This window comes from Pongo pygmaeus, chromosome 4 (genome assembly GCF_028885625.2).
Source record: "Pongo pygmaeus isolate AG05252 chromosome 4, NHGRI_mPonPyg2-v2.0_pri, whole genome shotgun sequence".
Taxonomy (NCBI): Eukaryota; Metazoa; Chordata; class Mammalia; order Primates; family Hominidae; genus Pongo; species Pongo pygmaeus.
The window spans coordinates 99,807,919-99,952,097 of NC_072377.2; the positions used below are offsets into that span (position 1 = coordinate 99,807,919).

The 144,179-nt window shown below is 37.5% G+C and overlaps 1 protein-coding gene and 1 pseudogene across 2 annotated transcripts; both read right to left on the bottom strand.

Moving 5' to 3' along the window:
• Positions 1–263: 263 nt before the first annotated feature.
• ELL2 (elongation factor for RNA polymerase II 2) lies at positions 264–74,465 on the bottom strand. Of its 2 annotated transcripts, XM_054487802.2 has the most exons (13): positions 74,131–74,461; positions 55,595–55,642; positions 45,136–45,213; positions 32,439–32,560; positions 26,786–26,949; positions 19,553–19,812; positions 13,831–13,955; positions 13,568–13,655; positions 11,103–11,673; positions 8,496–8,559; positions 3,955–4,126; positions 1,943–1,987; positions 264–1,850 (listed from the first exon to the last, which is right to left on the bottom strand). In XM_054487802.2, exons 1-13 carry the CDS (start codon positions 74,275–74,277, stop codon positions 1,734–1,736), a joined length of 2,001 nt encoding a protein of 666 aa, XP_054343777.1. In that variant the 5' UTR covers positions 74,278–74,461; the 3' UTR covers positions 264–1,733. The 2 variants fall into 2 exon arrangements, with proteins under 2 accessions (XP_054343777.1, XP_054343778.1); XM_054487803.2 differs by lacking the exon at positions 45,136–45,213 and having other exon boundaries at positions 74,131–74,465.
• An 11,356-nt stretch (positions 74,466–85,821) lies between these two features.
• On the bottom strand, positions 85,822–86,243 carry LOC129036215 (fatty acid-binding protein 5-like; annotated as a pseudogene).
• Between the last annotated feature and the right edge of the window lie 57,936 nt (positions 86,244–144,179).

Genomic DNA, 144,179 nt, shown 5'->3' on the forward strand with positions numbered 1-144,179 from the left:
GCTAAAAGAAACAGAATTCCTTAGGAGGTCCATGCTACATAGAACCAAAATTTCTGCGGTAATGTTATAGAGTTGTAGTGCAAAAGGGTCTTGTTTCAGTCTTTGTATAGTCTGCATACTTCTGTATACATTTAGTATATTATCTAATCTTTCCAGTTAATGTTTTAGAACTCCAAAGAGAAAAGTTAATCTACATGCTCTCTCAAGTTTTCTAGATAACCAACATTTTTCTGGTTTACAGTGATACACAACAAAGTTATTCATTTATTTTTCTGGATGCTGGAGACAAACATCTTTATTAAAGACACTACCAAAATTTTGGCAAACATTTCAAAACAGATTTGTAAACATAATGCTTCCCTTTTCAACTGGCAGCACTTTGAAAAGACAACACAATAAGACAATACAACTTGAATCAACATTAGTTCAAAATCCTTATATTTTTTTACCACATAACTTATGTTCCCACATGATAAAACAAGTGACAGTTTAAATCAATGTCAACAGATAAACTCCATGAAATGAAAGTTTGTGCTGTTTGATGAATCACAGTATGTTATGGTTAAATATATCCACTCTTTTTTATATTCCTGGCACCAGGATGAAAAAAAAAATCTTTAAATATACATCTTATGTAGGTAATAGCTTCTTTGCATATCTCTCTTCAAAAAATACTTTATAGCAGTATATAAATATGTTACCTACACATTTAATTTTATAATTTTGTCCCAAAACTATAGATCTGTTTCATTTTCATGACATATCAATTTTTGCCCAACATTAATAAAGCTGACAAACTCATTGAAATGGAAATGCTTTTGTCTTCCACAACAAAAGTAGCAATTTGATAGAAAAAAAAAAAAAAAAAAACAAAGAAACACCCTACAGTAACACTCGTCAGTTGTTTAACCTGAGCGTTTGGCCTACTAGGAGTAGCAGCTTTTTTTCCTTCATGCACGCTCACATCCACACCACCTCTGCACACATACAGATCGAGCACACACTTCCAGATGCTGGTAGGCCACAGTATGCTTCCCATTGCTCTAATCAAGTGGGAAGCAGTGTAGCTAATGATTAACCACACTATGTACACAACTAGCAAACACCTTAAGGCAACCATTGCAATGGGGGGTTAACTTGCAGGGCAGATTTAATGTTCCAGATCAAGTCAGCCTGTATATGTATGTGAATCTATACACATACACCTTTCTATTTTTTAACCCTCCAAGACAATGTTTATTTTTTTAATTTTGTGCAAATTTCTAAATATTCTACCATTTAAGGCAAAGAGTTTGCATTAAGAAAGGTCAGAAAATAGGCTTACGTTTATCCAAAAGCATTTCACCTTGCACATTACTGTTGTTTTTTAAACACATACAACTTTTAAGTGTGGACACTGGATCCCCAATATCTAAAAAATCATTTCTAATAACAAACACAAGTTTTTGAGGAAAAACTGATTTGAAATATAGACAATGGATCCCCAATACCTAAAAAAATTATTTCTATTAACAAACACAAGTCTCGGGGGTGGGGTGGTGGAGAGGACCAGAAAGAGCAGCTTCGAAGTGCAGGGAAGCAAAGTAAAATGGAAAAGAAAAAGTAACTCAAGTTTACTAATACTGAAACTTTCAACAGCCAAAGTTTCACCTTTTTAGAATCTAGAGCAACTCATTTGGAATTTTAAATAAATAAGCTTAAGTTTATTCACATCTTCTGGTCCAAGCAGAGTTCTAGGGCCATGACTCTGCTTGCTGTTGGTCAAATTCACCTATTAGCCTTTTGATGTGAGCCAGCTTGTTATGAAGATATTCACATCTGTATTTTTCTTCATGGTAATTGGGACTAGACTGCAGATGAAAAAAAAAAGTGAGGAATGAGGTTGCAGAATTTACAACATTTTTCAACCACAGGTCAGAAAATCAACAGTGATGATACCTACCTGCTTTATCTTCTGATATTCTTGTAAGACTTCTTCATGAACATTCTACAAAATTAAATATTAGAAATCAGAAGAGAACAACTTCTTTTGTGTGTGGCAATACAAATAGATAACATGCATTCAGCAAGAGTATAGGAAATATTGACTGTGGGAATGTAACTTGAAACAATCTTTATGGAAGGCAACGTGGCAACAGCTATCAAAATAGTAAATGCAAAATTGACTCAGCAATTCTACTTATCCTAAGGACATACTTGCTCTCCAGTGAATGACACATATACAAGATTATTCACTGTAGCACTGTTTGTAAAGCAAAAGACAGTAAACAAAATTGAAATGTCCATCAATCTATACAAAGGATACTAAGAGGCCATTAAAACATGCCAAAGTGTTCTATGTACCAATATAAAAAAATTCTCTAAGATGCATTATATTCTTTAGTGAAAAAAGCAAAGTGCTGAACAATATGGACAGCTTGATACCATTTGTTTAAAAGAGAAAAACACAATAGTATTCTAAGAATTTCATTACTTGTAAGATGCTCATTTCTCCCCATTTTAATGAAACCAGTACAAATAATAATGTATCATAATTTAAGTTATTGGGCATAAAACAATGGTGTATCTTACAAATGAAGAAACCTTAGATTCAATTAAATATGGTATATATGTTGAAATTACTTGTGTAGATATGTACATACATTTTATACCATGTGTACATACATGTACATATCACACACATAAACACACTTCGAAAGAATACACTGGAAACAAGTAACAGTGATTTTCTGTGGGGATTGGTTGGGGGGGGGTCAGGTGCCTAGGGGGGATAATAGCCTAATGTATGTACCAAGTACCAGGCATGGATCCAGGCACTTTACTGTGCTTACTTATGTTTATTCCTCATAACTCAATGATTATCCCATTTTATGGATGGGGAATTCAAGGCAAAGAGGCATTAAGTAACTTGCCCAAGGCCACACAAATATTAACTGCTCCTAACCAAGTAATCCTTGGAATTATATTCTAGTTTCAGTATAATTATATACATTGATAAATGACTATATAGAAAAAAAATAAACCCCAAACCACCATATCACCAACCTCTTGCACCTCTGAAAACCGATTCTTCTGGCAGTCTCCTATAACTCTCGCCAGCTTGTTGAAAAAGATTAAGGCCCTCTAGTAGAAGACATAATGAATCTCGAGGACACAAATGCTCTCAGGCTGTTTCCTGTTGTGGGAAAACTCATCCATTGTCTCACGTAGGTTCCAGCCTGAACACTGGTAGTGGGCCGGGACAAAGGCACCACTATACCACCTGTGTCCGTGAAGTGTGACAAAGTTATCTAGCCCACACGGGAGGGAAATACTCATTTCTATCAATCCCTTTGCTAAGAACTACAAAAAATAATCAGGAGACAGGTCAGGCATCTCCTGCTCTTTGTCAGCTGTAGTAATATTACCACTTCAAGTAGGAAAGTGAAAACAGAGTAAGACTGGTTAACAAAGATCAGTCTTTGTAGCTAGAAGCAGCAAACTTCTTTACTTAAACCTCAAATCTCTGTGTATTAAGCCCTCTTTATTTCCTATGTCTGTATCTTCCCTATTCTATCTCAGATTGAGGTTTAAAGAAAAATACTTGAAATAGCACTGTTTTGGGATAGCACCAGACCTATGAGCTGTAGTCTAAGTTGGCAGTGTAATTAATCAAATATTTAGCTGAATCTCAAGATCCAACTTTTTTTCCTATTTAGTTGTGTTTGGTATTTTTCTCAATATGTGATATGTTATAGTGGCACAAGGTTTTTTTCCACTGGTAGAAATACAGGTTTACCATGTTAATTTATTTTCAAGAACTATTTCAAATATCTAGTTTCCTAAAGCAGCAGTGAGGCTGGTCTGCAAGAGTACTTACTCTAAAGGCCACTGTGATGGCTGAGGTTGAGCAGGGCAGAGAAAGAAAGAAGGTAAAATATGAAAGTCAGTCCGTCTAGTTACAAATCCATTTACCTGATACTCTTTTGAGCCTGGAGAAAGGCGCTTTCTTTGTGCATCTAGTTTGATAAATCTTCTAGCTACAGTCTCCATCCTGGCATGCAAAGCTCTGTACTCATCATACTCTGCATTGAAGTCATCCTTATAATTCTGGCGTTGCTCATAGGAGACGATAGCGATATATTTTCTAATAAGAAAAAAAGATAAATGGAGAGTAGCTACCCAATAAACATGATTGCACAAGTCTGAGATTTAAACCAAATATTTAGAGACTAGATCCATGCATGTGTCACTAATGTTTAATGCCACTCTGCCACTGGTTGGCTGCCAGGTCACTCCTCCAAACATCTTCCAGGTAAAATTATTACACAGAGTTGGAGAGCTTCAACGAAGGAGAGTAAATGTGGTAAAGACATGGTGGCAATGGAACTAAAATGCAACTAAGTAAAAAGAAAACAGTATTTACACAGATCTAGTTTCCTGAACCTTTCTCTATCCAAGATAATTCACTACCACACTGATGGTGGATGCTAACCCATCTGTTACAAGTCACAGAGACACAGAAGGACTCAATGGGTGATGTGAAACCAGGAGAATGTCACGCAGTCACTGAGTGCTGAAAGTCAAAGCTCTCTCTGGATCTACTGCTTTATGAGAGGCAGTCTGTTTCTTGGCCTTTCAGACATGCTGCCAGCAGACACCTTCAACAAAGTGCCTCAGGCTTGCTTCCTCTATCCCTTTCCTCATATTTCTGACCAAGCAAATATATGAAATACAAAAGGGAAATTACCAACCATTCTGTAAAATGAGGGTTAGACCAAAAAAAGGCATATTTCTCTAGTTCTTTTCAAACATTTAAATGTCATACTATGTTGAACAAAAGCCAGTGTTGTACTATTAGTCCAACTTACTTTCTTAATAAAATGCCATAAATCTGTGTTTTACTTTGGGATGTGAATTACTCTTAACTGGTAAGAGAAGGCCATTTTCCTAGAGCATCAGTTTATTCAATAATAAGTAAATTAAAACAGCATTTTATTATTAAACTTAGAATTACAGTATTACTTTTTTTTTTTTTGAGATGGAGTCTTGCTCTGTCGCCCAGGCCAGAGGGCAGTGGCGCGATCTCAGCTCACTGCAACCTCTACCTCCTGGGCTCAACCGATTCTTGTGCCTCAGCTTCCTGAGTAGCTGGGATTACAGGTACATGCCACCATGCCTGGCTAATTTTTGTATTTTTAGTAGAGACAGGGTTTTGTCATGTTGCCCAGTCTGGTCTCGAACCCCTGGCCCCAAGTGATCCACCCGCCTCGGCCTCCCAAAGTGCTAGGATTATAGGCGTGAGCCACTGCGCCTGGCCTATTACAGTATTACTTATTTGTAGATCTGGGAACTGGGATCACAAAAGGAACTGGCCTGGTTCTTTGCACTCTGTGTTCCTGTCATTAATGCAAAATTCCCTTGAGTTTTTGAAATAAAAATTGAGATTTCAAAGCAATTTCAGGCAGGTGGCAGGAGCTTCAGGATGCCCCTTAGGGGTACACATATATTCTTCACTGCCATAAAATCTTGGAGTTCAGTCCTCTCCAAATGGTCTTATATAAGCCCATCAGTTTGTTTAAATTACTAATATCACAGATGCCTAGCAGGAAATGTGAGAAAAGTGATGCAGTGAGCAAACTTAGTGTCCTCATTAATATTTTTATTCATGCTGAGTTAGACAGTGTAGAGGTTTAATTTTCTAAGTATAATTGAGACAGTGATAGTCTGCTGATGTAAAGCTGCCCTCCTGGTGTCTTAGCTATAAAAGGCACACTGCCAGCCAAGCAGTGAAGCAGTCCTTCCTAGGCACGGGCTGTATTGACTGTACACCAGAGGGAGCCCCGGGGTAAAAAGAGGTCCCTGGGGATAAGCATATATTAGCAACACAGCTAAACCGATCTTGAAACTTAGACTTAATTTGTTATATATTTATCGTGCTTTCTCAAAATCATACCTTCAGTATTTAATTTAATAATTTCCTTAGGGAAATTATTCAATGACCGCAATTGTGTGCTCAACAACTGTGTTGCTATTATAGAAGAGATTATTTGGTTACACTGGCATTTTTAAGAAAAAAATTTCCCTACTTTTACGAAAAATTGTTGTAATTCTACAGTTGGCTGTTTATGTGGTGATGGAAAAAATTTTAAACAGTTTTGATAGCTTAACTACAAGTAAAAGTATTCTTATTACATAAAAATTAGAAATATTTTGGTTAAGTATGAATTATTCAAAGGTTGATAATTTGGGTTTTTTTAAATTATTATTATTTTTTTTTGAGATGGTGTCTCGCTCTGTCGCCCAGGCTGGAGTGCAGTGGCACCATCTTGGCTCACTGCAAACTCCGCCTCCCGGGTTCACACCATTCTCCTGCCTCAGCCTCCTGAGTAGCTGGGACCACAGGCACCTGCCACCACGCCTGACTAGTTTTTTGTATTTTTAGTAAAGACAGGGTTTCACCATGTTAGCCAGGATGGTCTTGATCTCCTGACCTCGTGATCCACTCACCTTGGCCTCCCAAAGTGCTGGGATTACAGGCATGAGCCACCGCGCCCAGCCTCGATCATTTAGGTTTTATAGTATATATCCCTTTAGTTTTCTTATGAGGCAACTTAAATTCTGTAGTTTTGGTAATTTTTCTGAAAATCCATGCTTTTTCACTATTTTTAGAAAATTTGCTATATCTATATAAGACTAGTTTTTGGTTAATATAAATTGTGTTTATTTAAATAAATTAAGCAAACAATCACATAGTACTAGAAACATGACAAACATACAGAAATGCACTGAGGCAGATCCAGGAACCATCCCTAGATAAGTAACCTGAAAAAACCTTTTAAATATGGAATTAAGGCCAGGCTCACACCTGTAATCCCAGCACTTTGTGAGGCTTGAGGTGGGTGGATCACCTGAGGTCAGGAGTTCGAGACCAGCCTGGCCAATATGGTGAAACCCCATCTCCACTAAAAATACAAAAAATTACCCAGGCGTGGTAGTGGGCGCCTGTAATCCCAGCTACTTGGGAGGCTCCACTTGAACCCTGGAGGTGGAGGTTGCAGTGAGCTGAGGTCGCACCATTGCACTCCAGCCTGGGCAACAAGAGCGAAATTCCGTCTCAAAAACAAAAAAAGGGGGGATTAACTAATGAACTTGGCAAAACACAACAGCCTTGAATCCATGGGGAAAAGCTTAGCATTGTTTTTTAGTTTCCCCACATGATTTTGTCGTATATAATAAGTATATGTCACTATTATAAAAAATAATTCAAAATCAAAAAAGAACAAGAGCACTGTATTGGCAGTTGTTACTCAAGGGGGCTGACATTTAAAGACTTCTAAGGAGGTGTGGTCTGCAGTTAAAGAGGTGAACCCCCTCGGCAGCAGAGCCAGAGGCTGTCCTGGAAGACTGGCTGCAGACAACTGACCCTTCCTGGGCCAACTAAGTGGTAGGTGATAGCTGCCTTTCAAGGCCCTCCTAGAGAACTCTAAAACCATACACTGCCTCAGATGAGAGGGTACTCAGCAAGGTTTCTCAAGTTCCTGTTAGTTAAGAGATGATAACCAGCATTATGGTTTCATACTGTATCATTCCCCAATAAGTATAGCTTTCACACTACTGTTAAGCAGAAGTAACACGTTTTAAATCTAAAATGATCTTTACTCTGGAAAGGAACAGGGCTAAACAGCGTAGTTTAACATTATCCACCATGAGATGCTACTAATAGAAAAAAAGTGTTCAGACAGCCCAGATTCCATTTTCCCTTTTACATTCTAGCTATTTTGCACATTTGTTCATTTTCAAAGCTATCCAAAGTCAGATTTGTTTGCTCTTTCCCTCTCCATTTTTCCAGGCTCTTGCAACTTAATTATTTTCTTCTTACAGAGGCCTTTTATTCTGTAAAAAAGCTAGAATTATGTGTCCAAGTTATAATTTCTGTGATAACCAGTTACAAAAATGTCCCCAGCTCAGCATTTAGCAACTTGTTGTCACAACAAGAAAACATTATAACCATTACTAAATTGAAATGATCAGATTTTACTCTTCTCTCCTCTAAAAATTAATTTGAGGGCAGAACTTTACTTAAATAAAAATCAATCTATCTTTACACTTTGTATTATTATGTACAGAGGTTCAAGCATTTTGTCAGCAATAAACCATCCCTTTGGGGGACCCAAGTGAATGACTGTGCATTGATAGACTGTCAGCTTCGAAGAGTCAGATCCCTAAAATCTTTCATAATCAAATGCTTAGCCTGGCCCCGGAACAAAGGACAGGCTTCTCTATACTTAAAGGCCAACGAATACAGCTCAGAGCGGGGGGAGGCACAACCTGCTCACGCAGACAAGGGTAGATTTGGGACGAGCAGGCTAAATGGCAGCCTTTCAATTGCAGGGGTGGCTCCAGGACTCTATTTCTAGAACTTCTTACTTTTCTGATTTGCAAATTATGGGAAAAAAATTTGCAAACTTTCTAAAATTAAGCCGCTCTCTCCATTGGCAGACATATGAACTTACATCAAATAATCTGGGAGTTCAATTGCTGAAGGTTCCATGGAGGCAGTGCAATCCTCTTTAACTCCTATGAAGAAAAAAAACAAAATCAGAGCATTCATCAACCACGAAGGTTATCAAATGCCTGTAATTCTAAAATAGATTAGAAACATCTGGAACACTTTTCCTCAAATTCTATTCTTCCATCTCAATAAGCAACAGTGAGCAAGGAATACAATTGAACACGAACAATAGAGGCCCTATGACCAGCGCCAGCAGAACCGACGCCAGGCATTTAAAGCACCCTGGCTACTGCAGTGTCTGCACAATAAAGGAATTCCATCTTAACCCAAGGTCAGTCTTCTATTCTTTCAACAACAGTTGTGGCATCTGCCCAGCAATTCAAAGATTGTGGTGGCAGATGCAGCCAGACAATGGGAGATACAAATTTTACATCAACATCTACTTTTCATGGGATTCAAACAAGGCGGATGAGACAATACAGTCAGGTAGCAGACTGCTTTGCTCACTGTATTTTTATTGCCTCCCTTTTTTGCATGCAGAGAGTGGAATTGGGTAGAAAGTTTTCCCATTGGTTTAAAGTAATTAAAATAAGGTATTATTGAATGTCGATTTATATTCCTGTAATCTCTAGCACTCATAACACTAAACAGATTTTTTTTTTAAGGACAAAAGAAGTGCTAAACATTGCGGCTACACAGTGAAAGTATGTAAATCCCTCAGTATGCCATTTGCTTAAATGCACCATGTCCAGAGGATATGTTTAGATTCTTTATCAGGGTAATTTTTTATCATTCAAAGTAGGGTTAAACTGATAACTGAAACCCGAATCATACCCACTGGCAAAACATATAAAAGTGAATGTTAGATAATTTCTCGGTTTAATATTTTAAAGGACAAAGTACCCTAAACAAATATTAATACATAGACTCTGAGTGCATGCTGCTCACCTATAAATTCATGCTTGGGTAAAAGAACATGCTTTTACAATAGTCTGAGTCTTAAAGAGAAAGGCATCAAGTGCAGGTCACCTGGCTTCCCTTCTGCCACAGACACCAGATAAATTCCAAAAAATGCAGGGGATGTGGGTCTGGAGCTTTCCTAACTTTGTAATTATCCCAACTGGTTCTGAAAGTTACTATATCCTCAGTAAAGAATTCAAAGAGACTAAGTCTGCTTCTCCAGGTCTCCAACTCTGAGAACACTTGAAACTCTGATGTAGATCTCAACATACTGAAATCCAGTTTTCCTGTCTCTAGCCTTTGACTCAGAAGCACCACCTGAGGGTGGAAAGTGTGGAGAGTGGAGTTTACCCAGTGGCTTATGAACTCTGAACATAGAGTTCTACTTCTTCATTTCTTTTCCTGACCTGACAAATTCAACTACAAGAGTGTTGAGGGAAAAAGCTTACACCTACCTTTTGTGCCATTACATAGTATTATATTCATTGAAATATTTAAACAGAAATGCTTTGACATGCAATGTATCCAATCTAGATCAAGAAAAGCACATATCATATCATATTCTACAGCGGCTTCTTTGGAAGTAACACTAAAAGAAAATAGAGCTTCTCTCATGTGGCAAAGATGGTCAATTAAATCTAAGGATTACAGACTTTCAGAATCATGAGCAAAATACAGAAAGACAACACTCCTTATAACTCTACTCATTAAAGTAATTTTTCCAAAGCCATATTTTCCTATGGAATTTTGCCTTAGTTATTCTGGTTTTAAAACTGGCAGCAATGCCAAATGGTGAACTTGGATCTTCTATGTGGTGGCATGCAAGGAATTAAGTTTTAGAGGACATATTTTTTAAATAAGAAAAATCTAATTTTGTCAGTTTTTAACACTCAGGACATCTTAGGCAAGCAAGCTTTTTATGAATTAGCTTTTCTTTAGAGGTAAAGCTTTAAGTTTCTCTGGATCTCTAGATATTTAGCATTTAAGCTCCTAAAGCTTGAAATGGTTAATTTTACAAATAACAATTGATATTAGTTCACTAAAACAGGACTCTCAAAATTGGGGGAAAAACCCCTAAACCTTCAGATCTATTAAGCAAACACTAGCCAACAGCCTTGCAAAAGACAAAGTGTTTTCACTCTAAATAAAGATGATGTTATGAATCTGCAAATGAAATTTTATCTTGGCCTGATTTATTAAAAGTTGACCTTTCCCCTGTGCTAATATTAATTAAAGCAAGGGTGACCCTGTTTCATTGAGAAAGAAGGAAATGAATATTCTTATTGCAAATTGTGTCTGGTTAAATCAGTTCAAGAATGGCATATAATAGGTCATGTTGAGGCTGCACAGTATCATAACAGATATGGAAAAGAATGTTAAAGGTCCACCTTCCAAAAGGGAGTCTCAAGTATGACAGTCATTTTCAAATGCCATTCTTATTAATATAGAAATCATGTTTAATAGTTGGCCAAAAAGAGATGGAAAACAACTGCTGTAAAATGAAAAAAAAAAAACAACTGCTCAAAAGCACAACACTAAGATTAATAATTAAATGAAATGTCATTTGCTAAAGAAATTACTAATTATAAACTGTGTAATTTCAAACTCATGATAGCATGCACTTCTGGTTCATCTAAAGGTAAAATACCTCCACTGGAATTTGGACTGGAGTTATTTAGCTTGGCAATTTCCTCTTCTCTCTTAAGATCTTCCTCCTTTTCCTCAATAGTCTCAATGTCGTGCTTTTTTATTTGGTCCTTTTCCTTATGTTTTTTAGACTTCTTTTTGGACTTTTTGTGAGACATTGAATGGTTTTCTTCCATAGGCTTTGGACACTTTAGTAGAACTGAACCAGGGGGTAAGGTTTCCAGAGAAGTCCTAGAGGTATATTTGTCTTGCTGGTCCTCATAGATACTATCGTTTTGACTAAAACTGTCAACAGGTAGGTCTTGAGTCCCCCGGCCTTCTGGAGTGCTAGGGGAATTGGAGTTAGAATTTACAATCTGAGGAGGATGTGAGACGGGCAGATAGGTTGAAGGCAGCGGTGGAGGGGTGGGGATGGCAGCAGCTGCAGGGGGCAGCGGGAGGCCTACAGCAGATTTTTCACTGGTGGGATTCAAATGACCATTTAGTGTTGGTGGTACTCTGTTCGTCAGGTGAGATATTCGGGCTTTTTTATTCATTAAAGGATCAATAAACTCTGAATCCAAAAGCCGTTTCTAGGGGAGGGAAAAGGAAAAAGTAAGCCAGTTTGCACTAAAATTAAATAAATTCAATACATGCATGGCTGATTAAACAACTAAGTAACCTTACTTACTATTAATACTTAATATTACCAGGGTTGTAATATTACACACTTTCTTCATGCTTAAGCAAAAAACAAACGAACAAAGAAAAAACCCAAACAAAAACTAAACCAGAACAACAACAACACAAAACCAAATGTGAAATACATTTTCATGTTTAATGTCAAAAAGCAGAATCTGAAAATGTTTCTTGAAGTGCTTACTGAATTCTTTCTAATCATAAAGCTTTACCCTAAGTTCCAAGAGAGACTATGCTGATTTATGTGGATTATACCACTCAGGAGAGTATTAAACAGAGGCAGTCACCCTCCATTGCTGGCCATGGTTGACCTGGTTATATTAAATGAGAGGAGAAAGCAATTTGTACCGTTTGACTCTGTGAGAACTAACACAGCTAGGTAAAGGGCAATAGCCTGCACTTATTTTAATCTTTAATGGGCTAAAGTGCTCCAGTTAAGAATATTTTGGCTGTCATTTATCATTCCACCTGTCTTAGAGTGGGAACAGCCAGCACTTTCAGAATAGTTTCTCTAATTATCTCTATCACGGTTGAAATGCTATTTAATTTTTTTTTTTTTTTACCCTTACATATCTCTTTACCAGATTGGAAGATAAAGTCTTAATAATTGGTCCATTAAAATTAGGTGGAAGTACTTTAAAAAAAATCAGGGTAATAGTAGCCTAATCTGTCAACAACAATAATAGTATTTAAGTTAAAAAGGAAATTTAGATAGTTGAAAACTATAAAATATAAATTCACATTTATGCTTAAATGTAATGCTGTGGCTTGTATTCTGGCTTGAAAGAAAATAATGGTTAATCAACTCATTATTTTGTTTTCAATTTAACACCATTTATTTGGCACGTAGTACATAATTTGATCAGAGTAGAAATAGTTTTATAATAGTTGGCATTAAAAGTGAGACTTCCACAGACATTGTATATATGCAAGGACAGACCTGCTTTTCTTCCTTTTTCTTTTTTGTTCCCCCTCTGTTCCTCACAATAAGTTTCTAATATTTTCTGATGTGCGAATGGCCGTTTGCCCAGGGTATGCTTAGTGTTCTCCACACATCTGTGGGCTTCTCACTAATTCTTGGGAGTAAGGTCCAGAGAGAGAGAGGGACACTGTGTCAGCAGTACTGGGGTGGGGAGGTCCATCCCACTGTCTGTCAAAAGCACCCAGAACACCGAGAGAGTTCTGAGTTTGGCCAGTCAGCTGAGAATCAGGCAGGCTTCACTCTAGTACTGCCTAGGACCTTCTCACCTTTTTCTCGGATGAGCTGAATTTCTTGGGGAGAACTCTAAACTGGAGAATAATCTGATTGGGAGTACTCTGATAAGGATCCAATTAAAAAGAAAACATGGAAACATGCCATCATTTTTGTTGATTTGTTGATTGTAAGTCCATTTTCCCCCAAAAATATTCTTCTGGAACATGGTGACAGACAAAATTAAATATCTTCAATTTTCCGTATAATCTGGTAATTGTATGGGACTGGATAAGTCTTCTAGTTAGTGACCAAATTGGAAAGTAGATAATCTTACAACAAAATGTAAACTTTAAAAATGGAAAGCAAGGTAGACATTAAGTACTCTGACAAGCCGTGCTGTGTAGTGGAGAAAGTTCTGGGCTGGAAGCCAAGACCTAAATTCTAGGCTAAGCTCAGCCATAACCAGCTGGCTTTGGGCAGGCAAGCTGTCCAGCTTCTCCGGGTCTCATTTCCTTCACTTATACATCAGAGGACCTGATTAGAGGCCCCTAATATCTATGTCAGGTCTATAATTCTATAAGTTTATGAAATACCTGAGGAGAAGTTACAGCGTCTCTACTAGAACATACAGGAGATTCTGAACGGCTGGTGCCTGCAGCATTCTGAGATGGATTTAGTTTTCTGTAAAGGACACACATGTTATGTGTTAAGGAGAGGATTTAAAAATGTTCATGATGGAAAGCTCGCCTTGCTTCCCTTCCCACCTTAACACTAAAATAACAATAACTAAAATAATGACTTATTTCCATAATTTTTAAAGAAACATTTTTTTAAAAGCAAGAAAAAAAGAATTCACCTAGAGAGCACTGACTCTAATGACCGTCTGTCTATTTCACTGTATCCAGGCCAGTCTCTTTGAAGCTCTTTAAAAACATAATCCTTTAAGGTATATGAGAGGTCCTTAGGATTCAGATTGGCTACCTGGTATGAGGTATAAAAACAGAGCATTAGGTATTTTTACTATCATCTCCTAACCTAAAACAGGCAACCTTTAGGATTTACACTGAAAATAATTACATCAATTGGCCCCAAAGGGACTGCTAGTTTTGTATTATATGCCAGATCTCAATAAATGCCATTAACTTCATTTTGGGAATTAAAGCTTTATATACACAGCTAAATGTTTTTTTTCCCTGAATGGCCATTGCATTTTTAATATTTCTAATCAGATAATAAGCCCATATTAGGAAAAAAGTGAAGAATTTTAAAAAAATCAATTATTTTAGTCAAAGGAATCCAAGACAGTTGTAAAGTAGTCCCCTGCTTATCTTCAAAGGATACATTCAAACACCCCCAGTCGATGCCTAAAAACTCCGATGGTAACGAACCCTATATATACTGTTTTTTTCTTATACATACATACATACCTGATAGTTTAATTTATAAATTAGGCATGGTAAGAGATTAACAACAATAACTACTAATAAAATAGAGCAATTATGCCAACATGCTGGCAACACTACTCTTGCGCTTTGGGGCCATTACTAAGTAAAATAAGGATTACTTGAACACAAGCACTGTGATATTACAACAGTTGATTTGAAAACGGAGACGGCTAGTGACTAATGGGGGACATACAGAGGGTTATCCGATCCACTGCTGTGGTATCGCAGTGCATGTGTCCAGGTAGCCCTTACTGTACTTAATAATGGCCCAAGATGGCTACTAAGTGACTAATGAGTGGGTAGCATCTACAATGTAAAGCTGAACAAAGGGATGATTCACATCCTGGGCGGGACAGAGCAGGACAATGTGAGGTCTCATCACGTTTCTCAGAACAGCGTGCAACTTAAAACTAACAAAATGTTTACTTCTGAAATTTTCCTTTTAATATTTTTGGATCATGGTTGACCATAGGTAACTGAAACCCCAAAAAGTGAAACCACGGATAAGGACTACTGTATTACCAACATCCTTATTTACTTCTGGGCAATTGAGTCCATTACTTTTGAGTCACAATAAAAATCCTTGATCACTTGTATTAAGTAGAAACCAAACAGTGCCCAAATGTTGGGTTGCAAACTTTCCTTTCAGTCATCAACAAAACACTGTCTTCATAAATAGTATCAATTCTGATAACCTTGTCTGTCTTTCTTTGGATAACCATGCTTGCTCCTTATATCTGCCAGTTCTCCTGAAGAACCACTTACTCAAAGTCCTTGAAATTCCCCAAACCAATAAATGAAAACATACGCCTAGAGAACCCCCAAATTACTGTTATTAGTCAGCCAGTTTATTCCGAAGTGTAATCTTTTCTTATCCCTTAACTGCAATTCCTAGAGCTTCGGGGCTTAGCCATTAACTAACTACACAAACATATGGGTTCACGTGCCAAACCAAAAGTAATTTTTAAGGCTAGGAGAAAATTACTCTTGCTTATGACTTCCTACTGGAATAGATCATTCTTTCTGTGTCTTTTAAAAGTACTATCAAATGATAGTTTATGCTTCTAACAACTTAGCTGAACACTATTCTAACATTAATGTTGCTATAAAGGAGAAAATAGGTTTATCTTAAAATTCAAATTTGCAAATAATATAGGATACAACCAGATTTCTTGAGGTGGAATAAACACAATCTATCAATTTTCTTTTCTTTTTCTTTCTTCTTACTCTTTTTCATATTTTGAGACAAGGTCTCACTCTGTCACCCAGGCTGGAGTCCAGTGGCAGGAACATGGCTCACTGCAGCCTTGACTTCTTGGGCTCAGGTGGTACTCCCACCTCAGCCTCTTGAGTAGCTGGGACTACAGGTGGACACCACTATGCCCAGCTAGTTTTTGTATTTTGTATTTTTTGTAGAGATGGGGTTTCGCCATATTGTGTAGGCTGGTCTCAAACTCCTGGGCTCAAGCAATCTTTCCTTGGCCTCCTAAAGTGCTGGGATTATAGGTGTGAGCCACTACGCCCCACTGGCAATGCTTCCATTTTCTTTTATCCCCAGCACTACACACATTAACACCCTCACCCCCACAGCAATCCATCTTCTAGGTTTTTGTAATAGGACATTCTCCTGGTTTCCTCCTCTCTTAGGATCTTTTTTTTTCCGAGACAGAGTCTTGCTCTGTCGCCCAGGCTGGAGTGCAGTGGCATGATCTCAGCTCACTACAACCTCTGCCTCCCAGATTCAGGCAATTCTCCTGCCTCAGCCTCCTGAGTAGCTGGGATTACAGGCACCTGCCACGAGGCCCTATTTTTAGTAGAGACAGAGTTTCATCATGTGTTTCACCATGTTGGCCAGGCTAGTCTCGAATTCCTGACCTCGTGATCCCCCTACCTCGGCCTCCTAAAGCGCTGGGATTACAGGGGTGAGCCATGGCGCCTGGCCTAGGACCTTTGTTTTTTAAGTCTCTGTTTCTCAATCCTCTATATGTTGAAATGCTAAAGTACTCAGTGCCTGTTTTCTGCTCTGTTTTGCTCATTCTCTTCATTTCCTACTAAGATGATTTCATTAAGTTTGAAGACTTTCAATACCCAATATATATGCTGCTAATTCCTAAATTTATAACTCTAGCCCCAACTATCCTCTGACAACCACACCCTTATATATAACTATCTATTGACATCTATCTCCACTTGGATATGTCTAATAGACATCTTCCAAATGGAGTCTATGTAAGACAGAATTCCTGATCCTCTTCTCTCCCTTAATCCTACTTCTTTTCCATCCCTCCCCATCTCAGTCAATGGCTCAATATCCATTCAGTTGCTCAGCCAAAAACCTAGCTATAATCACAGATTCCATTCTTCCCCTCATTGTCTCCCTACACCTAACTGTTAGCAAGTCTTATCACAAAATATTAGGCTCTTTAAGTAGTCTCTCTCCTCTACTCCTGCCCCTCCAAGCCATTCTTGCCGTAGAAGTCTGAGTGATCTTATTAAACTTATAAATCAGATTACATCATATCTTTGTTTAAAACTATAATGAGTTCCCATCTCACTCAAAATAAAACCTAAGCTTCTTGACCATGGCCTAAAAAGATTCTCTGGGATTTAACCTCTGCCTCGTTCTTCTGTCTGCTCTGGCCTTCTCTGTCTTGAAGTCAGCACCTACAAGTGCTGACTCATCTTCTTGTCTTTCACTCAGCATTTCAGTTAAAATGCAGCCATCTGAGAAAAAGTTCCCTGATCTCTCCACTTAAAGCAGATGATTCCTTCCCCAGCTCCTTTCAACTCCTCACTGGTCCTGAAATTGTCTCATGAACAAGCTCCACGAGGGCAGGGCTTCTATTGGGGTCACTTTGGGATTCCAGCATTTAAAACAGTGTCTGGTACACTGTAGGTACTTAATAAGTTGAACTGAATGAATGAATGTTGAGCTTGAGCAAATATCCAAATGTTAAGCTGGAAACATTATTCAACTTTATCTAGTTTCTGATTGTTAAAATTTAGTTTTTCCATAAAAAGTCATTGTAAGAAAAAAAGGTTTTATTAATACATACCAGTTTAATAATAAACAGCAATAAACAAATTTCCTGGTGGATGTTAAGCACTTTTAAATTTAGGTACAAATTTTAACGGGAGCCAACATCTTAGTTTATTTTAAAAACCTATTACTTTGATGAATTAATAATGTCCACAGGGTTCTGAAAACTACTGTGTAAGTAACAAATAAGCAAATTATCCCTACTGGCACAGGCAAAGCCTGACTAATTATTTTAGGTAACTTGTTTCCCAACTAGTTTGTCTGGGACAGAATAACCAATTTTGGGATGATTTGTGTGTATCTTGCTGCTTTTCTTTTCTCTGGTGCCTACTTTTGGTCAGTTTTATTAGAGCAAAGTCTTTTTATTTTTCTTGTTAGCTGCTAGCAATGTTCAGGAAAGGGAATTTAGGTATAATTGGTTTATGTCAAAGTTATGAATATGCCTGATATCATCCTTGTGAGGATAAATGAGATCGTGCAAGTGAAATGCCTAGCACTGTGCCTGGCACACAGTATATGCTCAAAAAATGGCAGATGTTGTTAGCCTTTCTGTGTTTTCACTAGGCCAATGGTTTCAGCTCGTATATTAGAATCATTAGGGCCATATACAACATGAGTGCCTAGGCCCCACCTTCAGATACTTGGCTTTTGTTGGTCTCAGGTGGAGTTCAGGCACTGGCATGTTTTAAAGGCTACCCAAGGGATTCTAATATGTTACCAGGATGAGATGATGCTCTAGATTCTATCAAATGATCAACACTAATAACTCTCATGCCTCACTTGCTTGGGGGTAAAGTTTATCTACACTTTGAGATACACACACACACACACACACACACGTATATATATATTTAGATATCTATATGTATATACATAATCACATAACTACTGCCATATATCAATAGTAGTCTATGTGTGAGTTGCCTCTGCAGTCATTTTGCCCTCTCCATTATCAAACTGAGAAGGTAATTCACAACCTTTCTGGAGATGCAGTTACCAAATGTTTTGTGATTTGTAACCTGACTCTCACTGCTTCTCCAAATATCAAACTGAACACACACACCCTCATTCTCATTTATTCTCTCCTTTCTTTCGAGCTCTTAAACATATGGATTTAAATTATTTCCAAAAAGTGCTAAAGGACTTAATAAAGATCCTTAAGATTGATTGAGATAGCTTGGGGACTGGCTAACCTGAATTGGAGACAATGGTCTTACCCTTTCATAACATTTAGTATTATGTTGTGAATGTAAGAGATAATGGATAAAAAAATAGACTTGAAAGTGTTACTCTTTGAATAACAGATCAAAACCTGTAGGTTTTTTTTTTTTTTTAATGATGAAATTCAGAATAACTTCTTCGGAAATGTTATTTCTTTAGAAAATATAAAAAAGATGGACCACCATTTATGGTAGATCTGAATGCTCATAAAGATTTATGACAGATGGACAGAAGGAAGGAAGAAAAAAATATATAGGAGGTTACAGTCTAACAAACCACTGACTTTAAAAAACAATGGCCTACTTTTTTACATGTAAGCTTGTGATAAGGTACGGGATCACTGCTAATACATTACAATTTCATATGCTTTTATGCAGACAAGTGACTGATCTTGGCACACTTAGCGGCAGAAAAAGATAGAGTAATAAGGGCAGCACAAAGTATGTGGGGCAAGATACATTTTAAACTATTTAGTAGGCAAAAATGTTCTGGCTTATACCAAGCAAAGGCCAATAGAATACATTGCACAATTTCACCGACAATAATCAATACAAATTAAGGCAATACTTTAGTGTATTCAAGACTAAAAACAGATAACAATCACTTCTTACTTTCTTTTTAATGGAATTTGAGAACAAAATTTGTTGGTCCCAAATAAAGACAATGCTCACATTTCAACTAGTTTTTAATTAAGTGCTTAAAATAAGATGATTTAACTTAATATTCAGGAGTTGTATTTCACATACCACTGATCAAAATAATCCTAAAATTTCTCTATCTCAATAATAATTATAATAATGACAACAAGCTTTTTTAAATGAACATTTTAACAAGAAGGTAAGCAGGAAGGACCTCTCTCCAGCTGTCCTCACCTGTTGCAGAATTGCTCCCAGGGAGTTCTTGTCTTTTTGATTGACACCATCTTTCTGGAGTCTAGCAAGTAGCTCTGGTTTCTTGTAGGCCTTCAGGGCCAGTAAGTGAATCACCCTGTCCCTGTATGGCCTCTGAGAGACGGTGCTGCTGCTATGTGTCTTTCGAATTGTATTTGCAGGGTTCATGGGGGTTGACCTTTTCCTCTCAGGAACTGTATCTGAAACAGCTTGAGGTGCTTTCCGAATTTGCACTCTTTTCCCTAAAGTCCAGTGGAAATGATATTGTTACACATTTATGGGTTACAATATGAGTATCACAGTTTCCACAATTCTGATTTAGGTACCTCTTCATTTCTAGAGGAAATAATAATAAAGGCCACTTTATTTCAATCTTTAAGAAGGCATGCAAACAGAAAGCATTTTAAATAAGTGGTCTACAATTTGAATTAGAAATTATTTTAATAAAATCATTTCTTGGAAATAATATGTATATTGCATGTATTTTGGTCCAGAAAGATAATAACTAGTAACACAAACTGTAACAACAGACTTGATAACTTATATCTTAAATAAATATATGCCATTTCTGAAAAGCAAACATTATAATACAGTGAACATGGTGAAATGTCAGAAATACCTGTCAGACCTCTCTAAGAACACACTCTTGGCTGAGCATTATGTTAGTAATTTCACACGTTCAGAAGCCACAAAGACGGGGGAGTTCAACATCATGAGGCATCCGTTAGTGATATATATATATATATATATATTTTTTTTTTTTTTACAGGCCGAGACAAATTTTAGGATTTATAAAACAAAACTAACCAACCAACCAACCAATCTCAGAGGGCACAAACAAATCTCTCCTCTGCAGTGCTGAGACTACACATGTGAGTTAGAGAAATGGAAAATGGTACAAAGGAGGCCTTCACACCATTCTCACATGGGCCAGTGCTGTTCATGTGGTTAACCCATTTGCTGTTTAGACTGAACACTGACACTTGGCAAGTGGCTACTTCTAGAACATGTGTGGGCTGAGGTGAACTGGGTATTATGTGTATGTGTGAAGCTATCCAGACATGCCTGGTCACTGACAATCCCAGCAACCGTTCCTTGCTGAAGAGACAAAAAGTAGCATGAAACTGTGTGAGACTCTCATTTTATGATTTTACAGGTGGAATCTTTTAGCTTGTTTAGGACACACTAAGCCCCAATTCTATGCCCTCTGGTTAAAGAAGGGGAAGAACTTGTAATGACATACAATGTGGACAACTGCATTAGGAACAAGACTAACAACTAGAAATAATGGGTGGGTAAAAGCAGCTCCTATAAGCTGTGGTCTGGGGTGAAAATAGCTCACTGGGGCAGGAGCTTTACTGGATAGTAATTCTGTCCATGCTGGGCTCCCCAGGCCTGGTCAGAAGGCCTGTGTGTTTTGATTCCATCCTACCTCCAGTAAGGGAAAAAAGATGAATGCTCTCAAACTGAAACCTCTACTGGCTGGTATGTTTCTTTACTATCTGTACAAAACCAATTGCAAATATCAAACTATTACACAACAAAGGAACTCAACATTAAGGGGACACTGCCTAATGGTAAGAAAAACTTAAGTTACAATTAGAGTTTCAGAGACAGATTTAGATTGGGGTTTCTGTATTTTTCTTACGTCAGCTGGATACTTATGCACCAATTATGTGGGGGACACTGTGCTAAGAGCTGCATACACATTATCTCATTAGGTTTCACAATAACCTGAAAAGGCAGGTACTGTCCCCTTTCACAGATGAGAAAACTGAGGCTTTTAATGGGATATGCTCAAAGAGTAAAGTCCTCACTTAGCATTTGGGAGGTTCTGTGATTTGATTAATACCTAATTTTCCTGCCTCTAAGTCTTTGTGGGAAACGTTTTATGAACAAATGCCTAATGTTTGCTGTTGCTTGGTGTTAGGCTATAAGCTCTATGAGGGCAGGGCAGTGGCTGCTTTGTCCACTAGCATGCCTTGAATCAGTATTTGATGACAAATGAATGACAGCAAGAGAGCAAGTAAGCAGAGGAGCAGGAATCAACACAGTCCATATTTCCCCACATTGCCAGGCTGCCAGAGTGTGAATACACACTGAAATTTCTAATGTGGCAAGGAGAAACCATTTAATCCACCATTTCCCAGTTGCAACAGCGTTAACAAATATTAGCATTCCTTAAAATTTTAATAGGAAATATTTAAAAAAAATAGAGTCAAGGTCACAAGTTTAGAAAATGCTATAAATTCCACACTCCCTCCCCCTTAACAAGTCTTGCAAAAAAGAAATTTGTTTAACTCTTTTCCAAAGCAAGCCAACTGGGAAGCCCTTCTTTCTTTCTGGGAAGGGGGATGGGCAGAGAATGTTTGTTAGCTAAGCTACACACACTAGGACTGGTCATTTAGGATGAATTCAAGCAGCAAGGCAAATAAAAATAAAAAGAGAAACTAACAGTACTGCCACTGTTTTCAGGTGCCCTACCTCCTTTGTACCTCTGATTCACCTCTGATCCTTGTCTCAGGAGGTCTCCAAGGTCTACTGGGTTTATCCCCATGCTTCCCCAAAGCAGGTATGGAGAAGACAAACAAGGGAGGCTAACTTTGCCCTTAAAAGGGATATAAGTATGATGTTTGGCAAGAAAGTAAGAGCCTGATCGAGAGAAGACAGAACTAGAGTTTTACTTGGGGCCCATTGCTAGACTGTCATCTCCCCATGAATCCCCTACCCCCAAAACACTCACTTTGTCCTTTACCTCATTTTTCTTTTAGACAGCTAGTTAGGGGTTAACTCATATTTCATTCAAATGCTTGAAAGAACAACTCAGCCACAATGGACCACTGAATTATACTCAAAGATCACTTGTTCACTACCTCCACATCCCTTTTGTGCCTATTCGACAAGGAAGGAATCCTCTGGTTTAAGGAAAGACAGGCTACAGATGAAGAAAACATCAGTGATAAAGGTACTTACAGAATTGAGGTGCTAAAAGAAAAAATGAAAAAGTAAAGCAAGAAAATGTCAGGTTCAAAGTGGGCAGAAGAAAGGATTTATTTTTTATATTTGCCTCAGAAAAAAGCCATTTTAATAAAACCTATGGGAGAACCTAATTCTCTTCCCAGACCCAAATGCTAATCAATTCCCTGGGCTCTTTATATAAACAGCAGCAGTGGGTCCGACAGGGTTGGGTAGTCTGGGACTACAACTAAATCGCTGTTTCATAACAAGGAGTCCAATTCGAGCTTCTTCATTTAATAAAGATGGCAAAAGTATTTACACCTCAGTCTAATGGCTCTGAGTAAACAGTCTGAAAGGAAGGTGTTAAAACATCCATCACAAAGAGAGAAGGGACTGCGGCCATCTTTTGCAGTTGTTTTTCCATTCTGTGGAACCTGACCAGAAGCCCTGGCAACACAGACCCAAGGCTTTAAAAACATCTGCAGGCTCATGACAATGACATGACTCTTTCATGGTTAACTACATAATCCATTGCAAGGGAAATCTCCACCACTTGGCATTTGTGACTACTTTTTCAAAAAGTTTACTACCAAAATATATATACTGAACATTCACAAAATGTTAGCACTATAAAGGACCTTAGATCTTGCCTAGTTCAAATACCCACCTTTTTTTTAATATTTGAGAAAAGTAAGATGTTAAATGATTTGTCTGCCACCAAAAATAAGGAGGTTTGTTCACAAAGAGTAGAAATTGAAAAAAATAATAAGGAGGGTGGGCTGAAGTTGGAAAAATTGGAAACAGAATCCTAGAAATTAGATTGGTTATTTTGTATACCTAAACAAATATTAGTACATATAAAAATTCATAATTTAATACACTTCCAAAATTTAGGTAGAAGTCAGTGAGCAGACTTAAAATATCGGTGAATTAGAAGCAGTGGTGATGAGTGATTTTTTTTTTTATATCAGTGTTTACCACTGATATAAATGTCATGACTACAAGTAAAAATATTACTGGAAGATAATGTTTTCTAGGTTAAAGCCTTTCCTGCTCCTCTCTAGGCAAATAGATTTTGGTTTCTTCTGCCCACAAGAGGGTTGCAGAAACTCACATTCCTGGGCGATGAGGCCAGGTGACCCCTAGGAACACAGTCTTCATTGCCTCAAACTGGCCTTCCTCCCTAGTCTAGCTGTCAGCCGGCATCACGCTACCACCATGCCATAGTGGGATCAGCATTATTCTCATTGGTCTTCTACCCAGGCTGACATTGTTGAAAGAAACCTTGTCCTGCAGGTACCTCGAAGCTGGCATAGGTGAACTTCTGGCGTCATTTTATGTGATATAGTCTATTATTAATTAAAGGGGTATATCTTACTGTCTTAAGAAAAGCACAGAACTTGTTAATGAGATCACACTCATATAATTTGCTATTTGCTAATACCAAAAATTTGGTATGTAAAATACAGAGAGAATAATAACATTCTTCATAGGGTGATTATGAGATTCCAATGAGTAACTACATGTGAGTGCACAGCAAGCACTCAATAAGTGCTGGGTTTTATTAGTATTGAAGGGTGATTGATATTTTAAAGAACTAGATGAATCAGACAGTTTTGAGACACTGAAAGAGGCAGGAAGATACAGACTGAGCTTCCTGGAAGGAAAACAATATATGAGAAAGGGCTGGCAATGGATCAGGTTAAAAGAAAAAGATCAAAACATGACCTAACAAAATACAGTAAAAAAAAAAATCAAAACAGAAAACAAAAAAGCCAGTCAGGATACTTGAATCCATTGCTCCCCTGTATTCAGAAATGATCACACTTTTTTTTTTTTTTGAGACGGAGTCTCGCTCTGTCTCCAAGTTGGAGTGCAGTGGCATGATCTCGGCTCACTGCAACCTCCGCCTCCCGGATTCAAGCGATACTGTTGCCTCAGCTTCCCGCTTAGCTGAGATTACAGGTGCACGCCATCATGCCCAGTTAATTTATTTTTGTATTTTTAGTAGAGACAGGGTTTCACCATGTTGGTGTTGGCCAGGATGGTCTCGATCTCTTGACCTCGTGATCCGCCCACCTCGGCCTCCCAAAGTGCTAAGATTACAGGCGTGAGCCATCGCGCCCAGCCTTGCTCAGACTTTTAAGAATAGTGTGGCCAGTTTTGAACTCTGAGGTGAAGAATTGGAGACAGTACAGAGGAGAGCAATAAAATAATTAAGAGGTTGGGATACAGGCCATATTAAGAAAAGATAAAAGGAGCTGGGGTTATTTGACCTAGAGAATAAAAGGCTGAGGAGGTTAAGACAAGATTTATGACCACAGAAGAACACTGTGCTGTGACGGTGAGTGGCTAGGACACTGAGGACAAAGCAAAGAGGAAAAGGCCTACAGAGTGCCCAGATTGGCAGAGATCGCTGCAAGACTCTGCAGGGAGGAAGAGGGTATACAGAGGGAGGCCAGCTCTTCTTAGGAGAGGGGAGGTGTAATTTGGTTCACATGTAAACTCTGATAACCTCAAATGTCCTGTGGTCACCTCCAAAATGTATGTAAATTATTTGTAGTACCTATAAGAAACCTTGCAAGTTCTAAAATTCCCAGTACCATTAGGAAGTGTATGGACTGTGGGATTTTGGGTGTTGAAGTCTGTTGTGTAAGCTATAAACAAACTGTACCTGACTCTTTGAAAACAAACAAAAACACATGAACACAGACGACACCCAAGGACCATTCAATGGAAAAGTGCAGTCATCATCGCTGATTTTCAAGCTTTGGAATAAATCAAGGGGAGGGTTTTTTTTCAGCTAGTTATATCGGGAAGGAAAAAAATTGTTTTGATGGTTTCAGTCTTCTATTCCTTTGTCAAACACAACAATTTGCCTCACTGTTTATAAAATAGTGGTATTGGGCAGAGGAAAACAACATTTCCCAAGCAACACGGGTAGATCATTCATAGTTTATACTTAAATGTAAGTGTGGTAGATCTTGTGTGTTTTAAAAACAATTTGAGATTTAGTCTACTAACCCAGAAAGTTAATTAAGTTACTTCTGAGGATAAAGGAGAAAGAAAGGAGGCTGGAAGTTGCTACCTCACTCAGCAGGAAAGAGAAGGTGAAAAGTCTCATTGCTAGTAACTTACTGAGCAGGGAACTAGGCCCCATGGGTACAGATATCTGGGGAGGGGATGAATTGTTGTTAAACCAAACTAAATGTATCTAAGCTAAGCACAAAGCCCCAGGAGCATTTGCTTTGTTCCAAAGAAGTACTTATTAAAGACACTAGTGGAGCTTCTCAAAGCTGAATGTACTGTAGCTGGATCAGCAGTGGGAAAATACAGAAGTAGAATGAAGCCAAACCCTGGAAAGATGCTAGTTAAGGGACTTGGTTCTTCAAGAGACTTTTTGTAAGCGTTTAAGTTTCCAAATTAATATCCTTTCATCATTTACGATAGAGTGACTTGTGTTATTAAATTGACCAAGGACTCAAAGAGCTCCTCCTCACTCTTGATAATTCTATTACTGTTAATAGTCACCATGAATTGACTCCTTAAAGTTGTTAAGGTCACTGCTCATAAAGGAGAGACTCATCTTGCAAGTCTGGTCTTACTTCCCTTCAATCTGACAGACACTTGAGTGAGCTAATGATAAAAATGATGCGGGTCGGATAGGGTCTTAATTAATGGATAGATGAGGATGAGGATCACAACTGAGGAACCAAAGAGACATCACTCTAATGCTCTGTTGTAATGCTTTGCTATAAGCACATTTTATATTTTTGTAATGAAAAATCCTTGTTGTACAAAGATGCTCTGAAAATGTAAGTAAAATCTATAACAATGAGATTATCAACCCATAAATTCTACTAATAGATTTTACTATAAAAATAGCCCCACAAAAAGGCAAAACAAGAACCATAGTATCCATCACTGAAATTACATCATCTAGTGACAAAGAAAACACAACGGTACCCCGATTGCAACTTCACGCAGTAATGTGACCAGATCCCAGTACTATAAAATAATAGTAAGTAGTCAACGAAGATTCAGGATTTAGGAAAGTCATAGAACTTTAAAATATGCTCTTCAATTTACTGGCAGTCTGAAGAGAACAAATAACTTTGTTTTCCTCACCATGTTATCCAAAATGTTCTGAAAACTAGTTTCTGTGTTTTCATTAAGTTAATATTACTGGTATTTACCTATGGTGATCTTGAATTACTCCAATCGATCAGCAAGAAGAAGAAAGATATCTATACAAACCTACATATGGTCCACCGGGTTTGATAACTTTTGTGCTTCGGTTGCGGGATTCCTCCTCTGCCTGGGTCATTCTTTCTCGTGTCATCTGATACGAGTCGTTTGTTGCACACACTGTAATTTTATCTTGTATAAATCCCAGGCAATTGAGCTGGGAGGCTCCAGAGCTGTCAAGTAAGTCAGTGGCTTTGTTAGACATGACCTTCATTTTGTACAATAAAGGCAAACAAGAATTATATAATCCTAAAATCAGCAGCCCAACTAAGTTTGCAATCCTAAAATAACTAATATTAATTTTAAATGTAAATGCTATTTAAAATATCTAAGATCCTTCTCTTCACTTTTTTTCATATTCTTTATATAATGGATGAAGTGAGCTCTCAGAGACCAAATCCATAAAACTTTGAAAAAGAAAAAAAAAATCAGTATTTAGAGTGAGACCAGAGTTCTGATGGGCACTGTAGTTCTTTTATTTAACTGTTAACTATTTTAAAGAATTACCTAACACTGATATGAGGAAAGTTTAAAAGTTTACTTTTAGTAAAACCACAATATACATGCTTTAAAGACTGACTAGTTGAAACGGACTCACCACACATTCTTTTTTATTTTAAATAAGATATTAATTTTAAGGCTAAAATACTGACAAACATTAAAGCTTACTTTAATATTATTAGTCCAAAAAGTTCCTAAAAATTTGCAGAATTTGTATTTACTTTGTTAAATCTCTATATAAGATGGCCTACTTATATAGCAAATGCTGAAGAAAACACACGGCAAATGATTTTTATAGCAATTTTTTTTTAAGGCCAGGCACGGTGGCTCATGCCTGTAATTCCAACACTTTGGGAGGCCAAGACAGGTGGATTGCTTGAGTTCAGGAGTTTGAGACCAGCCTGGGCAACATGGAGAAACCCCATCTCTACAAAAATTAGCTGGGTGCGGTGGCGTGTGCCTGAAGTTCCAGCTATTCAGGAGACTGAAGTGGGAGGGTCTCTTGAGCCCAGGAGGTGAAGGTTGCAGTAAGCTGAGATGGCGCCACTGCACTCCAGCCTGGGCAACAGAATGAGACCCCATCTCAAAAAAACAAAACAGAACAAAACACCTTTTATTGAAATAATAATGAATATTAACATGGACCTAGAAGATGGCTCTGTTTCAAAGTAACATGTTAATATTAGGGTGATCATGGTCACAGTCATAACTGGTATTTTATAAAGAAATTGCTATGGCCTGAAAACAAACTGGAATATAAAAATAATGAAAGTAACACTACAGCTCTGATCATCTATTTCCAAACTTAATTAGAAGTAACTTTGTTATAATACAAAGAAATAAGGGTTGATAATTTTTTTTTGAGATGGAGTCTCGCTCTGTTGCCAGGCTGGAGTGCAGTGGTGCAATCTTGGCTCACTGCAAGCTCTGCCTCCTGGGTTCAAGCGATTCTCCTGCCTCAGCCTCCCAAGTAGCTGGGACTACAGGCACATGCCACCATGCCCAGCTAATTTTTGTATTTTTAGTAGAGACAGGGTTTCACCGTGTTGGCCAGGATGGTCTTGATCTCTTGACCTCATGAACACTCGCCTTGGCCTCCCAAAGTGCTGGGATTACAGGTGTGAGCCACCGCACCTGGCTGATAAAATCTTTATAAATTGCTAATAACTGTCTTTACAAATGCTATTTAAGAAAAACACACACAAAAAAAACCAGTTAATTCATCTCATAAATATTTATTGGGCAGGGACTGCATGCCTAGCCATGTGTGAAGCAGAGAGGTTGTGACAAGAACTAACAGTTGTGGTCCCTCCTTCAAGGAACTAATGGGTGACAAGGATGGGCAAACTGGAAATCATAACACAGTGTGACAAATTCCAGGGAGCAGAGGACTCCCAGAAAGGTAATCTCACCTGGACTTCCCAGAGGAGGTGATGCCTGAGGTGATCTAGAAAGATGACTGGACAAGGAGGAAGAAGAATGAAAGTGTTCAGGGAGGACAACTAATCTGTGCAGGCCCAGGAAGAGCAAAAAGAAGGTTTTCAAATTGTCCAAAGAAAGTTGGGAAGGACAATTACAGCTGAAGCTGAAGAGGGAATGAGAAATACATCACAAAGGGCTCTGAGGGTCATGTGTTACAGATTTTGGACCTTATCCAAAGGATAACGAGAGGCTGAAATCAGGGGAGAGAAAATAACTCATTTGTATTGCAGAAAGCTCAATCTGGATGGAGGACAGATTGAGAGGAAGGGGGACACCAGAAGGAAAGAAGAGAGGCCAGTTAGGATGCTACTGAAGGATTACAGGCAAGCAGTGATGGCATGAACCAGAGTAGGGCAGTGAGAGTGTAGAATAGTACACAGCTTCCAGAGATAGTGAGGAAGTGGAACTGACAAAAGGTGGCCGCAGTCAGAGAGAGGTGGGGGAAAAAAGTTAAAGATCATGCCCAGGTCACGAGGTATATGGAAGCTGCTATGTACTGAAACACTGAACACAAGACGAAGGACAGGTTCGGAGATAGGACTGGGAGAAAGAACATAAGTTCAGTGTTGGAGATGGTGACCTTGAAGGAATGAGGAGAAAAGGGGTCTCAGGAGGGAACCAACTGTGAAGAACACTAGTATTTAAGCAAAAGGAAGAAAAGAAGACCACGAGACTGAAAAGCCACAGCTACAGAGGTAGGAAGGAAACCAGAAGAGTACTGTGTAATGTAAGCCACTGGAACAGACGCTACAAGCAGGAGAGAGTGGTCAACAGTGTGCAACACTGGCAACAAGTCCAGAATAATAAGGAACCAATAACACATCCAGTGGATTTTGGGGGCAGGGAGGTCACAGCTCCCTTGGGGAAGCAGTTTCAGTGGAATGGTGGGCACTGAAGCCAGACTTTGGGTTGAGAAGTGAATGTATGAGAGGTTGTTTTTGTTTTTTATTTTCTTTTTTAATAAGACAGACTTGAGCACGTTTGCACGCCAAAGGAAAAAAAAAACCACTGAGAAAGGAATGCTGAGAGAAGAGAAGGTAATCCTCAGAGGAAGTGGGAAAGAGCGGGGAGAGTGGGAGAAAATGACAGCAACAGAGTGAAGGTCTGGTGGCAGAAAGTTTGTATTTCAACATCTCTTCCTATTATTTACTAAGTAATTTACATAGTGAGAATAAGCTGAACACACTGCCACTCATGCAAAGTCAGAAAACAGATCTTTATGCAAAACAAACGGAGCTAAACCCTGTAGGCAAGAAGGTACTCTCTAGAATTCTTCACTCATCCCTTCTCAACCGAATTACCCTGAAAGTTTAAATATTTTAGACAAATGTATATAAATGCTCCCTTAGTCTTTCTCTAGCCTAGCTCACCATTTCCTTCGCTTAAGTGTGCATTATTATACACTATAGGTCCCAGACTATATATTTTTCACTAAGCCTGAAAATGGGTAGATTTAAGGAATTTTTGAAAGGCAATTTTGACTGTGAGATTGATTTCATTTTATATATGAGAAAAGTGAGAATCAAGGAAGTTTAAAAATATAGATAAGAAGACTAGTTAATTTGTATTTGTTGAACATTTATTTACTGAGCATCTGTTTTTACCCTTTTATCTCCAGGTTGAGTCAATAAGCATGTATTTTGAGCTCAGTCAGCACTGTGAAATTAGAAAAAGGGCATAAGAAAGCCTCTGACCTTGAAGAGCATGCACTGTGGTTAGAGAGAAAAGATCCATAAGGAAAATGGAAATTAAATTGAATGGAAAAGGTGGAGCCAGATTATGGACAGGTCAGCTTGCCAGACTGCGAAGTGAAAGCCTAAGAACAAAAGCTAGTGCTTTTGTTTTCCTAGTGGCAGGCTTCAATTTATACCCTTACTACCTCATTTTATAAAGCACCTTGGATTATACAGAGCGGATACATTTGCCCCAGTATTCTCACAATAAGTGTTTCTATTCTCTTACTGCATCATATATAGTTTTGTAAGTGACCTTAAATCCTTTTCCAAACAAGGAAGGTAGAATAACCACACAGGGTATATATAATGTAAGAGTAAAGCCATATTACTTACAATGATATGAATGCTTTTGAAGAGAGGATTAAGCTCCTTAATAAAATTCCTAAGGGGATATTGTTCAATTTGATATCAAAATGTGCTCACATTTTGATATCAAACAACAATCTAGAGACAAGCACCACAATTAAAAATTAGTGTACCATGTTGTGTGTAAAGAATACTGGGGTGGGAATTAGAAGAACTCAGTTCTCATTTAGCCTAGCCACTAACTAACCAGCTACATAACTCTGGATAAATCACCTGTGAAATGAAGGGATTGACTCACACAATCACTAAGGACCCTTATACTTGGTGATTCCATAATCTGTCATAGTGCTGATCAATAGAACATTTTGCAAGAGTGAAAATGTTATATAACTGTGCTGTCTACTATGATAGTAACAGGTAGCTACTGAGACCATAAAATGTGGTTAGTTAGTGTGAATGTGCAACGACGTTTTAAATTTTATTTAATTTTTTATCAGTTGAAATGTAAATAGCCAATGTGGCCAGTGGCCATCACAGTGGACAGCACAGAAAAGTCCATATAATCTACAATATAGCAATTTATGCCAAAACATTTAAGTTTGAAGGTGGGTAATTTTCAGAAAGCAACATGAATATATCCTCGGGGAAAATGACAGATTAAATAACAAAAAGTTACTTAGTCACCTTAAATGGGAGGATAAAGGTAAAACTCTGTCAGTGTCTTATTTTGTATCTCTGCCTCCTGTACCTGCTGGAAACATAACTTTGCTTCTTCTTTTCCCCCACATTGAGCAAGTACTTACATAGTTTCAAGTGCTGCACAGATAAGTCACAGAGATACGCTGGTCTAGGGTACTTGGGGCTAATGTCAAAGCCTTACATGAGGAGGAAATGAGAGAGACCCTAACCTCCCTTGTCTATATCCAGGGGCAGAACAAACTCCTTCTGCTCAAGGGCCTATTCTTTAATCAGAAACAACCAAAGCAATGAAGAGTGAAACAAGTGGCTTATTGTTTACAGAGGATCTAAGTAGATAAGCGTTCCATGGTACCCTAGGGTGTGGGTGTGTATATTCTTGTCTTCCTCCCTCCTTTTTTTATTTTTTCTTTTTTTTTAAGAAGAAGAAGAGACTGCTTTACTGGGTCAACTTCTAGTTTCCATGCAGCTGTAGAATAAAGATGTTTAAAAATCTACCTTCTACCTTAGAACATGGCTTGAACAGGGAAGAAGGAAGGCAACATGCAAGATGGATATTTTTAACTTCTTTACCCTGGAGTATGAGCCTCAAATATGCTATAAGATTCTTGCTTAAATTCAATGAATTAAATATTTCTAAAAAAATCCTCAAATTGCCTTTAGTTTTTAAAAACTGCATTTTTATAGGTTAAAAAATATCTTCTGTACCTTAAAAGCCCCATTAGGCCAAAAATCTTTGAACTGTTGTGATTATATCCCCATTACAAATGAAATTTCTATTACACAGTAGGTGCTTAATATTTTTCAGATAAATAAATGAGCTCTGTAATTCAATTTAATACACGTTTATGGATGACTACTATGTATTTTATTGTTTAATTTTCTAAAACCCTCTTAAATAAAAAATTTTTCCCCTTCGGTGTACCTTGAAAAGTACTTACCTGGAGAATGTTTGCTGGATGCAGTCAAAGCTGCCCTGAGGGTTGTCTTTGCCCACATTTGACAAATAAAAGTTAAAGTTATGAACTTCATTGAGGGGATCATTTTTGGGAATTTTGACAAGCTAAAATGAGGGGAAAAGAGAGAAACACCTCAAATTATAAATTTGCCATAGAAAAGTCTTAAGACTGACTTACTGGTTTTTCTAGTGAAAATCATTTTAGACCTAAGCCCTTTTGATATATACATCCTCACAGCATTTAAATGACCAAACAATTCAAGGAATCTGGCAAACATGCCTATAACTTACCAGATTCTTATTTCCATTTTCTACCTTTAAGTGTCAGTAATCACTTCCGCTCAATAGTTTCTATTAGTTTCTAAGAGGAACCCTTTTCATTTCAAAGTAGCAAATGGTTACAGTTCATATGAAAGAGTTATTAGTGAATCTGTAAAAAGCTCTTTCTCTTTTGAGCTATACAAGTTTTGTCTTTGGCTTACATGACCTCCTTCTAAATAGCTTCTAGATATTGAAGCAATCTCTGAGATAGAGTCCATATCCGAATCTTTGGCTCTTATAATAAAAAAACACATTTCATTTTAATTCTTGCTTCTTGGAGTAGTATTTTTGAACAAGAGTAACAGCATAAGGTTAATGCCATAATTACATTCACAGGTAAAAACTGCTGCCCTAAGATGCCATTATACATCCTCATGTTTACAGAAACAGGATCTGCAGCCTACAGAGATGATTCTGTAGGTCACTCCTAGGCTAAGCCCCAGGAAACACTGTGGAACAGGCAGATGTATTTTCTTTGTTGTTGTTGTTATTTTTATTTTTAAATTTTTAATATTTATTTATTTATTTTTGAGATGGAGTCTTCGCTGTGTTGCCTAGGCTGGACTGCAGTGGCGCGATCTTGGCTCACTGCAACCTCCACCTCCCTGGTTCAAGCAATTCTCTGCCTCAGCCTCCTGAGTAGCTGGGATTATAGGTGCCCACCACTACGCTCAGCTAATTTTTTTATATTTTTAGTAGAGACGGGGTTTTCACCACAGGCAAATGTATTTTCTACACTCTCGTTCAAGGGCTGGCTTCCCTACTATATGGGAAGTCCCAGGAGCAAAGGGACAGAGTTGTTAAAGACCACTGAGATCCTGCATTGGCCACATTGCCTGATACGTAGTAGGGGCTCAAAAAAGGTGTGTACAATTGGAATCTTCTGTCCTTCAACTGCTCCACTCTTCCTAGTGTCTGAAACCTTTCCTCCCTTGGGTCTGCATGGTGTTAGGTGATAATTAAAAAAAAAGGATTAGTTGGCAAGAATGTAAAATATGACTTAACCAAACTTCAGCTCCCAAACATACAGTCTTAGTAATTTAGCAGACAAGTAGGGAAGGGAAAAGTGTTTTATAATCCTCATTCTCCAAAAAATCTGTCCTTTCCATTATAAGATGAAGACTCAGCACTAACTTGCTGCTTAGTGTGTATGCACTCACACTCATGAATGGGCACAGGCATGGGCACAGCCATGTATGATTACTGCCTTTGCTCTGCCCTGCAAGACAACCTGCAACCACTGACTTGCTCAATCTAAAAGTCTCCCAAACCTTGACCTATAGGAAAGAACTGCAGCCACCAATTCCTGCCTTCCCTTCCTCCCAACCCTGGAAAAAGGTAAAAAGAAAAAAAGGTAAGAAGGGAGACAATTGTAGTATCTGGCACATAGTAGACATATAATAAATATTTGTTGAAGGAATAAATGAACAAGAAGAAATAAGTCAAAGAAAAATGTTTTTTGAAAGGAGATTCAGACGACTTGTGTAGAGCTTTAAAAAGTCAAATTTCACCAAAGATACTATAGATAGATAATACTCCATAGAGCCTCCATCATCCATGAATTTAAACTATCTTTGACTCCCTACTTGAAATTAGAGACAACTCTTGGCACAAGTTTCTGTGTTTTTATCTATTTTATAAATATCTTTTGAGGGCCCTAACGTTACTCTTTAATTCCCAAAACTTTCCCCAGTTCTAAAGTGCTGTAACTTTGTGAACAAGTCTTAATTTACTCTGTAGGTAGGTACTCATCAGGCTGTCTTACTGGGTGTGCACACTCAGCGCCTAGTTGGCATACATATATTGGCAACTTCTTAATCCTACAGCAGTAGAGGCAAACAGGAGCCAAAGGAATGCTTGCGTCAGGCACAAGGGAACATAAGGCTACCTGCATACTGGTATAACAGTACTCACTAATGTCTGCTTTTGTTTTTCTGGGAAGAGCAGGGTTCTGCTGACAGAGAAGGGATATGCCTAGATAGGTAAGAAAGGTGTGGACACCTGAATGAAATCCCCTCCCTAGGCATGACTCATTTAACTTCCATCCATCTTCTCCCCTAACCCTTCATCTAGATCTGCAGAACCTAGTTGGAGAAATTTTTAAAGTGGTTTTAAAGAGGTCTCATCTCCATATGATAATTCATCTTCCTATGAGGCTCCAGCTTTGGTTTAGATCTAAAGTTTTCCCTACTGCATAGCTCAGGTTTGGGAATATAGCAGTACTTCCATACCTATCATAGAATGTAAGACCATCCTATCTGGTAGACTCTAAACTGCATTTTTTTTTTTGAGATGTAATCTCTCTGTCGCCCAGGCTGGAGTGCAGTGGCATAATCTCAACTCACTGCAAGCTCCGCCTCCCAGTTCCCACCATTCTCCTGCCTCAGCCTCCCAAGCAGCTGGGACTACAGGCGCCCGCCACCACGCCCGGCTAATTTTTTGTATTTTTAGTAGACACAGGGTTTCACTGTGCTAGCCCGGATGGTCTCGATCTCCTGACCTCGTGATCCGCCGGCCTTGGCCTCCCAAAGTGCTGGGATTACAGGCGTGAGCCACTGCGCCCGGCCTAAATTGCATTTTTAAAAGCTTGAATTGTACAGTTTTTTCCCCCTATTTTTCCAGAGTGATTAGAGTCTGTACTCAAATTCTGCAAATGTGCAGTGTTCTTTTAGTGAAAACTTTTAACTTAATGGCTGGAGACCTTTAGTTCAAATGTCCACTAAACAGAGTGTTACAGAAAGCTCTTAACAAACCTTTGTTACTTAAATGTAGCTTTTTCCTTTCTCATTCTCCAAACCACCCAATCCTAACTTCTTAAGTAACATTTATACTTTTTAAGGTAAAATAATTATCTTTCTATGCATTTTTTTCTCTTAAAGCATTATAGTTTGGCCTGATGGTGGACACAGAAGACTTTCATATTCTTGTTTTTTAAAAGTCTCTTCAGTAGGAAAAAAGCTACAGATTTAAAAAATATGATCATGACTAGAATAGAATCAGCTTAAAAAGAAACAAAGTTTTTAAAAAATCATAATCCATGCTATGTACTCACCAAAGTGTTTTGAAATTTGTGTTACACATAGATTAAAACAGTGGTTCTTAACAAGGGGCAATTTTGTCCCCCAGAGGACATTTGGTCTGGGAGGGTGCTATTGGCATGTAGTGGGAGGCCAGAGATACTGCCAAACACCCTACACTGCACAGGACATTCCCTCCAATTACGCAGTACAAAATATCAGTAGGGCCAAGGCTGAGAAATTTTGGATTATAAACAGAAATAGGTCATCCCCTTAGAAAAGAAATCAGAGGCTGGGTGTGGTGACTTACACCTGTTATCCCAGCACTCTGGGAGGCTGAGGTGGGAGGATCACTTGAGCCTGGGAGTTCAAGACCAGCCTGGGCAACATAGTGAGACCCTATCTCTATAAAAATAAAAAATAAAGTGAAAAAAAAAAGAAATACAGAGTAACTTATCTGCAGAGTGCTTTTAATCCCTACCATTTTTCCTTGTTCTTACCATATGCCACACACAATGATAAGATTTTCAGACTGCTAAAGATCAGTAACAAACCACCTCTGTCCTCACCTCTGATAGCAGAACTTCTCAACAGTCTCTCCTACCCACGTGTAACACTATGGGTATATTTGAGCAGTATGCAGACAGGGCAGGGGCAGGCATCAGGGCAAATAGTGTTCACTTTGGGACCAAAGGGTGACTCTTGATGCATGTCATGAGTTTCTTTGCAGCTATGGAGCTGAAGTGGAGCTTAGAGGTTAGGGAACAGAGGGACATGAAGCCCAGGCCAATCAGAGTTCTACATTGCCTTTTCTTGGTAGTTTCAGAGCAGCATCAATGCAGATGGTATGGTCTGAGCTAATCTGAAGCTTTTCAAGAGCAAGATGTTTTCAGGCAAATTTTACATCCTTAAAATTTCAAAAGGGTTTGTAGACTTAATGCATCTAATTTCTTGAAGATATATTAATTAGACACAAAGTTAATTGTATCAATATCCAAGTATACTCTTAAGAATGAAATGGGTATATAAGGTAGCACTTATGTTTATGGCTGGTAAGGCTGTGTAACAATTTGGCCAATGGACAGGAAGCAGGAGACTTATTGGAAAGAGCAGGTAATATATGACAATTAGGGCAGGTTGGTGAGAGTGAAGCTTTAGAACTAAACTATGGCAACTTCAGAGCAGACCAGAACCTGTGGGATTGTTGAAGGCCAGAGCTAGGGTGGGTCTGAGACCTTGTCTAATCTTCTAAAGCCATTCAGGCAGAGTTTCAGAGGAACCTGTGGATATGCATCAGTCCCCTCTGATATGCAGGAGCCTATTCCATTGTGTATCTAGACAGTTCTTTTTTCCAAAAAGGTTATAAAGCATTTTCTTAAAAACTAGCCTTCAGGTTCATGAAATACGAGGAGGAGGAAGTGAAAATGTACTGACTGCTACTGGTAGACCTAGGGTCAGCTTTGAGGACTGAGGTAATCACCACAGGAAATAAGTTTTGACGTCTGATTTTGAAACAATATTTTTGGAAGACCATTCCTTTGTGAGATAGAAACTTCTCCATTTTAATTTTAGTATTTTAAGCTATTCCTACAGGTCAGTTGGGAACAACTTTTTATTTAGGGACTCATAATCTTGAATTTTTAGCTAAATGCCTTAAGAATAAAATATTATTTAAAAAGTATTAAAATGCTGTGGTTCCAAACAGTTTCTTGTTCAAGATGAAGAATATAAAAATATACCACCATGTCTCAGCAACTGGAAAAGCAGATTTTAATTTTCATTCCAAAAATGAGAGACTGAAAATCAAAGGCTTAGGACCACAATCCACAACCCTCCTCCCAACCTCCTGTCTGTCTTCGATAAAAAGCTACAAAGAAAAAGTTTCAGGAAACTTTCAGACATTTATAATTAGCATAAACACTGTATACCAAGATGTGTAAGTCAAAACGTCTAATTACTCTGGGATACAAGCTCAGGCATGTGGCAACAGAATACTGCCTGAAAGGTCATTTCAACACCAAGTCACGGACGTCCTATTTACATAAGGATCTAGGGCAGAAGCACAATGTGCACACTGCTGCAACTTTCTCTTATGTGAATGCTAACATCTGCTGAAAAGCTGTTGGTACCTTTACTGCAGGTTTCCTGTCCTTGAGTCAAATACTTTCTACTCAATATTGGATTGAGGTATACATTAGATTAAAAATAGAACCAGCAACGGTTTTCTTCATTTATTTAAGCGTTTTGTTCTTCTGTGGGATTGCAAAACATTCAAACTTACAGAACTCTTGTTTGACAGACACCTTTTCTGATAAGGTGATTGTAAATGCTCAATGAACCAGCAGTACTATGGTTTGATATGACAATTCCTGGTGTTAAAGTGGACTCATATAGCTGAGTGGGCCAAGATCATCTATAATTTCTTTTTTATAGATTAGGGACAATGAGGCTTAGTGATTTGTTCAAGTTAGAGCCCTATTTAAATTGACAATCCCTGTACTACAAATCCGAGCCTGCTCCATGGCTGTCTGAAACACTCATTACCTTGTAATACTAGCATATTATGTTTATAGTCTTTCCCCCTCCACTAGAATATAAGCTCTGCAAGGACAGAGGCTTTTGTCTGTTGTGTTCCCTGAATATATTGTCAGCACCTCAAGCGGTGCGTGGCACAAAGTAGTCACTCAATGCATATTTGTTAAATGAAAAGGTGGATTAATGCCTGAGCCAGGCCTAGAACTGAAGTGTTTGCTTGCTTTCCACCAGCCATTTCCGAAGCATGCTGAAAAGTTTCCCTATGTGAAAGAGGGGTTCTTTCCTCAAATAAATTTAGGAAATGCCAAGTTAAACAAAATAACTTTCTTTGCTGTGGGTCCTCTCATACTGAATAGTTTCCCAATTTGTATGGCCTCAGAACCCACCTCCCCTCCAGCATCCCAGGAAGCCAGTCCATCTCTTAATTTTATCTAATATCTATTATTTGACTATATATAGACTGTATATATTAGCTTAGATACAAACTTACTGCAAACATTTAAACATTAGAATTCTCTGTTGTTCTCAAATTATTTCTAGACTCTTGATTCTGTGATTTCCTTAAAATCTAGAAAATATAATTTAAGCTAGAGAAATATATTTGCATGTACTATTCAGGTTCCACAGTTTAGGGACAGAATAATCTAGAATCAGAACAGAAAATAGAAACCTCAACCTGAAAGCCACATATGCTATTTTTAAATCTAGACCTGCAGTTATGACTTTAGGCCCAAACATTATGGGTTGAGGGGAGAAAAAAAAAAAGCCTCTCAGATCAGCCCAGATGTGCAAACCAATGCTGAAGGGTGGAGGAGTAGGAAGGGGAGGGTAGCCTTCACTGGCAATAGAAAAAGTTAAGTATTAGAGAAATCAATAAGAGCTAAATATTCCTACTGACAGGGAAGGGCAGGGGGCAGAGAGGATCCAACACATATTAGAGCCATCTGAAATTTCCATATGATAGCTATTTTACTGAGGAGAGTAGTGCAAAATGCCAAATTTTTCTAGCACAAAGAGAAATATTGGCAGTTATCCCCAAAATTCAGGTCATATAACAATAATTCAGGAATTATAATTAATAAATAATTCAGGAAAAATAAGTCCATTTATTTCCTTCCATTGTTCCTCTTTAGCAAGATGTATATTAAGCAAGGAAAAAGTAAGGTGAAATTGCTTTCCTTGTTATTTTTCACATGGTTCCCCTGGATCCAGTATTAAAATTTCTAGTTCTGGATTAAAGAGTAGAGCAGCCTAATACTGAGGTTTCCTATTTCTCTTATTTCCGTAGGATATAGTCTTATTAGAAAAATAATTCCTGAGAACTGCATTCTCATCCCTAATGTATTCTTTTAAATTTATGACCATTTTGGAGAAAATATCATCAATGGCAACATTTCAAAACCAATTTTAATTACAAATACACAATAACATCGATGGAAGTAAAGTAGTAGTTTTTAAAAATCAAATACACCCAATACACTCAGTTGCTATATAACTGAAATTACAAAAAACTACCTTGAGTAATTTTTGGCTCTCTTAATATGGCTTCTCTATTAATATGAAACTAGCCTTCTAAATGTTAGTGTGTCTGGTAAGATGACATGGATTAATTGATTCTTTCATTTAATTCACTTATTCCACACATATTAACTGAGTACTACTGTGCTAGGCACTGTTTAGGTTTCTATGACATAGTAGTGAATAAAACTGACAAAGATTCCTGCCATTGTGGCACATATGTATAAAAGTCCAGGAACGAGATAATGATGCCTAGGACCAGGACAGGGAGAAATGGATGGATTTGGGATGTATTTTGCAGGTACAGGCAGCAGGATTCCTAGACATATTAAATATAAGAAATGAAGGGGAGAAATCAAGGATGACTCCAGGATATTTTGCCTGGAAGAATGGAATTGTTTCAGTATGTGTATGTGTACATATAGACATATATATACACATATATATGTACATATATTTTACTTTGAATGTGATAATGAGCACCTTAATGTAAATGAATCCATTAACTGGTTAAGTGTACTTCTTATTTTTAAATACTGTACAACTGACCAATGTTGGTTTCGTCAGCTAAAAAGGGGCTTCAAAGGGAGTTTTCTTATGATTCATTTTTGTAGCTTCATGGCTAAAAAGTATCTAGAAGAACCCAGGTGTCTGAGTGTGTTGTTTGGTAGTTGGGTATTTCCACGAAAAAAGGGGTGATGACAGTTACTGGCAGAGGAAAGATGGAAATAGCAGATTAGTACTAGAGATATTGCATCAGGGAAAAGGTATACAGACTATGGAGCATGCGAGAACAGAAACTTTGTTTAAAAATGAATGCAAAGTTGAACCAAGTGCCAAAGTGGTTTTGAAAGAGAAGTGAGACAGCCATCGAGAAAATCTAAATAGTTTCTTCAAAATGCAGTCATGGCTGGGCTAAGCCACAAGTTCTTCTTTGGTGGCAAAAACTAAAACCTCCCATTGGGTTCAGCAACTTATCATAAAGCTGCATTTCATTTTTGTTTTATTAACCAGTCCCTTCCAAAATTTAAATATACAAAGCTGATATAAACTAAATTATCATCTCGTTCCTAAATCTTTCCACCTTCCCACATTGCCCAGTTAATAAGCCATCATTCATTTAGTGCTGAGATTACTGGCATCCTGATGAGTGAAATTTGACTCCTCTCTCTCGCACTACTCCACACCCCTCAACATCCACATAATCGTAAGACTTACTGCTTTTTCCTTCTGAAACATTTCTTAAATCTATATTCTTTCCTCTGCTTTGACTCAGTATTACCTTTTGCCTGGACAACTTGGCTTTCGGCCTCCATTTTTGAACTGTTCTCAATCCCGTCATCTAATCATTCAGCTGCCATCCTCTAATCATTCAGTTTTATCAACAACTATTCTTACAAAATGTCAATATGACTCTGTCAGTCTCAAGGGTCATTTATTTCTTCATGACTTCCTACTACTTACCAGTAGTAGATGTAAGCTAAGTCTTAATAGTATATATAAGTTTCCTTGTCAGCACTCTTGCTACTAAACCTGTTTAACTGGGCCTCATCTCCACCTTGTATTTCATGTTCCAGCAGCAATACCGTGCTTGTTGGGTGCCGGAACATGCTTCTCTGTGTCCCCACTTCTTGCCTTAGCTCATGCTAACTTAATGTGAGTTCAGCTTGGGAGTCCTTCCCTCAGGAGCCTTTGCTTTCCCAGTGAGGTGCATTTAGAAGCCCGCTTTCTGAGTCCCCATGGTCCCCTCACTTCCAGGCGCTCATCGCTACTGCTGCCTTCACTACATTGTATATGCTAAGTACTCATTTATTTGCCTTTCTCTCCCACCAGACTGTGAGTTATTTGGAGACAAGGACCATGGTCTTACTCACTTTTTTTTTTTTTTTTTTGAGACAGAGTCTCGCTCTGTCGCCCAGGCTGGAGCACAGCGGCGCGATCTTGGCTCACTGCAACCTCCGCCGCCTGGGTTCAAGCGATTCTCCTGCCTCAGCCTCCTGAGTAGCTTGGATTACAGGTTTGCACCACCACATCCGGCTAATTTTTGTATTTTTAGTAGAGACATGGTTTCACCATGTTGGTCAGGCTTGTCTCAAACTCTTGACCTCGTAATCTGCCCACCTTGGCCTTCCAAAGTGCTGGGATTACAGGTGTGAGCCACTGCGCCCGGCCGGTCTTACCCACTTTTATATATATTTGAAACACAGTAGAGTAGATACCTAATAAATATTTGTTAGATTTATCTGAAGAAACTTAGAATTAGATTAAATTCACTCAGAAGGTGCCTTATGTCAGGGATACTAAAAAATTATAAATGGATTTGAAATAGATGACTTAAGAATCTGTTGAGAACCAGGGTTCCCCAGAGAAGGCAAAAATAAATTACAAGATGAAAGGAAGGGTAAAAAAACAAAAAACAAAAAACAAAAAAACCCCCACACAGCTGCCTGCTGTGTGGTACAAATGTCAGGATGAGAAAGTTTCTAACCTCTCTTGTGCTATGTTTAGCCCCAAAGCCTAGGCCAAGTGGCTTCCTGGGTTTGTGGGACTTAAGTTCATATTATACATTTTTCTTTCTAAAAAGTTTCTTCGTCTTTATTAAAATACTCGCCGAATACTCCGGCTTCACGAAATTCCATTTGAAAGTATGACCCAACCTCTTTAAAACCATTTTGTATTTTTAAAGAATTTAGAATGTAACCATACTAAATAATTCTAAGTTTAGTAATTCTTCTTGTCAAGTAGGAAGCAGAATTTTGTTTTAAAAAATGGTTTCTCAGAAACAAAGCCCAAACCTGAATTCTACAAGGAAAAAAAATCTTAAATATGAATGGCAACTTCCAATTCATTGCCAATCTCCTCTCCTTGTACCCTGGAGCCTTGAGCAACGTTCTTTTGCATTATGCCAGGAAGAACTGCTGGCAAATGTACGTGGGCTTAGAATTCATGACTGCAGTCAGCAGCAGTTGTGTAAATCTAGGGAGAGACTGGTATTTGACACCTGCAAGTCCTCAAGGTTAACAGAAGTCTCAAAAAGTCCAAGCCCTAGATTTTGTAAAATACATGGTTTCACCCCAACCTAATCAATGTCACCAAGAAAACTTGTAAGTCCAATAAGACAAACAATAGTTAAGTCTGCAGAATATTTCCATATAGATTTAGAAGTATATTTAGCTCTTAATTCTCTGCTTTCAATTTTTTTGAGCCTTTTCTTGGGTAAAGTTACCGAATGCTTTTTTCAAAACAAATCTTAAGGGGAAACCCAACATGTATTACAAGTTACCGAATGCTTTTTTCAAAACAAATCTTACGGGGAAACCCAACATGTATTACAAACAGACTCAGAAATGCTCTGGTTAAGGAAGGAATGATGAGAGACTGGAATTGCTGAGGCAGCCACTGTGGTAAGTCCTCCCTGGGGACCAAAGGCACAAGACCACAGTCTATGCTAAAGAAGGAGAAACAGCAACAAGACATACAATATTTGGGGTATATCATTTTAATTAATTAAACTGTAGTCAAATCTTAAATGAACATTACAAAAGTGTGTGTGTAAAAATATGCACCATTTTGTGCCATTTTTTTTTTATGAGAATTGGTGCCAACTATTTGGAGAATACCAAAGGTAGGAAATGGTGTCCTGCTTTCTTGTTCTTTCTCCTTTTTAAAACGCTTTCTTTAGAATTCTCCCTTTGCACTTCCAGTTCCAAGTTGTTTCTCTCTCAATGGTTTGAGAAGAAAGTGAAAACTTTGCTTTTACAAAGAGATGAAAAGAGAGAGCCCTAATGGACCACATCTAGGATGCTAGATCATTGGCTCTGGAGCAACTACCCAGTTTCCAACTCTGGCTCCAGAATCTACCATCTGTGTTACCTTGGGTAAATAACCTCAGTAATCCCCAGTTTCCATACTTGTAAAATGTAGATAATGATATTACCCACCTCATATGACTGATATGAAGTTTAGAGATAACCCATCTAAGGTGTTTGGCACAAGGCACGGTACACAGTAAGTGCCAAAAAATGTTTGCTTTGATACAAAGACAATATTGGGGAGCCCCCACTCCAATTCTGACCTGTTTGATTCTAACACACATATGCCTTCCTTACTATAATGAGATGTTTGATTTTGAAGTAATTTCTGGTAACAAGCTCTTCGGATAATCAAAAGTTAACTATACTCATTCTGAATCTTCATAATTTAGAGAAAAATAAGGGGCTACGTCTTCTGGGTCAAAGCTTAAGTGTTAGTGTAAATGGAAGCCAAATAAGGTATCTGGAAAAATAAACAAATAATGAAAACAACTAGCAATATTTCCAACTGTCTCAAACTCAAAATACAGAAAGATAAGGTATGAGAATGAATCAGCTAAAACAGGTGTCCATGGAAAGCTGAAAAATTACAGATGCCTGCTGCCCCTCTAGAAGGGTAGCAAACACTGCTTCCCAAGTGCCCTAACCATAAAAAAAAAAAAAAAAAAAAAAAATGCTGCTTTCAGTTCCCAGAGTCCCAGATACTAGCTACAGCACAACAAAGAAACAAAGAAAATAGAATTAAGGGTTCTCATGGGAATCACAACTTTATGACTCTAAAGCATTCAATCTTCATAAATACAAACAGTATTTTAAAGTCTGTGGGGGTGTTTTTTTTTTTGTATCAAGCTATAAATAGCCCTAAAAATGAACCAAACATATAGTATTTTAATTTTTATAAATCTCTTTCTGAACATCTACTCTGAAAATGCATTCCTGAGGCAGTCTGGTTTACTCCATAAAATTTATTTCTATTTAGTTTTCATAAGTCAAATTTGTTTGTTAATTTTCTTCAAGCCTATAAAGAAAATAAAACTATTTCTAATTTCACATGTATAAAGCTATTGATATGCACAACACATCAAGAGCTAAATTAGAGACTACAGTTCTGATTTCTAAGAGATTGGCATGTCTGATGTAAATAAGAGGGCCTGTCAAGTTTCTTAGATAGACTGATTTATAATTGCAAGAAATATAGGACCAAAAAGATTTCTAAGGATGGTTAGGCTATTGGCAAAGCCATCAAACCTATGCCTTCACATAGAGAAAGAGACACTTTGGCAAAAAAGGGCAAAGGTTTACATAGGGGTAATTAAGGCAATTACTATATTTGAATAACTAATATTACAAAACTTGCTTATCTTTTAGATAGTTATTTAATTCTGCTAGGAGGTAGAACCACACACCACAGAGTCCCTCTAAAATAATGAAACTATATAAAGTAGTAAAACATTTTATCCCCTGGCCAATAACTCACAGCATTGCTCCATGAAAAAAAGAGATCCATACCGCTAGGCTTTGTGAGACGTTTGCAATGTTCTAAGAAGACAGGCATCTAAAGATGAAGGTAGAAATTCAAAAGCACTAAATGATTATGACCACAAACAATGGTAAAGAAAAATGTCAAAATAGCAAAATACAGTATGTAAAAAGTTATATAAATAGAATAATTATTTTTAAAAGTTAGAGAAATAGAGTAATTTTGTCAAAGGGAGTCCATGAACTACTAAAATAAAAACTCTCCCCACCATATTGGGAGAAAACATGAATAGTATAAAGGAATGAAAAACTCAAAACCACTCCTTCTAGCAATACCAGATGGAGACAACAAGGCACTGGATGTTACTTCACGCTATCTTAAAACATTGCAGTATTTTACTCATGTCAGATTATAATCAAACAAATCACACTGTCAAACAGTTTTTAAACATTATCAAATGATTAATTTTGAAATTCAAAAAACATGTATCCAATATTGGCTGGGGAAAACCCCTTGTGACTGGCACTTTCGAACAGCTGTGGGAATATAAGGCAGCAGCAGCTTTCTGGGGGTGGGGGATTCAGATGGGATAAATGATTTGGCGACAGTTATTGAAAATTTTAAAAGTATTCTGACCTAATAAATGCCATATCTAGGAATCTATCCGTGGGGGATTCAGATGGGATAAATGATTTGGCGACAGTTATTGAAAATTTTAAAAGTATTCTGACCTAATAAATGCCATATCTAGGAATTTATCCTGAGGAAATAAAGATAGCAATAATAATTTATGCACACGGATTTTAATCATACCATTATTGTTATACAGAAACCATACATGTAATAGGAGAATGGCTAAATGATAGTGCATCCATAAAATGAAATGTTAGGTAGCTATTTAAAAGCAACTTGTATTATTTAATAACATAGGAAAATGCTCATGATACATGCTAAATGAAAAAAGGAATATAAAAAAGCAATAAACACACTAAGACTGCAATTTTAAAAATGTATGTGTGAGCAAGAAGAAAAGACTAGAAAGAAATTGAATAAAACTGTTTTTCACTATTACGGACCCTTTTATTACTCACCTTTATTCCTATATGTATTTTATACACTTTACAAATGTTTATTCACTTTGTTTTTCAATCAGAAAAACAATAAAGGCTGCATAAAAATAATAACTAGATTTTAGGTTATCACTGATACTTGCCCTTTGACTCAATTACCTTAAATATTCTTGAAAGAGGTTAGAGATTTTTTTTTTTTACAGAATCAGAAATTATGAAGTAAAAGACTTTATCCCAAATTAATCCTGGACTCACTATTCTATTCTTCAAGTTTTCTAAAGAAGGAACAAAACACTGTCTTCCTTTAGAAACAAAACACAAAACATCAAGCATCCCTAACAAAGTTTTCCGTTATAGCCAAATACAGAGCTTTCAAACAGCTGTGGAAATCTAAGTAAGCATCATCTTACTATTCAGTGGAAATGGAACACCCTCAAATACCTTCCTTCCTAATCTGAAAACTGACTTATAAATTACCAACATGACTAGATTAAGGAAAAACTAAAAAGCATTCAGATTAGTCATAACAAAAACTTCTAAGTATTGATTAGTAGAGTATTACTACCTTCATAAATATGGCTATACCTTATATTCTTACTCTAAAATAAGATATCCATAACATAACTTACTAAGTGGTTATTAAACCCTAGGCTTTTCATGTATTATAAAGAACTGCCCTTTTCCTATGGCTGCTTAGGTACCAACCATCTACTGATGTGGGCCCAATTTAGTTCTTTAATCACTTGGCTATTGCATTCTGAGTTTTATTACCCTAAGCCCCCTAAGAACCTCATCGTTTAAAATTCAACCAACTGCTGCTTTTCATTCCCCTAATCTGTCCTTTCTAGACTGGACTTTTTCCTAGGACACTTTACAATGCCACTGCTCCAAAACATCAAGTGTTAACTCAGAAAGGAAAGTAACCTCTACTCCCACACCCTTGATAACACCAGCAACTCTGCCTGCACCTTCTTTCCACTGGAGATCACAGACAGAGAGAAAACTTTCTTTCTCCACTGATAGATGACAAAGCAACTCTATCAAGTAGTTGACTAGCAAGATATTAGCTGGTGTCTAGCTCTAGATAACAAGACGTGCCTTCTCTGTTCTCCTTGTCAACTTGTTTCTTGTTTTTTTAAACCTTTAATATCCAGTTTTTCTCCTTAGAGTCTTGTCATATCTGAACTTGGCATCTCCAAAAATTTCTTTTATGTTTCTTGAACAATTAGGAAATACAGATTTAAAATGCCTTTTTGGCATCTATTGAAACATGTTCTGGTTTTTCTTATTTAACCCATAAAGATGACAAATTATCTTTAATGATAATGAGAACAACTTTAACATATTTGTTTCTGCAAAATAAGTATAACTTGATAGTTATGAAGTTCAATGTAATAATAAGAACCTGTAAACTCAAGAACTAGAATGTGAGCAATAACACATCCACCCATACTCCTCTCCTTTTCCCTCTGCCTGCCTTTCCCTTCGTGGGTAACCACTGTTCTCATTTTCATAACTGTCATCCCTTTTTTGGTTTTTAATAATTTTATCACATATGTAAACCTACAAATAGATTGTCTGATTATTCCTGTTATTAAACTTTATAAAAACGGCATCATACCGTATGTATTCTTCTGCCTGCTTAGAGTTATAAGTTACTGCTTTTCACTGTTGTATACTCTTCCACTAAATGAATATACCACACTTAATCTCTATTAGCCTATCATTGTTCTTAATTAATATGGGCAAAATTTAACAAAAGGAGCTTCAAATTCTCTAAATGTTAGTAATTAAAAGTAACAATAGTCATGCTTTCAGTGTTCATATGTAAACCAGTATTCTTTAACAGCTAGAAAAAAAATTACTCTTTAAATAGGGCTTCACATCAGAATTTCATCTGTAAATGCACCTTTTCTTTCTTCTTACGACTAAAGTTCCAGGTATAACTAAACCCAAGAAAATGTCCTTTGGAGTTGCTTTTTGAAAATCCTTTTGTTCCAATTCTCCGATGGGAATACCCCCTGGGCAGCTCCATTCTTATAGAATGAGGATTGGAGTGTAACCTGAACACCTCATGGATAACATGTTCTAAACCAAACACACCCATGTCTCCTGTCTCAACCTGCTCTTTTCATCTATTTCAGATTTGAATAATGGCCTCACCACCTAACCAAACGCTCAAGTAATAAATACAGAGCCATCCTTATCTCTTCTTCTTCTTCTCCTCCCATATGTAAGGAATCCCATGTATAAGGAATGACTAAGTCAAGGCAGCCATTGGAGAAGCATGTTAAAATGCAAATCTGACCACATGACTCCCCGGCTAAAATTTTTTAAACAGTTGATAATCTCCTACCATGTTTGGTAAGCTATAATAGATTGTGACCCATTGGAAGGTCATGGCATTAATTTAGTGGACTGTGACTAGGATTCTTTTTAAATGAAACAGAATGGAATAGAAAATATCAGGGTAAATTGATGAATTAAGGGTAAAGACTATGTTGTGGAACTTTTGTTTCAGTTGTGTGAATGTCTACATCTATATGTGTAAAGCTATGTGATGTAAAACAGTTTTGCCTGTGAATTATTTGTAAATGTATTTGAAGGCCACTCATTTACTGATGTAGTTTTCTCACATTAGAGAGGTCAGAGGTTACCCAGAAATTGATGGAAGTCACGAAGCTTCTTTTGAGAAGAGAATGTATACGTACCTATATATATGTATATTCTTCAAACATTGTTATGACAGTGAATCGAGCTATCCTAAGAAAATCTGGGGAAAAAAATTTGTTTTAAGTCCAGGTTTCCAAACCTCATTATAGCTCTCCAGGGAAATTTTATAGATAAGAAGCACTGATCTCCAAGGTGAAACCTAACTCCTCAAGAAGGTGGGGCTGGGTGGTAGATCACCCCTGTAATCCCAGCACTTTGAGAGGCTGAGGCAGGAGGATCGCTTGAGTCCAGGAGTTGGAGACCAGCCTGGGCAATATAGGGAGACTGTGTCTCTTCAAAAAGTTAAAAAATTAGCTGAGTGTGGTAATGCGTGCCTATAGTCCCAGCTACCCAGTAGGCTGCAGTGAGCTATGATGGAGCCACTGCACTCCAACATAGGTGACAGAGTAAGGGATGGTTAAATTTAAGGGACCACAAAGTATCATAGAATTGGTAAAATATTATTTTCCAAGCTTAAATAAGCGTGAGTACTATTAAAGTGACACTGCCTGCAATATAAATAACTCAATTCGACAAGTTCAGTTTTTGGTGGGAAACAAAAAAGCAAAGCCAATTAGTGACAAATTTTATTGACAAACAGATAATGTCAGGAATACAAACGGGCTATTTTACCTTGTCTACACAGTGTCTACCTGTCTATCATGGTGCCTGGTACACATCGTGTACTGACAAATGTTTGCTAAGTGAAGGCAGTAAGCTTAACTCATTGCTAAGAATACAATTTAAGGCAATTGTGGTAGCTTCAGATATTAGTTATAGCTCTAGCTGCTGCATTCCAAAGCGATGCCATTTGGTGAAGGGCAGAGCAGGGTGAGCACCCCTGTTTGTGCTCATGTTTTGGGGGGCTTGTCTTGCTGTAACTCACAGTGGGGCCTGTGTAAGGGTATGATCCGTGAGTACTTTGAGATAGTTTCCTCAGGCACCACAAACATACAATCAAAGTTATCCTCCCACCCTCTGCTATTCTGAGCTCTTCAAGGGCAAGGGATGACCTAGACCGGGTCCTCTGGTCAATTTACAATAGTTTCAAAGTATGATTCAATTATTGTGTGAGAAAATATGCAGTTTCCAGAGCAGCCCATCTCCTGGGTAAAATGAGATTTTAAAAAATGTGCACTCCAGCCTGGGCGACAGAGCGAGACTCTGACTCAAAAAAAAAAAAAAAAAAGTGTGTGTGTACGTGTTGTATGTGTGTGTATATAAAAACTAAAATTTTTAAAAAATTAGGTAATTTATTATTTTATTAACACCTTAGTAAATTAACATGTGGCTAAAGAGGTGTAATTCAGCAAAAGTATTAGATGATATCTATGCATGTTAACCACTGTAATATTAAAAAAATTAAAACAGAACTACCATTATAAAGAAATATAATTTTAACATTCTTCTAGTATTAATTACACTCAGAGCCAAGAGTATCAAGATAGCTGTTAGTTGGCAACATTCAGAGCCGACTGACTAAACATAACCCTTGGCAAAACCAGTGGGCTAGCCAAACCAAAACGTCAAGGGAAAGAAGTCGGAGGGAAGGCAGCATATTATCTAAGAAGGCATGGCAGTGCTGGGGATTTATTTTTATCTTTGCTGTGTATTTCAAGCTGATAGTTATCTTTGCTTCCCCAGGAACCAAGTAGGGTAGGGAAGGACAGTCTGCAGGAAGCATTTTCAAGGGGGTTGAAATTGCCTACTAACTTCAAATACTGTATAATTTAGTTTTTCAAACCCAATCTTCTCCACACCCCCCACAAAGTAAAATAAATAATTAACAAAATATCTCTGAAGGCTTTGCTAAGTTTGGGGATTAAAAAAACGAGAAGAAAAATCCAACCCTCTGTTTAATGACTCTACTGAAAGAGTTTTATAGCACTATTCAAGCCTTTAAAGTTACCAGTTAAATGCCAATTTCATCTTTGGAAGGTCATTGTGCCTTTTTAGAAGGCATACATTTAGAACTTGTTTGGCTGGCTATTCCTTGTTCATTCTGGGAAAAGTGTGTGTGACTCAGTGTTTCACAGGAGATACTGCATGGTACTTACAGAAAATATTTTCTATTTTCAGTCCTCTTCTTAAATTCTTAAACATGATTTCTAAAAATTAGGCCCGGTATGGTGCTTTAAACCTGTAATCCCAGGTCTTTGGGAAGCCCAGTCAGGAGGATTGCTTGAAGCCAGGAATTTGAGGCCAGCCTGGGCAACACAGTGAGACCCATCTCTACAACAACAACAAAAAATTAGCCAGTCATGGCTGTGTATCTATAATCCTAGCTACTTGGGAGGCTGAGGAGGGAGGATTGCTTGAGCCCAGGAGTTCAAGGCTGCAGTAAGCTATGATTGTGCCACTTCACTCCATCCTGGAGAGCAAGACCCTGTCTCAAAAAATAATTATTATTTTATTATTTCTAAAAATTATGTTATGTAAAACTATTTTCTAAAGCCTCTGGGATTGCTGAGTCTGAAAGTAAGCAACTAAATTAGAAAGAATTTAAGAATAATATTCTCATAACAAATACTGAGTTAATACCGAGGTCTAGAATCTCATTTACTGTGACAAAGTTAGCATTATTTCTCACTGCCCTGGGGAAATCACTCCCTGGACATGAGTCCCTGAGGCCTGAGGCAAGTCCACTCTGTACGGCTACCACATGCCAGCAGATGTGGGAATTATTCACTATTGAAAACTTTGCCATTTCAGATTTTATCTTAATTATAACATACCACACACTTACCTTTGTGTGTATGCACATGCATACACACAGTTCTTAAATAGGTCTTCTGGAATTTTACAAACCTATTGCCAAGATGTGACATTTTGTATCTACTAAAACCCTTGTTTAAAAGGCTATTTCATACCAATGAAAAATACACATATAAGCCCCGTTCCTGATAGTCCCCCATTTCCATAGAAGTTCTGAGTGGAGGGTTCTGGATGAATCCTACATTATGAATTATTTTGTAAGTATTAGTCTGTATGTATTTGTTAAGACTGTGTGTTCTCTGAGGGTGGAGCCCATGCCATGCCCATCCCTGCATCTTTTCACACAAAGTACATAACAAGCACTTGGCACTACTAAAGGATGAAAGAATGTTTGCACAGTGAATAAGAAAAAAGCAGAACAATAAATTAACCTATTAACACATTCATTGATTAGGCTACCTGTGTATAGTTTATTGCTTAGAACAATTACGTTAGTTGATAACTGCATCAGTAACAACTGCTATTACAGTATGGCAGGAAGAACTTCTCCCTAGCAGTGTGAAGACCAAGACTGTTGTTACAGCTCTGCCTCTATTAACTGTGTGTCTTTAGACAAGAAACTTTCAACAAGCATGCAAATATAGAGTTTAGTTTTTAAAAATGTACTGAAACACTTCTGTGGAAAATTTTCATCTGCCACATTTTCAGTACCAGATCAGTAGATAGAACTATCTTGATTTTTATAAAGCTTACTTCACAATAAAAATGTTGCTTTTGGAAATTGGGTGCATTATACCATTATACCCCTCTAAATGTTGTAACTTGAAGATCACAATGCAGTAGCCCATGTGAATCTACCGGCTACCATTTCTGTTTAAATATGCTGTTCTAGAGAGATTTATAATCCCAGTAAACCTTTAGTTGTAAGTATCTTAGGTACAGATTAGAACGGTGAGAATTGGTTGATTCACACTCTTCAGAATCAGCAAAGCAATTTTGGATGATTTATTCACCTCCTGATATTCATGAGTTTAGAAATGAGAATCAACTGCTACCACAGATATTTCCTCATCTTTCTGAATCCAGAAAATGCCTTCAATGACCATCTAATTTTCTGAGCACCTTTTTCCATTAAGGAACAGGGGTAGAATGAACAGTGAAAGTCACAATTTATATTTTTAATACTACAAAGGCTGCTGCCCAACTGTGATAATAAAAATCCAGGTAATCAATGACTTTCAGAATTTCTACTCTTTAGCAGCATATTGCTATACTTTAATATTTCAGTCTGCATTTATTTAGAAGAAAACTTCAACCTAAGAGAACATGTTCAGGCACAAAAGCAAATACGCTTAAAAGCTAACCAGTCAAGATCCAAATTCTGGCCTTCTAAAGACATCACTGAGGGAAAAAAATCTTATAATTAGTAACAAGGAAGAGCAATAACCATGCAGTGCTTAGTGTGAGTCTCATCAGGGAAACAGAAAATGATTTTAACATAATATGTTCAGTTTTAAAACGATATTTTAACAATTCTTAGTTATACTTCAAATATGCCTATATATGACAGTATCATGACAGTTAAGGTACATTTTCAGTCATATTTGATGTAAAAAGACAAATAAAATTTCTCATTAAGGAAAAGTATCCTTTGTGGAAAATTTAAATTTAAATCTATTAATTTAAAGCCCTAAACATATTCCACATAGGAAAAAAATCTGTAAGCATACTTCTTCAGAGAGGATTTAAAGCAATCAGCAAGGCAACGTTAAATTATCATGGCTCTTGAGAAAAACAGAGGAGCAGTGTACAGAAGACCCTCACATCGGTGGCCCTGCGTCTTCCCTGTGGGCTGTGCCAACCCACTCTCTCCCCAGTAATGACTCTTTGTTTTTACTAAGTCCCAAAGAGCTAGGGAGAGCTCTGCAAAAAGAAGGGGGGAGGGGTGGATGGAATGCAGCTGCAGGCTCTGAAACAATGCTGAGTCCATATATTTTGTTCCCAGTTAGAATAATGAAAAGAGTTGGGGGTTGAGACAGAATAAGCAAGGTAGGATCAAACATCCTATAGCTCTCAGTCTATGGTACCTCCACTCTTCATCTACTCTACCAAATCCAATCACCATTTGCTTGGGTTAAAAAGTTTATCTGTTAAAATTCAAACACCCATTAAGATTTAAACCCATCAGTCATTTATATCTAAATTGCTTCCATCAGTGAACTATACCAAGGCAAGGAATAAAGTAGGAAGAGAAAGTAGAGCAGGCAAAGAAACTGAGGGCACTTGGACACATGGGACAGGAAAGCTACAGGGGGACATAGGTAGGAAAATTTAGAAAAGGTGGTCTAAGGTTTCAAATATAAACTGCCTGCTTTGCAATGCTGCTTAGGGCCCAGGGGCAACTAGTATGCTAGAGAAAACCATACTCCCTCCTAGACTGCTAAAAACTGCAAGGGTCAGAATGGAGAGTTTGGAAGCCTGCACATATTGGTGCCCTATAATTTAGGGTTTCGGCATAACTTGATGCCTCCTTAGAAAATATCCTTTACTTGCATTTCCCAGGAGAAAGAATTAAGGGAAGCATCAGCCCCAGAACCCTACTGCTCCTAGTAAGAGAAATGCAGCTCAAACCTTATACTCTTCCTCTAGCCCTCTTCTCCCAAGATGACCCTTTAGTGAAAATCCATGGAGCCCTCCAGGGCTGGTAGAATTAGGCCTGACCCTGGCACATCTCTTCAGATATTATTGCTGCCATTAAAATTTGCAGGAAAACTCAAGAAGCCTTAAATAAACACCTGAACTAAACCCTCAAATAGAAAATCAGCATGTGCTAATGACTACCTACTAAAAAGCTATACAACAAAATTCAGAAGAATACTTATTCCAATTAGGATCCAATTCATGAACACTTAGTCACTGAAGAGGAAAAACAGGACTTAATTGTAAAGCTGTCATGTAGAAGCAAAACTCTGACATCCACACAAACATCTCCTTCAAGTAAGCATTACAAAACACATTTAGAAGTACTCTTGGTCTGTGCTGAATGATGTAATTAATCTGACTCTTGAACTGTTTTCAAGTTATAAAGGTTAGAAAGACTATTTATTTAAATTGACACTTTTGCATTTTGTGACATAACAAAAATTCAGAAGTCTGCAGATTTACAATAATCAAGAATCTTCCTCCCTCAGCTTATGTTTTCTCTATAGCTCTAAAAATCCATTTACAGATATTACAAATTTCCATTTTATAGCTCATATATAGAGGCAAATATAGAATACATATTAATTTAAATGAAGCAAAAAGAATAATTGAGTCTACTATTTATTTTATTACTATGAAATATTAATAGTAATAATTTAAAAGTACTGATTCTACTCCTGTAAACTTTATCATCTATCATAAAGACAAAATTCATAAGTCCATTTTATTAGGCATTATCATTTATTGCGCTTTTAAATGCAGTAATAAAATACACAGAAAACTTTGTTTATTCTGTATATATGAAAAACTCAATTTCTACTTACATATTTCATTTCCTGGTATATACAACTTAAAAAAGTGCACACACAGCAAAATTTTGTTAATAGCAAAAGCAATCACAATCATAGCTTGCCTGAAATAAATAATCCCTTATGGATGTTAAGCTGTCATAAAACATACTCACATAATACCTTGCTGTACGTTATACTTCAATAAAAAGGTTCAAACATGCAATTATCCATGTTATGGATAAAAAACACTGTCAATATCAATAACCATATATGAATTTTTAAAAAGTAAGTTAAGAAAATAAGATAATTCAAGCATCTTAAAGATGTCAGAAATTTTCATTTAGTCACAAAGCTCACAGAATGAGTGGCTGATTATAATAAAAGGGTCAACTGAAAACGGATTTTAAAAGCTGAATAGCATGCAAGAACATTAGATTTGTTTGTTAAATCAATAAGAGTACTCACCCCGTGGAGTCCTTGGAACTGAATTGAAGGTCGAAAAGGAATTAAATTCTATTAAAAGAAACAAAAGAAACAAACAGGTAAACCTTGGTTACTGTGACACAGAACTAAATGTTTAAACTTTAAATCTATATTATTTGGGCCAGGCACAGTGACTCATGCCTCTAATCCCAGCACTTTGGGAGGCTGAAGCAGGAGGATCACTCGAGGCCAGGAGTTCAAGACCAGCCTGGGCAATACAGTGAGACCGCCCCCCCTCCAGTCTCTATTAAAAAAAAAGAAAGAAAGAAAGAAAGAAATATATGTATTTGGTCAGTGTCACAATGTGTGAAAATCTCTTTTCATTATATACTTTCTTTTGCATGTTACTATACTAAGATGCCTTGGATGAACAATATCACACTATTTACATTTCTCTCCGAACCACACAAACAAAATATATTTTTTGGCAGTGCAGCTAATCATGTTTTTGAAACTGACCAACATGATTTGGCAAAAAATGGTTAGTATGCCAATTCAATTTTACATTAAAAAAACTGTATTGTTGCATAGTTTCCTGGTATATTTTTAATAGGGGTGGGAAGAGGGAAGAGATAATTGGAGGAACTTTGCAATACTGTAACAGGATGCTAGAAATATAAAATTAAATATTTGAGAATAAACCTGTTTGCCATTTTCTCACATTTTATCAGAGATTTGTTTTTAATTGAGAGCCAAACAGGTTACCAGTTCTCTCACACAATTCTCACCAGGAGAACGTAATTTCTAGATCAGTGTTTTTTATTATGAGCTTTTTCTTCTTGATAACTTCAATATTTTATCATAGAGTTGTGCATTTAGAAGAAAAGCTGTTATCGTAAGCGTCAGCCATAGTCTTTTGCATGATTTCCTGTATTCAAAGTCATCAGCATATTTTTCTATGGGAAAGCTTTTCCAAATTGCCAACAGAAACCCATGAAGAAATCGGATTTGGGTAATGTTTAATGGTAGTACATCAGCCTGTAAACTATTCACACCTTCATATTCAAATCCAATGTACAAAAACAGTGGTTTCTGGTCTCATCTCTACCCCAAATAAAAATATAGAGGCACTAATATGTTCCTCACCTCAGCTACAGCACATCACCTACTACTTCCAAATGCTTCCCAAAACTTCTCTGCAGACTTAAAAGTTTACTAATAAGTATTATAATAAATGAAAGAGAAAGATAAATAAAGATAAGAACTTCTTTAAAAGACAGACCACCTGAATGTAAAATCAAGTGTAACATTAGCTATCTTATTATTATTTATAAAAATGAATAAACAAATATCTTCTTGGAGAAAACATTATAATGGATACTGTTATTGTTCTACTACCATAAAAGATCATTTAACTTTAGACTTATCAGCAGAATCTAAGTACTACTGGGTAACAAATTCATTTATTGGTGTGGGAGAAGTGAGCTTTTTAAAAAGGAAAAATAAAAAGGTAGTACCTGAATTTTTAAAATCTAATTTTTTAGTAGATTTTCATTCTAATTCATGGTCTTTTATGAAAATATAAATATAGATTAACTTTCTTAAGGTGAAAAATGCCACCCCCAAACTACTTTCCATGGCTAAACTCACTCTTCCTGAAGTAATGAAAGCATGCCCATAGGGGCCTAGGTAGCCCCTCTTCATGTGGAAGAGTAAGGTGGCCCTACAATTGAGATTATACAGGTTCACGTTCCAGCTTTCACAATATTTCCATCAGCCCTGCTTTCTGAATGTCCCTCCAAATCAGAAGCACTGAACATAACCTCACTACACTTCCCTCATTACACTTCCCTCCTTGAATCCTGGCAACTCAGAGGTTGTCTTCAGCTCACCAGTGAAATTTGAAATTCTCTCTCCATCAAGTTCATTGATTCTTCTTGGTCAGATAAATGCAAACTTCTCAGCTTTCAAATTGCTGATATCCCCACTGGATATTACCTCTTTCTTGCACTTAGAGACATCAGTCCTCCTAGCTCTCTGATCACACCTTTCATTTCAAAAGGCTAGTGCCTTTCCTTTCCTCTTTCTAGATCCACTTCATCCTGGAGGCTCACTGAACCTGTTGGGTGATAACTCTGAATCTCTTCTCCATTCCTCAGCTGGCACCTCTCCATAGCCTGCTACTTACTACTGCTGATAGGACATTTTGCATTAGAAACTCACAACGGCAGCAAATCTCAATGACTGGCAAATACGAAACTAATTCCCCCATCCCCAGCCTTCCCAACCAAACTGTCACCTCTTTCTTACTTTTCTGGCAAAGGCACATTTATCCTCTTGGTTCTCCAGGCTCGTCACCTTAAAATTAACTTACAGTCTCTTCTCTCCCCAACTTCATATTCTATTAGTCATTTGCATACTACATGCCACTAGAATCACAGGACTCCAAATCCAGATGAGGCCTTAGAGATAATACAGTTGGTGCCTATGCTCCCCAGGATCAGAACCCAAGACTCAATCTCCCTATTTTGCCATGCTGCTTTTCTTCTACTACCTTGTGTTCCACACACATCTACTAATGGGGTATTCAAGAGTGTGGGGGCATAATCCCTCATGCCAGAGAGTTCATCTTTTAGTTGGGGAAAATTTGAGAATGATTAAGTACTAGGCTAAGTAGTACTGGGAAGTGTAGTAAGAATTCTCAAAAAGGACAGTACGGGTTAGAATAGATAAATGTTTATGGAAAACGTGGCTCTTGAATAGCAGTTTAGAAAAGGTAAGTTCCAAGGAGAGAGAATACCGAGGAAAAAAGCAAGGAGACAGGAATGGACACTATGGTCAGAGAGCAGGTCTGTATGTGTACGCTTCTTTCCCACTTGAAATACAACAGCAAGGATGAGATCTGACCTGTAAATTCCTGCCTAATTTTTCCTTATCCTCAAAATGTGTCTTCATTTTTAGTTTCTATTTGCTACAGAATAGGGCAATAATTTAAATTTCAGACCTCAGGATGACTCTGTCCAAAAAGTTTATCACTCTGAAATAATCCTGCCCTAATCCCCTCCCTAATCCCTCACTGACGGGTTTTACTCTTGCCTTTAACTTGATAAACAATTGGAGGCTCTCTCAATTTTTTGTATAAGAGAGTTGCTCAAAGAAGTGTTTTGGGGGAAGGCAGCTCTTTCAGTCATGTGTAAAATAGGTGGAGAGAGATGGATCAGGGCAGGGCAGGGCTGGAGAAGTGAGCTAGTGCACAGTCCGGGCGGATGCTTTAGAAATACCCTGGAAGTGGTAATAAAGGCCTAAATTAGTATGACTGCATCTGCAGCTAACAGGGGATAGTGGACAGAGCAGATATTCCCCAGGAAAAATGATAAGATGTGCTGAAAGCTTGAATATCAGACACCAAAGAAAGATGATGCCAGCATGGCTCCAGGGCTCCCAGTCACCAACTCTGGCCACTCTGCCCCAAACTCCCTCAAATTAAGTTCTTAGTCTCCATTTCAAAAGCAAGACCCTTATCACCTCACAACTAGATAATGGCTTTTTCCCTTCCTTGAAGTCCTTCCAAATTGTTCAAATAGCCAGCAGAACCTCTCTCATATACCACTGTCGGCCCACAGTAGTTCTTACCACTGTCTGTCAAAACAAAGCCAACTACTAAATAGAAAACACATCCGCTATCAACCAAGATCAACCAGAATCAACCAAGTTCATCTTCCACTTCCTCCCAACAATAGCTCAGCTATGTTAACCTTTGTTTGTTTTGCAAAGACTTTCCTCTCTAACTCTTTCCTGTTCTTCCAACCTGGCATAAATTCCCAAGCCCTACTTTGCCAATCCATAGTTATCGCTTACTTAACATTCAAGCTCAAAATTAATTTCCTCAGTGAGACCTTCCTTTGGATAAACCAGAAGTCAAACACTCAATGTTTCAATGTCTTCAAAGACCCAAAGGTCTTTGGAACAGATGGATGTAAGGCAACAAGGAGTGATGAGTACCTGGAAAATGAATGCCCAAAGGAAAAAAATCCAAATTTAAAAATGTTAAACCTGTTTCTAGCCAAACAAAACTCTGGTGCCACCATTTTGCTAACTTGGAACTATGTAACTATGAGTTAAATCTCATTAGCTGTTTGTCCAGATCCCAGCATCTACTGTTCCACTACATTGGGTATATTTTTTCATAGGTTGTCTTATTCCTGATTGTTATGATACAGGAGTCTTAGGCATATGTAACTTACAAGTATTACGTGCTCAGCTAAAAAAAAAAAAAAAAAGTATTGTAAAATCATTTTGTATATGTTCTCTTTATATATGAAGTATACCACTATACACATTGTACACATATGCAGATTACTATTCAGGGTTGTACAGACAAGACAATATGTACTATTCTTCACAACAATTTAGAAACTTGCAAGAGTAATTTTGGCTATATACAATTTTTTTTACCTCATGCCCTGAATTTAGAACTTGACTTCTTGACATGCTTATAGTTCTACCTATACAGCTTGACTCCTCAACAAGAATAATTTTTATTTAGTTTTCTAATGTATGGCACAGAGCATTTTTATATCTATCGTCTCAAGTGAGCCTCCTAAAACCAGCCCTGGGTGGTAGGAAAGCATCATTATCCCCCATTTCAGAGACAGAATAAATAATGAGTCTCTAAGAGGTAGAGTACATCGCTCAGGATCACAGACCTGGTGATTAGCAGAGCTGGGCCTTAAATCTAGTCCTCTGAATTCCAAATACAGTACTCTTTCTTTCTCTTGCCTCTGAAATGTGTTACCCCCAGTGCTAAATATTTAAAAGACCTTAAACGTTCACTCAGTTCTTTTGGCATTTTGTTTCCAAGGAAAATGAATTTCATAAAGTAATTATAATTTCCAAAAAAACTAAAGTATAATTTAGTTCAGTTTCTGATTAAAAACTGAAAAAAAGTTTTTTTTTTTCCTTTAAGGATGTTCTATAGTGAAAGAACATAAATATTTGTTACCATTTTATTTAATACATAATAAAACCCTCATTTATGGAATAGTTGTATGTACTTATCCAAACAGGGCAAACTAAGCTCATTGTTACTCAGAAATTCTTTTAAGATATCTAGCAATCTAGAAAAATACTTAAAAGAACCTCAAAGGCTTTACTGATTTTAATCCCAATTTTAGAAAAGAACATGTTAACTAGGCTACAGCTCTTGAATGTTTTTAAAAATGCCATAGGGCCGGGCTTGGTGGCTCACGCCTGTAATCCCAGCACTTTGGGAGGCTGGGCGGATCAAGCGGTCAGGAGATAGAGACCATCCTGGCTAACACCGTGAAACCCTGTCTCTACTAAAAAAACGAAAAATTAGCCGGGCGTGGTGTGGTCACCTGTAATCCCAACTACTCGGGAGGCTGAGGCAGGAGAATGGCGTGAACCCGGGAGGCGGAGCTTGCAGTGAGCCGAGATGGCACCACTGCACTCCAGCCTGGCAACAGAGCGAGACTCCACCTCAAAAAAAAAAAAAAAAAAAAAAAATGCCACAGGAAGAAACAGAACTCTACACCACTTATTTTGTATCTGATCACTCACTGTGTTATTAAGAGAGACACCAGGAAAAAGTTTAGAAGTCAATACCATTATAAGCAAATGTCTAAAGCATGTTAGTTTTTTATCCAAATTTTTTTAGCCTAAGTTTAATTGTATAAACATGACCTCAACTCATTGTATCTTTAAACATTTGCTGAACACATTCCCATTAGAAATGAGTTTCAGGTAAGGCTTCAACTTTTGCCTTTAGCTTTAATTAAATATTTTCACCAAGTAGCTCTTCTGAAAATCAAGTTACTCTAGGGCTTAAGGGAATAGTATTTGAGCTATAAGTAAGAGAGTGATCTGGTATCTATTTCCAACCAAGAACACAAAGGCAGATTGTAATTGGCTAGGGAAATTCCTTCAACAACCTGATAAAAGTGATGGTTTGCAGTCAAAAGATTGTCAAATTTTAGTACTTTCACTGCTCTTAGAAGCTCCTTGAATTTATGCTTTATACCTCTTATGAAATGTTGGGCATTCCTAAGCACAGAATAGTAGTATAGGCAATGCTAAAATGCTCTTAAGTTTGGTTATACTCTTGACATCTGAATTTACAAGCCAATGCTACTGCAACAAGAATTGCTCTATGACCAAAGAGACCTATGTACACTTATTTCCAGGGACTATTCCTCACAATATATCAGAACTATAAAAGTAATATATAATTTACTGAGTCATTTTCCTAAGAAATATTCATTTTCCTAAGGAATATTAATTCTGACATGATTCCTTTGGGGTGGGAGAAGAGCACAGCTGCTTTTTTGGAGTTGAATAAAAAAGTTATCCTATAAAGGTAGTTTATAACCATCTCTTGATTATTTACATATTGCTTACCCATGTAAACAAATTAAATGTGTGGTTACCTTTCCCTTATCAACAACCGTCAGTTTTACAAATATACAAACAAGAAATAGCATTCTGGGCCTAGAAAATAACAATATTTCTAAAAAATATTATAGAGATCTTTCCAACTTTATTCTTTAAGGTTAGAGATGTTTTTGAGATACCTTTAGATTCCCTTTTGAACCCATCATGGAACTTTGAGTTAACTAAAGGTTAACTCTTGAATTATTCCTTACTTAATTCAAGAATTCTTAAATTATTTGAAATCAGTCAGCAAGTATTTATTAAATACTTGGTATCTACCTTTGTATCTAAGCTGCATTATAAGCCATGATAAAGATACTGCCAAAAAAAAAAAAAATTCCAATGTCAAATATAATTTTGGAACTTTGCCCAAAACAAAAAAACTTTCTATAAGTGGTGATGGTTCAAGTGAGTACTTAAAGTGGATTGTTTAAAGAAACAGTTATAGCTAACCAGTTACTATTTGAGTGTTTACAATGTGTCAGGCACTATCCATTTTTACTACCACCTCTGGGAATTCTCAGAAGCACCCTTGTGAGGTAGATACTATTATTCTCATTTCTCAGGTAAGTTCTGTGAATTACTGAAGGCTACACAGCTAATAAGTGACCTGGGGCTCAGAACTGTGCTCTTATTCAGCATTTTATATAGTTAGTCTTTCCTGCCTCTCTTCAACAACAGTAATATGAAATTTGAAACTGAAAGCCAGAGAATTAAGAATCACTTTTTTAGTTTTGCACTATGGCAGAAGGAAAATACCAGACAATTTGAGAACTTGTTTTTACTTGCACTAGTAAAAAGTAAATAAGTAGACACACTTTTCCCTGGGATGCAACTTGGATAAAATAGATCATCTTTCTTTCCCCCTATACTATTTAAGAACTGGTAGTAATGATTCTTTTGTTCAAGAGTCACTTTTTTCTTTGTTCTTTAGGACATCATCTGATAGAGAACCCAACGAAGACTATCTAATAATTATATTTTAACCACTGTAATAAATATATCTAGGCAAGGAGAGAGGAGGAAGAAAGAAAATTGGAGTTAAAAGCAGAAAATAGCACAAGAAATCAGACAGTTGATCCTGAAGAAATAAAATACACTCAGCTCTTGTTAAAAGCCAATAATATGCTTAGAATAATACATGATATGAAATTTAGAAATAATCCAAAACTACTTTAAAAAATGGTATCTCCTTCTTTGCCTCAAACCTTTTATTAGATGCCAAAAAGTCATTAAGCTTCACAAAACCAATCTAGTATTTAGTCAATGTAACCTTAGATTCAAAAGAAATTCCTTTTCTGCAGATTTGGAAGAACCTGATTAAAGAACATATGAAGTAAAGAATAATTTCTTTCTAGCCACTACAGCATGGAAAGAGTGAAATATAAGGGATTATCAAAACCAACATCTATTTAGCACAATCCTTGTTTTGAAAGATAGCTTCTAGAAAACGGTGGCTATCTGATACATGCCAAGTTTTATTTATATATATATATATATATATATAAAATCTTCATATATATGGTTGTCTTAAATCTTAGGATTTCAAATAGCTCTTGAACATGGAAGGCAAAAATCTAAACCGAACAACCAGCCAAAAAGTTAGTTACTGTGAACCAGCCTTTGAAACACTTGGCCAGGCATGGTGGCTCACACCTATAATCCCAGCACTTTGGGAGGCTGACGTGGGCAATCACGAGGTCAGGATATCGAGACCATCCTGGCTAACACGGTGAAACGCTGTTTCTACTAAAAATACAAAAAATTAGCCAGGTGTGGTGGTGGGCGCCCATAGCCCCAGCTACTTGGGAGGCTGAGGCAGGAGAATGATGTGAACCCGGGAGGTGGAGCTTGCAGTGAGCCGAGATCGTGCCACTGCACTCCAGCCTGGGGGACAGATCGAGACTCCGTCTCAAAAATAAAATAAATAAATAAATAAATAAATCAACAACACTTGAAGCATAGTATCCCATCATTTTTTTCCCCAGATTTAATGTGGGCCTTATAATTGTATAATTAGCTTATATGTCAAATCTGACTGTAAATGCAAATAAAGATTTGTTTGCTGGGATCATGAACTCTAAAGCAGAAGTATAAGGAGAAGTGGTAAAATCAGCTTAGATTGGAAGATGAAGTTTTTTTTTTTAAACTAGAAATTAATAAAATGTGGCATCTAAAACATTTTTTACAAAGGGAACCACTGGGGGCTTGAAACTGGGAGACTACTTGATCATACTTAATGTTCTGAAAAGATCACTCCAGCTGCTGTGGATTATGGGGGAAGGGTAGAAACTTGAGGGCCACCTCGAAGTTTATCACAGTGATCCTGAGGAGAGATGATGGTAACTGGGACTGGAATAGCAGTAATGGGTGGGGTTAGATTCAGGATATTTTGAAGGTTGACAGTACTTGCTGACAGATCAAATATGTCAAGAAAACAGGAGACAAATCAAGGGCTGCTAGTCAATTTCTAGGCAATTGATAGAGAGTTCTGCCACTTACTGAGATAGGGAACACTTAGGTAGATAGAGATTTGAGGAGTAAAATCATGAGTTATTTTTAGAAACAGCAAAGATATGGAATCAACCTAAATGCCCATCAATGGTAGACTGGATTAAGAAAAGGTGGTACATATATATCATGGAATACAACACAGCAACGAAAAAGAATGAGATCATGTCCTTTGCAGCAACATAGATGGAGCTGGAGGCCATTACCCTATGCAAACTAACACAGGAACAAAAAAACAAATACTGTATGTTTGCATTTATAAGTGAGAGCTAAACATTGAGTATGCATGGACATAAAGAGGGGAATAACAGACACTAGGGCCTACTTTGAGGGTGGAGGGTGGAAGGAGGGTGAGGATAAAAAAACTACCTATTGGGTACTATGTTTATTACCTGGGTGATGAAATAATCTGTATACCAAACCCCCATGACACGCAATTTACCTACATAACAAACCTGTACACGTACCCCGAACCTAAAATAAAAGTTAAAAAAAAACTTACTTGATCCCTCATGGAATCTCATATCAACAAAGGAGAGGATCTTTTATAATAACAAAATCAGGTAACACTTTTACAATTTCCTTTATGTCTATACTTATTGAAATAGTTGATTGTCAGAAGATAGTTTTCTCCTTGCAATGATTAGCCATACCCTTGAGAAAAACTCCTAAAAGGGTATAAAACACAGTTTGGATATGTAAGGTTTGAGATGTCTATTAAACTTTGATGAGGAAGTATATTGGAAATCAGTACTTGGAGCTAGAGAAAAGGATAGATCAGGAGATAAATATTTGGGAGTCATTAACATATAGATGACATTTAAATTCAAAGGACTAAATGAACTCACCTAGGGAGACTGAACAGATAAAGAGAAGAGAGAGAGAGCTCCAACATTCAGAGGCCAGTCAAACAGAGGAAAGTAGGCAAAGGAGAATGAGAAATAGGCAGAGAGGTAGGAGGAAAATCAGGAAAGTGTTTCTAATAGGAAGAAGTGGTCAAGAGAATGGAATACCACTGAGGTCTGGTAAGATGGAAACAAAGAGATGACCACTGGACTTTAACAGGGACCTTGGCAGGTATAACCTCACGGGTGTGGTGGAACAACGGGCTGAGCAGAGGATGGCAGGTAAAGAAGACATCTCCTTGAACACAAACTTTACAGTGTTCATTTTTTTCACATTTGCCTGCTTCTACTAAAATGACAAGCACTTTCTTGGCAGGGACCATTCATGACTTATTCAGCTTTCTATCTCCAATGCCTAGTTCTATCCCTGGCAAATGTCAGAAGATAAACACATGTTTGCTGAGTGAACAAACGAATATTTGGTAGTTTAACTCTTCTACCTCTTAACTTTTTATTAAAGAAAAAACATCTTAAGATACTCAGCTGACTTTTTATTACATTTTATTACTTTTTATTACCCCTGACTTTTTCTGGTTCTTGAGGCATCATGGTTTCTAATAATGGAGCCAAAAGCAATGATATTAAATGTTATCTTAAAATATGCTAATACTTGTTTCTAGCTAAGCACATTTAAGTCTTAAAGTATCTCTGTGAATCTTATAAGAAAGTTCAAGCCTGGCTACACCCTTGAATAAGCTCACTGTTGAGTGAAAAAGTCTTCCAGACTAGGTTATCTCCCTGGATCAAGAACCAAGCGCTCATAGTAGTCCATTACAATGTGTATGTATAGCAAAAGTTTTATGCAGTCATGATTCTTTTGTTTTGTTTTTCATAAGGAACTGCCAACAAAAAAGAAATAAAGGAATCAAAACACCAAAACAGAAATAGAGGTAATGTGAGGTAACTGAAAGTACTTCTTCAAGGCCTTTAGGAATTATACTATTTCAAAATAAAACTTGAAATGTAAATCCAGGAATATTATATAGATTTACTTACGTTTCATTTATCAATAGGATAGAAACCACAGAAGGTCTGATTTCCATGTTAAAATAAAATTAGATTTCATATTATCAGTGCTTTATGATGGCCTTAAGTACAATTTATAGAGGTTATTCAATAAAGAAAGTCTATAAAAATACAAACAAAATTTAAAATGCCCTGCTCAAAACCAAATTTTTTCCCAAAGAATTTCAACTTTCCTCAAAACATCAACAATCTCCAAAATTTCCATCCAAATAAAACAGTTTATATAAGACATGTTAAGTAATACAGCACTGTTTTATATATCTGTCTGCCTCAAACTCCTGAATATACTTCTCAAATATAAAACATCTAATCAAACCCAAGTCTTTTCATTATCAATTAAAAGACTGAGTGAATGTTCACCAAAATGTCACTCACATCTATCACTCCTACCCCCAATTCCACTCTCCTAACTGCTTCCAATTTCCTTTAGGGGTAATCCTCCTAATGCCAATGGCTAGAAATCTCAATTCAATCCTGCTTCTTTAAAATATCTTGTTAAATCCTTTTTTTTTTTTTTTTTTTTTTTTTAAAAGACGGAGTCTTGCTCTGTCGCCCAGGCTGGAGTGCAGTGGTGCAATGTTGGCTCACTGCAAGCTCTGCCTCCCGGGTTCACATCATTCTCCTGCTTCAGCCTCCCGAGTAGCTGGGACTACAGGCACCTGCCACCACGCCTGGCTAATTTTCTTTTCTTTTTTTTTTTTTTTATTTTAGTAGAGACAGGGTTTCACGGTGTTAGCCAGGATGGTCTCGATTTCCTGACCTTGTGATGCACCCGCCTCAAAGTGCTGGGATTACAGGCGTGAGCCACCGCGCCCGGCCAATATCTTGTTAAATTCTATAGACTCTATTCATCTCCTACCTCTCCCACCAACACCCTAGGGTGGACTCCAGTTATCTCTGGCCTGGACCACAAACTTCTTCCTAACTTGTCTATCTCCTTCCAGATTCACATTATAGTCATCCTGCACACCAGGACCAGAATAATCCTAAAACATAGATCAAATTACCTTATGTTTCTACTCTGTTCACAGAATAAAATCTAAACTTCTTAGTAAGGTAATGAATCTGCTCTGACCTACTTTTTCTCTCTTAAACTCAACTACATTTTTCTCTTGCCCTTCATGTTAAGCAGAACAGGGTCTTTATGGCAATTCTTGGAGCTTGCCCTAGCTTCCACTTTTCTTTGCTTACCTATGCCATTGTTTCTGCTGGAGATGTGGTCCCCATCCAGTTTCTAACTGCTAAAATCTTGCTAAAATCCTTTAAGACCCAAGGATTTTAGACCAATAACATATAGGATCCCCGTGAAGGAAAGAAACTCATGCCATTTGTTTAACAATCTAGTTACTATGAAACCAGTAGCCAAATGCCTTTACTGTAGAGGTCAATTCAAGGTGATACTTTTATTCATGAATCTTCAAGGAGCTTATAGCTTAATCAATAAAATTCCCCTTTCTTATATCCTGAATTAAACTATAAAAATGCCAGTTTTGGTCTTTGCTGGCAAAGTATTAGCGGCAACTCTTAAACCAGTTCTTCCTGAAGATTTAACATGGCTCTCAAGAGCCATAATACTGCCACAGAAAAAAATAGGAAGGAAGGAAAGAAGGAAGGAGAGAAAAAACAAAAGACAGAGATAGCAATCCTCACTGGTAACCTGACCCGAGTTATGCCGTGTTTTCCAGCTTTAATTTGCTCTAAAGACATGGACATTAATTTATTATATTCTACTCCAGAACTGCGGGAAATTTGTGCGTAAGTTATAGGAAATTCTGTATGGAGCTGAGGTATGCAGGACAGTCAGATATTGGGTTATATACATGTTGTTTTCTTTATTGTAAGACTTAGTTCATCTTCAATGTAGGAATGACCATAATATCACATTTTAGGGACATTTTCTCAAACAATCCAAAATACATTTGGCCCAATCTAGCAAATCGTGGGCTGGATCTAGTGCCGGGCTCCTAAGCTTCTCTGTTGCAGAGAAAAGGGTCATCACAAATTGTTAAAAGTGACCTAGCCTTGGTTCAGCTGAAATTCTCATTTTCCTCTCTCTGCTGGCTTTATCACCAATTACCTAATAAGCCTTATGAACACAGCTTCTGTAATTTTTCACAAGTGCAAATGGAGCAAATGGAAAGGCTGAATCTGGTGATTGTCCTTGGTAAGCTTTTCTGTAAGTCATTCCAAGAATTCTACGCCCCTTTCCTTTTAAATTCTTTTCTTGAACATGTTCCAGTCCTTCACATATGTTCTTTCTTTCTCTTCCCAATTCTGGTGCCAAGCTTCCCTGTCTATCTTTTTAGGCAATCTGGCTACTACTTTTCTCAGAGAGGAACACCCTCCTTTGCACTGAGCAACTGGGCATCTGAATAAACTTTCCAAACACTGAAGGATGGGGCACAAACTTGACTTTACTTGATAAAAAGCATTTTAAAATCAAGCACAGACTGAAAATGGGTCTAAGTTAAAAGTCAGTAGGATTAATTTATTTAAATTAAACTTGGCTACATTTTAAAAGTGGAGCAAATAGAATCTGCTAAAGCAAACCTCACTGTTTTACTTAATAAACATGTCCAACAGTGGTGGCAGTGCTGTGCTGGCAGGTCTGGATGCTCAAGTGGTGGCTTAAGAACAGTCTTCTGTATTTATAAGGCAGATTATTGAAAACACATACAAAATATGGGCAGGCAGAAAAAGAAAGAGAAAAAAGCAGAGTATGAGTCTTTTCTGTGTCTTAAACTATAATGAATCAAATGCTAAAAAGTTCACCTGGTAGAAAAAAAGGATAAGGCGAGGAAGTCACTTACCCTCTGACCTGTGGACTCAGTGATTTAACAAAAGGTCAAGTAACACATTGAAGGGAGCTACTATGAAGGACAATAATTTTGGAGGCTTAAATAAGAACTTATGCTTTGTAAATAGCATCTAAACTTATGAAAAATTAAATGGCAATATATATGTACAAATTTTAAAAACATTATCACTTTCCTAGAAGACACTAACAAAGGCAGAAAAATGTATTTCAATCCAATGGAGTTGACAAGAGAATGTGTTAGCAGAATCCCACTTAAAGGCATCTGCTTTCTGATCTTCAGGGATAGAGCAGGAGCAGCCCCTGCCCCCAAACACAACTATGCAAGACTTTTTATGTAATAGTTCAGCAAACATGGTAGTATTATTTGAGCCACCACCTTTGAAACTTTGAGTAAACATTTTTTAAAAACTAAACTGACAGGCTCAGCAACAACAAAATCTGAAAATAATGCTTTGATATAGTTTTTGTTATAAAAGTAAGTTACTCAAACATCAAAATAAAGCCAGCTGCATTACTGAGGAACTTAGCTAAAATGTATTTTTAAATGTTGGATTTTAATTTTAAGTACAGTTTTCCATTTGGGGGAAATATGTAATTACAGTAATAGATGCTCATTTAAAATATGTAGAGCTTATGTAGACCACACAATCACAGATAACAATTTAAAATGACTATAAAGTTGTAATTTGTGATTTTATTTATTTAGCAACTTTTCTTCTCATTCAAAATAATCTACATTTTAAAAGGTTAATATTGTAGATATCTGTATTATCATGTCTAAATTTTTCTGCCAATCATGAAAATAACTTTCCAGTTAACATGATATACAATCAACTTGAAACCATTTCTGTATTCAAAGTGAGTGGGAAAACAACTTTTAGAAGATATTTACTCCAACTATAACTCTCATTGCTGGACTCACAATGCCCCTCTACCTGTTTAGAAAGGCTCCCAAGATCACTTCTCTAAAAATAGGAAACCTGAATAATGAAGGTCAAGTAGGATTATGTGTCTTTTGAAACAGTGAGGAATTGTAATTTGAAAAAAAAACAAGATTTCAGAATTTTCATCAAATATTCTGTTTCCACGAACCCCAAGAACGCTGTAAATTTGCTCAATTATATCTAAAGAAGTTCTCTGTTCTGCCTAAATCATAGCTTCCTAAAATTTTTAAATTCACTTCTCTGAAGCCTCACGTCAAAGTGGGTTAATTTAGAAGAGTAACTCCAATAGACAAAATAATTTGGACAAAAAAAGAATTCTCTGATGCTTAACTTAGCAAATTAACCTGTTGAAATTTCTGGCTCTTAGTCATTAGAAGAGAAGGGGTAATAGTCATCACTTTACATAGGCCAGAGCTGCTTAGAGGCTACCTGCCATCAAGTACCCTCCTGTATGAGTACAGGAATGGTGGCGGACAGTTTTATGAGAAATTAAAACCATTTTACCCCCAGAGAGAACAGGTTTGACCACCAGAAACCTCTTCCCAATTAGCCAATCCATGTGAACATGTTCCCAAACAGCAGCTTCAATTTAAAGTCATGAGCCCTATTTCTAAAAACGATGGAAGACAAGAAAGACCAAATTAATATCCTTCCACTGGAGGATAAAAGCTCAGCCAGATGCCTACTGCTAGCAACTGTTACTGTGCCCATAGAGGTGCACTGGTCTGGCTGAGTCAGGAGGAGGGGCACTGAGGACACATAGGTGGGTGGAGCCTGCAGTAAGTACCAATGGTACATTCAGTCACTAGAAAGGCATCTATCTCATTTTTTTGGTTTCTTCCCAGTTTTCATCCAACTGAGGTTGACAGTTTCACTCCAATTCCTGCTTGTTTGTCCACACCCCTTAAAAAGTGTTTCCATGGCTGAGCTGACAGTGAGTCCTGATAGGAGCTGGTTAAGGATGGTCAGCTTATGTACCATCCCCCCCATGCCACTGTTTCTATCACCAGTTTTGCAGGAGAAAAGGAATCCTAGGACTAATACAAGCTACCTGGCTCCATGCTTTAAGGTAGAGAGATCTGGAAAAAGTCTTCCTCCTTTCCCTTTGCTGCCTCTGTAGAGACCAACCAGACCCATAAATGGGCATGTACAGAAATGGAAAAAGTACTAGAAGCAGTGAGAAGCAAACAAAGCCATTGACGACTTTGGTACCTCTTAGAAAGTAAATTTTTTTTTTTTTTAATTAAGAACTAAGTGGTGGGTTGGGAGACAAAGAATTTTTGATCTTCTGTCTCCTGGAAGCTACTGGTATATAAATGCAGGGGCTTTTAGAGCACTGTAAACTTAATCCCAAATATGAAAACACTAGGGTATAGGAAGCAGAAATGAAGGCCATACAAAGGTAGGAAAACAAAGCACTCCCTTCTGGGGCCTCCAGTGGTCATGCAGATTAGCGGGCACTGCGGGCATCTCTGTCACTTCACTTTCCCTACCCCAAGTGGACCTCCTCATTTGCTCCTTTTCCCTACAAGTGTACACTGTCAATCTTGCTGTAATCAACTGTACAGTTTGCGTGTTGTTTTCCCAAGGTAGCTGGCTGACCTACTGCCCCCAAAGATGTCTCTTCCCACTCACTGTGTGTCAAGTCTTTCTCTGCTCCTCGGGTCTGCTCCTGAATAGGGGCTGGCCGCCTGCTGCTGACTTCTTTCTCTCTGGGCCTCTGGGTTTTCTCTTCACATCCCCAGACCCACCTTCTACCCACTGCCATTCCTTCCCACGCCCTTCCCTTGGAACAGGCAAGCTTATCTTTCCATCTTGCAATGCTGAGTTTCTCTCCAGAGTTTCTCTCCACTGTCTGCTTCTGTCCCTCTGCCTGTGTTTCTGGCTTCCCCCATATGGGCCTCACACTCCTTCTGATGCTGGTCTCTTCACTGCAGGTGCACCTATCTAGGCGTAGCTATTGGCACATGCAGTTTTCTATTTCTTGTATCTCTCCCAGCCATTCTTGAGGTTTTCTCCCGAGATTTCACTGTATGTAGAACGGTACCTTTCTCCCTGTGCATGCACTCCTCCCTGACGCCCCCTCACCCTACCACACAAAGTCTGTGAGTCCTTTTCACCATATGCTTCTCTGGTTAGTAACACAAGTGTCCTAGCACATACATTCATGTGTCCACCCAATTCTGTGAGTGCCTTCCTAACAATACACTCACCTCTGAGTCTCCACTGCTGTTTACAAATACCCTATCATGTGAGTTCATTTTCTATCCAAAGTGTGCACAATTAATGCCTTCCTCTGTGTGCACACTTATGGGGGGGCTCTCTGAATACACTCCCAGTAAACCAGGGTTCACACCTCTCCTGCCGCTCTGCCTCAGACTCTGCCTTCGCTCTATGTATTTAAAGTGCCTGGCACTAGTGGGAGCTCAACAGATGTCAATTCTTTTCCCCACTTTTAGCTGAATAACTATGTGAATCTGTGTCTCGGTGTCCTTCTGCCCCTCTGCCTGTTTTACGACACCGGTTGGAGTGTGTTCCTCAGTATAGAATGGGCTATTTGTAAGATGCCCGGTGGGTTCTATCTCCCTTCCGACTCTCTCCTCTCCTGTAAAACGTTACAGGTTCCCCCATATGGCATATACCTCCCTCACGCAATGTATCCACTCCGGTCTCCCACATAGGCACACAGTACTGCACGTCCATAAACTGTTTCCCCATGCACCCTGGTTACCGCGTCCCTTCTCGGTGCTTCCCTCTCTCCCATTTTTTTTCCAACATGAAAGCGTCTGGATTTGTAGTCCAATTACAGTGTATGTGCGCCTATCTGAGCTTCTCTCTGTACTGGAGGGGTGTGTGTGTATGTGTGTGTGTGTGTCCACGGGCTTCTCTCGAAAACGAGGGGTGAGAGGCCCGAGTCTCTGCCCGGGATGCATTGTATCCTCCCCACACCTTCTGGCTCGTTCCCCGTTAATACTTCCCAGAGTCAGCCCAAGACGCCGGGAGCTTTTTCGGGTACGTTGAGCGTCCGTGAACCTCTCTCCCCAGAACCCGATGTCTTGCTCCCGGGGAGCGCTAAGTGTGTGTGAGTCCTCAGGTCTCTCCCCGGGGCGCTGTGTTGGTTTGTGTCCGCCCCGGACGCGGCGCGTCTCCAGTAACGCGATGCGCCGGTGTCCCGGAGTCCCTGAGAATGCAGGTGTGTCCCCTCCCCCCCGTACGCGAAGCGCCAGTGTCCCCGCCGTTCCAGTGTGCGCCGCCCCCTTACACAGACTGCCTAAGTCCCTATCTCTATGAGTACACCGTGTGCCCCTCACCATGCGCCCGAGTCCCCATCCCTTCGAGCACACAGTGTGTCCCCTGATACGTGGAGCGCCTGTGTCCCCAAGTCCCTGGGAATACAAGGTGTGTCCCATCCCCACACGCGGAGCGCCTGTGTCCTGTCTCTGAGGATCCACCGTGCCTATGTAACTAGAAAACGCGGACAGCTGGTGCCCGCGAGTCGTCCCTGGTTCCTTGCCCATACGCTGCTCGCTACCCTCCTTCCCCGCCGAGGGTAGCGTGGTCATCTCACTTCTCTTATCGCGGCCTCTCTCCCTCCTTGGGACCCAACAAGCCAGGAAATCCTTGGGCGCCGTCGGAAAGTCCCGCAGCGGCAGCGCAGCCGACCCAGGGCTGCGGCTGCCTCGGCCCCGCCGCCAGGGGCCGCCCGACTGCCCGCTTCCCCAACGCCCAGGCTAACCCGGGACCGCGGCGTCAGCCACCCTGCCCGGCCCTGCCCTGCCTGGCCGCTGCGGGCGCTGACGGCGGCAGCTGCCAGCCACGGCTCCGCCGGCCCCGCACCCGGCGCCCGGGCAGGGGAAGGCGCGGCCAGGCCGTGAGGGGTGCGCTCTGCCTCCCTGAGCCCAGCCTGCCGGCCGGCCCGCTCACCTTGTGGCTCTGGTAAGTCTCGAGCGCCCGGATCGCCGTCTCGGTGAGCTTCACATGCAGTACGGTGATGTTGTCCTGCCCCAGCCGTCCGCACGACAGCCCATAGCGCTGCTCCTCCCGCAGGCCCGCTGCCCCCCCCGCCGCCATCTTAAACTCCCCGGGGTGCCGCCGCCGCCGCCGCTCCGGCTCTAGCCTCCACTGCGGCCGCGGCTGCTTGGGCTTCTGCAGCCGCCGCCACTGCTAGGGCCATCCCGCTGCTGACGTACTGTCATATACTGCGCGGAGCCAGACCTCGGACTGCCACCGCCGCCACCCGCCCCACCCTCCGGCCCCGCGCCCCGCCCCGGGCTCGTCTCATTGGTCTCGTTCCCTTCAGAACCGCCCTCATCGGCCGCCCTCCACTCTCACGGGGGCGGGGCCCAAAGTCGCTGGAGTTTTGCTCCTGGGACGGGACGTCCGAGAGGTAAGAGGCTGACGTCTAGGTGACGCGCCAACTTAATCATATCTGACGTCACGTCTGGTCGTCTTGGCTAGCCGGCCGAGATTGGCCAGGCTGGCTTGGGGACTCCCCAGCTAATTGGAAGTCCAGGTTGCCTGGTCTGGTTACCTGGAGTTGGAGCCCCGCCCCTGTGGGGGATAGTAGTGAAAAGTCAGAATTGGGGAATCTCGCCCTACGCGGGTGGTCCTTGGACAGGCGGATCTCCACCTCCACTATGTAAGGGGATGGCCGTGACCAAGTAAGGAGTTTGTTCCCCGACGGCTGCGGAAGCTGTGGAACTTGGTGCGTGTGGGGGAGGACGCAGCAGGCGGACTCGCTAGAGAGCTGCTCCTCAAAACTCCTAGTACTGTAGTTGAGCAGACGGCATTGGGAGGAAACTGCTCACTCTAAACTTGAAGTTATCGGGTGCCACACGCAGAGCTTATAAAAACAAAAACAAAAACCCTTGAAATTAGTGAGTCGACTCTTAGATGTAGGAATTGTGTTAGATTTTGTGGAGCATCTTAAGGACAAAATCACGCGGGAGGTTAAATGCCTTTCGTATGGTGGGCATGGTATAACAGAGAATTGAGCTTCGAGGTCTTTCCTACGCCATGCCCTGTTGTGATTCTCTGGGATCACAACTGGTTGGGATGATATCTCCTTAAAAAGGACTCTAGAAGAAGAGTAAAACTGGCATTGATCTAAATTAAAAGAAACCTCGACAATTCTCATTCTCTAATTCAGTTTGAGTTTTGTCCTTTTTATTTGATAGGGCTGTGTGAAAACCTAGCTAGGGTTTAAAGGTAAGAGGCTGTCGAGGTTAAGCGAAGGAGATGGGGGCGTGAGGGGTGTGCACTGGCCTGGCATACTTTCCATTCCATCCACAGGATGCTTCCTGTGTAGGCGTGGCTAAAAGAGGGAGCCTAATCTGGAGTCCCTTTCAGATTGTGTGTGGATAGACTGACAGATGGGTTCCTGTCAGAGGATGGATTAATTGGGTGATCAGAAGCACCAGATAAAACAAACCATTGAAAGCTTTCAAACTGTTGAAAGGCAGTTTAAAAAAGTTTTTCTATAAAAAAACTGAGACGCTTGTTTTTACCCTCAGCTTATAAAACCGTGTTCTGTTCTGCTGGGATTCCCCGGGAAAGTTTATAGATATTTAATCAGTATTTTTCATTATTTTAAATAAGATTAGGGCCATGATTCCATGTCCTCCCCTCCCAATGAATGCCTTCCCCACCGTACGGGTACACTCCCTTTTGATTCAGACCCTCAAACATAGTAGGTGTATAATGTGAATTACAGAATGAATTGGATTAAGTGGAAACACCTGTATTAAGTGTTACTCCATCACAGGAAAACAGTTTGTAAATTGACTTAATTTCAATCCACTAAGATTGGCTAGCTGTTAAAACGTGATTAACGCTTGCTAATTTCATTTACTTTAGTGATACAGTGTTATCTTAAATTCTTGTAGTAGAGAAATTAAGGTAATCATCAAATTGGATTAAAAAGTTTACTCTTAGAAGGGAAATAGAGGCTTTACTACCTAGTTTTCTCTGCTTTCCGAAAGTAGAAACCTTACTGAAATAGTTCATCTCTAAGCGGACTATAGTCTAAAAATAATTCTGTACTTGAATTTTTCTTTTCTCTCTCTTTTTTTTTTTTTTTGCTTTGATAGTAAAGGACTGAGCACATAGCTAAAGCCTTAATTATTTGGGAGGTGAGGGGGAAGGGAGGTTTGATCGGAACAAGTAAAACCTGTATCCCACTGCTTTTCCGGTGAATGTGGGTAAATCCCCGCCCACATGATATCCTAACTTGGCCTACTCTTACTCAGAATTTCTGATGACATCCAAGGCGGTGGGGGAGGAGTAAGGATGGTTTTTGTTGTAGTTTTCAAATATCTGACCTATAGCTTCTTACTAGTAATTGATTTTTTTAAAAAATTATAGTAGGAAAATTTTTCTCATGCCCTATTTTGGTGGGTAACAAATCTTTCACGGATTAATATATTATTGTAGTGAGTTAATGTTTGTTTGTATTTTTCCCGTTTTGAGCTTTTCAACTGTGGAAGGAGGAAATGATCAAGTACAAAGTAATATGGTAATCTAGTAGTGTCTTTTCGTTGATGTCTCACAGGCATAGTACACATTATGCCTGCCTGAATCAGATGGTCAAGTTATGATGCTGGTTAGGATAATTTATTTTAAGGAGGCTGATGAAAGGTGCTTTTTGGGAAGGTTGCCATTTTATACATATTTTCTGTATCTTTATCTGGTTTAAATAATTAAATAATCACTGAATACCAGTTAAGTATAACATGCTGTAGAGGATTTAAAAATTAAACTGTAAAGTCTCTAGAGGAATTTTCTGTTTCAGTGTGGCAAGTGAACCAGTATACTCAAAACAAAGCAATTGATCAAGACCATCCTGGCTAACACGGTGAAACCCTGTCTCTACTAAAAATACAAAAAATTAGCCCGGCGTAGTGGCGGGCGCCTGTAGTCCCAGCTACTTGGGAGGCTGAGGCAGGAGAATGGCGTGAACCCGGGAGGCGGAGCTTGCAGTAAGCCGAGATCACGCCACTGCACTCCAGCCTGGGCGACAGAGCCAGACTCCGTCTCAAAAAAACAAAAAACAAAGCAATTAGAAAATTAATAAATGCTAATTTGGACGGTGTTGGTGATAAGCTCAAAAATTCAAAGAAAGGAGAAGTCTGAAGAGGTTTAATGGAAGTGATAGAACTTGAACAGTTCTTGAGGGCTGAGTAGATTCTAGATAAGTTGGAGGTGGTATGGATGGAGACAGCCCAACTAAAAATGATCTTCATGATGATTCCAGGTGAACCCATTAGTTTTATGAAGGAGGAACTGAGACCCCCATTAATTTAAAAGCAACCTGCCTAACATAACCAGGAGAGGCAGGGTCGGAATCAGCTCTTTAAGTGTCCTTCCAGTCCTTATATACACTGAGTAGCTATGGATTAGATTTAATAACAGAAGAAATCTGTCGTATAAGACAGTTCAGTGCAGGAAAAAGGCTAAAAGGAATCTGATGCAGGGCCTGCTCCATCTCTCATGTCTAGTATACAGTGCTGGCAAAGGATATATGAATATCAAGGCCTTCTCTGGCCTTCAAATGCTGGGCCACCGCTCATTCCAGGTTGCTGCATATTTAATGACTGTTTCTCACATCTTTGGTACAGAGGTCACCAATTCAGATGCCTTCAGGGACCACTGGATATCCAAATGAGTGAAAAAGGGCAGATACAATGTCATAGGGACTGAAGATGCTGGACGGTAGTGAGCTGGGAGGTTTAAAGGGCTCAGTGATTTCTTGGTTCAGCTGATTGTCGCCAGGTGAACATAAGGTGGCCCAGTGTTGCCAGATCTTCTATTTCTTTTTAAAGCTGAGAAACAAAGACTTTTATGTAAATCTCCTAATATTTATTCTGTAACACTTAAGTTAAAAATTTTAATAAGCATTTTCTGGACACTAAAAAAGTTTTAGGCCAAAGTTAGCCCACAGGTTTCTAGTTTTCCAAATCTGCTGTAGTGACTGCCAATGCAGAAGGGCATTCTGTCTTATACCTGTATTAGCAGTTTTGTAGGTTATTTCTTAAACCCATCTATACAAAAAGTTAATGCTTATTAATGTCTTAATATAAGGCAATGGCTTCTGTTACAAAAAGAGAACATAGAACCTTATAGAGTTATAGCACAGAAGCTCTCTCAATGTAGAATTTCCAGAGAGAAAATCTTTCCCTTTTAAATTCTCTTCCCCAATGCTGCTTGCTCCCGTGTGCAATGGTTGTGTTTGACCCAACCATTACACTGCTCTCCCTTCAAGACTTTGCGCAGCCATGTACTAAAATCTAAAATGTACTAAATTTCCTTGCCTTGGACACAATTGAAGTAGAAGCTTGATAGTTTTAAAAGTACTTCAGCAGATATTTATAGAGAATAAAAGTGAGATACCTATAGTTAGGGCATAGATTTTGTTATGTAAATACAGGTTTTAAGTTGAATAATTTTTATTGTATTGTGTGAATATTTACTCTAAGTACAAGAAATGTTTCACTGCATTATTATTATCATCATTATTGCTAAATTTGGCTCTGAGTTCCCCATCTGAGTAGTAGGACAGTTAATTTACAAGTCATACAAAGGCTCCAGAATATATGGGGAGGGCTCTCTAATCTAGGTCCATCTCTGCTGGTATAATCCTTTAGAGGCTCAAGAGTTTCTTTTTAGGAAGAGTTTGGGATGGAGCGCAACCTAGACAGAAGGAAATAGAGGACCTGAATTGAAAGTGTGTTTGTAGAGCAAACATACTGTGTTTACTTATGTTGTGTATTTTTATGGGGGTAAGGTTAAGTGGCACTGATGGGGATTATGAGAAGGGAGGCTGAAACCCTCCCTAGCCTTGTAATATGATGATGGACCATGTCCACATGATTTTCTGAAAGGAATCGCTTATCTGAGAACTTTGCTGAAACTGGCAGCCCTGGGGTACTAGCCTCAGCAAGGTCCAGCCTCCCTCCCCAGGTGTATACTTATTGAGGTACTGAAAGGATACTGGACTTGGGCTGTACCCTTCCTGGGGCTGGCAGCCTCTGCTTCTTCCCAGGGTTAGGAGGTGTTATCCCATTTCTGGACATCTACCTGTACACTTTCTTAGTCTCCAAAGTTCCTTTCTCTTTCTAGAACAGTCTGGTTATTTAAAAAAAAAAAAAAATTGTGATTTGGAAGTAAGGAAAGTCTCTCCTCCCCTCCAGTTCAAAGCCCTTCTTCACTCTTAATGGGGCTGAGTAGAAGGCTAGGTGGCCAGGGCTATCTCTCCTTTCACATGTATTGAATACACACGCACATTAGCTTCCTAAGATGGAGATACTCAGTCTTCATTAATACCTTTTTAGCTATTTTCCCCTCTCTCTATTCCTTGCCTTTCTCCACATTAAGGGCAGTCTCTAGAAAGTTGTATGTCCTTTGGAGGCAAAAGGACCCAGATCTGATTCCTCTAAACACCACGAAAATTCTCCCCTTCTTCCCTGATTGAAGAAAATGTCCTGTCTACAGAACTGAACCATGTCCAGCATAGCGACCAAAGTGGCCATTCTCCCAGATGATAATTGTTTTATGGCTATTCACCATAGTGCAAAGTGCCCTGAAAGATATCATATAGGCTCTGAAAAGGAGAAGAGTGGTACAGAGTGACCTAACAACTCTTACCATTTCCATGCTGTTTTGTACTAAAAAGGAGCACGTGTATTTCTGAATAAACTGAGGAGTTAGGAAGACATGGGGTGGGAAGGGAATGTTTGTTTAGCCTTTCACTTTTAAACATGCTAAAGGTGGACCAAATGCCATCAGCCTCAAGAATGATTTTGATAATTAATAATAGCTTATTCTTGTCAGGTGCAGTTGTGTGATACTATAGTCCCAGCTACTCAGGAGGCTGAGGCAGAAGGATTCTTTGAGTCCAGCAGTTCAAGGCTGTAGTCTACTATGATCCTTCCTATGAATAGACACTGCATTCCAGCCCAGACAAGGTAGTGAGACCCTATCTCTAAAATAAATAAATAAATAAGTAAATTGATGTGGTTTGGCTGTGTCCACTCCCAAATGTCATCCTGAGTTGTAGTTCCTATAATCCCCACATGTTGTGGGAGGGACCCAATGGGAGGTAATTGAATCATGGGGACAGTTAGCCCCATGCTACTGTTCTTCTAACAGTGAGTGAGTTCTCACAAGATCTGATGGTTTTATAAGGAGTTTTCCCTCTTTGCTTGGCACTTCTCCTTGCTGTTGCCATGTGAAGAAGGACGTGTTTCCCTCCCCTTCCACCGTGATTGTTAGTTTCCTGAGGCTTCCCCAGCCACGCTGAACTGTGAGTCAATTAAACCTCTTACCTTTATAAATTACCCAGTCTTGGGTATGTCTTTATTAGCAGCATGAGAACGGACTAATACATAAATAAAAAAGCTTATTCTTGATGGGGCTTTGAAGTTTAAAAGCAATTTAGTTACATTATCTCTGAATTTTCTCTGTAACTCTGAGGTAGCCATTGTTTTATACTATAGATACCTTTTAGGTAACTGAGGCGCAGAGAGGGTATGTATCACTCACTTGATAAGTGACAGAGCCAGGCTAGAACCTGAGATTTCCTTTTCTAAATCTCGCATATCTACCTTTGAACATGGCTCTAAGGTCTGAGGAATTATAATGAATGTGTCAGGTTATCACAGTGAAATTAATAAAGAGAAAATGGTGGGTTCTACTTCCATGGGCAGGTTGGGGGCTGGTTTTTTTGTTGGTCTTGAAAGCAAGACTTAAGTCATTTGAATCACTCTTTCCGCACAAACACCTAATATCCTTCTAAATAGCAACAAGGCAAATAAAATGATCCATTCAGCTTTGGTTTATTATAGCTAGCATATTGACTTTAATGAGATTTATGAAAGTTAATTCTATTTTTATGTGTGGTATATATAATCTGTGATATATTAGAACCCTTGGTATAACAAATATGCACAGTGCATAGGTGCCCATTTGAAAAAGCTCAGATTATGATTTTAAATTATTGGAAAGATTTACAGTTGTATCTTTCTTTTTATTGCATGTTGTTCATATCTGTGGCTTATTTAATAAGGAATCTTTGGTCAAAAACACATCCCCTATAATATCACTTTTCCCGTTGGACTGTATCTCTCACTTTATGACATGGTTTCCAGAACATGTCATGACAAAAAGCAGAGAAGAAATATATCAACACATATGGACACAGAAGACTTTTTTGTTTTGACTTAGAATTGTAGCCATAGCTGATTTCATTTTATTCTCATTCAGCTGTTTATTCAAGTGTCATATTTATCATCTTTGACCTTTGCATCTGTTATGGCCTCCAATATTGGGAACGTTTGCTTTTGCCTTGGGTTTTGGAAAATTAAAAACCAGTATGACCCTTATAGGTTAGAATATTTACAGAATTAGAAACAAGCAGTATAGTCTAATAGAGGATGTCAGAGGTGAAGATAAGACCTACTAGGTGAGAAGCACTATGCAGGGACTAATTCAGTGATGGAGGAGTTCTGGATTGTGAGAACATATTCAGCTCAGGGTGTTGGGAAAAGCTCCGTGGAAGAGTTAGCATTGGAATGTCAAAGTTTTCTAGCTGCGATAATGGGAGTATTAAAATATTCTAAGTTTAAGGATCTTATGAGCTATCATAAGGTGTTTTGGGGGAAAGACAGCAATCTGTTTTCACAGGAATATGTGGTGCTTGAAGGTGATTGTGACAGATGGAGCCAATAAAGATGGATTGGGGACAGACTGTGAGGAGAGCTTTTAGTATTGGGTTAAGGAATATGGACTTTGATCTGTGAGCAGTAGGGAACTGTTGGAGGCTTCTGAATAGGAAGTAGCATGATCTAATCTATATGTTAGGACTATTCAGGTGACAAAAGTTTAAGTAATGGATTGGAATGGATTCACTGTTGTAGGCAGTTATTGGGAAGCCTGAAGGCACTTTGATTTGGGAAAGTAAAGGGAACAAAAGAGATTACTATGGGGAAAGTAAGCAGGGAGACCAATGATCAGAGGAGGCTCTGTGTCATTTGGGAATTTGAAATAAGGTACTACAAGTGGAGGGGGAGTGATTATGACAAAAGAGAGCAGAGTTAGGAGGCAAAAAGTAATGAGGACTTGTACTAGGGTATTAATGATGGGAATGGAGAAAAGGAGAAGAATATCATGGCTCTGTGAAGGTAGAATTGGCTGATTTGGCAGCTTTATTTGAGTATGAGAGGTGAGTGAGCATGAGGAATTAAAAGTAACTACTAGCTTCAAGTTTGGTTTACTAGAAGATAATATTATATGAAAAGAAACAAGGGAATCAGGAGAAAGACCTTGTTTAGTTTAGCGGTATCAGTGGATTAAATGTCTGGCAGGCATTTGAAAATGTGAGTCTTAGGCCTCAGAGTCAACCTATTGAGTAATAGTAGAGATTGTGAAATTGGGCAAGTTTTCTGAGGGAGGTTATGAGGAAAGAGGATGAGAAAAAGAGAATTGGAGAATAGTCCTAAATTTCATGCCCACTCTAATGGTGACACACTTCCTTCTTATTTAGAATTATGACTATGGTGGGCCACTCTTACTGACACAGGTATCTTATGCTTGAGGGATGTTTGCATGTATCCCTGTGTATATTTCCAAGATTTTCCTAGTGATAACATCACTCTGAGTCACTTGCTTCACGCATGTTTTTTGAGTGAAGGAAAAAGCTTTGGAATTAATAACCACTCCTTAGGCATTGCACTTATTCAGTGCACAACCCATCGTGATGTGTTGACCTTGCTTACCTTACTCATTGGGAATGGCAGAAAAGGCCATTCACTGTTGTAGGCAGTTATTGGGAAGCCTGAAGGCACTTTGATCTGGAAAGTAAAGGGAACAAAAGAGATTACTAGGGAGAAAGTAAGCAGAGAGACGAATGATCAGAGGAGGCTCTGTGTCATTTGGGAATTGGAAATAGGGTACTACCAGTGTAAATAATGAACAATGTGAAGTTTAAATGATAATTTGCAACAAGTATTTAATGAAAGATCATTGCTTTTGGTAGTAGCCACATACTGAATAAAGTTTGCTGAGTGTGCACTGAATATTATCTGTCCTAAATGACTCAACATTTCAGTTTGATCTGATCCTAGGGAATATTATACAACTGGAAAAGGAAAGGAATACATTTATCTCTGAGAGCCGATATTATTGCATAGTACTAACAGAGATAAGGCCACTTTCAAATTGTCATAGCAAATGAACTTTAATGATGACTAATGAACAGAAATGTGTTTAATAACCTGTGATCTGATTTTAGAAGCTGGGCTATTAACTGAGAATAAGGAGAACTGCTCTCTGTTTCTGATTCTATCCCTCTAATCTTTGCCTTGAATAAATCACTCATGTATAAAATGATTCTGGATAATTTAAAAGCATCAAGTATTTGAATTGTGACTTTTCTCTCCAATATTTCTCAACTAAACCAGCACAAAAAAAAAATAAGAAGTATAAGGTATAATTTGATTTACCTGCAAAAAGAGTATTAGCCTCTAATGGGGATTATCCACATTTCTCAAAAACAACAGTTCATAATGTTGATGATCTATTATGACTGTGACCCCCCCGATGAGCATACTAAGACTGGAGTCAGCAGATTGTATTAAACTTCAATAGCATAGAAAGCCAAGCATCATGATTTAGCTTTGTCAAGTGTTGAAAAATTTTGTTTTTGCATAGAGGAAGAAGTCTTTCCTAAATAGATTCTGACTTGGTATATTGACTAAGTATATTTGCCTCATTTTTAGGTTCCTGAATCTCTTTTTTAAAGTTTCTATATTGTGTTTTTAAAATTACCCTATATTTTACATACTCATTGTAAGCATATAGGTTTGTGCAGATTAATTAAATGTAATTTTTGAATATTTGCCAGAACAGAAGCATGGCATTGGAAATGTACTTTAAAAATAGAAAATTTGAAGGTACTTTTGAGTTTGCAATGACAATTATCCCAGAAAATTTACTATAAAATATTTAAGTGTTAGCTCAGGTAAACTTTTTAAAATGTATTTTTAATTTACATGCAGTAAAATTTACTCTTTTTGGTATGTATTTTATACCAAAAATTTGACAAACAGAAAAATTCTATTACCTCCTCGAAGGAACTCCTTGAAAATACATTGTCCCTTTGTAGTCAGATCTTCCTGCCACCCACCCTTAACCCCTAACAACCACTGATCTATTTTCCATCACTATAGTTTGGCCTTTTCTAGGATGTCATATACATGGAATCATACATTATGTAGGCTTTTGAGTCTGGCTTCTTTCACTTAGCATAATACATTTGAGATTCATCCATGTTGTTGCAGGTACCCGTAGTTTGTTCCTTTTTATTGCTCAATACTATTCCATTTGTGGGTCCTTCACAGTTTAGCTGCCAGTTGAAGGATATTTACATTATACCCGATTTTGGGTGATTGTAAATAAAGCTGTTATAAACATTCACAAATGGTTTTTATGTAAATATGTCTTCTTTGTTTATTTCTTTTCTTTCTTTCTTTCTTTCTTTTCTTTCTTTCTTTCTTTTCTTCAGGGTCTCCCCCTGTTACCCAGGCTGGAGGGGAGTGGCTCAGTCATAGCTCACTGCAGCCTGAAAGTCCTGGCTTCAAGCCATTCTCACATCTCAGCCTCCCTAGTGGCTAGGACTACAGGGCATGCCACCAAACACAGCTAATTATTTTCTTTTTATTTTGTAGAGATAAAGTCTCACTGTGTTGCCCAGGCTGGTCTCAAACTGCCTCCCAAAGTGTTGGGTTTACAGGTGTGAGCCACTATGTTCAGCCAAGTCTTATTTCCCTTGGGTAAATACTTAAGAGTGGGATTATTATGTATAGTATATGTATATTTAACATTATAATAAGCTGCCCAACTATTGCTCATAGTGACTGTACCATTTTGCATTTGAGAATTCAAGTTTTTCTGTGTACTTGTCAGCACTTGGCATTGTCGGTTTTTTTTTTTTAAGTCATTCTAGAGCATACATAGTAGTATCTCATTGTGGTTTTGGTTTCCATTTCCCTAATGACTAGTAATATAGACCGTATATCCATGTATTTGTTTGCCATTAGTATATATTTTTTTGTTGAAGTGTCTTTTCAGATCTTTTGTCCTTTTAAAAAAAAGAGTTGCTTTCATATTACGGTTTGATGATTTTTATATAATCTAGATATATGATTCAAAAACATTTTCCCCCAGTCCCTGCCTTGTTTTTTCTTTCTCTTAAAGTATCTTTTGCAGAGCAAAAAAAGTTTTTGATTTTGATGAAGTCCAGTTTATCCATTTTTTTCCTTGTTCTGATAGTGCTTTTGGTGTTATGTCTAAGAACTCTTTGCCTAGCTCAAGGTCACAAATATTTTCCTATACATTTTCTTCTAAGTGTTTTACAGTTTTACATTTACATTTAAGTTTATGGCCCATTTCAAGTTAATTTTTTATTAGCAAGTTTCAAGTTTATTTTTTATTATTTCTTTACTAACTAAAGGGATGATCCTAATTAAACCAGCACTTTAAATTAATTCCACATAAGATACTTATGGAGGTTTGCTTGTTGAACTGAGCTTGTTCATTCTCTCAGCTAATTACTTTCCAAAGTGATGATAGAATTTTTATTCTACTTTTTTGTAGACCTGAGTACAGGTGACATTGTTCAGGATGCGGTCCACCATTAATTTCCCATTTTTTAACTTTCTTGTTACTGTGCTTTCCTTTCCTTTCTATTCCTGATGTTGAACCAATGTGCCATGTATGAAGTTGTGGACAGTCTGTGTTTTTCTGCTATTAGCTGTAGTTTCTTCAAACTTCTCCGCCAGGGTACAAGAGAACTGTGTTGGTTTCAGAGTGCTCTCAGTGTTTATGATGGTTTTTGCTGTCACAAGAGATGTTACAATCTCGTCGGGCCATTGCATGCATTTTTCACGAACTATTCCCATTCCTAGTTCCATCGTGTATTCATCAAAGCATTTGCTGTCCACTTGACGCTGTTGTCCTCCCAGCTGCTGAATGGTGGCCAGCATGGGTGTGCGAGCAGAGCAGGGTCTGGCTCAGGGGTGGGGGTAGGATATTGAGCCAGGTTTTTTGTATAAGGTGTGAGATACATGTCTAGGGTGATTTTTTGGCATTTGGGTTAGTACTATTTGTTAAAAAGACAATCGTTTTTTCCATTGAACTGTGTTTGCACCTAAGTAAAAAATCAGTTGACTACAGTATTTGTATGGATCTATTTCTTCACTCTATGCTACATTGATCTATGTGTCTCTGCTTTCATCAGTACCCACTGTCATGATTATTGTAGCTTTATAGTATAATTAACTTTAGAACATCTCTTCAAGAAAGAAACAAATTCTCTCAAGCACCCTAATCAGTTTCCTTTTCAGTCTTCTTATCCAAGCAAATGGATTATTTCTCAACAATTTTATCTTCAATGTTCATTCAGTTTATATATTGACTCAGAAAGGTTGTAGCTATACTTCTTGTAGCCTTTCCCTGGATAGAAAAAAGACCCCTGTACACTATAGCATTTGAGTTTCTCTGCATCAAAGTCAAAATGCAAAAATTTGCACGCACACATACACCCACCCACCCACCCACTCACCCACCCAAACCAAAAACCATCCACTGAGATATCATCTGCAGACATTCCCTTAAGGGGCTTTCCAGGGAGCTACTACCTCTTATAGGCCCCATCACTCTGACCAAGCTGCCTGGACAGTGGTGACACCTTACCACCCATTGATAACCAGCTTCCTGTCTGGTGGAGTGTCAGTTGGTGGGAACCAGCTGTTATGATTCATCCCACTTAAGATTTCTGCCTTTTGAGAAGTGACGCTAATAGACCTAGGCTGAATGGTGTCTGATTGGGAGAATTTTTTTTTTGAAAGCAGTTGATTTCTAGTGCCTCAGCAACTGAACTTTTTATTTTAAGAGGTATGCTCCAATTTCCAGTTTCTGTGGAAATTCAATAGAGAGATAAATGTTGTTTTCATCAAGTGTTTGTACCGGCTATTATTTCTTCCTGAAAAACAAACAAGCAAGGTAACTTCTCTTAAAAAAGATACTTGTGTTATGAATTCTTGAATAGTTTTCCAAGCTTTCTGGCTTCTGATATTCTGCAAAAGGCAAAACATTTCCAGCCTAAGATATGACTTGTTACATTTGGATTTGGTGGAAGAATTATTGAGTGCTTGAGGGGATAGCTTCACATATCTTGAGAGGATGGCCTTTCTCTTGTGCTACTGAAGCCAGTTTCATCCTTTGCTTTGTTTTTGTCATTTTCTTAGCTCTGATAAGCTTATGAATATTATTTAAAAACAAAGTTTGTTAAGGGTCAACCCCTTATGGTTTACAACCATAAGGACAAGCTGTTGTAAATATAATGAAAGAACAATATAAGAAATATACATTTTGAAATATTGATAAGGGAAAGGTGTACTGGTTTTTATGAGTTATACAAAATTAACATTGTCCTTACTTTTTTAAAAACAATTTTCAGCAGTTGCACATGGCATAACAGTTGTCCTTACTTTAGACATGAGGAGAGAGCAGAGCATGCCACGAAGGAGGAGGAAGTGATTACATTAGGGACATACCAGTCATGGTACCAGTGGCATGCATGGGCAGAAGGGGAGCCTATTACCAGCAGCCTTTACAGGATAGGCCAGATTTCTTCAGCATCACTGCATATAAAGTCACACCCCTAAGTATGAGAAAGTCAAATTGTGATGGAAATTTTTCTAATGCTAAGAAGTGCTGGTTTCCTATAGCCAATTAAAGTAGTGCTAGCAGTGCAACATTTTATAACATTTGGTAGTAACAAGTGATTTTATCTTTGGGTTGGCGATACCCTAGGGCAGACATTCTCAAACTTTAGTGCACATAAGAATCACCTGGGGAGCTTGTTAAAATTTAGGTCCCTGGGCCCCAGCCCTCAGAGGTTTTGATTTATTAGGTCTGGGGAGTGGACAAGAATCTGCATTTTAAAAACAAGCCCACTCTGTTTGGCACCCTGACTCATTTCTCAAAAGGTTGCAAAATTCTCCTAACAAAAACTATTACCCTTCAACTGAATTTTTAAAATACTCTTTCACATAGTACAAGTAAGTGTTGTGAAATTTAATGATGGTTGAGCTTCGGGGTTCCAGAGAGGTTGGCAATAACTAGTTTAGATTCCCTAGGTGTGAACTAAGATATAACATGCAGTGAGCAGTATAAATAGACTTAAGTTAAAATTTCTTTCAATTAGAAGTTATTAGTTACACAATTTCCATTTCCAAGTCATCTATGCATCCACAGATGGTATTAGATAAGGGAGCTAGACCAGGCATGGTCTACCTAGGGAATTTCACAAGGTTCTTTTATAATCATTTATTGCCTACTGTGCCCTTAATGATGTTACTCAGGATCCCATTAAGTTAGCCGTGAATATAGTAATTGGTCCCCTGACGATAGCCGGGGGAGTCAAATCTTGTGGCTCCACCCTATTCTGGTCATGTTGGAGGCGAGATAGAAATTGTTGCTTGTAATCTTCAAGGGCACTTTTCCTTTCTGGGGATAAGGTGCACTGTGCTCCCAAGCACATTTCTCAAAACACAGGAGGAGTCCCTAGAGAGTCCTCCCCCTCTAATTCAGGCTGGTGCTTATGACTTACTTTTAAAAGTAATATGAAAATCCCATCAAATACAAACAATCAAAATCCAGATTCTCCACCAGCTATTCTGTAGATCTAGTATTCCATTGTTTCCATCTGCCCACATCAACCACTTAAAAATATTTTTGGACAAGGTTTTTCCTGCCTTTGTTGATACTTAGGTAAGATGGAGCATTTCTAGAGACTGGACTCAAAGCAAGTGCACAAATGAATATGATATAAACTAGTTCTGTGTTAGCAATGGGGAATCAGAGTTTGCTGATTTGGTGTTCATATTCAGACAAAGTTCTGAAGTTTGCAGAATTATAATACCAAACCAGAGGTTATTCCTGATTCATTTGAATGAATCCCTGTGCTTGTGGTTCATGTATATAGCTGGCTTTTGAAATTTTTCTAACTTTTCATGGCAAAACTTAAAGCAAAGAGAGTTGTAGAATCTTCCAGATATGGAAAGTACTTTAAAGAACATACACTCCTATCTCTTGCTTATTATTTATTTATTTGTTTTGACATCCAGGATACACACTGGATTACCTAATTTTTAAATCCCATCTTCTACCTTAACTGTCACTAAATTGTCAGCTTTTTAAGGGAGAAGATTGTTTCTTACTCAAGTGTGTTTTTAATCACTGTGAGATTATATTACGTTCAGCTTCTTGAGGAAGGTTTCATTTTGCACAACTGCACTGAATAAATATTTAATTTGATCATTCAGTTGGCAGATGTTTTTTCTCATTCCCTGTTTTCCAGTTGGTGTATTTGGCTGCCATATTTCCTCAATTCTGACCCCTGCCCTATCACTTACTAATGTATGACCTTGGGCAAGTTATTTAACCTCTCTGTGCCTTAGTTTTCTTTTCTGTAAAATGACAATAGCATGATGATGATGTTAGCTGTTGTCTTTTGGATATTTTTTAACATGATTAATATTTATGTGTCTGGATTAAGTAGATACACTAATAATAGCTGCCGTATTTTGAGGACTTTCTTAATACATTTCTGCTGCTATAACAAAATATTAATGCCACAGACTGGGCAACTTATAAACAATAGGAATGTATTTCTGACAGTTGTGGAGGCTAGGAAGCTCTGGCAGATTCAGTGTTTGGTGAGGGCTTTTTCTACAGATGACATTTTCTTGCAGCGTCTGTGCAAAAGGGCAGAAGAAAACAAACCCACTACCTCAAGCCATCTTGTAAGGTCTCTAATCCCATCCATGAGGACTCTGCCCTCCTACCTTAATCACCTTCTAAAGGCTCTACCTCTTAATACCTTTCCATTGTCAATTAAGTTGCGCCACATGTATTTTTGGGGAAATTCACACTGTGCTTATGCTTCCTGTCCTTTCATTTAATAGCCTAAGTTCTATCTGAAAAATACTATGGGAAAACAGAAGTTATTTGAAAGCTCTTGAAAGTAGGACATGTTAACAGTTACAATTAGTAAGTATATACTGTGCACATTTTATTATGGTAGATTCTCCCATGATTATAAGATAAGTGATTTTTCTTTTTTTTTAACTTTAAGTTCAGGGGTACACGTGCAGGTTTGTTAAATAGGTAAACTCACGTCATGGGGGTTTGTTGTGCAGGTTATTTCATCACCCAGGTATTAAGCCTAGTTCTCATTATCTGTTTTTCCTGATCCTCTCCAACCTCGCACCCTACACTCTCAGGAAGGACCCAGTATCTGGGTATTCCCCTCTATGTGTCCATGTGTTCTCATCATTTATCTCCCGCTTCTAAGTGAGAACAGGTGGTATTTGGTTTTCTGTTCCTGCATTAGTTTGCTGGAGTCCCCCAGCTCCATCCATGTTCCTGCAAAGGACAGGATCTTGTTATTTTTTTATGGCTGCATAGTATTCTATGGTGTATATGGACCACATTTTCTTTATCCAGTCTACCACTGATGGACATTTAGGGTGATTCCATGTCTTTACTATTGTGAATAGTGCTGCATGAACACACGTGTGCATGTGTCTTTATGATAGAATGATTTATATTTTTTTGGGTATATACTCAGTAATGGGATTGCTGGGTTGACTGGTAGTTCTGTTTCTAGCTCTTTGAGGAATCTCCACACTGCTTTCCACAATGAGTGAACTAATTTACACTTTTACCAACAGTGTATATGTGTCCCTCTTTCTCTGCAACCTCACCAGCATCTGTTATGTTTTGACTTTTTAATTATAGCCATTCTGACTGGTGTGAGATGATACCTCATTGTGGTTTTGATTTGCATCTTTCTAATGATCAGTGATGTTGAACTTTTTTTCATATGCTTGTTGGTGACATGTATGTCTTCTTTTGAAAAGTATCTGTTCATTTCCTTTGCTCACTTTTTTATGTGGTTTTTTTTTTTCTTGTAAATTTGTTTGTTTCTTTTAGATGCTGGATATTAGACCTTTGTCAGATGCATAGTTTGCAAACATTTTCTCCCATTCTGTTGGTTGTCTGTTTACTCTATTGATAGTGTCTTTTCCTGTGTAGAAGCTCTTTAATTTAATTAGATCCTATTTGTCAATTTTTGCTTTTGTTGCAATTGGATAAGCAATTTTTCAATTGAAACTATAACAAGGAGTTTTTAGGCTTCCTAGACCCACTGTTCTACAATATTATATGGAAATCACTGTCCTACAACGTAATATTTTTTAAAAAAACCTTCATGGTACACTTAACAAAATCAGGATACATATGCTGATGTAGCACAGAAGAGTAAATTAATTGGGCATTTGAAGTCTGATGAGTTGCACTGACTCTTGGGTTATCAGGTGGTGACTTAATTATGCTACTAAATGAATTAACACTCCTTAAATGTGGGAAATTCACACTCAGCTTCATCACTCCTGTCAGTGAACTGGTGGCAGTATCCAAAAGAGCAAAGTACATTTCTGAAAAAAATCCAAGTGGCTCATATTAAAGAATGATGAGTATCAGATGCATTAGGGCTCTATCATGTAATGTTGCTAACGTCCCCTGTAATATTCACTGCAGACAAACTGGGAAAATACAGAGAAATAGAAAAAAGAAAACTAAAATCACCTACAATTTCACACCCTAAAACAACCATCACTAAGAACTTTATATACCAATTCATCCCAGCCACAATTATATATATATAAATGCATGAGATTAAAATTGGGGTCATGCTACAGATAAAAATTTGCATTTATCCTATTAAACAAACTCACTGAGAACACCTTCCTAGACAAAATAACTTTTAAGCTTTTGCCTTCTCTTCAGTTACACATGACATATGCTAAGTAACATTATCAGTTCAGGATAGAGGATATAAGTAAAAGAAAGATTGACACTGCCCAGGATAGAGAAACAAGAGTATGAACAATAAATATATGTGTTATTTCTGAATATAATTTTTTTAGTTATCAATAAATTATGGGGAAGAGTTGAAAAAGGCAGGATTTAAAAATTATTTTTGGAAAAAGTACAGGATCTCAAAAATGCTTCAGAGAGAATTAGTTTAAGTTTACTAGTGACCTTTTTGGGAGGGCTCAATGAGTACTTATTGTATGGATTAATTTAAGAAGATCTATACATATAAAAGTATGAACATATTCCCTATAACCTAAATGCTTTCTCTCCCTCATCTAAGACTTATTCCAAAGTCCCATGTTTTTTCTATATTTAAAGCTGCATAGGAATTTTAATTTTTAAAAGTAGATGTGTGGCCAGGCATGGTGGCTCACACCTGTTATCCCAGCACTTTGGGACGCTGAGATGGGTGGATCACCTTAGGTCAGGAGTTTGCGACCAGCCTGACCAACATGGTAAAGTCCTGTCTCTATTAAAAATATAAAAATTAGCCAGGCATGGTGGTGGGCACCTGTAATCCCAGCTACTTGGGAGACTGAGGCAGGAGAATCGCTTGAACCCGGAAGGCGGAGGTTGCCGTGAGCCAAGGTCACGCCATCGCACTCTAGCCTGGGCAATAGAGTGAGACTCCATCTCGAAACAAACAAACAAACAGCAAAAAAATAAAAATAAAAGTAGAAGTGTTACGCTGATTACTTTCTTTGTAGACATATATAGAAAATACGGAAGTATACCTAGGTACTGGCAGATATACAAAGAATTGGGAGATCTGTGCTTATAGTTCTTGGTGCTGGCTTATATTTTCTGTGATTGAAAGTCTCCTTTAATAAAAGGGGGATGAACAAACCTTTTGTTGCTGAAGGGTTCCTGGAGGCCATCTTCTAATGAATGCTGCTTTTGGTACCCATTAGAGTTCACCACTGGGCCCATGCATCTGCCAAATACAGCCTGAAAGTTCATCTTTTGATTCCCAATGGCCTCTGTAGCACTGGCTACATCACTTGTGAGGCCCAGCGCAAAATGAAAATGTGGAGCTTCCTATTTAAAAAGCAAGAAAATTAAAATATGACCCTCAACCTATCATGGTGTTTTTATTTGCTATTTAATGTTGCACATTCTTAGGCATGGAAATACCTGCAGGATGAATGCAGATTCACATAGGGCCTTGCTCTGTGACTAAGCCCTCACATCACCCACTGTTAAGTTCTCCTACTGCCATCCACTTGCCCAACCCATTCCCTGGCAGGTGGCAGAGAAGGCATGTCAGGCATCTCCCTTTCCCTGTGCCCACCACCCGTGCAACCCCATGGTGGCTGGGGACCCCCAAGAGTAGTGCCACCTCTATGCCAAATGTGCTAGATCAGAGGCAGGTAAGAGACTCCCTCCTGCCCACCAATACCCATGAACATGCCATGGTGCTGCCAGTCTGAGACAGGAATAGCTGCCACCATGCCTCACCCTGAGATGTCACAGGGAGCAACACAACCTCCTGCTGAGGCTGGAGGTCAGCAAAAATTGTTGGTGAGGACAGGCTAGAAGAGGCCTACGGGACCCAAAGTACAAGGGTACAGGGAAGTGGGCAGCTGAGAACCCCACCCCAGCAAAGCAGGGAAGTGGGCTGGTTGGTGAGCTGAGGCTCCAAGCACCCTGTGTGTACTCTGTTGTCTCATTGGATTTCACTTATAAAACACAAACTCAAAAATAAAATTATTAAGAATTTCAAGATAGAATATTAAACCTCATGGGGTAAAGGAGTCTTCTGACCACGTATCCTGTGTGACTGAACTGGTTGTACACCAATGAGCAGGCTCTGGGCCTCCAGAATAACTTCTGCCCCTAAAATGAAGAAACTTTTTTTGTTTTGTGACAGGATGAGAAATACTTGAATATCACTTTTATTTCTTGTATAACAGTGCTCTAAAATTTAATGTGTGTATGAATCGTCTGAGGTTCTTGTTAAAATGCAGATTCTAATTTAGTAGGTCTGAGGTGGGACCTGAGGTTTTGCATTTCCAAGTTCCCAATTGATGCCAAAGCTGATCTGGAAACCACCTATCCCTTAAAAAGCATTTTGTGGCCCGGCGCAGTGGCTCACGCCTGTAATCCCAGCACTTTGGCAGGCCGAGGCAGGCGGATCATGAGGTCAAGAGATCGAGACCTTCTTGGCCAACATAGTGAGACCCCATCTCTACTAAAAATACAAAAAATTAGCTGGGCATGGTGGCATGCGCTGGTAGTCCCAGCTACTCAGGAGGCTGAGGCAGGACAATCACTTGAACCCGGGAGGTGGAGGTTGCGGTGAGCCGACATCAACCACTGCACTCCAGCCTGGCAACAGAGCGAGACTCCATTTGAAAGAAAAAAAAGCATTTTATTTGGAAATAATTATAGATTAACAAGAAGTTGGAAAAATAATACATAATTTCCATGTATCCTTCACTCAACTCCCAGAGAAGGCATGTCAGGCATCTCCCTTTCCCTGTGCTCACCACCCATGCAAACCCATGGTTTTGATATTGCATTACAGTTCGATTACATATTATACTGTATTATATATAAGATGTAATACATTTTATATGTAATATAAAATATAAAATAAGCATTTTACTGTATTACATATAAGATGTAATACAGTATAATATGTAATCGAACTGTAAGGCAGTATCAAAATCAGGAAGTTAACATCAGTCCAATACTATTTTTTATCACTCCCCTCTGGGATCCAAGGTCCAATACTGTTAACTACAGACCTGATTCCATTTTCACCATTTTTTACTTGCATTCAATTGTATGTGTGTGTGTGTGTGTGTGTGTGTGTGTAGTTATATGCAATTTTATTCCATGTATAGATTTGTGTAACCACTAGTACAATAAAAATATAGAACTGTTCTATCACCACAGAGGAAACTCTCTTGTGCTGTTGCTTTATTTAGGGTCCCCAAGGATGTATACAAACTTAAGGGTTAAAGATATTACTCTTAACCACTGTGTGATGTTGGCCAAGTGACTTATCATCTCCAGGCCTGTTTTCTTATCTGTAAATTGGTAGTAATTCTAGGGCCTAACTTAATGGGTTGTTGGGCATGTAAAATGCAGAGAATAGTGCCTCGCAGAGTGTGTGTTCATTGTCAATTAATGGTATCATTCACATTAGGACTTGGCTGGCTTTGGGTGCAAATTGTACCAAATTTTGCTTCATATCCAGACTATGATCTCAACATATTTTACATTTGACATTTATAGATTTTTAAAGATAAAGGTTCTTTCATTCAGAATTCTGAAATAATTGATATTCCACCTAATTTTACGTTAGCAGTAGGATTACTTTTTAAGTTTAAAAAAAATTAATTTATAAAGACAAATGCCCAAGATATTTTTTACAACATTATTTATAATGATCAAAAAGTGTGAAAATAATTTGATTATTCGTTTGGAAATTTGTTCAGTTCTATACCATGAAAATGAAAGAATGAGGCAATTCTATATATGTTTGCTAAGATGCCCAAGATGTATTAAGTTAAAAATAAACAAATTTTGTAAGTAAAAGCAGCCAGACCCAAGAAAATACATATGGTATGGTTCTATTTACTTAAACTCTAATAACAGGCAAAGTTATAGTGCTTAATGATGTGTGCTTAGGCAATAAAATTAACAAGAACAATAACAAGTTGATGACTCTAAAAGTCAGGATACTGGAAACCTTTGAGAGAGAGGGTGAGAGTGGGTAGTGATTAGAAGTCCTGAAAAGGGCTGGCAGTACTCTGCTTTTTAACCTGAGTGGTCGTTGCAAGAGGACTCACTTTGTTGTTTTGTACACTTACCTATGCATATATTAGATTTCACAATAAAAAGTATTTGAAAGCACATTTCATAACTCTGTTAGGCATAGTCTATATATATTTGTAGAAAAATTCACAAAAGATCCACACACACACAAAGAAACAACTATGGACATTTTTTATTACTTTTGGGTTATGGGAATGTGGGGTAGGGAAAAATTTCACTTTGCATTTTACAGTTTGCATTTTGTCCATAATCGTGTTACTTTAAAATACTCCATCAAATATTGTATGTGAATACAGATTATTCCATTTTTATGTGCTTCTGTATTATTTGAATTTTCTTCATAATCACGTTATTTTAAAAATATTGTTTCAAAATTTGCATGTGTATTCATATGTGTGTACATATTTATATATGCTTGGAGGTTTTGGAATAATACTTCAACAGTGGTCACCTCTAAGGGGTGCACCTGGGGATAATGCATTAAGAGAGGGGGGAGCATTTTCTATTTTATTTATTTATTATTTTTTTCTTTTTTTTGTTACTATTATTATTATTATACTTTAGGCTCTATGGTACATGTGCGCAACGTGCAGGTAAGTTACATATGTATACATGTGCCATGCTGGTGCGCTGCACCCACCAACTCGTCATCTAGCATTAGGTATATCTCCCAATGCTATCCCTCCCCCCTCCCCCCACGCCACAACAGTCCCCGAAGTGTGATGTTCCCCTTCCTGTGTCCATGTGTTCTCATTGTTCAATTCCCACCTATGAGTGAGAATATGCGGTGTTTGGTTTTTTGTTCTTGCGATAGTTTACTGAGAATGATGATTTCCAATTTCATCCATGTCCCTACAAAGGACATGAACTCATCATTTTTTATGGCTGCATAGTATTCCATGGTGTATATGTGCCACATTTTCTTAATCCAGTCTATCATTGTTGGACATTTGGGTTGGTTCCAAGTCTTTGCTATTGTGAATAATGCTGCAATAAACATACGTGTGCATGTGTCTTTATAGCAGCATGATTTATAGTCCTTTGGGTATATACCCAGTAATGGGATGGCTGGGTCAAATGGAATTTCTAGTTCTAGATCCCTGAGGAATTGCCACACTGACTTCCACAAGGGTTGAACTAGTTTACAGTCCCACCAACAGTGTAAAAGTGTTCCTATTTCTCCATATCCTCTCCAGCACCTGTTGTTTCCTGACTTTTTAATGATTGCCATTCTAACTGGTGTGAGATGGTATCTCATTGTGGTTTTGATTTGCATTTCTCTGATGGCCAGTGATGGTGAGCATTTTTTCATGTGTTTTTTGGCTGCATCAATGTCTTCTTTTGAGAAGTGTCTGTTCATGTCCTTCGCCCACTTTTTGATGGGGTTGTTTGTTTTTTTCTTGTAAATTTGTTGGAGTTCATTGTAGATTCTGGATATTAGCCCTTTGTCAGATGAGTAGGTTGCGAAAATTTTCTCCCATTTTGTAGGTTGCCTGTTCACTCTGATGGTAGTTTCCTTTGCTGTGCAGAAGCTCTTTAGTTTAATTAGATCCCATTTGTCAATTTTGGCTTTTGTTGCCATTGCTTTTTGTGTTTTAGACATGAAGTCCTTGCCCATGCCTATGTCGAGAGGGGGGAGCATTTTCTTTTCAGACTTCTAATTTGCTTGAATATTTTCTTTTACAAATAAACGTGCTGATTTTTAATTTACAACATACACCAAAAGTGGTATATAATATATTTCAGCAGGTTTTGTCTTGCAGACAGAATAGATTTGGAGGGGTAAACATGGGCTCATTTAAAAATGTAGATCTTGGGGGAAGGCTTTATAGGAAAAAGTACCCTAGAATACAAACCTATACTCCTGCCCCAACATACATTCCAGAGTCTCTGATAATGGGCTAACCTGATGAAATCTTTGAAATTAAACCATCAAGGCAGGAATCCTCAACACTAAGTACAGCTCCTGGTCTGTGGAAAGTATTCAAGAATTATTTGTTGAATTTATTGGAAAACAGAGTAGTGTTTAAAAATTTGACCTACTTTTCACTGCTTGTTGAGGCTTGAGGTGTTTGTCTTAGTGTGAGGTTTGAGAGGCATGGAACATGATTGATGGATGAAAGTAGGTAATTTTTGGAGAAAATAAAGTAAAATTTATTTACCTTAAATTTTACTTTTGCCTTTTAGGTCAGTTAGTATTTTCATCTACTTTTTAAAAGCATGGGGTACTTTTCAAGTTGTTGATTAACAGTGATACTCTAATTATCCTGCGAAGCTCACAGTAAGTGACCTAAAATTCAATAGGAATGACTCAGCCAGACAAGAAAAAGTCACTGGAAGACCAAATCTACTATAGGGAAATAGCATTGGTATTAATCAAAGGTCTGATACTGAAACTCTCTGAGAAATCCAAGTAGATTCTACACTTTGTTGTTGACAATTAGACATTCCCAACAAATAATAATCAATAATATATATTTTTTGGCAGCAGAGGCAGAGATACAGAAGTGAGCTTCTCACCAAAATAGAGTGTCTTTGGAACAATGTCCAGCACTGGTATGACACTGCACTACCCAAAACAGTAGTAACTAGATACAAGTACTGAGTACTTGAAATGTGGCTAGTTTGAATCAAGATGTCTTGTGTCAAATGTAAATCAGACATTGAACACCTAGTTTGAAAAATAGAGATAGTATCAAAATATTAATGTTTTTATACTGATTACATGTTGAATATTTTTATTCATAAAATATTAATGCTTTTATATTGATTACATGTTGAATGATATTTTGAATATACTGAGATAAAGAGCATTATTAAAGCCAATTTTATCTGTTTCTTTTTTTTAAAGTGGTTTCTAAAAAATTTATAATTACCTATATGGCTGAAGGCCAGACATAGTGGCTCACATCCCGTAATCCCAGCACTTTGGGAGTTCAAGGAGGGAGGTTCCCTTGAGGCCAGGAGTTTGAGACCAACCTGGGCAACATTGCAAGACCCCATTTCTAAACAAAATTTTTAAAATTAGCTGGGCATAGTGGCCTGCACCTGTAGTCTTAGCTACTTAGGAGACAGAGGCAGGAGGATCACTTGAGCCCAGGAGTTCAAGGCTGCAGTGAGCTGTGATTGTGCCACCGTACTCCAGCCTGGGCAACAGATTAAGACCTTGTCTCTAAAAGAAATAAAAAAAATAAAGAAATAAAATTACCTATGTGGCTTATGTTTGTGACCCCTTTATGTTTCCATTAATGCCAGTAAAGAAGATTTGAATAGAAGCAAACCAAGAGTCAGCATTTTAATTTCCCTTACTTTCCAGAAGGGGGAAAAGGATTCCAGCAAGTGGAAATGCTCTGCTCAAAGGCACAAACCTGGTTGGAAAGAGGTGAGGAGTTGAGCTTTCATCTTTTGAGTCTGTGTCTCACGTTCCCTGAGTTACATAGCTGGCCCCTGATGGAAAATTCAAGGCCAGAGAAACAGACTTCCTTAGGACATTTACACATTGGACACCATGTTTCTTTAACCTTTTAAGATACAGTCAGTGATAATTTTAAGAATGTTCTGGGGATTTGCAATAGGATTGAAAGTAGATAAGAGTTAGGGGACTTTAATGTTCTATTTAATACCTCAGTGTTATTTTTAAACCTTGGGCACGTATTATTATTAAAGAAAAACTGGCCTAGGGGTTGGGAAAGCAGAAGATTTAAAAGAAACTGTGGCTTGAAATTCAAATCTGGAGATACTTGAAGTGACTTTTTCTGCCGTTATTTTCTTTGACATCTCTAAACACCCTCAGCTAATTCTTGCTGCTCTCTTTGGGTTTTTTACTTTTTACATTACTAAAGCAAAATCAACTGGTACAAACTAATTTTTGAATCTGCAGCTGTAGCTCAAAAAACCTGTTTTTCCTACTTTTGCAAGCAGCAGGCTCCTAAGAATGATTGGTGATTTTGTTTTAAAAGAATTTAAGTCCTGCTTTCTAAAGGGCACTTGCCAACAGAGTAGATGTTTCTATGTGAAGCTATTTGCTACCATCATACTTGAGATTTTTTTGCTTATGGCTTTCAGTGCTGTTACTTCTAAAGGCAGATTCTTGAACACAGGTTTGTTAGCTTCAGAACATACGCAGTCTCCTCATGGTAGCAGCTGCGCTGAGTTCCTGAATGGAGAGATGATTTCCACAGTACATTTTATAGCCACACATCATTCCTGAGGACAATCTAAAACACAAATTATTTTTATTTTTACTCCTTTATTGTATAAGAGAAAGAAATACTTAGCTGCTCTGAGTGATAATGTTTATAGCAGCATATTCTATTTTTGTGGCAGTTTCCTTCAAGCACTCTCTCCTAACCTAAGAGGGACAAATGTAGGTTGCCTGTACTTAACAGGACCCTTGGAGTACGTATGGATATGGTATAAATTCCTCTTTTTAACTTTTTGTCAATATTTTCATCTTCTCTTCTTACTTCATCACTTTCAAGGCTTTTCAGCTGCTGAAACAAAAAATAAGCCTGTCCTAGAGGCTGATACCGTCTTCTGGAGCCACCTTTCTGAGACAAGTGCAAAGGCTCTGAAGGGATTTTTAAATTTGATTTCTTAAAGAGTTATTTTTCACAGTTAGATATCTGAGCCCACCTAGAAGCTGAGTAGCCTCAGTAATCTTGAGTTCCCAAATCTACTTTTATTCATTTCACATTCATGATTGTAAGCATCTGTTATGTGCCAGGGTAGGGTTATATCCATTGTAAGTAACCTTGGCAGAGTAAAAAATGCCGCACAGAGGCCTGTGGACCACTCCTAAGGATCTTTGGAATGGCAGAAAGGAGATGGAGAGGATGAAGCAGACAAGCCTGGACAGCTGAGTGTTCCCACCTCTAGAAATAGTGAAGTACTGCACAGTCATAGCCTGTCTGCCCTTGGGCTTCTGATTGCTGCCTGGGGCTTTAAATCCCTGAGCTGAGCTTTCCCGACCTTCGGACCCTTGCTGCCCCCACAGCTCCAGAAGCTGGAGCATTTATCTATAACTCAACACCTGGGCCCCAGTCTCAGCTCTAATACAAACACCAGCTCTGTGACCTCACCTTAGCTTAGAGTAGCCTCTCTTGGTTTCATACTTTGATCTGTAAAACAAAAGAGTGCGACCCTTTTTTTTCTCTCTCTCTCTTTTTCAGCACTAACCTGTTAACCATGCTTGAGAAAGGAGGTAGAACCTCATCACAACTACCTTTTGGAAATAGTTTTCCTGTACTAGAATAGGGGGCGTCAGTCAACCTGATGATGTTGTACAGTGGAAATTTCGGAGATATGCACGTGCCTGGGCCTTGCCTCCAACCAATTAAACAAAAATTTCTGGGGAGTGGGACCTGGGGATGAGTATTTTTGAAGAGCTCACCAACTAGTACACAGCCAGTGTTGAGAACCACAGGTTGTGTAAAAGCATCAGGCCTTGAGAGGGACAGATGTAGATGTAATATCCAGAATTTATTACTTATTAGTTGTAAATCCGTGGACAAGTCACTTAGTCTCTCTGAGCCTCAATTTCTCTATCTGTAAAATTGGGACCAAATTGTATCTTCCTCAAAGGTAGCCATGTGGCACACAGTAGATACTCAATGAATTGTAATTGAGATGGGTCTACTGCTGTGCTGTCCAATATGATAGCCATCAGCTATACGTGACTATTGAAAAGTTAGATAAAGGTAAAAATTTGGTTCCCCAATTGCACTAGCCACATTTAAAGTGCTCAGCAGCCATATGTGACTAGTGGCAACCATATTGGACAGCAGAGATATCAAATGTTTCCTTCATTGCCAAAAGTTCTAGAGACTAGAAAGTGCTGATCTACATTCTACCGGATCTACTTTACTAAGATCCAAGTTTATTAAGGGAAAATTTATGTTTAACTCTGTTCTAGAAAATCCACTACATTAGCTTTTGTCAGGTAAGTAGCAAGACTTACGGCTTGGGCAGAAAAGTAAAGGAAATCCAGGAATCATCCCTTGTGTGGAGACATTTTTGCTTGTTTCTATATACCTATAAATGAATTTACCTAGAAGTAAACAAGTAAGTGGGAACATCTAATCGATTCTACAAATAATGATCTTTTCTCCCTTCCCTCCCACCAGTTCTGGGGCTACACTTACCATTTAATCCAATTGTTAAAGTAGAACATTAACTTCTTTCTGCCCTATTTGTTCCTACCACAAGCAGTATACAATGAAGCTGCCGGTATGTGTGTGTGTGTGTGTGTGTGTGTGTGTGTGTGTGTGTGTGTGTGTGTGTGTGTGTGTGATAAAGAGAAAGGGGTACAAGGTGAAATAAGGAGCTGGCAATGATGAGGGAAGTCCCTAAATAAATGTCTGTAACTGAGAAAATAAAGGTCATACACAGAACATGTTTTATGATTTTATTATCTGTAATGTTTATTTCAGATATTTTGACAGCTCTTTTATTAAAAAAAAACTCCTTAGTATTATTTTGATTTACCCATAGTGGAGACTCTGAAGTCAGATGGTCTGAGTGCAAACCATGTTCCAGTATTTGCTATAGCTAACTGATGTTGGATAGGTTTCTTTACCTTTCTAAGTCTCAGTCTTTCCATTTGCAAAATAGGGATAAATGTTCGTATCCACACCTCATAAGGTTATTGCAAAGATTAAGTGACAGAATACGCATAAAGTCTTTAGAATAGAATCTGACACCTGATAAATGCTCAGTGAATTTTTAAAAAAATTATTTAGAAAGGACATTTTATCGTCAGCAAACAGATGATATGACATTTTTAACTTCAGCAAGTAGAAGAAAATATACATTCCTCATAGGAATTTTGAAGCTATTTAAAAAATGTAATGTTCTTGTTTCTTTGTCATATCTTTTGGAACGAGTGGGCCTGTTTTCAAAAGAACATTTATAGTTCCTATGTTACATAAATGTTCCACTTGTGCTACTGTACTTGTTTAGTTAAGCACAGGCCTAGCAGCTGGGGAAGTGTCAAAGTCTGAAAAGCAAGGGATTGTTGATTTGAGGTACCCTGTGTTAAAAATTGCTAATATAACTAAGCCGCCTTAAAAACAAGGAAGGTAGTTGTTCTTGATGGAAAAGAGACTACCTCTTAAATTCACTTTATATTTGTTTTGTCTTCCTGCAATAATGTTTCTGTTGGCAAAGTTACTTTATTATTTTTTTTAAATCTGAGAGCATGATATATCTTTTGGGTTTTTAATTATTTAGATGTTTCACACTCCTTTGTTTTGTTATGCACTGCGACAGTGTGACATGCCTAAAGGACCAAGGACCAGCTCCCCAGTGAGTAGAAAGTGCTATCATTTATTTTTAGAAAGGAAGCTGTATTGGTTCATATAAGCTGCTTTCCCAGCTGAAATAACATAGCAGATTGGTGCTGTTTGAACACTGCTAATTGCTGAACATTCTTAAACTAGTAAATAGGCCTGATTACCTGGACTCCAAACAGTAAGTCAAACAGACCAGATCACTTTTGATAAGAACACTCTATTAACCTTATATATTCCCATTGGATTATCTTCCAGGGATATGAAATGTTAAGCTATAAATGTCTTTTTTTTTTTAAATTCAGAAAGACTTTAAGAAAAATTGTTTGGGATATTTGAAGGTAAGTTAAAGATCATTGTGTCCAATGTATGATTTAGTAGATAATTATCAGGTACTATACCATTAGCTGAGAGGTCAACAGTAAAGATGAACTCATTCAGAACAGAAAGTCCTGATCTATAAGATCTTGTTGTACCCTGCCATGTCTGTTTGGGCAACTGCAAGCAAACAGTAATAACTCTAACAAGGAAACAGTGAGCTTTTAATAAATAAAATGTAACATGAGTTCTTTATTAGACCCTTAAATCTCAAAACTAGGAAGCTTTTTAGAATAAAATTCCACTTCTACTCACCCTTTCAAATATTCACTGGAAACACAACTCTAAGATTCCTTCCATTTTCCAGATTCTAGAGCATTCATGTTAAAAATAAGCTTGAAATATTTTATTTAATAATTTAAAAATTATTTTAATTAAATCTTGCTGATGTGAACCATGTCTGTTCCCTTAAGCCTAGAAATGGAGTCTGGAACACAGCAAAAATGACCGAAATATAGTATCATGTCTAGAGTCAGGAAATGTCAGTTTTAGAGAATTGCCAACTTGCTTTGTGAGCTCAATTAGTTTAAAGGAAGTTTCCTTATCAATAGGAGATATAGGGAATTTAAACAATTTGATGAAGAAGTTTCCTTATCAATAAAGTATAGGGGCAAACTAGTATTCCAAAGTTTTTTTTTTTTCTGGATCAAAAATTCAATAATAAGTTATGTTTTTATAATATTAAAAATATCTTACTGTTTTCTTGGCTTACTATTGAAAAATAGTAGAAAGAAGAAAAAGGAAACATCTACAGTCCCACCAGTCACCTTTAAAATTATTATATTATCTTCTAGTCTTTTTGTTCTACACTTAAAAGAAATTAGAGTTGAGCTCATACAGCATATTATATATGCTTAACATTATAATGTCAAAAACTTTTTATAAACATTTAAAAATGATTATGATTTATCTTCTTATTGGATATTTTACATAGTATCATTTAAAAAATTAATTAATTTTTTATCTTTATTTTTAGAGATGGTGTCTCACTGTCACCCAGGCTAGAATGCAGTGGTGTGATCATAGCTCACTATAGCCTTGAACTTCAGGGCTCAAGTGATACTCCCACCTCAGCCACACAAAGCACTAGGATTATAGGTGTGAACCACCACACCCAGCCCATTTTAGAAAGGTATTATAAGCAATGCTTTTGTGAAAATATTTGTATTCAAGGGTCACTCTTCCCTCTAACTCTAATTAGTGTTTTCTCCACAGAGAGAGTCCCAGAAGTGGAAATACTAGGTGAAATACATGAATAATTTAAAGGTTCTTGTGCATTTGCTTTCCAAAAAAGTTAACTGCATTACCATCAAAAATTTATTGCTGCACAGAAAGATGCCCACTTTGCCACAACAAGGACATTGGATAATTTTCGTAAAGAATTAAATATATGGTTCTCCTATGCTTGGTCTCTTAAGATTTGAAATTTTAACCAAGTATGAAGACATCAATTCCATATAGTCTGTTCCTTTCACACAGAGAAAAGCTTTGTTTCACGATCACAGGCTGTGTGTCTGCCAGCTGTTAGTGAACTTTAAGATTGCAGGTTGGCTTAGCACAGATTGTTATGATGACCACACTCTAAGGGTATTTTAAGGATAATAATCTAAATTTGTCTGTTTTGTCTAGGCTAGTTAATGGGTACAAACATACAGTTTGATAGAAGAAATACATTCTAATGTTCAGAGTAGAGTGACTATAGTTAACAACAAGTTTTTTTGTTTGTTTTTTTAGACAAAGGTTTCATTCTGTCACCCAGGCTAGAGTGTAATGGTGTGATCTGGGCACACTGCAACCTCTGCCTCCAGGGCTCAAGCGAGTCTCCTACCTCAGCCTCCTGAGTAGCTGGGATTATAGGCACATGCCACTGCGCCTGGTTAATTTTTGTATTTTTAGTAGAGACGGGATCTCACCATGTTGGCCAGGCTGGTCTCGAACTCTTGAGCTCAAATTAGTCACCCGCCTCAGCCTCCCAAAGTGCTGGGAATACAGGTGTGAGCCACCATACCTGGCCAACAATATGTTTTATATTTCAAAATTGCTAGAACAGAGGACTTGAAATGTGTCCAACACATAGAAATTATAAATACTCAAATACCTGATTTAATCACTATTCTATGTGTGTAACCAAATATCACTTGTACTCCATAAATATGTACAAATACTATGTTTCAATATTTTTAAAAATGTATTTGAGGCAATGTTGGGCTCTATTTTCAGTAACAGATGAATTAGATCTCACTGAACTAACTTTCTGCAGGTAAGAACTATAGACTCTGGGAAATGACATTAATAATATGCAGCAGCTACTTAAAGGTTCAGAAGAGTGAGCAGAAGCATATGGATCTTGACGAGAAATCCATGTTTGGAGGAGGCGAGGGAAATTAAAGAAAATTCTAAAGAGAATTCTCTAAATGGATTTTATGGATTGGAAAACTCCATGTTATTAATATGACAATTGTCCTCCCAACTGATACATAGAATCATTTCAATTCCAATCAAAATCCTAGCAAGCATATAAAAAAGAAATTGACTTTAACATTATCAGTGATGTCATGTGGATATCAGGTGTCTCCTGATATTCTGTGATAAGAGGGGTACTTCTCTATGCTTTTTTTTTCTTTGAAAACCCATGGACCTAGTCTAATCATGAGAAAAACATCAGATAAACCAAACGGGGGGACATTGCACAAAATACCTGATCAATACTCTTCAAGATTGTTAAGGTCATGCATGAAAAACAAGGAAAGTTTGAGAACTGACACAGACCAGGAGATTGAGGAGACAGGATGACTAAATGCAATGTGATATTCTAGATTAGATCTTGGAACAGAAAGAAGACATTCATGGAAAACTGGTGAAATCCAAATAAAGTATTTAGTTTAGTTAATGGTGATAATGCCAATGTTGGTTTCTTAGTTTTGACAGATGTACCACAGTAATGTAAGATAATAATATTAGGAGAAACTAAAACTGAGTGAGGGGTATGTGAGAACTATACCACTTTCACAAATTTTCTGCAAATCTAAAATTATTCCAAAATAAAAAGTTTATTTAAAAAAATTGTCAAGTTTATTCTAAAATTTATGGAAAGGCAAAGGACCTAAAAAATTCAAAACAATTTTGAAAAAAAATGAGGTATTTAGACTTTTTGATATCAGTGTAGTGTGGGAAGTAGAAAACACACTTTTTAAAAATTAAAATAGACTTCCTGATTTCATGACTTATTATACAGCTATAATAATCAAGAGCATGTTATCAGCATAAAGATAGAGATATAGCAATGGAACACAACAGAGAGCTCAGAAATAGAGCTTTACTTATATGATCAACTGATTTTCAGCAAAAGCACCAAGGTAATTTGGTGGGGAAAAGGATAATTTTTCTAACAAATTACACTAGAAAAATTGAATATCTTTATGGAAAAAATAAACCTTGATCCTTACCTTAGACCCTACACAGAAATTAATGTGAAATGTAAATTTAAATGTAAGGGCTAAAGCTAGAAAATTTAAATGTAAGAGTTAAAGCTAGAAAAAGAATTATAGGAGGAAATATTTGTAGCGTTGGGTTAAACCAGTGGTTCTTGCCAGGGATGATTTTGTACTGCAAGGGACATTTGGCAATGTCTGGAGACATTTTTGGTTATCACAACTGGAGTGGAAAGGGTGCATTTGCTAGCCTTGGGTGTGGCCCAAGATGCTGATAAACCTCCCACAATGCACAAGACAGCCCCTGCAACAAAGTTCAGTACGTGCCAAGTTTGAGAAAGCCTAGGTTAAGAAAGGATTTCTTAAATCACAAAAATGACTCTTACAAGAAAACAATCAACAATGGACTTCCCCCAAATTTAAAATTCTATTCTGTGAAATATACATTAAGAAAATGAAAAGGCAAGCCACAGACTGGGAGAAAGTATCTGCAAAACATATTTGACCAAAGGCTTGAATTCAGAATATATAAAGAGCTCTTACAACCAATAATAAGAAAACAACTTTGGGCGGAGGATTTGAACAGATGCTTCAGAAAAGAACATCTACGTTTGCCCAGTAAGCACATGAAAAGGTACTCAACATCACTAGTTATCAGGGAAATGCAAATTAAAACTAATTTGCATTAATTTAAATTAATTTAAATCTAAATTAATTACTTTAAATTAAAGAGATACCACTACAAACTCACTAGAATGGCTAAAATTAAAAGCCTGGCAACCTCAAGCATTGACAAAGATGTGGGGCAACTGGAACTCTCCTACTTTGCAAGTGGGTCTGCAAAGTGTTCAGTTACTCTGGAAAACAACTTGATACTGTCTTACATAGTAAGCATATGCTAACCACATTACCCAACACTCTCCTATTTTGTAGGTATTTGCCCAAGAGAAATGAAAATATGTGTCCATACAAAGAGTTATGTGTGTTTATAACCACATTACTTGTAATGGCATCTAATGAAACAATCCAATTATCCATCAACTGGGTAACTGATAAACAAATTGTGGTATAATCATACTATGGATTTCTATTTTGCAATAATAGAAATATTGATAACATGGATGAATTTCAAAAACCTTATGTTAAAAGAAATCACAAAGTTATGTTCCATGTGATTCTATTCATAAGAAATTCTGGAAAAGGTAAAACTATAGGCTGAGGCTGGGTGTTAGGGGGAGGGTGGAGGAGGATCAGTGCAAAGAGGAGATTTTTTTGGGTGATGGAAATATTCTGTGACTTGATTGTGGTGATGGTTACATGACTATATACAATTCTGATAACTCATCAAACTGTATGTTTAAAATAACTGAATTTTATGTTAAATTTAACTCAGAAATACACATTGGAAAAGGAATTTGAGACTGAAATTAATAACACGCTATTAAAAGAAGATGAACCAAATAATAAAGGAAAAAAAGTTAATTGTACCTAAAAGTTCAAGATAATTATTGCAGTTGAACACTAAATTTAGCTTCCAGGTTCCTGGCAGATGATACAAAAATGAAAACTGCATGTGCTATATACTTTTTATGATGCCATAAATGGAAAAGTCAGAAACCTGTCAAAAGACTACACATTTTAACAAGCAGAAAGGAGTAATTTTCTGTGAGAATCATCACATAAAGGACATTAAATATCACACTGGGCAATATTTTTCAAAAAACTTTTAAGAAGTTAGAAATATTTTTCATATGGCTGACCCTCATACTGACCATGAATAAACCATTCTATCCTGAGGATCTAAAATAAAGTATATAGCTTCCTATTGTTTCAAACCTTGGAGCAGCTTCTCAGATGTCAATAACCTGACTAAGATAATTGATGTGAGCTTAAGCACAAAGGAGGCATGGCTGAGCTCCATGGAGAAGGACTGAGGTATGATTTTTAAAATGAGGCTTATAACTGCTGACATTTTTATAAGAGTCAAACTGACCCCAGTGGAGCTCATCCCACACTGCATGGGGTCTATCTGCTTAAACGTATAGACAAGAATTCTGTTGAGTTCCTGATTTTTATATCCTGACAGAGAAGAAATAGCTTTGTCCTGATAAATTCCATTGTAAGAATCAATAGTTACCTGCTTCTTCTACCAAACTTTAATATGATTCATGTATAATGTTTTGATTCGAGCTGGTCTGCAGCCTGGTAAGCCTGCCAAGTTGCCTTCAAGATATAAGCTCAGATAATTACATGAGTTGACCTATTGAATTATTTCAGCAAATTTGAATACCGCGGAAATTTGTATGTGGAAAATGAAGATTTGGATCTTGGCATACTCGATATTGGATTGCTATTGATTTCAGAAGGAACAGATCAACAGGTTCAGTTATGTCGTGTGGTCTCAGACCATTAGCAGAGGAAAGGATTCCTGAATTCCCATCTACTTATTGTTGTCAGGGTCCAGTGCAGACCATTTATGTATGATAAAGGGGAGGAGGCTTTGGAAATAGTTATATTAAATCCTTTTGGGGGTTAGAATTTGCGTTGTGAAGTGCAAATCCCTGTCCACTCCAAACACCTCCTATATCCAATGCATGACCCAGATCTGGGCAATGAGAATACTGCATACCCCTGTCCACAGTAAGAAGCCATGGAGCAGGGTGGCGAAAAGCCTAGGTTGTGGAGATAGTCTATATGGTAGACATATGGCATCGTAGTAGCTCGAATAGTCTATATGGTAGACATATGACATCATAGCAGCTCAAAATCTTTTGATCTTCATATTTTCACAGTTCCCTGCATTATGAACTTCACCTTCCCACGGCAGCATAGAAACTAAAACTAAAGGCTGTGTTTCCAAGTCTCCCCAAAACTAGTGTCCAGTTATGTGGCCTCAGTGAAACCAGTCTGATGCACTGAGGAAGACTTTGACTCAGAAGTGAGATATAGGAAGAACAAGGCTGGTCACAAGGCATCATTTTGCTGGCTCCAGAGTGGATTGCAGACTTTAGGATCAGCAGTGGCAGCATCCACATTCAGCCAGTTCTGGAATGTGGTACTGAATCCTAAGACAATGCCTCAAAACAGACCAGCTGGGCTTCAAGCTGTCACTGCAAGGCCAACTCAAGTGTTTCCTCCATGATAACTTTCCTCTATGATTCTGTGAGTCAATCTCATCCTCCTTTGTGTCCACCTTTAACAGTGATAATTATTTTCATGATGTTGATACTTTTATAATGGCTTCTTTGGATACTTTTAAATCTAATAGCTTGTGTGTGTGTGTGTAAAACATCAGCACTGAGAATATTATACAAGGGCACTCTGGCACATAATTACCACGGAAACAAATGGAGATGTCTGTTGTTATACATCTATTGTCTATTATTATACAAGTGTAACAATTGTTCATGATGTGTCTTTCTTATAATGGCAATGATTCTCAAACTTCAGTGTACATAATAATCTCCTGTAAACCTGTTAAGATGTATATTCCTTGGCTCTACCCACAGAGATTCTGATTCATTTGAGATGGAGTGGGTCCCAGGAATCTATATTTTAATATTTTTTCAGGTGATTTGGATGCACATGGTCCATAGATCACACTTTTATAAACACAGGATTATACCTGAACCCCGTACACATTTTTCATCCTTATTTCTCCTTATTTACTGATGTTAGTCCAGTGCCTGGCACATGGTTTACTATTAGTACAATGGCTAAATTTGATCATTGCATAAGAAATAGTAAAACAAAAACAAAAAGACAGGAATATTGAAAATAGTGATATTTTACATATTCATGTTGCTCAAAAATCTCAGAATGCTTTGGAACCAAAGAAGCAAACTTAATAGTATTTTTCCATACAATGACTCAACAGATTCTCTAAGGGTCGAACTTTTGATTCAGTGGGTTTCCCCCTAAAGTCAGGATTCATTTTCCATGCATGGTCAAACATAACACACTGTATATTGATTTTTGATTCACATATTTACCAGGGGAAACTGTGCCCACAGATCTGACATGTTTATCTCTAAAGAGGGTGTCTTTATCTAGAACTTTAATGCTTGGGTTCTGGCAGGGCTTCTCCTACTGCTCTTCCAGCCCTCCTCTCTGTGACACTATCTCTGGGTGTCAGGAGCTTAAGTTTGAGAAAAACAGCATTTGTGAAATGGTACCTTCTAACACCCAATTAGATATTGATGATGTGGAGATAACTTAATCACAGTGCTCCAGATGAAAGCTCAATTATTTCTCCAGCTTCTGCTCTTTGTCTGCCCAAGTTTGTTTGAGTAGCTAGGTAAGATAACAGAGCTAACAGCAGGTGAACATGATTTGGCAAGAGAAGAGAAAGATCAGGAACAAAGATCCATAGCTCAAAGCACTTAGAATAGATGTATCTACCCACTGATCTCAGTCAAGGAGGCTTTGTCTGCTCATTTCCATCTGTGAGAGTTCTGTCATGCAATGTCCTGTTCAGATGACATCTTCTCCAGGAAGACTTTCTGGGTATTCCCCAACCTGCTCCAGTAGGATCTTGCCATCCTCAGAAACTCTATGCTATAGTTTTCTGAATGTTTCTCTTCTGCCAAACTGTCAGCATTCTGAGGGCAGGGTACCCCAACTGAATAAGGACTCTATAAAAATGCAAATGATCTGCTGTCAAAAGGCCCGCGTCTCACTGCTGTAAATGGAAAGACTGGAACAAATATGCTAAAATGTACTATGGGCTTTTGAGAAAGGTTTTTTTTGTTTGTTTGTTTTTTTTCTTTGGGGGTGGAGATGAGGAGAGTAGAGAGCTTCTGGAAATTGGTGGTATGTCCATATAATGGAATACCGAATGACAATGAAGAGAAGGATCTTCTCAAGGGTTATATGTAGGGCAATGATACATTCACCTTTTTTTTTTTAAATGACTGTAGTGAGGTATATTTTACATCTCATAAAATTCACCTATTTCAAGTGTACATTTTTTGGTTATTTTCCATACATATTCTGCTTATGTGTCAAGTGACAATTTTCTGATTCTTAGTAACTTTAAATTTAAATTTTTTTATATATTTAGGGGATACCAGTGTAGATTTCTTATATGCATATATTGTATAGTGCTAAAGTCTAGATTTTTAGTGTGGCCATCACCTGAATAATGATCCTTGTACCCAATAGGTAATTTTTCAACCCTCATCCCCTTGTCTTCATCCCACCTTTTGTAGACTCCAGTGTCTGTTATTCCACTATGCATGTCCATGTACCCCAGTGCTTAGCTCCCACTTATAAGCGAGACCATGCAGTATTTGACTTTCTGTTTCTGAGTTATTTCACTTAGGCTAATGGCCTCCAGTTCCATCCATGTTGTCACAAATGACATGATTTCATTCTTTTTTATGGCCAAGTAGTATTCCATGGTATCTGTGTACCATACTTTATCTAATCCTGTATTGATAAATACTTAGGTTGATTTCATATCTTTGGTATTATGAATAGTTCTGCAATAAACATGCAAGTGCTGGTATCTTTGTGATAGAATGATTTCTTTGGGTAGATACCCAACAGTGGGATTGTTGGATCAAATGGTAGTTCTGTTTTTAGTTCTTTGAGAACTCTCCATGCTGATTTCCATAGAGGTTATATTATATTCCCACCAACAGTGTATAAGCATTCCCTTTTTTCCCACATTCTCATTATCTGTTGTTTTTTGACATTTTAATAATAACCATTCTGACTGGTATAAGATGGTATCTCATTGTGGTTTTAATTTGCATTTCTCTGATGATTAGTGATGTTGAGCATTTTTTCACCTGTTTATTGGCTGTTTGTATGTCTTTTTTGAGATTTTTTAGTGACTTTACTGAGTGATCAGTTTAAGAACATTTTTATTCTCCCAGTAAGACCCCCATGCCTATTTATAGTTATTCTCATTCCTATACCAGGGCCCAGGCAACTACTAACCTACTTTCTGCTTATATATTTGCCTTTGTTGGACATTTAATATAAATGGAATTATGTGACATGTGGTCTTTTGTGTCTGGCTTGTTTTCCCTTGCATAACTTTTTGAGGTTCATCCATGACATAGCATTTATTGCTGAATAGTATCTCATTGTATGGATATGCCATATTCAGTATATCCATATATATATTTTTAAGAGACATAGTTTCATTCTATTGCCTAGGCTAGATTTGCTTGGTGTGATCATAGTTCACTGCAACCTCAAACTTCCAGGCTCAAACGATCCTCCCATCTTAGTCTCTTGAGTAGCTGGCACCACAGGCACCGGTCACTACACCTGGCTAATTTATTTTGTAGAAACAGGGTTTTGCTATGTTTCCTAGGCTGGTCTCAAACTCCTGATTTCAAGCGATCCTCCTGTCTTGGTCTCCTAAAGTACTGGGATTACAAGCATGAGCCATGGCACCAGGCTTACACACTGATTGATTGACATTTCAATTGTTTCCAATTTGGGGTTATTATGAATAATTCTGCTATGAACATTCCTATGATAGTCTTTGTGCAGATACATGTTTTTATGTTTCTTCTGTAAGTACTTAGGAGCAGAATTGCTGGATCATTTGGTAGTTTTATATTTAACTTTTTGAGAAACTGCCAAATTGTTTTTTAAAGTGGCTGCACCATTTTATATTTCCACTAGCAACATATAAGGGTCCCCATTTCTCCACATTCTCAGCAACAGTTGCTATTGTCGCCTTATTTATTATAACCATTTCAGTGGATTTGAAGTGGTATCTCATTTTTGTTTTAATTTGTTTCCCTAACTAAATGGTGCTGAACATCTTTTCATATTGCTGTTAGCCATTACTATTTGCATATCTTCTTTAGTGAAATCTGCTCATATATTTTACCCATTTTTTGATTGGGTCATTTGTCTTTTTTTTAAAATATGTCGAGTTTTTTTGTATAGTCTAGATATGTCCTTCATCAGATATGTGTTTTGCAAATACCTCTTACAGTCTGTTGGTTGTCTTTTTATTTTCCTGGTGATATCTTTTGTAGTTACAAAAGTTTTAAATTTTGATGTCCAATTTATCAATTTTTTTATTTTATGGAACATGTTTTTAGTTTCATATCTAAAACCATCTTTGTCTAATTTAAGGTCTTCAAGGTTATCTCCTATGCTTTCTGTTATTTAGCTTCTACATTTAAGTTTACAATCCTTTTTTATTTAATTTTTGTATATAGTGTGAAGTAGGTGTCTAAGCTTATCTTTTTCCATGTGGTTATCCAGTTGCCCACACTTGTTTCATAAACTGACATCTGTCGGGAGCTTCACTGTATAGTAGGCACTAGAGATACAAAAGTGAAAGATGGCAATTTCCAGCTTCAAGTATAGTCAAGGGAGGTATATGTCCATAACTACGGAGAATAGAACACAGGGATGTACCAACTCAAGATCTGATAACTTCAAGAAGAATGAGTCTGAGGTAAAATCAAGGGAGTGGCTTTGTTGTCTTCAGGGAAAAGACCTATATATGTTAGTCTAGTTTAGTGCAATGGCTTCACTTTCTTTGGCCTCTTAACATACTAGTTTGACATCATCTCTTTTGAGGTATATCTCAAAAATTTATGACTAATAAAGAGTTCAGATATTGATGTTTGCTAATAATTATCTTTTTGTAAAAAAACGCAATTGATATTCTTAGAGTGGGGACTGTAGTGATATCTTCAAATTGATCATACTTCAGGTTATATTTTAAGAAAATGTCTCCCACGTAGACCTTATTAAAAATGGCTAAAAATTCTGGGTTAGTGGATGAACATTGGATTAGAATTCAAGAAACTTAGAGTTGGGACTACCACTAATTAGCTTTGTGTTCTTGGCACATCATCTAAATTCTTAAACCCTCAGTTTGCTCCCAGTATAAAGTGGCAGATCATTTCCAAGATCCTTTTCAGACTGAATGTTCTCTTTATTCATTAAGTCAACATTTATTGAGTACTCACTTTGTGCCAGACACTGTGAGGCACTCTTAAGCAAAGGTAAGAAAAAGATACCAGATGCTTTTATAGAGAGGGATGTGAAAACAAATCATTAAAAGATAATGGTGCATATTTTGTGCTGGTTATATGATTCACTGTGTATAGAAACCTACATTTCTTCTGACCAAGAAGTTAACTGGGGAAGAAGAATGAAGAAGGAAAATGACCCCAAAGATCAGCTTAAGGAATGTGCCTGCAAGACAGAATTCACATGTCAGACATGGGACAGAGGAATTTCAGCCTGCTAGCTACAACCAACCTTTGGATAATGAGATTTCCTCACACTGTGGTAAAAAGGTGTATTTACTTCCCTAAGAGAAACAAAAGAGAAAGGCACATAACACTTGGGACTGTATAAAGAACTTGGCTGATATTGAGTATCCAATTCTCTTTATTGTATTCAAAATCATAATGAGTATTTCTCATATTTCAGATTTTCCCTAAGAGCAAACCTACAGTGTAAGATATTTTGTTAAGAAGTATGCTTTTATATTAATAGAACGTGAATCTGATATAAATTAGCTTCATGCCCCCTACTCAAGACTTTTCTTTCAAATTCTGAATCACATTATCAAGTATACTTCCCGAGGTTTCTTTATAAATACAGCACCTTCAAATCTGAATATTCTCTTATTCTTAACCTAATAGTCTTTTTGTGTAATGTACAGACACTGAGCCTACGGCTTTTGAAAGCTTTTCAGACAAGAAGAGTCTATGTTTCTTTGGCTTGAGACCCCCTTGAATTCTTCTGTTTCCCTCCGCATATATAGGCAGTTTCTCTTCTTGGCAATAGGCAGTCTAGGGCTGCTTATATGTGAGTAATGGAAATGTCTACAAAGTTATACGAAAATTCAGCTTACATTTTATTCATATAACTTTATAATCTTTATTTGGCAAATGTACCATTTAGGAGCAACCATTGTTCAAGTGTACTTATATGAGCTTTAATTATACCATGCGTTTTGAAAAGGCCTTGCCTGATCTATTGGGATGCTTGGTTGCAAGTGACAGAAATCCAGCTCAGATTAGCTCAAACCAAAAGAGAATTCATTGGCTCTTTTAACTAGGAAGTTTAGGTGTGGAATTAGCTTTAGTATAGCAGAATTCACGGGCTTAGTAGGATTCCTGGCTCTCTTGTCCTTTGTCACTGAATTTATCATTTCTCCGGGTATTGGCATTCACAGACAGGTCCTCTGCCTGTGGTAGTCAAAGATGGCCAATGGCTGCTCCAGTCTTAGCTGATCTTTGTAAGTTGAAAGCAGAGGAAGAGAGACTCTTTGGGATCCATATACTGGATCTCATCTGGGGACCTGATCCAGCTTGGGTGTAAAACTCACCCCTTGCCACCAATCTTTATGAACAGCAGAAGGTATAAAGATTGACTGGCCTGGGGACTGTCTTAGCTCCTGAAGCCAGGGGAGAGTAAGGTTCTCTGACTGAGAAACTCTCCATATCCACATGGAGTGAATGGCTGGCAGACACAAACAATAGATGCCTACTACATTGGGCAAGGCATTGTTAAACACTTTTAAGTGAAAGGACCACTGACTTTCATCTGCCATAAAAATGCAAGACTGCTCTGAATAATTTTGCAATATTTATTTATCTTTTTGAAACAATCTCAAATATTTTAGATATCTATTTAACTCATTTTCTCTCAGTCTTTCTTATGGTAATATACTACCTTTTCACTGAGTTGACATTCATTTTCTTAGTATTTATTTTCAAATTTTGACCAGGCACAGTAGTTCATACATGTAATCCCAGCACTTTGGGAGGCCAAGGCAAGAGGATTGCTTGACGCCAGGAGTTCAAGACTAGTCTGGGCAATGTAGCAAGAACCCATCTCTAAACACAAAATAAAAATAAGTTAGCCAGGCATGGTGGCAGGTGTCTGTAGTCCCAGCTACTTGAGTGGCTGAGGCCTGGGGATTGCTAAAGCCTAGCAGTTCAAGGCTGCAGTGAGCCATGATCACACCACTGCATTTCATCCTGGGTGACAGAACAAGATTCTATCTCTTAAAAAAATCAAATTTTGACCAGGTGCGGTGGCTCACGCCTGTAATCCAGCACTTCGGGAGGCCAAGGAGGGCAGATCACGAGGTCAGGAGATCAAGAGCATCCTGGCTAACACGGTGATATCCCGTCTCTACTAAAAATACAAAAAATTAGCCGGGTGTGGTGGCGGGCGCCTGTAATCCCAGCTACTTGGGAGACTGAGGCAGAAGAATAGTGTGAACCCGGGAGGCGGAGCTTGCAGTGAGCCAAGATGGCACCACTGCACGCCAGCCTGGGCGACAGAGCGAGACTCTGTCTCAAAAAAAAAAAAAAAAAAAATCAAATTTTATCAAGTGTTTATAAATATTCTCATTGTGATTGCTTGCACAGTTTGTTTCACAGTAAAAAATTACAAGTATCTTAGTTGACAGAGATCATTTAAAAATTGGTTATTCTTTAATAACTTAGATGTGTTGATGGTGTTTGATTATTTAGAATTAAAATAGTTATTTCAATGAAATTTGTCTAAAATCCTTGCTGAAGACTAGAAAAGAGTTTTTAAGAGACCACAGTTACAAGCTTTAGGTAAACCACATTTCCTTTGTATAGAACATTTTCAATTCTCAGATCTTGACCCTGATAAACTTTCTGATAGGGGAAAATTCCAAAACACATATGAAGGAGAGAATTATATTCAGGCGTTTTAAATAGCAAGTCCAAATACAGTCATCTTTTTTTTCATACTCATAAATTAGGACAGCTCCCGCTTTTAAAATAGAGTAAGAAGAAGGGGTGGCATACATTCAGAGCAAACCAACATTTAAATATAGCACATTAGAATTCTTTGCATATCGAAGACCAGTAATAAGATGTAAGTTGATTTGGGCTTTAGAAAACATTCTGGATGTTGGATGGTCATGCCATGTGCTATGTTTTAGACCTTTATGGGGCCTCTGTCATAGGATGAAAGAAGAAGTGCAATCATATTACAAAAAGGCCGTGGCTAATTGTTATCATTAAATCTCTTTGGACCATGTCCAGCGTAGATACATTATATACAGAATTTCTATGTTTATGGCTAATTTTAGCAAGAGCATATCTTGTTCCTTCAATCTACTGGTCATAAATTTAGAAACATTATGTGAAAGGATGACTTGTTCCTAGGAAATGCACACTGAAATATTTATTGGTAAAGGTCATGATGTCTTCAACTTATTCTCAAATGGTTTAGAATGACAACATGACAAAATAACATGATATTTTATTATATAAATATTCTCTAATCTACTTAACCAGTCCTATGCTGGTAATTAAATGGGGAGACAGATGGATAAACTGGATAACTTCAACTCAAGTGATCAGGTTTTCTTCAAGTAGCTTTATTATTTGGCTTGAAATGCTATATACTCCAAAGTTTTAGGCCATATTTCAAAGTCAATATACATGCCATTAGAGTTGATGATTGAGTTTACTATACACTAAAAAAATATTACGTCAAAGAACTTCTAGTAAAATATGGGAATGTAGTCTTTAACAGATAAGAGATATCAACAAAATTTTTGGATATAGAAAACAGAGGAAGATGCTAGAACACAAGTCTCCAGGTTGAAAGGGCCCACTGATTGCTTAGGACAGTGAATGAAGAGACCCTTGTAAAGCAACTCTTCAAAAAATCTCAGCTCCCTAGGATTAAAGAGAAAATGCTGCCAGCCTCCAGAGAGATCAGGTTACATACTGTAGGTCATCGAATGGCAGAGGACATTGCAACAGAAATATTGGCAATAGAAGACAATGGAGTAATGCCTCTAGAATTCTGAGAGAAAATATTTTTCATTCTAGAATTCTATACTTAGCCAAACCATTAATCAGTTGTGAGGGCAGAATAAAAACAGTTTTAGATAAGGAAAGTTTTAAAAACTCATCTTCTTTGAGTCTTCGGAAATGAGTGACATATCTGTGCCAACAGAATGAGGGCACTACTCAAGAAAGATGAAGCCCCGAGGTCCAAGAGATAGATAGGGGATGAAACAGGAAATTGGTGAAGAAAATCTCAGCTGGGCATCAATCCTAGAGAGCCTACCAGTTACAGACTGGAACAAGAGAATGGACAATCTGGAATAGAAATAGGGGGAACAAATGAAATGGATGGATTCTCTGGTAACACTAGATGGGTTAGAAAGTGCTGTTGATTGGTGTGTGATCTAATGGAGTATTTGGAAAAAATGATGAGATATCCTAATACTGATAAATGAAGGAAATTCAGGATATATATACATTATTTAGAAGCAGAGAAGTAACTAGAAGAAATAGTTATACAGATGAAAATGATTACCATAGGGAAAAATGCAGCAAAGACTGATGAATTTGATTATCACCTTTTTAGTACTATTTGATTATATTATCAAGTATATCAGTTACGTTGATTAAAAATAAAAATCAAGTGAAAATAAAACCAATTCAAACTAAAATAAACTATTTAAAGGTGTGATAGGGGAAACTGGGTGTAGGGTATGTGGGAATTCAATCTTCACAGTTTTTATATAAATTTTATGTAAATCTGTTCTAAAAAATAAGATCTCTTTTTAAAAATTTAATTGGAGAAACAAGAAAAATGAAAGAGTATAACATAATGCATACTCTAGAGTATATTAAGTGTAGTACAATAAACTTAATGAACATCAAGATGTACAGAAAATAAAATTAGTTTTATTTTTGATTTTCAAGACAAAATTAAAAATAAGGTATTGTATCTTGTTAATAAATATTGTCTATATAGGTTTTAGATTTTGAGTTATTCAGTATTACCAATATCAGTTTATTCTTCCCAAAAATATGATTTTTAAAATGATGAGTGAATACCTTAGTTTAACTGGTTGACAGATATTTTTTCCATTAGTGAATTAATATAGATTTGGATTATGACTGTGCAAGTTCACCTTATAACCATGTTTAAATATCCTAAGTCACATTAGAAGTTATGAAGGACTAGTTGGAGATGGGGTGGTCAATGAAAATATCTGGCTAGGCCACATCTTCAGAATGTACTCAGCAGGGGTGTCCAATCTTTTGGCTTCCCTGGGCCACAATGGAAGAAGAATTGTCTTGGGCCACACGATACACACTAACACTAACAATAGCTGATGAGCTAAAAAAGAAAAATTGCAAAAAAAAAAAAAAAAAACATAATGTTTTAAGAGTTTACAAATTTGTGTTGGGCCACACTCCAAGCCATCCTGTCCAAGCCCACACATGCGGCCTGCAGGCCCAGGTTGTGTGCTGTGTCATCGAGCACAATCGTTTACCTGTTCTTCTTCATCAGGGGAGTGGTAGTCCTATTTCATAGGATTAAGTGATTTATCTGCTGACTTCAGCTGAATGGGGCTTGGAAATCAAACCTTCTGATGCCAGGGGCAGGGGTGCCACTTTGTTCTGGGGCACCAAGGATATGTTGTGTCTGCTGTTGCTGTCATCAGAACAGGTACTAAACTTGAAAACTCCAGACAGTAGGATTGACCTTGAAGCAAAACCACGGCGAATGTACAGTGCTTGGACAGGGCTCTTCAGCATGTTTTAAGCAGGATTACTTATTTCCTTATTACTTTCTATACATTTCAAATTCTTTTTTATATTTTAAGAACTGGACATTGCAGGAAACACCTCTCATACCCTGTTTTCACTCTGTGGATCCAGCAAAAGAAAATGACAGCCTTGCAATAGCTAAATATCTAACCTTTAAAAATGTATTTTTAAAAGCCCTAATTGGCATAATAACCTATAATTTTATTTTCTTTTTTGGTATCACCCATTTTATATCTTGTACTTCCAGCTTCCCTCAATCACGTAATTATCAGATATTCGTGTGGATTTTAAAAGGTGGTTTTAATGTCATATTGTTCAATTAATTGACCAGTTTGCTTCCATTAAGTGTAATCTCTTGTGCTTGCACTTCCTGCCTATGGGACAGAATTTAGCTGAATAGTACCCTTTGAGATTTGTTGACTTTACTAGTAGTTCCTGCTCAAAGCAGGAAATCTTGGAGGTGGTACAGAGAGTGTTCTTTTCATTGTAAGTGCAGATTAAGCTTCCCTAAGAAAAATGCTATTTCTGGGTACAAGACTGGATTAACCATCCTTGATTCTGTTGACTTTCACTGTGTGAAGAATGACTAAATAAATTTCATTTCTTTGGCTATTTCTTTGACTTTTGAATTTAGTTATAACTCTTTTGCAGGCTTTTATGGACTGAATATTTGTATCTCCCCAACATTGCTATATTGAAACTCTAACCTCCAATGTGATGGTATCTAGAAGTGAGCCCCTTGAGAGGTAATTAGGTCTAGATGAGGTTATGAGGGTGGGGCTCTCGTGACGCGATGAAATTAGTGCCCTTTTAAGAAGAGGAAGATGTGCCACACTGAAGAAAGGCCATGTGAGAGTGCAGTGAGAAAGTGGCTGTCTACAAGCCAGAAAGAGGGCCTTCACCAAGAACTGAATCAGCTGGCATCTTGATCTTGGACTTCCAGCCTCTAAAACTGTAAGAAATAAATGCCTGTTGTTTAAGTCACCCAGTCTATGGTATTTTGTTATAGCAACCTGAGCTAAGATGCAGACCTTCTCCAACTTCTCCAGTTTTTTGATTAAATGTAAACAGAATAGGGCAATTATCAAACCTTTATCAATATTGAGAATATGGAGGTGAAATTCTCCTACTTTCTTTATATCTATCACCTGTTCACTTTTCCTGTTACTATACTCTAAAACCAAATCCAAAAATATATGATTTTTGAAGACAATATCCTTATGTTTATATGCTCCTTGTTTATTTTTTCATTTGGTCATACATATCTTTTTTTGTCAACAACCTAGATGAACGCTGTATGTATGTGTCATTTTTTCTTTTTTCTGGTATCTATTCCTCCAACAACCTGGTTACAATGCTCTGTTTTTTTTAGGGGGAGAAGGCACCTTTTCCCTTTCTCACTCTTTAATCTATGTGGTTGAAGGGAGGCTTACCTCATCCATGGTTTCAGGGATGAACATGCTATTCTAAACAAACCAAGATAATCAAAGAAATACATTTTCCTAACCATGCTGATTGGTTCTGAAATAAACAAGTGACTCAATTCAGGCCAATGAGAGATAGGCCCAAATCTTTTGCTGAGATCATTCTAATGAGAAGCTCAAGCCTACATGGAGGAAAACAATGCTGAGATACAGAGAGAGCAGAAGAATCCTGGTGATATTATGTTTTGTTTTTTAAAAACTTTGTTTATTTTAGATACAAGGAGTACATATGTAAGTTTGTTACATGGGTATATTGTGTGATGCTGAGGTTTGGAGTATGGATCCCATCATCCAGGTAGTGAGCATAGTTTCCATTAGGTTTTTCAAACCATGCCCCACCCCGCCTCTATTAGTCGACAGTGTTTATTGATTCCTGTGATTATGTCCATGTGTGCTCAGTGTTTAGTTCCCACTTATAAGTGAGAACATGCAGTGTTCAGTTTTCTGTTTCTGTGTTAATTTGCTTAGGATTATGGCCTCTAGCTCCATCCATGTTGCTACAAAGTACATGAGCTCATTCTTTTTATGGCTGCATAGTATTCCATGACATATATGTACCACATTTTCTCTATGCAATCCACCACTGATTAGCACTTAGGTTGGTTTACGTCTTTGCTATTGTGAATAGCATGGCAATGAACATACGAGTGAATGTATCTTTTTGGTAGAATGATTTATTTTTCTTCAGGCAGATACTCAGTAGTGGGGTTGCTAGGTTAGATGGTAGTTCTGAGTTCTTTGAGAAATCTCCAAACTGCTTTCCATAGTGACTGAACTAATTTACATTCCCACCAACAGTATGTAAATGTTTCCTCTGCAGCCTCAACATCATCTGTTATTTTTTGACTTTTTAATAATAGTCATTCTACTGGTATGGGATGGTATCTCAGTGTGGTTCTGATTTGCATTTCTCTGATGGTTAGTGATGAGAGCATTTTTTTCGTATTTGCTGGCTACCTATATGTCTTCTTTTGAGAAGTGTCTGTTCATGTCCTTTGCCCATTTTTTAATGAGGTTTTTTGTTTTTTGCTTGTTGATTGAAGTTCCTTACAGATTCTGGATATTAGACCTTTGTTGGATGCGTAGGTTGCAAATATTATCTCCCATTCTGTAGGTTATCTGTTTACTGTGTTGATAGTTTCTTTTGCTGTACAGAAGCTCTTTAGTTTAATTAGATCCCACTTGTTAATTTTTGTTTTTGTTGCAATTGCTGTTGGGGACTCAGTCAAAAATTATTTGCCAGGTCGATGTCAAGAAGAGTATTTTATGGGTTTTCTTCTAGTATTTTTATGCTTTGAGGTCTTACATTTAAGTCTTCAATCCGTCTTGAGTTGATTTTTGTATATGGTGAAAGGTAAGGGTCTAGTTCCATTCTTTTGTATATGGCTAGCCAGTTATCCCAGCACCGTTTATTGAATAGAGAATCCTTTCCCCATTGCTTGTTTTTGTCAGCCTTGTCAAAGATCAGATGGTTATAGGCATGGGGCTTTATTTCTGAGTTTTCTATTCTATTTCATTGGTCTATGTGTCTGTTTTTTGTATAAGCACCACGCTTTTTTGGTTACTGTAGCCTTATAGTATAGCTTGAGGTTGGGTAGTGTGATCTCTCTGGCTTTGTTCTTCTGCTGAGGATTGCTTTGGCTATTCAAGCTCTTTTTTGGTTCCATATGAATTTTAGAATATATTTTTTCTTTTGTGTGTGTGTGTCAGGGTCTCACTCTGTCACCCAGGCTGGAGTGCAATGGCACAATCTCAGCTCACTGCAATCTCTGCCTCCCGGGTTCAAGCGATTCTTGTGCCTCAGCCTCCCAATTAGCTGAGATTACAGCTGCCGCCCACCACCACACCTGGCTAATTTTTGTATTTTTGGTAGAGGTGGGGTTTCACCATGTTGGCCAGGCTGGTCTAGAACTCCTGACCTGAAGTAATCTGCCCGCCCCGGCCTCCCAAAGTGCTGCAATTACAGGCGTGAGCCGCCACACCAAGCCTAGAATATTTTTTTCTAATTCTGTAAAAAATGACATTGGTAGTTTGAAAGGAATAGCATTGAATCTGTAAATTGCTTTGGACAGTATGACCATTTAAACAATATTGATTCTTCCAATCCATCAACAGAATGTTTTTCCATTCATTTGTGTCATCTCTGATTTCTTTCATCAGTGTCTTGTAATTTTCCTTGTAGAGATCTTTCACTGTCTTGATTGGCTGTATTCTGAGCTATTTCATTTTCTTTGTGGCTATTGTAAATGGGATTGTGTTCTTGATTTGACTCTCAGCCTGGTCATTATTGGTATATAGAAATGTTACTGATTTTTGTATATTGATTTTGTATCCTGAAACTTTACTGAAGTTGTTCATCAGTTTTCAGAGCCCTTTGCTGGAGTTTTAAAGGTTTTCTAGGTATAGAATCATATTGTCAGTGAAGAGAGAGAGTTTGACTTCTTCTTTGCCTATTTGGATGCCTTTTATTTCTTTCTCTGGCCTGATTGCTCTGGCAAAGACTTCCATGTGATATTAAATTACCAGCATCCAATTGTATCTGAGTTTACAATGGACTTTTTGATTACGAAATTTCCTGTTTGGTTTAGGTCAGTTTAAATTTAGTCTTTATTAGTACAACGGAAAGAGGGCTATATAATGTAATTACCAAATTCACAGACATTAAGGATCATGAAGAGATAGAGAATACATTAAATGACAGAATCAAAATCCAGAAAGCTCTTGGCTGAAAAGAAGGGCAACAACTAATAAGATAAAATATAGTAGTAATAAAATGTAAAGTCCTATACTTTGTGAAATCAACTGGGCAAAGTGAGGATGAAGCTGACATGGGTACATAGTTGCCCATATGAGAAAGATTTAGTTGTTTCAGTGAATTATTAGCTCAATCACAATTATTAGTGTGATGAGGCTGCCAGGAATATGTCATGTCCTGTTCCATTAATGTATTCTCCTATCCTTGTGTCCATACCACACAGTACCACACTGTCTATTGTAAGTCCCAAAAATTAGATAATGTAACTCTGATGACTTTGTTCTTCTAGACTGTTGGCTTTGCATTTGCACATAAATGATATATTGTGAATTACCCCAAATTAAAAAGAATTAAGTAGGATTGCATAATTTTTCAAGCCGGGGGGACTAATGAATTGTAAGTCATTTTTAATGCCATTGCATCTTTAGCTGGTTGAAAATAATAATGCTTGTTATGGGAAAGTAAATATTGAATTATGCCAGGTGTTTAGAAATACATTCTTAGAGTAAGATGCAAATACTCTATATTTAACTACATAAACCTAAAATGCATAGTACATTTATGGAATAATACATAAGAAACTAGTAATAGTATTTTGCTTGGGGGAGATGTACTGGGTGTCCGGTATAGGAGAAAGATTTACTTTTTCATATATCTTTGAAGTCTTTTAAATTAAAAACAACTAATGAAAAATTTCAAAATAATAATGTAATATACACAGTTACTATTCATGTATGAGATCTATCTCTAAATCAGAGTTCTGTTCTATGAATGAAATCTGTCCTGATTTATGACTATGGGTGTTGTTTGTAGTTAATGTCACTGCAGTTCCTTCTCTTTATTTCCCAGGTCAGCCCATTACCAGGACTTTAAGGAAACTTTCATCAATCAATCTTTTACATCATGCATTTAACAAATTCTTTTGATGTACTTCTTAAGTTTTTTTTACAGTGGGTCCTTACCCAAAATAAATAATTATGCTTTAGGTGTTACAGCTCTTTTTTAGTTCTTCTGTTGTTGCTCAACTTAACTTACAGTTCCTTCTTTATCCTAACTTTACTTAATTTATCTGAGCCTCAGTTGCCTCATCTGTAAAAGACATAGGGTAACATATGGTCTGAAGTCTTTTCCAGTCCTGTGAATTTATAAGTCTCTATTCCATTCAATTCATGATCCATATAGGCAGTGATGACACAACTCTTCAGGACAAGATGTGACATGCATAGAGTGTTCAAGTTTAGAAAAGTTACACCTACTCTTTGCTACTTCATAGACCTGTGATTCACAGTTTTAGTTTTAGAATATTTCTGGTTGTCTAGTTATCAACTAGATGGGTTGAATCATTGACCCCTCCCCAAATTTATACTTTTGCCATGGCTTCCTTGTGGGTAGTGTATTTCCTCAACTCTTGACTCGCTTTGGCTAATGGCATAGGGTTAGCAGTTGTGCCATTTTTTTAGCATAGGACTTAAGAACCCTTGCATGCTTCCATTAGCTACTTTGTGCCTCTGTTTCTGCCAGTCCAGGGAGAATAATAGACATGGGAAGCTGGCCTACAGATCTGAGTAAGATGCAGAGTTATTCCAGGCACTGAAGCCTGAAGCGGTCTCTCAGTTGAGCCTAACTTGGATCAGCTGAGTTTCAGCTGAGCTGTAGGTCTTCAAGAATAAATCATTATTAAGTCTTGGTGTGGTCTGTGACAGCAATTTTGTGACAACTGACACGTCAGGTACCATTAAATTACTTCTGTTAAAATGTATTTTTAAAACAGAAAACACATTCACTTGATTCAAAAATAAAAATATAAAAAGGTATGCTTTTTTTTTTGCTCCAAGCCCTGTTCCCTGTTCACAAGGTCTCATCCAACGTCCTACTACCACAAATTGCTCACATATAGACATGCATATATAATGATAACATAGAGAATATATATAATTAATATATAGCTCCCACTCCACCCATTTATACTTTTTGAATTCTTTGCTTTTTTCATTTATTATGTCTTGGATATATTCACATATCTGTATATGAAAAGCTTCCTTATTCCTTTTCATAGCTGCATAGTACTCCATTATATATCGTAATGAGAGAAAATCAAGTCCTCTATTGATGGTGCTGGGTTTGTTTTCTATCTTTCGCCGTGATGTGATTATATACAGTCATGTGTTACTTAACATATGGGGACACCTTCTGAGAGATGTGTTAGGTGATTTTATCATTGTACAAACATCATAGAGTATACTTACACAAACCTAGATAGTATAGCCCTACTACATACCTAGGCTATATGGTATATATAACAAACCTGTGCAGTATTTTATTGCACTGAATATTGTACAAAATTATAATACAATGGTAGGTATTTGTATATCTAAACATAAAAAAGGTACAGTAAAAATAGAGTATAAAGGATACAAAATTGCACACATGTATAGGGCACTTACTATGAACCACAATAAGACTGAACATTGCTCTGGGTGAGTCAATAAGTGAATGGTGAGTGAATGTGAAGGCCTAGGACATTATACTACTGTAGACTTTACAAACACTGTACATTTAAGCTATACCAAATTTATAAAAAAAATTATTTCTTAATAATAAATTAACCTGAGCTTATTGTAACTTTTTTACTTTGTAAATTTTTAATTTTTTTAACTTTTTGACTTTTTAATAATACTTAGCTTAAAACACAAATATATTATACAGCTGTACAATAATATTTTCTTAATATCTTTATTCTATATGCTTTTTTGTATTCATTTTTTTTTTTTTACTTTTAAAATTTTTTTTGTTAAAAACTAAGACATGAACACACACATTAGCCTAGGCCTACACGGGGTCAGGATCATCAATATCACTCTCTTCTACTTCCACATCTTGTCCCACTGGAAGGCTATCAGGGGCAGTAACATGCATGCAGCTGTGATCTCCTATGATTAAAAATGGCTGCTTCTTCTGAAATACCTCTTGAAGGATCTGCCTAAGTTAAGTTTTTTATTATAAGTATGAGTACACTCTGAAATAGTGATGAAAAGTATAGTATAGTTAATACATAAACAAGTAACATAGTCACTTATTATCATTATAAAGTATCGTGTACTATACATAATTGTGTGTACTAGACTTTTATATGACTGGCAGCACAGTAGGTTTGTTTACACCAGCATTACCACAAACACATGAGTAATGCATTGTGCTATGGCACTATGATGGCTACATCATCACTAGGTAATAGGAATTTTTCAACTTCATTATAATCTTATGGGACACTCTCTCCTATGCAGTCTGTTGTTATGCAGTGCATTACTGTATACAGATCTATGCAAGTAGGATAAACTCCAGTGGGGGTTGGGTGTGGGAGAAGAGATGTATGCAGATGGGATTTTAATAATTACTGCCAAATTGTCCTTTATACAGGAATAAAGAAATTTTAATTTGGAAGAGGTGTTCTAACAGCCTTTTCTGTTAGCCTGGAGGAAGAGTGTAATATTTCACACAGGAAGCCATCTAGTCGACTTTCCAGGAGGACATTAAATATCTTTTCAGAGCTCTAACACCTATATACTGGGAGGTTCCAAACATTTTACAGGTATCAGCTTTTTAAGTCCTCACCACACCCTGTAAAGTAGGTACTGTCACTACCCTGGCCTCAAAGATGAAGAGATTTATTAGGTGAGAAGCTAAGTAACTTCTCTCAGTTCATTCAGCTAGAAAGCAATGTAGCTCACATAGACTTATCCCCAGCTAAGACAGCTAAGTCATAACTTCTCTAAAGTTATTTTTTAAAGGTATAATTAAACTAATATTAGTATAGTATCCTAAATATTTTCCTAAAATGTCCTATGTTGATGATAGCTTTTATTTTTTTAAAATCCATAAATTCTATTATATATGTGTGTATGTGTATATTGCTATTTGACTGTACTTTCAGGGCATCAAAGAATTTCTACTATAAAACTAAAGGCAAGATATATAACAAAACCATTATGAACTGGACTCACTTTAAAAATTCTGTGATTATAATTGCTGTTTGAATTTTTAGAAAACATGTTTTAGAAAATGTATTAAGTATCCACAATTTCCTAGTGGCTAACTCACTTTTGGTACAATTTTTTTTAATCACCTGTAATATATATTCATTTAATACTCCTATCACTCCTGTTTTAGGTATTAACGTGCTGATTTTACAGATGAGGAAATTGAAGCTCAGAGAAAGGGACTGATTTGCCAACCTCATCCAGATAGTGAGGATGAACAGGGTAATGATGGTAATGCTTACTATTTATTATATGTTGAGCACATTGCTAGGCCCACTTTACAGGGAGCATTAACATTTTATTTAATCTTCACAATAATCCTTTGAGGTAGTTACTCTTACTATTCTCATTTTACAGATGAGAAAATAGGGATTTAAAGACATTTAGAAACTTTCTGGAGGCCACGCACAGCTAGGAAGTGGTATTGTGGGGAACTTCATCCAGGCTTGTTTTGATGGTGAGGTTGATGTGTCAATTTGACTATAGACTATAGTCTCCACTGTAGTATTCAAACACTAGCCTAGGTGTTACTGTGAGGGTATTTTGTAGGTGTGATTCATGTCCATAGTTAGTTGGCTTTATGTAAGGGAGATTATCCTAGATAATCTGGGTGACCTAGCTTAAAGAGTTGAAAGGCAGAAGAGCAGAGCTGAGGCTTCCCTGAAGAAGAAATTCTGCCTATGGACTGCAGCTTCAGCTGCCTAGGAGATCAGCCAGCCCTTCATGATGGCCTATCCCAAGGACTTCATACTTGCTTTGCCAGCCTCACAATCATGTACGCCAATTCTTAGCAATGAATCTTTTAACACAGATCTCCTAATAGTGTTTTTTTCTCTGGTTGAACCATGAGTGATACTTTCGTCTAAGTCCACAGCTCAAGTACTAACCAGAATGCTATACTCATTCTTTGTATTTGGCAAATTAGGAATTTGAACCCAAGTCCAGAACTCTGTGCACATGCCACTGAATCATACATTATGTTTATCATACCCTGCCTTATCCTGTTAGTTTTTATATTTTGCACCCTGCAAGCTGATAAGCATTTTGAAAGCAGACCTCAGGTTCTCCTTATCTTCTTTCTCCTATACTGCATCATGCACACAGGACACAGCTCTCTTGTCAAAATAATGTTTGTCATACCTGCACATGGCATATGTCATCTGCATTCTTGTTTTTATACTTTCTCAAATTTATGCGATAGTATTATTTTATCTTTCCTAACTTTTCTTTCACCTTTCTATTTTAATTCTTAATATACAGGCTTTTAAGAGTTTAGAACTTTGGTCAGTGTTGCTGTCCCCTCTCTTATCAATTACTAGAAATTGCCCTTGGTAATGTAAAACCTTAATGGGAGAAAGAGGTGACATTCTCTCAGAGTGCTGGGTGGTGATTTGGTTATCTGGATTTTTTTTTTTTGAGATGGAGTCTCCCTCTGTCACCCAGGCTAGAGTGCAGTGGCACAATCTCGGCTCACTGCAAGCTCTGCCTCCTGGGTTCACACCATTCTCCTGCCTCAGCCTCCCGACTAGCTGGGACTATAGGCGCCTGCCACCACGCGCGGCTAATTTTTTGTATTTTTAGTAGAGACAGGGTTTCACCGTGTTAGCCAGGATGGTCTCGATCTCCTGAACTCATGATCCACCCGCCTTGGTCTCCCAAAGTGCTGGGATTACAGGCGTGAGCCACCAAGGCCGGCCGGTTATCTGTTTTAATCTGCACCACAGTTGTTTCACGGCTGGACCTCTGACAAATATTGACAAGTAAAATTTTCAATTCCCTAATAAGTATAGTTGGAATGGGAGGAACATGTGACTTACTATAGATAAATCCTAATTCCAAGATCAAAGTGTTATCAAAGCGCAGATCCTAGGGGTTGATTAAGGGACAAGTCCCAAAAGACAACACTTTTCTATTTTTGTCCTTCTCTATTTGTGTTTCATTTCTTAAGTAAGGTCTTTCTTTAACATTTTCTAATTTCACATCAATTAGGCTCAAAGTAAATACTCCACTAAAAGGTAAGGGGTTTTCCTCAGATCTTCTTATAACTTAACAGGCCCATTTTCATTTGTAACAAATTTCAGTTAAACTTTCAAATATTGTGGTCAATGTCTTTCATAGTCCTCAGACATATGGCTGATTTTAAAAATCATATAACAACTGGTAGTTATGTAACACTTGACATCATTATCAAGAGTCAACAAATCTTTGTCTTGGGGCACACAAAAAATGTTGCTATTGTAAAGACTGAGGAAATGAGATATAAAAATATTAGGACCCCTCTTAGCATTTATATCAGTTATAATTAAAATTAAAACTAGAATTTAAATTTTTGAGTGTGGCTAAGGATTAAGAAATTAATTTTATTTGTATAGGTGCATCAAGATATATGAAGTGAGCCACAAAATACGAAATGTATCTCATTCTTCTAAGGTTACAAAAATTTATATTAAAATTTATATACAGTATGTTTATTTTATGTGGAAAGTAAAACCACATCCATCTTGTTCTGAAAAATCCTGACACCAATATAAAAGCCCAGATGGTTATTTAAGTTTATTCCAGGTAATTTAACTACCGGTACTGATTGTGTTTCGTGGCTTACTTTGTCTTGTGGAAAAAGTAGTTATCTATGCTCTTAATCCCCTTGCTAATCCTCTTCTGTAAGAAGTTTGTAAGGGAATACTCCTCTACATTGACGTCGTGCAGAAGATATGTAAACATCCAACACATGTTTGCAAATCTGAAAAGTATAAAGTTGAACACATTCAACTTTTCCCAATATAGACTACCAAGGAAAAAATGCAGAAAAACTATTTTGAAATCTACACCAGTAGGGCCCAATACAAACTATCAGAAGAACAAACCTCATTTGTTTACTCCCAAACACAAATTACTTGGTATGGAGGCCTGTTTAGATTAAGTAAGCATAGACATTGCCAGGGATGTCAGTGATTATTACTGTTGAGCGTACAAGGTTATAGAACATTTCATTAATACTGAAGTCAAATTATTTTCTAAAAGGGGTTCCATTTATTTCATCCCTAGACAATGCAAAAAAGGGCATTTGACCTCTGGAAATTAAATAAAAATTGTTGTTCTGCATTGCTCCCATTGGTAAAACATTTATTTGCTAATCTTGTGACTGTGAGCAAAGTTGCCTTGAAACTTCATAGTTTCCCCAACATTTCAGTATTTGGGGAAGATCTGCTGATGAACACTTTTTCAAGTAGAGAATGGAACTCTCTAAAAGATGTGACCCACTCCTGTTTCCTGAAATAAGTGACCACTTGGTAAGTGTACATTGCTATAATTCCTTGTAGTAAGTACTGATGTTTTTTAAAAGAAAGAATCTCATATAATTCTTTGTTACTATTAGAAAAGCTTCCACTTCACTGTAGTTGAGAAAGTAAACAAAGTCTAAATTAGACAGTGTTAGTGTTCCATCAATTTTTCCATCTACAAGAAGTTTAAGTAAATCAGCATCATTCATACGTTTCCAGTGTAAATAAATGAGCTTGGGTGCTTGTAGAGGTTCTGGGAGTCACCATTATTCCCTGCCTAACAAGCTCATTCAAATTCAAAGTTCGATCTGGAAGATATTGCCACCATTTCTGCCACTTTCAGAAACCAAGGTAACAAATCAAGATAGAAAAAGGGAGGGGGAAGGAGAGCAGATTTTCCCAATGCACTTGTGGAAACAATACATATGTTTCCACATAATGTAAACGTGGAAATGGAAATTTGTCATTAACACTTCCCGGTGATATTAGCTTATTCAGGAGGATCACAGTTACCCACAATCCCAAGATCTCTACTATTATTGTTAATGTGTTGTGTGTACTGGGACACTGAAGAAATAACATAGTTTCTGACCTTTATCTATTCAATACATGTGATTATGATAAATATCAGCACATATGATTTCTAAAAAACTATGTAAAGCAATACTTCTGTACATATAGAGCATTTGTTTTCTTATTGGCATCCCTTTATCCTCCCTCTGTATTATAGCCATTGGACTTGCTCTGGGGGAGCAAGGCAAAGGTGAGACTGTGGATAAAGGGGTCCTAATTCCACTCAACCAATCTAGATCACTCAGATGTTCTCTCTTGGAGTTTGACTATTGAGTGACAAAATGACTGAAATGATTAATGAAATCATTGAAGCAGCAAAACTCTGAAAAAAAATTCATCTGCTTCTGATATCTAGACTCCCCAGAACAACCCAATTCCTGACCTCTCCCAAAGGTCCTGGGGGTACCTAACTCCCTCCCATAAATTCATTTTCTACTTTAGTCCATTTCTGCTGGCTTATAATCACTAAGTTCCTATATAACAAGCTTTTGTTTTTTATGTTTCACAAGGCTAATAAACATAAATAGACATTTTAAATGTCATTTAGTTTGAAAATATATTGAACGAGAAGATATATTTTCTTAGATCAGAACTTTAATGCTTTTGAGTAAAGGCAATTTCCAAACTCTTAAGATAAGGATAATGTTTACCGCTTATTAAGCATGTGCCTCTTGCCAAGTACCATGATAAATGCTTTTTATAAAAATATGGATATGTGGAATATGTACAATTCATTTTTTCTATATATATGTTTAAAATTTTATTTGGTGTTTCAACAACTCAGTGAGTAAGATATTATCCTCATTTACATATAAAGAAACTAAGGCTGCAAGTGGTTAGTTTGACAAAGTCACACAGCTGGAAAGTGGTAGAGCCAGAATTTGGACTCAGCTCTGTTTGACTTAACCACCATAATATATTGTCTCCCATATCAGAATTGATATGATTTCTTGGATTCCATTTTAAGCCAATATAAGCTTAGAAATTAAAGATATTTTCTTTCATAGTATGGCTCTGAGAGCAAAGCAGAACAAATGCTGATAAAAAATAAGCAGCAGATGTAAAAGTCATCTCAAAAGTTAAACCGGTTGTAAATAGATAGATGAGTCCTCTAGGAGTCCACAACCCCTGGGCCACAGACACCAGTCCCATGGCCTGTTGGAAACTGGCTGCACAGCAGGAGGTAAGCAGCAGAGCTTCATCTGTACTTACAGCCGCTCCCCATTGCTCACATTACTGCCTGAGTTCCACCTCTTGTCAGATCAGCAGCTGCATTAGATTCTCACGGGAGCGCAAACCCTATTGTGAATTGCTCCTGCAATCTAGGTTGCATGCTCTTTGCGAGAATCTAATGCTTGATGATCTGTCACTGTCTCCCATTACCCCCAGATCGGACTGTCTAGTTGCAGGAAAACAAGCTCAGGGCTGCCAATTCTACATTATGAGTTGTATAATTATTTCATTATATATTACAATGTGATAATAATAGAAATAAATTTGCACAATAAATGCAATGTGCTTGAATCATCCCCAAACCATCCCCCACCTCCCACCCCCCACCCCCCAACCCATCTGTGGAAAAATTTTCTTCCATGAAACTGGTCCCTGGTACCAAAAAGGTTGGAGACTGCTGCTGTAGTCCTTTAACTTAATGACATTTGTTTCACATTCTGTTTTCAAAAGAGAGATATTTAATTCAGTTATTCTAGATGATTCTAAGATTAGTCAGAAATTTAAATTTAAAAATATGTCATTTAAATTTTAATTGAATTAGAATTTTATTTCCTATTTTGTTAGAATCTGGTAGTTTTCCTTGTTTCTTTATATGAAGTATTAGAAATACAGAATGTGCATCATCCAATATAGTAGAGGGAAGCAATATGATATTGTTTAGTTAAGGATCATTAGAAACTCTAGCATCACAGGATGAATGGAGAGAGGTTTATCTGTATAACTGTGTGCTTTCTGAAGTTCATAAATATTTAATGGTTGAAAATTAGCTGACTTAATAGATCTTATTCACACACAAAATTTTTTTTTTTAATTATAGATGCCTCCCAGTATTTAGGATTCTAAAAGCATGCCCACAAGAAACCAGCTTTGTGCCTAAGAGCTCCGCTGTTCAGTTGTTTCAAGTTAGTCTTATTTACAAGATCCTGTATTGATCAGCATTTTCTTTTTTTTTTTGAGATGGAGTCTTGCTCTGTTGCCCAGGCTGGAGTGCAGTGGCGCGATCTCTACTCACTGCAAGCTCCGCCTCTTGGGTTTACGCCATTCTCCTGCCTCAGCCTCCCAAGTAGCTGGGACTACAGGTGCCCACCACCACGCCCAGCTAATTTTTTTTTGTATTTTTAGTAGAGGTGGGGTTTCACTGTGTTAGCCAGGATGGTCTTGATCTCCTGACTTTGTGATCCTCCCTCCTTGGCCTCCCAAAGTGTTGGGATTACAGGCGTGAGCCACTGCGCCTGGCTGATCAGCATTTTCCATTTTCACAAATCAGTTAGTTTTTGAAGTCTGTACAAATTTTCTAGAAAATGGCCTCTTCATCTCAAAAGAATTACTTATTTTAAATTAGCTTGAGTGATTGGATTACATATAATTACATCAAAAACAGTTGATCTTGCCTATCATTGGATTCCACATCCATGGATTCAACCAAGGGTGGATTGAAGATATTCAAGGGGAAAAAAGGATGGTTACATCTGTACTGAACATATACAGACATTTTTTTCTTTCCATTGTTATGAATAGTACAGTTTAATAATTATTTACATAGCATTTACATTGTGTTGGGTATTGTAAAGAATCTAGAGATGATTTAGAACATATTAGAGGATGTACATAGGTTATGTGCAAATACTGTGCCATTTTTTATAAAGGGCTTGAGCATCTCCAGGTTTTGGTATCTTTGGCGGTCCTGGAACAAATTTTCCATGGGTACCAAGGACAACTGTACATTTATACCTAAACACTGTTTAAACAAAATACATAGATGCCCAAATATATGTCATATTGTTAAGGATTATGGGTTCATATAACAAAAAAATCTAATTTCTATCCTAAACGTGTCAAAAATTGAGGCAGAAATTTGAGATCTTGCCTGGAGTGCAAATACTGTACAACTAAGTATTTAAAACAAGTAAAAAATATTATAGTAAAAGCACCCAGCACAGTGATCTACCAGGTGTGCACAGCCAAACATTGGACAAAGCAATGTTCTGGTTTTCTCCAGGAATCCTCCCAAGTACTGAATGTAGTTCTTAGAACCATAGTTCCCCAATATGAACAGGCTGGTCTATTCATGACTCTTTCTTTTAATTCACGACATACAATCCAATGAGGAAGAAGCAAGAATGGAATAAAGCTCTGTGTCAGTCAGGGTTCTTCCGAGAAACAGAACCAATATGTATATTACACATATACAAAGAGACTTAGTTTAAAGAATTGACTTCATACAATTGTGGGGGCTGGTAAGTCCAGAATTTGTAGGGCAGGTAATCTGGCAGCCTAGAAAATGAGGCAGTAGTTGATGTTTCAGTCTTGTGGAATTCCTTCTTTTCCAGGAAACTTCTGTTTTCTGCTCTTAAGACCTTCAACTGATTGGATGAGGGCCGCCCACTTATCAAGGGTAGTTGCTTTGTTTAAAGTCAACCGATTATGTGTTAATAATATCTACAAAATACCTTCACAGCAACACCTAGATTAGTGTTTGACTAAATAACCTGGATTAACTAACAATCATGGTTACCTGTGTGGTAACCATGTTGGAGGAAACAAGTCAGGAAATTTTTCAGATGTAACCCAATCTGCCCAAGAATGGCTGGGGAAAGGAGATGGAACAGATGTCATCTCTTGTCCTTCCCTCCAGACATCCTCAACACCACTTCCCTACTGCTTGTGCAGCCACGGGAATGAGCAAAGGGGAAGTTGTGCTCCAGATATGCTAGGAATTAGATCACTGCTAGGAAACCTGGATGCAAGAGGTCAATATCTAGATGATTTTATGACGGCTCTGGATAAATAGCTCTGTGGGGTCAGGGTGAAAGTCACTAATTTTTGGTGAAAATGATGCCCCTGGTTTCACTTTGCTAATCACAACCTAAATAAAGTTTTAGTTTGAAACGTTGAGTAGGGAAGCTATTTTGACCTCTTCTTTCACTTTGGCTCAAATGTATAATAATCTTCAGTAATAAATTTATACTATCATACGAGCAGATAGGCTGAAGTTTAGTGGGAGATTTGAGGTTTCCGGATCTGTCTTGCTTTCAGAGCCTCTGAAACATTGTTTTCTTCTTACGGCTACTTCATGCTAAAAACCTGTGAAATGGGACACAGAGATAAAGAACAGTAATGGAAAGATTGGGTCCCAGAGAGGTGTAAAATTATTCACTACGTAAAAGCATTGAAGGGATAATCCAGAATATGGGTCATGGAAAAATTTAAGGACATAGCAATGTTATGAGTCAAGCTTACAGTCCTATTTTGTGTAACAGCCCAGTTAAATAAGAGGAGTAGGAATTAAAAAAAAAATAAGAAATGCAACATGATAGATGAAATTTTTTGTTTCCAACTTTACTTTCAGAGGCCTGGATAGTTAATAAAATCCTATGGAAATTACTTTCCTTGTCTTTTCTTAATAAAATCCAAACATATGCAACATACAATGCATTACTGAAAAAATTAAAAAGTAAACAGACTTTTCTTTATTTCAGAGTAAGTTCAGCCAAGAAATGAAATTGCTAACAAAAACCACAGTTATTATCATCCAATGGAGGTAAAATATTTACTAAAACTGTAATCCCCATGAACTGAAAATACTACAGAAAGATTGAGCAGTGTTTGCCCCAAGTGACTTTTTATCAGTCTCCACCTGTTTGTTCTTCCTCTAGAATAGTAGAAAAGTTTATTTTGTTGTTTTAAAGAAAGAATTTACTTATATTGTGTCAAGATGAGCACTTAGCAAGTTCAGTTACTTTTTATTTACCTATTGCTAAAAAATAATCCAGAAGGTAGAAGTGGGGAGGAAAACATATTTACATGATACTTTTGTAAAGGGAAAAAGTTAAAACTTTCTGCACTTGAAAATCACGTAACAATTTTAATAATCTTTCTCTTCCTGGTTGAGGCCAAGTAGAAAGCAATGTGTCAGTGATATTTGTAATTCCTAGAAACTGGACAAAGCTTCCATAGGATCCCTTCCTTGGCTTCTCTCAACCACAAAGAAAAGTGTTTTGTTTGTACCAAAGAACTTAACACAGAATCTTATCAGAAATATCTGCAGTTTTTTTTTTCACAACAGATAAAACTGCTTGAAGTATGCTTTTTACAGCTAGAAGCAAGATAATAGTCTGTTACTAGGACCTCTACTTCTATTGCATTACCTGATAAAAACAAGTGAATTAGACTCTCTGTGTCTAATATATTACTTTAATAAAAACAGAGTAATGCTATTTTGTGTGAAGTAAAGACTTCAATGCAATTTTAGCCTTGTTTTCATATGAAAAGAAAAGAAGTACGTATTTTTTCCTTCTCTGTTTCTAACACTACAAAATCAGGGTGTCCAACGCTCCCTTTCTCAGAACTTGATGGTACACTTTTTTTGCCAGAATAATCTCATTGATTCCAAGCAGAGGTCAGGCCTTCTGGCATGTTTAAATGTCATATTCTAGGTCATATTTTTGTTAATTTATTTCTAACCACATTAACACGTTTTTCTGCTCCTGAGTCTCAGTAAGATTTCTGCTTGGGCCAAAAACCAGTGCTTGAACATTTGAGTTTGACTGTAATTAATCTGAAGCTTTTCCGCATTTCTCCAAACTGACTGAATTTAACAAACTCCTTTTCTGCTGTCTTAGTCTGTTCAAGTTGCTGTAACAAATTACCGTAGGCTAGGGTGGTTTAAACTGCAAAAATTTATTTCTCACAGTTCTGGAGGCCGGGAAAGTCCAAGATCAACGTGCCAGGGGATCCTGTTTCTGGTTTCTATAAACCACTTCCTGGTTTATAGACGATCGTCTTCTCTTATCCTCACCTGGTGGGAAGCAGGGAGAGGATGCAAATCCTTTCATATCTCTTCTTATAAACGCACTAATCTTGTTCATGAAAGCTTCACCTTCATGACCTAATTATCCCCCAAAGTATCCACCCCCAATACCATCACATGGGAGATGAGGCTTCAACATATAAATTTGGGGGGGACACAACAATCAGTCCATAGCAAGTTCCATGAATGAATTAATTACATCTTGTGTATCTTCTATGTGCAAAACATTAAGCTCTGGGGATAAAATGGTGAGTCAAACACTCTCAGACATGGTCATGTCAGTTGCTTTCCATGGAGGGAGGCACACATCAGTCCCATCACATAAATAAAGGTAAAATCGTTGTTCTGTTAAATAGAAAAACTAGCTTCAGGGACAAGAAGCTCAATACAGAGAGAATTTGAACTAACTGGGGCTGTCAAGGAAGGCTTTTCTTTGTGAAGTTACAACTAAGCTGAGATCTAAATAAGAGTTAAGTAGCATAGTGTCCCAGGTAGTGGGAGCAGCATGTGTAAAGTTGGACTATCCCTCCCTACTCGAGGGGATTCTGCTGTCTCCACAAGTAAAGTTTTATAACATGTGAGAGTCTGAACTTTTCTTGTTCACATTCTAACTAAATTGTAGAGGTGGGGTGTGGTGGCTCATGCCTGTATTCCCAGCACTTTGGGAGTCCAAGACAAATGGATTGCTTAAGCCCCGGAGTTTAAGACTGGCTTGGGCAATATGGTGAGACCCTGTCTCTACAAAAATAAATTAAAAAATTAGCCAGGCATGGTGGCATGCACCCGTGGTCCCAGCTGCTCAGGGCTTCAGCCTGGGAGGTCAAGGCTACAGTAAACCTTGATTGTGCTACTGTGCTTCAGCCTGGGTGACAGAGTGAGACCCTGTCTTAAATCAGTCAATCAGTCAGTCAATCAGAGTGGCTGAAAGTGTAGATTAATCAATAGGGCCTTAAACTGGGTTATGGTGGGACAGTGATTTTGATGTGCTCTGAGACAATGGACTAATAAAGAGGAGAAGGAAATATAGACAGGTGAGCTCAGTACCATACTTGGATCTGGAAAACAGAGACTCTGGGCCCTCTTCTTCAGAGAGTCCCCAAATCAAAAATATATAAAACATGCAAAAAGGAAATGATTTAAAATCCACAGTCACTCTGTCATGAAGCTTTCACCCTTGTAACTAACACTTAGGCCCCAGGGAAATTCTTTTCCACATCTTTTAACTGGCCTCCTGGAAATAAAAGGCAATTGTACTCGAACACCATGAAATATTGTAGATTATGCTACATCCCAAATGAGAAAAGCAGAATGCTTCAGGGTCCAGGGAGGATTTGAACTGCAAAGCACTTAGGTAAAAGAAAAGATAAATTAATTAACTTGTCAAATCTTTCTTCTGGTAGTATAAATGCAATAAGTATTTATGTAATAAAGTTTCATTTCCCACTAGTGCTAAACATCCGTTTTCTTGCTTCTCTTCATATAAATCAATTCATGGTCTGGAATTATTCCAGATATGCTTAGTATTTGCAAATGTTAACGTATGGTGGCTGAAGACTATTTTGCAATATTAAACAACTCATCTTACTCTTAAATTTGTATGCATCTGCTGGGCATAGTGGCTCATGCCTATAATTCTAGCAACTCAGGAGACTGAGAAGCAGGAGGATTGCTTGAGGCCAAGAGTTTGAGACTAGCCTGGGCAACATAGTGAGACCCTGTCTCTAAAAAAACCACAAAAATGAAAAAATTAGCTGGGTGTGGTGGCACATGCCTGTAGTCCCAGCTACTTGGAAACCTGAGGTGACCTATGATCATGCTACTGTACTCCACAGCCTGGATGATGGAACAACACCTTGTCAAAAAACAAAACAAAACAAAAACAAAAATTACCTATGTCTTGATATAATATGCTTAAAGTGTGGTATCAACCCTTAATATCAGGAACTAGATGGACGTTGATTACTGGAAATGCAAATAGTTTTATTTTTACAAAAATTTGTAATAAAATTTCAAAAATAAAAATAAAGATTTCAGCATTATTAATTTTGCTTTATAATTTGATATTCGTTATAGCTTTTTTACCTATTAATTTTAATAAGTTTGACCTTTTAGATCATTGAAAATGGGGGCCATTGAAGAAATAGAGAATTGTGGTGGAAATACAGAATTTAAAAGTAGAGTTCAGAAGGAATCAAAGATTGGAAAAAAACAGGAAATATAAAATTTTTAAAAGAGAGAGTTTATTTAAATTAAAAATAACAATGTGGAAACAATGTAAATGAGCCAACTTCTGTTGAGCATGACTGTCATAGAATTTGCAAACAAGAGATCACACAAGTTCTTACTTAATGAAGATTTAGCTACTCAAAATAATGGAAATTAACAAGAACATTATTCTCATCAAACCTACAATGTAAACAGGTCAGACCAAAATATCCTTGCAACTTTATATTCTTTATTAAATGAAGATTTAATTACTAATTAAAACCATGAGAATAAAAAAGACACTCAAATTTATATCAACTTCATAACCCAGACAACAAGAGCAACTGCGACCTGCCTGTTAGAAGATGGAGAAAATAAAGGTCTTGAAATCAGAAAATTAGGGAAGAAATCCTCCAGAACATTTGACTGGATGATGATCTTGAAAATGGAGATACGATATCCTTCTGAGAGTGTGAGAATATTGCTAGGAAAACACATTCCAATTCAAATGAATGATTAGGATTTTCTATTTCATTAACAAGGCAGAACTTTTAATATTTTATTCCAAATTCTTTCAAATAGATTTTACAAACTCCTATTAGCCATTGAATGTTTTGTGACAGAAAACACTTAAATTCTCAATTAGAATATTATGAAATGCCCTTTAAACACAAAAAATTACAGATGTAATTACTAGAACTGAAAAGGGTGAAATAAATAGCAAACAATTGATAGTATTCAAGAAATAAAAGTAAATATCAAACTAGTACATGGGAATAATTTTTTTCAGGTTTATTTGGGTATAATTGACAAAATTTGTATGGAATAATATTCTTTAAAGAATAATATTTTCAGACAAGATCATAGGAGGTAAAAAAAGAATATTGTATATTCAATATTCAGCCAAGCTTAATGATGTATTTCATGGCATACATACCAGCACAGTATTTATATAACTTAATGGAAAATGTCAAAGATTTATGGAGATAATTTTGAAATTTGGTGAAAAAATGACCCCAAAAGACGGATAAAAACTGAAACAGATGATTCTCTAGTATGGTACATTCAAAATGAAATTGCTAATGTAACAGATGAGGAAATGAGATAAGAAATTATTCCTAAAATTGTTAAAAAAGCAAAAATTACTCAGTTTAAGTAGATTGTACCAGAAATAAGTCTTGCTAAATAAGTAACATTTATTTATGTTGAGCCATTAGGAGAGAATAATAAAAAAGCTGATGTTAATGAATATTTCATTGGTTTTATTCCTATTGTAAAAAGTATAGGTTTTTATCTACGGGAAGAATTAAAAAAAAAACTTCGATTTTGGACTCTGATTTAAAAGATTGTTTAGAGTGAGACTGTGATACTGGTGATAACATGGTGGATAACAACAAAGGTGAGCATGCCAGGATTTTGGAGAAAAATCTAGAAGTATATGCCATTTATGGCACACAGTTTGAATTTATTGCTAACACAGATGGTCTCAACACTGCTGATTTGATGACATTCTTTGGAACAGTTTAAACATTACCTACAATATCTTCAAGATCTGTCCAAATGTGGAACATTTTGAGAAAGATGTAAAATTTGATCTAATAAATACTCTAGGCTATACAATGGGAATACTGATGAAATGCTGTCAAAACAATTAAACGAAATTCAAAACGTACAATAGCAGTTAGGTGAAACAACTGAAAAATTTTCAAATAGTGAATTGTGGATTTTGGCAGATAATGAAACTAAATTTTAATATATCTATCCATATATTTGCTTGCTGTTAATAATATTAGCAAAAGCTTAGAAAAAAACAGATATAACTTTGGCTATATCACTTTCAAGAGTATTTTAAAACTCATAAAATGTAAAGAAAATGATTTTATAGATAGAGTGAAACTTCATGTGCAATATATAACAAAAGTGACAATCTGAAAAAATACAAGAAAATTAAAATGAGGAAATAAAAATGTTCACATGACCATGAAGGAGAAGCTTCTTATGTAAAAAATATTTTGAAATGAATTTTTATAAAGTCTATTTTCTGACCAGTAGATATCAAGGTATCTTCCCAACCAAAGAAAGATTTGAATAAATTAAATAACATCTTACTCTTTTAAGTTTTTTCCAAATGTTAAAAATGTGAAAGCAGAAGAATCAAGAAGTACTGTATGAATCTACATATTGTCTTAAGAGATTGTGGAACTCACAGTTGGAGCAATCTGTATGATGAAATTAAAATACTTTATAATATTTTGGGGGTTGTTAACTTCTCATATGCAAAAATCACATGTTTGAGTATGGCATGTGAAATTAATGTTCACTTCTGAACTCAGTATTGCTTTAAGAATTTTATTCACAATTCCAACTGCCACTGCCTCAGCCCGGCTGTTTCTGTAAATATAATTAATAAAACTCTGTAATAATTTTGAACCAAGAAAGGTTGTCTGACTTGACATTTCTTGTTAATAGAGCTCAAATTATGTGAGAATCTTGATTATAACAAATAATTAGTAATTTTGGTGAACTAAAAGCACGACAAATATATTTAATAGAATAAATAATAGTATTTCATAAATTATTGATGTCTTCATTACTCATCCAAATATCACTATCCATCAACACACTATTTAGACAGGTGCAATAGTAATTACATTCAGTAACTCTTTGTTACTTTACTGATTTTCAGAAATGTAAAACCAATAGCCTTACATATATTTAAACATTTTTTGTTGCTATGAAGTTTCGTTGTCAAGATAGGATGATAGAACATATTTTAGATAACATTTTATTAACCTGATTTATAATTTTTAAATGTGGATCTCCATTTGTGCTCTAGCACCAATCCTACAAATGTTAGGGGTAGACCTAGGGAAATACTTCTCTTCTGCACATGAGATTTATGAAATAGCCAACAATGAACTTGCCTGTTGGGCAGTAGCCTGGAGGCCAATGCTTGGTCAACCTCATTTAGGTTAATGACTGGTAGGGATAGGCTCATGAAAAGCTGGGAGTTAGGCCGTAAGTATGGACAACAAGCAAGCAATATTATTTGCAGCCCCTTTAAAATATTTAGTACAGGCTGGAAAGAGCATAAGAATACCAGATGCCTGGGGATGAGGGTAAGGGGGAAGAGGTTACTCTTCA

Excerpts from the sequence above, each read along its gene's own strand:
- ELL2 (XM_054487802.2), bottom strand. The coding sequence starts at position 74,277 with ATGGCGGCGGGGGGGGCAGCGGGCCTGCGGGAGGAGCAGCGCTATGGG. Across the intron at positions 4,127-8,495 it reads GAACTCCCAGATTATTTGAT|AAAATATATCGCTATCGTCT; the intron begins GTAAGTTCATAT and ends TTTTCTTATTAG. Across the intron at positions 1,988-3,954 it reads CAGGCTCAAAAGAGTATCAG|AATGTTCATGAAGAAGTCTT; the intron begins GTAAATGGATTT and ends TTAATTTTGTAG.